This window comes from Hydractinia symbiolongicarpus, chromosome 5 (assembly GCF_029227915.1).
Source record: "Hydractinia symbiolongicarpus strain clone_291-10 chromosome 5, HSymV2.1, whole genome shotgun sequence".
Taxonomy (NCBI): Eukaryota; Metazoa; Cnidaria; class Hydrozoa; order Anthoathecata; family Hydractiniidae; genus Hydractinia; species Hydractinia symbiolongicarpus.
In genome coordinates, this window is record NC_079879.1 from 27,424,546 (window position 1) to 27,568,724 (window position 144,179).

General features: G+C 34.1%; 12 protein-coding genes and 2 long non-coding RNA genes across 17 annotated transcripts in view; 7 read left to right on the forward strand and 7 right to left on the reverse strand.

Moving 5' to 3' along the window:
- Positions 1 to 1,904: 1,904 nt before the first annotated feature.
- On the forward strand, positions 1,905 to 3,876 carry LOC130645788 (uncharacterized). Of its 2 annotated transcripts, XM_057451887.1 has the most exons (3): positions 1,905 to 2,228; positions 2,416 to 3,136; positions 3,451 to 3,876. In XM_057451887.1, exons 1-3 carry the CDS (start codon positions 2,066 to 2,068, stop codon positions 3,539 to 3,541), a joined length of 975 nt encoding a protein of 324 aa, XP_057307870.1. In that variant the 5' UTR covers positions 1,905 to 2,065; the 3' UTR covers positions 3,542 to 3,876. The 2 variants fall into 2 exon arrangements, with proteins under 2 accessions (XP_057307870.1, XP_057307869.1); XM_057451886.1 differs by having other exon boundaries at positions 1,909 to 2,228; positions 2,416 to 3,876.
- Positions 3,877 to 4,012: 136 nt separating this feature from the next.
- Positions 4,013 to 5,769, reverse strand: LOC130645787 (uncharacterized). Its single transcript, XM_057451885.1, has 2 exons — positions 5,062 to 5,769; positions 4,013 to 4,988 (listed from the first exon to the last, which is right to left on the reverse strand). Exons 1-2 carry the CDS (start codon positions 5,748 to 5,750, stop codon positions 4,217 to 4,219), a joined length of 1,461 nt encoding a protein of 486 aa, XP_057307868.1. The 5' UTR covers positions 5,751 to 5,769; the 3' UTR covers positions 4,013 to 4,216.
- A 1,813-nt stretch (positions 5,770 to 7,582) lies between these two features.
- LOC130645789 (N6-adenosine-methyltransferase TMT1A-like) lies at positions 7,583 to 10,411 on the reverse strand. Of its 2 annotated transcripts, none has more exons than XM_057451889.1 (2): positions 10,288 to 10,411; positions 7,583 to 8,511 (listed from the first exon to the last, which is right to left on the reverse strand). In XM_057451889.1, the coding sequence occupies exon 2, from the start codon at positions 8,502 to 8,504 to the stop codon at positions 7,737 to 7,739; it is 768 nt and encodes a 255-aa protein (XP_057307872.1). In that variant the 5' UTR covers positions 8,505 to 8,511; positions 10,288 to 10,411; the 3' UTR covers positions 7,583 to 7,736. The 2 variants fall into 2 exon arrangements, with proteins under 2 accessions (XP_057307872.1, XP_057307871.1); XM_057451888.1 differs by lacking the exon at positions 10,288 to 10,411 and adding an exon at positions 9,619 to 9,641.
- A 14,026-nt stretch (positions 10,412 to 24,437) lies between these two features.
- Positions 24,438 to 31,613, forward strand: LOC130645794 (vesicular glutamate transporter 1-like). Its single transcript, XM_057451893.1, has 9 exons — positions 24,438 to 25,490; positions 26,630 to 26,663; positions 27,412 to 27,699; positions 28,362 to 28,457; positions 29,099 to 29,232; positions 29,754 to 29,903; positions 30,017 to 30,149; positions 30,709 to 30,947; positions 31,349 to 31,613. The coding sequence occupies exons 1-9, from the start codon at positions 24,936 to 24,938 to the stop codon at positions 31,544 to 31,546; spliced, it is 1,827 nt and encodes a 608-aa protein (XP_057307876.1). The 5' UTR covers positions 24,438 to 24,935; the 3' UTR covers positions 31,547 to 31,613.
- Positions 31,614 to 37,476: 5,863 nt separating this feature from the next.
- On the reverse strand, positions 37,477 to 41,317 carry LOC130645795 (band 4.1-like protein 1). The gene has a single exon (XM_057451894.1). It carries the CDS (start codon positions 40,885 to 40,887, stop codon positions 39,745 to 39,747), a length of 1,143 nt encoding a protein of 380 aa, XP_057307877.1. The 5' UTR covers positions 40,888 to 41,317; the 3' UTR covers positions 37,477 to 39,744.
- A 951-nt stretch (positions 41,318 to 42,268) lies between these two features.
- Positions 42,269 to 44,566, reverse strand: LOC130645797 (uncharacterized). The gene has a single exon (XM_057451896.1). It carries the CDS (start codon positions 43,869 to 43,871, stop codon positions 42,768 to 42,770), a length of 1,104 nt encoding a protein of 367 aa, XP_057307879.1. The 5' UTR covers positions 43,872 to 44,566; the 3' UTR covers positions 42,269 to 42,767.
- A 151-nt stretch (positions 44,567 to 44,717) lies between these two features.
- LOC130645796 (major vault protein-like) lies at positions 44,718 to 56,383 on the reverse strand. The gene is made up of 28 exons (XM_057451895.1): positions 56,224 to 56,383; positions 54,933 to 55,066; positions 54,794 to 54,860; positions 54,469 to 54,520; positions 53,911 to 54,174; positions 52,907 to 53,057; positions 51,246 to 51,312; positions 50,726 to 50,867; positions 50,534 to 50,635; positions 50,026 to 50,116; positions 49,854 to 49,914; positions 49,678 to 49,772; positions 49,517 to 49,601; positions 49,347 to 49,400; positions 49,104 to 49,154; positions 48,955 to 49,000; positions 48,795 to 48,874; positions 48,388 to 48,447; positions 48,210 to 48,288; positions 47,721 to 47,863; positions 47,310 to 47,410; positions 47,019 to 47,109; positions 46,822 to 46,911; positions 46,620 to 46,665; positions 46,288 to 46,352; positions 46,035 to 46,115; positions 45,685 to 45,765; positions 44,718 to 45,226 (listed from the first exon to the last, which is right to left on the reverse strand). The coding sequence occupies exons 1-28, from the start codon at positions 56,278 to 56,280 to the stop codon at positions 45,122 to 45,124; spliced, it is 2,541 nt and encodes an 846-aa protein (XP_057307878.1). The 5' UTR covers positions 56,281 to 56,383; the 3' UTR covers positions 44,718 to 45,121.
- Positions 56,384 to 57,855: 1,472 nt separating this feature from the next.
- Positions 57,856 to 72,605, forward strand: LOC130645800 (serine/threonine-protein phosphatase CPPED1-like). Its single transcript, XM_057451901.1, has 3 exons — positions 57,856 to 58,057; positions 61,106 to 61,394; positions 72,004 to 72,605. The coding sequence occupies exons 1-3, from the start codon at positions 57,890 to 57,892 to the stop codon at positions 72,465 to 72,467; spliced, it is 921 nt and encodes a 306-aa protein (XP_057307884.1). The 5' UTR covers positions 57,856 to 57,889; the 3' UTR covers positions 72,468 to 72,605.
- LOC130645801 (uncharacterized) lies at positions 58,624 to 60,596 on the reverse strand. Its single transcript, XR_008982740.1, has 2 exons — positions 60,309 to 60,596; positions 58,624 to 58,755 (listed from the first exon to the last, which is right to left on the reverse strand). It is a non-coding gene; the product is annotated as an uncharacterized LOC130645801 (long non-coding RNA).
- Positions 72,606 to 72,735: 130 nt separating the features above from the next.
- Positions 72,736 to 76,047, forward strand: LOC130645799 (serine/threonine-protein phosphatase CPPED1-like). The gene is made up of 2 exons (XM_057451900.1): positions 72,736 to 74,316; positions 75,331 to 76,047. The coding sequence occupies exons 1-2, from the start codon at positions 73,863 to 73,865 to the stop codon at positions 75,792 to 75,794; spliced, it is 918 nt and encodes a 305-aa protein (XP_057307883.1). The 5' UTR covers positions 72,736 to 73,862; the 3' UTR covers positions 75,795 to 76,047.
- Positions 76,048 to 76,949: 902 nt separating this feature from the next.
- LOC130645798 (transient receptor potential cation channel subfamily M member 7-like) lies at positions 76,950 to 98,831 on the reverse strand. Of its 2 annotated transcripts, XM_057451897.1 has the most exons (31): positions 98,807 to 98,831; positions 98,244 to 98,327; positions 97,161 to 97,190; positions 96,679 to 96,737; positions 93,590 to 93,725; positions 93,260 to 93,427; positions 92,732 to 93,104; positions 91,989 to 92,290; positions 91,803 to 91,869; positions 91,312 to 91,472; positions 91,085 to 91,234; positions 88,129 to 88,182; positions 87,979 to 88,047; positions 87,392 to 87,603; positions 84,967 to 85,210; positions 84,760 to 84,884; positions 84,427 to 84,541; positions 84,090 to 84,218; positions 83,482 to 83,733; positions 82,951 to 83,128; positions 82,685 to 82,814; positions 82,408 to 82,592; positions 82,014 to 82,128; positions 81,335 to 81,419; positions 81,051 to 81,182; positions 80,544 to 80,629; positions 80,314 to 80,400; positions 79,425 to 79,530; positions 79,076 to 79,243; positions 78,871 to 78,984; positions 76,950 to 78,240 (listed from the first exon to the last, which is right to left on the reverse strand). In XM_057451897.1, the coding sequence occupies exons 2-31, from the start codon at positions 98,322 to 98,324 to the stop codon at positions 78,124 to 78,126; spliced, it is 4,230 nt and encodes a 1,409-aa protein (XP_057307880.1). In that variant the 5' UTR covers positions 98,325 to 98,327; positions 98,807 to 98,831; the 3' UTR covers positions 76,950 to 78,123. The 2 variants fall into 2 exon arrangements, with proteins under 2 accessions (XP_057307880.1, XP_057307881.1); XM_057451898.1 differs by lacking the exon at positions 97,161 to 97,190 and having other exon boundaries at positions 98,807 to 98,825.
- A 25,801-nt stretch (positions 98,832 to 124,632) lies between these two features.
- On the forward strand, positions 124,633 to 127,153 carry LOC130645802 (transmembrane protein 91-like). Its single transcript, XM_057451902.1, has 4 exons — positions 124,633 to 124,751; positions 124,925 to 125,034; positions 126,279 to 126,419; positions 126,537 to 127,153. Exons 2-4 carry the CDS (start codon positions 124,933 to 124,935, stop codon positions 126,693 to 126,695), a joined length of 402 nt encoding a protein of 133 aa, XP_057307885.1. The 5' UTR covers positions 124,633 to 124,751; positions 124,925 to 124,932; the 3' UTR covers positions 126,696 to 127,153.
- A 2,155-nt stretch (positions 127,154 to 129,308) lies between these two features.
- Positions 129,309 to 131,675, forward strand: LOC130646308 (uncharacterized). Its single transcript, XR_008982777.1, has 4 exons — positions 129,309 to 129,571; positions 130,010 to 130,088; positions 130,531 to 130,623; positions 130,724 to 131,675. It is a non-coding gene; the product is annotated as an uncharacterized LOC130646308 (long non-coding RNA).
- A 9,244-nt stretch (positions 131,676 to 140,919) lies between these two features.
- The window catches only part of LOC130646309 (uncharacterized), a 5,367-nt gene continuing 2,107 nt past the window's right edge, over positions 140,920 to 144,179 (forward strand). The window contains exons 1-3 of the mRNA XM_057452481.1: positions 140,920 to 141,427; positions 142,357 to 142,455; positions 142,689 to 142,829. Coding sequence (XP_057308464.1) covers positions 142,360 to 142,455; positions 142,689 to 142,829 — 237 coding nt within the window. The 5' untranslated portion in view covers positions 140,920 to 141,427; positions 142,357 to 142,359. The remainder of the gene's footprint in view (positions 141,428 to 142,356; positions 142,456 to 142,688; positions 142,830 to 144,179) is intronic.

Here is a 144,179-nt window from a genome sequence, read left to right on the forward strand (position 1 = left end):
TAGTTTCAAAAAAACAAACTGTTGATAACGTCAGCATGACCAGTTTTCTCACATTTAGGGACGAATGTAGACCCCGACGTGGATTATTTTGTGGAACAGACGGGTTGACTATTATTTTTAATGCTCTCTATGTAACCTACGCGTCTCTGCAGAGGATTCTAAGTTTATGTTTTCCAACTTTGCAAAATGTCGAAAAGGTGCCATTGTGTCAATAAAGCTATTTTTGAAAATTACTTTCAGAAATTAGTGGAAATTGTTACAGCCTCAATTTTTTTTAAAAATACTTAATTCCGTTAATGTACTGATAATGGCTTTTACAAGAAAGTAGAACTATATTTAAAGGAGAGGCGAACAAGGAATTATTTTGTGGCAGCCAGAAAAGAAATTTTAAGCGAGAGAAAAATATATAGAGATTTCTAAATCCTAAAATCTGCTAATCTACTATAATACCAATTAAAAAACTATATTTCACGACTAGCTATCTTTCTAACAACATTTTTACAGAAATTCCATGGCTGTACGGGGTGAAAATAAGTAGGTTTTAAATGTACTTTTTAAAAACCATCAAAAATAACAGCTTTGACTTGAGATAACCAAGAATATTTTACGTACTATAGTAGTGACAGCTTTTTATAACCTTCGTTTAAACTTCTTTGAACTAAAGAAATATCTGTCATAACCAACAACAATATTTTTTCATGTTTGAATCCCTTTTCCACAACATGCTACCAACTTCGAAGGATAAAGTTTTTTATCATGAAATGGCGCCAAATTTGAATAAACTAGTTGTTAACCCGTGGAAATTCCACGTGTACGCCCGTCCTTTTTATACTGTATTGCGTGCTTCTCGGTATTGCGCAGCTAAGCTGCCATTTTGCGTGAGAGACGGACAGACGTATACGGGCATTATAATATAGACTAGTCGTTGCCCGTGGAAAAATACACGGGTTCGTCCGTCCATTATATTTACCCGTCGCAACAAAGTGGATAAAAATGTATCGTATTTGATATTCGTGTTTCCGTAACATCATTTTCTAACTCAGCGGGGGGTCCGCGCAGAGACAGACAGACGACGGCTATTATTATAGGGACTAGCCGTTAGCCCGTGGAAAAATCCACGGGGTCGCCAGTCCTTCAACTTTACCCGTCGCAACAAAGTGGATAAAGATATATCGCATTTGATATTCGTGTTTCCGTAACATCATTTTATAACTCAGCGGGGGTCCGCGCAGAGACAGACAGACGGAATACGGCTATTATTAAAGATATATACAGACCTTCAATAACAAATCGAACGTGCAATATGGTGGCTTCATATTTCTTCTTTGGTTTTTTACTTTCTTTATCTTTACTCGCTATTTTATTCGCAAGTTAAGTAGTACAAAATAATAAAGATATGTTCTTTACATTTTGTTTAAGGATACGGTAACACCCTGAGACACATACTCAGTATATTTAAAATATCCCCTCTGTGCGCTATATTAACCCTAGCAAATATATGTTCTGAAAGCCAAATAAATTATCTATAGAATGATGATCCAAAAAGTAGAAAAAATATTATATACAAAAATTCACCGTTCCAGTTCATTTTGTCTAACACTTCCCTCAGTAAAATTTTTGTTCGTCGAAAAAAATATCATTGCGAAGCTCTTATTCACCTTTAAAAAATTTTGCTTTTTTTACTCAAAACAACACGTGGTTCCAAAAATATAGCATATTTTGTGTCACAATAGCTGTTTTATATGGCGCGCCTGAGGGGACAAAATTAAAAAAATATTTTGTTATTTAAAAAAAGAATATTTTTGTAAAAAAACAGTTTTTTTGAAGAAAATACTTATTTTTTGAAATTTTTAAAAAATAATAATGAAAAAACAACAACGAATAAACAAAAAGATATAAAAACAATTTGATTTATTTTATTGTTCATTTTTTTGAAAAAAAATGAAAAACAGTTGGAGAACATTTTTGTCCGACGGCCAGGCTCTATCAATCAATCATTTTTGTTCGACAGCGTAACCTGTTCTGCAAATTATTACTTTGTTCGCCCTCCTGTGGCACTCCTAAAATGGCGCAGAAAGAAAACAACATGAGCTCTGCACTTGAAGGCCTCAGCAACCTTGTTCGTGCTTTGGAACAGCACAAAAAGAAGCCCGAGCAGAACAGCGAATCAAACAATGTTGAAGAAGCTGTACATTTACTCTTCCGTCCAAATAGACAAGAGAAAAATGGTAAAAAGCTACGTTATTTTGTTTCACAAACCACTTTCAGTTTTTTGGTTTTGTGACTTATATAGCTAGTAGCAATCTAGCTAAAAACCAAGTTGCAATGACTACAATATATATTTTTCCCGAAAGAGCTGGTATGGGTAACAGCTATTTTTGTGACCTTTGTAATGTCATTTTTGAATTATTTTAGAACACGCAGATCGGAACACTCTCAGCAGACGATTACCATCTTCCACCAAGAGACCTTTTACTAATACCAATAGTAATACTTCTAAGCGAAGGAAATCTGCAACATTCATGAAAGATCTTGTGTTAATTCCTTCACCAAAGATTAAAGTTATACCGAAAGGTGAATTGAAGGAACATTTACAATCATCAGGATTTATTGTTAATGCCTTCGAAGTTTTACTTGAAGCTCAGGAGGAGGAAATCAGAGAAACGATTTTTGAAAAGTTCCAAGATAAACTTCCAAGCAAGAATCAATTTTCATTTATGAAACCTGTACATAAAAAATTAATGAATCCTTCAGGCATAAATAACATAAATGGAAAAGTTTTAAAGCATTTGTCTTCTCCTGGTATAAACGGGTGCATATATATCAGGTCTTTAATTGACATAACTAAAAGTTATTTTAGTGCATTCATCAATTGCTATGAAGAAGAAGAAAAGGTTAAATCTGACAGTGACGATGGATTATTAGAAACGCCAGCATTTGGATTAATTAAAGATGTAAATAACTATACTTCAACAGGCCAAATTGAGTCATCATCTCAAAGTTCATCAAAGGATCTTGTGCTTGAACAATCAGAAAAAAAACTTGGCTGCAGTACAGAATTTGTGATGAAGAATTTGGTTGATATTCGTACAATTCATGCGGCAACAGGGAACAAACAAAAAATTTCAATCAACAGGTCAGATACATATTTAAAAACCACTTTAATTCAACATAAACGTGGTCAAATTGACATATCTTACTTCCCAGAAGTAACCTTCGAAAATGGAGAAGAAGGCATGGATGCAGATGGTCCAAAAAGGGAATATTTTTACATATTACTTGATCGATTGATACGTGGAGAAGGAATATGTGTCATCATTCTACTTTACATTTTTACTTTCTAGAAAATTTTTCCAATTTTTTATAGGACTATAATTTGTATTTTTAATATTGTTTGCAAGTTGATGTATTTCTTATGGGTGTAAAATTTGCAGCTTCTTTTTATTTTAGCTATCACAACAAAAGACCTATTAGTATTTCGTTGCTCTTCGCCAGTTCCTTTAGAAAATGGCGTTACTCTAAAGTTCAACAGGAGAGGTAAACCATTGCCTGATGCAGATACGTGTCTTTCGATACTTTCGATTCCAATTTGTCATGATGCATATAACGATTTCAAAAAGGCAATTGATGCTACCTTACGATTACAAGGACAGGGTTTTGGACGTTTGTGAGTTTTTAATATATATATACATGGTTTTTTTTCTTTTTGCCGTCCTAAAACGTCCAAAGTTATACAAACCTGGAAGTTTAAAAAGATTATTATATAAGATTATTATATATTATATAAAAAGATTGTTATATTATATGTTGACATTATTTTTTATTTTGCATTTCTGCAGTTTTTCTTTACTTTTCGTTATATAAAAAGGAGACTTATTGACTTAACTAATTTTCATAATGCTAATAACAATAAAAGGCCTGAAAGTTTTTTACGTTAGTGAAAAATATATGTGTAGGATACTATGTTTTGTTAGTGATTACTAAAGTTTTTGTTATTTAATACGAGTAAATGTGAACTTCTGATTAAAGTATTTCTTTGATACACTAAAATACATTTTTGTCTCTGTTAAAAATTAACAACTTTTTAACTTTACATACTCCTACTATCAAGTGCCAAATAAACGCCAACCCACCAACCGAATTAATTTTTTGACCCTTATGTTTCATCGCGAGAGCTTAAAATCGTTTGTTTGTTATTCGACCGTACATCAGCTTATCATAGCGCATGTACCAATAATTCACGAGTTTGAATGTACAAGTTTATTCCGTGATTGTGGTCTTCAGAAAGCGGGTCAATATTTTGCATAAAATTGTCTGGTAAATTCAGAGCTATCTCAGGAACATTTACGTTGTTGATCGAATCTATTAAAGGAGCTGGACCGTCAAGTTCGACTCCATGTGTACCAATGTTTTCATTTTCCTCCATTATCTGTCTCAAACCGTTATCAGAAGAATGCCAGTTCATATACATGCCTTGAGTCCACAGCTGATACGGCGTTCTATTGCCTTCAGTTGATAAAGGATGATTATTCCACTGCTTCACAAATTTCTCGCAAGCACGATTAATTCTAGGCAAAAACACGCTATGCAATGCGTACAAATCTACATCATTTACGGGGTCTAACATTTCTTGCTGCTCCATGAAATAAAAAATGCCTTTAAAATAATCAACCACCTGTATGACTAAGTCGCGCCAAAGCCTTTCGATTCTTTGATTATGCACTGATAGTCCAGTTATGACAGGCTTACTGGCCACACCAAAGTGTCCCAGCATCCATCGTGCCACTTCAATATTTTCTGTACCGTGGTCAGTGCGAATTCTCCTAGGGACATTGTATTTATTGATGGCTTCCAGAAATAGATCTAATACGGTAGTGCTTCTGTTATTTGAATTACATCTGAGAAATGTTACTAATCTTGAATAACCATCTATACATCCGTGAAACACAATGCGCCATCTAATTAACTTATGATGACCATCCATATGCCTAAAAGAATATTTTAAGAAATGGATATGGGCATAACGCAAACACCGTTTGTTAATTAGGGAAACTTACTTACCACAGCGAATTTGGAGATTTCACATTGTACCTCCTTCTTTGTATACAATTCCTTCGTCTCATCACCCTGCTCAACGCGTCTACCCTCATGATTGATTGTCGCAATCTTTCTCTTTTCACCTTAATATGTTTGCTGGTAATTGCACCTATTACCATTCTTTCGCCGCAATTTGGGAGTATCAAAAGCACTTCTCGAACTATTTCATCGAGTTGTTGATCAGTTATGTCTGAATATTCTGCTTCTCCAAAAGGTAAATCAAATTCTTTACGACGACGACGGAGTGTTTTGATACTAATACCAAGCATTTGAGCAATGTCCTTCCATTGATATCCGATCTTTTTCAAGCTAATGACTTGTTCCTTTGGCACTTCATACTTTGGTCTGCCAACCTCACCAGTCACAGCTCTAGGACTAATGTAAGCATTGCTTTTATCACCACCTCGACAACGATGTTTCACTAGTTCTTCATAAAAATTTTGTAGTGACCTAATAACTTTTGGTATACGATCACTTATATCAGGCACTTGTAAGTACTCTAAGTATATTGATGCTAAATTCCATATAATTTCGTCAAACTGAATGTTGTAAATTTCCTGCCCGATTTCATTCAAGGGCAAAAACCTGTTTCTTTCTAAACCATTTAGAAACGTAATTGCAGCTGTAACATGTGGAACATATACCGCCATCATTGTTTTTCTAACATCTTCATTTTTGCGCAAAATTTTAAATAAAATGCCGAACAGTCATACTTGTCGAAATTTTGATTGATTGATTGACAGGTGCCACAAAAAAAGAAAAAAACATTTTTTGAAAAAAGTAATAATTTTTTTCAACTAAAAAGAAAAAAAATTGCGAAAAAAAATTTTTTTTCGTATTTTTTAATATATTTTAATATCAAAAATGTTTTTTTCTTGGAAAAAAGTTTTTTTGTTTATTTTTTGGGTTTTTTTAATTTTGTCCCCTCAGGCGCGCCATAGTTTTATGACAGATTTATCATTTTATGCATGATAGATCAATAACTCGATATTTCCTCACTTTCTGCGTTAAAAAAAGCAAAGCTTTGTAGCCAAAGATATAATTGTCGCAACAAACTTGTTTTCGTACAATTTCGACAAGATGGAGGGGAGTGTTCGACAAAAATATATACCGTTACGACTGAAAATTTTATTTCGAGAAAAAGCAAATCAAAGATCTTTGCTTTTACCTGCAAGAATCATAGTTACACACACTTAAACGTGAATATTTTATTTCAAATTAAAGGCAAAGTATTTTCGCAGAACTTTGGGTCTAGTTATTGTTAAACAGACAACACGATAACATAACATAACAGAATAAAAACGAAAAAAATAAAGAAATAAATTAAAAAGGTATAGATGATAAATAACAATATATTTGTATAGATTATTAAAGTGTTAATGTTTCCTATGTTATATGTAGGGATGCAATTTTTTATTCGTTCTGCATAACTCTTTTTAATTATTATACAGATTAAATATATTTAAGGAATTTTAAACTTTGAGCACACTTTTGAAAACACTAAAAAATAAAGAAGATTTTTCTTCATTTTATCACTCTTAACAATAAATATTTTTGATTCTTTTTTAAAAAATATCAGGAAATTATACCAAAGAATCAAAATTAAAAAAAATATTTTTTTTAAAAAAATGACCCTGAAGGGGGTTACCGTATCCTTAATACTTTTGCCATTTTGATCTTTAACTTTTTTTATTAAATCATATGTACATTGACCCCATGACAATAACAATAAAAATTGTTTTTTAATTTAGCCACCCGTTTGACAAACGAGTAAAAGTACTCAATTATAAATAATTCAGCACTCACAAAAATGTAAACAATATGATGTGTGGTTTATAGTTATAGTTTATAGAGCAGGCGAGAAAGGCAATCAGTCTGGTCCTTAAAATCAACGCTTATCATAAACTTTTATTCAGCAGCCGTGCAGCAGCGCAGTTCGCCTCTTCTTTAAAATATAGAATAGCCTACGTGATTATGGCGGCGAACTTCGAACTTCAAAATGAGCTGTCTTGTTTCAATATATTTTGTCCATTAAACTTAAGCTTTCTTTAAGGATATCAAAATGTAGTTTCTCGCATACGAAAGTTTAGACGTAAGGCTCGAATTCAAGTCAACCAATAGCAAACCAATTTTGCGAAAAAAAACATAATTCAAATAAATTAATTAGCACAACGCTTAACTTCAACACTAAATCCGCGAAAATAAATTCTCTTATTTCCCACGAAATCCCAGAGAGAAAAAAACCCGGAAAGCCCAGGGGTTCAGCGGAAGCAATATTATTCCATACAAAAAGCAAGGAAATTGAGAATTTAAAACAAACGAACTTATTAAGGAGAGCTTAATTCTCTCAAAATGTTTTAAAACTATTGAAAACAAAAATAATAATAAGAAAAAGATATTGGGTATGTGGTTGAACGAAAGTTGTAAGAAATACAGGACCAATAGGATTTGGAAATCAAACAAATACTCTTCGCATAGCGCCGGAAATAGCATAAACGTTTGTATTAATATATTAATATTTGTAAAGGATTCTTCTAGCAACAAGACCATGGTAAAAAGAAAGATAAAAAATGATTTAAGATAAATTCTCACAAGGTCGAAATTCGTAAATTAATTCTACAAAGATTCAGAAATCTGTTTCATGTCAAAGGCTTGTCTGCATATCCCAAGTATGTTTTTTTTGCAAAAAAATACATTTTTGGTATAGGACGATAAACTATGGACGCCGTCAATCCTTTAAAACCGAAACTTCCAATGACTTTATCAGTATTTCGCGTGACATTACAATTCGATCGCAAAGCTGCCCACGTATCATTCATTGTTTCTTGTGCATACCTCGTCCAGGTTCCACGCTCTGCAGCAATATGTTCTTTGAAGTAGAATCGACCTCCTGGCTTCAAAACTCTCATGATTTCATTTAAAGCTTTGGTTTGGTCTTGAACACAACAAAGCAAGAGCGAGCTTACTACACAACTGCATGAGTTATCAGCAATTAATCCACTCATATCTTCAACATTTCCAATCAAATATTTCTCCAACGTAACATGCTTATTTTTCTCTAAACTTTCGTTTAAATAGGACTTGAAATTCTCATTCAAGTCAATTGTCATTAACCTAACACCTTTAGGGTAGTGTTCCAAGTTAGCGCAACTACCAGCTCCAAGTTCCAGCACTGGTCCTCCTCCTACCTGTTCAATCACTTCCTCCATGCTACTGAATAACTCCTGATTCATTTTCTGGATGTCTTTTTGTTGGGCTTTATTCTTAGCCAAGCGACTGGTATCCCATGCTAAAAACTTTTTAAGTAGGCTTTTCGCTATTGACTGCACAAAAGCTAGCTTGAACAGGAAATAAATTGTAAGAGCGAGGATAAAAAACCAGATTAGAAGCGAATAAACAAGTGACATGATGCTTCTAAATGTGAAGAAAAGAAAAATTAACATGTGTAATCGTTTAGCATGAATGATGAAAACATATAAAAGTGCCATGCCGACTGTTCGCCATGCGATAGGCCAGGTTTCAAAAATAATTAGCTGAGTTACAAAAATAATTGAGGTTAATCCTGAATCAATAGTAGAAACTGGCTTCATAAGTAAGGCCAGTCAGGAGATTAAATTTAGCTAGTTTGGAAGAATCCCAAAGCAACATGGAAAAAAACTTTCACTTGTATCTGTTATCCAAACAATCAAAGATATATAATTGTAATTTCTAGAATCTGATTGGTTAATAAAATTATTAAGTTGAAATCATTCTCACTTGTTAAAGAAAAAAAGGATAATTTTCAGATATTTAATCACATTAATGCTAATAAAGATTTTTTAACCCAATTCAGTCACTTTTTTCTGACATATTGATATAGTTTTGTTTAGAAATGCAATGCAAGTTGGTGCCAATCCAATCTGATAGTGATCTTAAATAAGAGCTCGTGCATAAGCAGCAAATACATTGTGGTAATTTGACGTAATCACGTTTGTTAGAAAAATGATCGAAATTTAATTATATAATAGACTCTTTTTGTATAAATTCTAGTAAAACTTTGTGTTTTGAAGTTTAATTTGATAGCTAAATACATAATTAAGTTGTGGGAAACACAAACACCAACAGTTGTGAAACCCCTATAATTTAGACGTTTGCCCATGCCAAATAATGTCATGATGTCATCAGACACTTTTTGTTGGTTTAACTATGAGAGAGCAGGGTTTCAAAGTCCAATTTGCTCCACTGCAAAAAAAAAACTAGTAATTTTTCAATTCCAAAATCGAAAAGAAAGAAATGTGAACATTTTGCATGCTTCACAAATATCAAGGAATATTTCCTGTCTATTATTTCAAGGAGGGGCCATAGTTTAGATGAGAAGTCCTAGAGTATTAAATGGTCATTTTCAGCTTTTCAGAGCCAATTAAAGTCTGTGCTCCACCAGACAACTCTTTGTTGCAACCTCCAACGGGCCATAATGTTCTATTTACCAAACTTTCCTCACATAGATTGGGTTAACCTGGGGCCATGGTAAAATTTACTCACCCCATATTGAATCGCTGTCAAGGGAAGGGATCTTTGTGCTAAACTACAGAGTATAAAAAATATAGTTATATAGATGAATTCTGTTGTTTACATTTTCAGTGGGAAGCTCTTTTGGCTTTGCATTTGCGTTGCAGGAAAAAAAGATGACGCTAGGTCAGTTTATTTCTTCACACAACGGCATTCTTTTAGGACTTTAAATGAGATCAAATAAATCAGAAGACATCCGTTTAGCTACACTTGACAATAGATAATAGAAATTCACAGTAAAAGACCTCTTTTGACGAAATCGTAGCATCTCTTTCCTGCCACGCAAATGCCAGAGCCAAGAAGCTTACCACTGAAAAGTAAACAAATAACGTCACAATGGCATCTATCCATCTATATTTTCTTAAATACTGATGTTGTATGAGTGTTTTGAAATTAGGTTGTTTTGGATTGGGAGGAAACTTTATATTAAAACATTTTTCTTTGTTCCTTATGGTTTGTTCTGTTGTTGTTGTTTTGTTTTTAGCTTTGTCCAGTTCCACCTTCCCCTGACTGTTAACTAGACATTTGACAATATTTGGAATACTAATATTTTTCCTGACACATTGGACACCGCACCCTACATGACATTCATTTTTTACAAATAAATAAAACAACTACAGCAGCAAATAAAAACAATCTTACCAAAAACGTTTTTCCACGTGTATACTGTGTTCCAACCGGTGTGTGGTAGAATATTCTGCCCCCCTAGAATATTCTGCCCCCCCCGTAGTTGTGACTAATTACTTTAAGTATCAAATATTTGTCCGGCTATTGCGTTAAAGATGGCGGAGTTCGCTGTGCTGACTGTACACAAAGCTATTATAGGGATATAGGTTAGTGAAAATGTATATATTACAGCCACATATTTGTTCACATTTAGCTTAGTGACAATGTATTACAATACATATTATATTTGTTGACTTACAGCCCCCTTGATTGTGTTTTATATACTCCATATTCATATTAAAACAAAATTCTTTCAGAACATATTAGCTAGCTATAATTGACTAAAATACGAACTTTTTCGTTGCATATTACTACATCATCAAGTAAAATGAATTACTAAAACTGTATTACGATTATATACATTAAAAATTACAAACATGTCCCGAAAGACGTAAAACTAATAGATGAATTCTGTTGTTTACGTTTTTAGCAGTAGCTAAGCTCTTTCGAAACTTGACACTTGTGAATCATGCCAAAGAAACATTGGGGCTACTGTCTCATTTCTGAGCAGCTTAAGATTTACTATATATACATCCAAACAAGTCAGTTCTAGTGTCTGCCCAATGCATAGTTTTTAGTGTTTGTGTTAAACTCTGCTCAGATGACAATAGCCTTAATCAATGAAAGGGTCAAAAAAAAGGAGTCTAATGTAAGGACTTGTTGTGCATGCCTCACCCCAGGTTTGTTTGAAGAATTATCGGAACATTAATTTCTGTCTTCAATGCCATGAAGTATGGCAAGTCACATTATATAAGTCTTTGGAAAGAGATAACAACCTAGGACTTAAGGTAGGCCATGGAGAGTTTTGATTTTTTCTGTCAGAATTTTCTATTAAGGATGTACAATGGTGGCTCAAAGTGGCTCAGTTTACCAGACCTATACATTTGCCTAAAATTAATCTAATTTTATCCTTCGATGTTATGTATGTTCTTCAGGGTTAGGTGGTACTGGTAGAAACTTTTAAATAGGTGGACGTTGGTCTGAGGGAGAATTGCCACAGAGCATATCAATACACTTCAGAGTTGTTGGTTGCATTTTTTGCACTCAATATCTTCTTAAAAATCATTCAATATAGACATTTTCAATTAAGATTCGAAAAAATCAGGTATGGATGCCTGAATTATTCTGTACCCCCTACAGTTCTGGGCGTACAAATATCTGGCAACGCCATGGGGGGTACAGAAAAAATCACGTATGGATGCCTGAATTATTCTGTACCCCCCTACAGTTCTGGGCGTACAAATATCTGGGTACGCCATGGGGGGTACAGAAAAAATCAGGTATGGATGCCTGAATTATTCTGTACCCCCCTGCAGTTCTAGGCGTACAGTATCCGGCAACGCCATAGGGGGTACAGAAAAAATCAGGTATGAATGCCTGAATTATTCTGTACCCCCCTACAGTTCTGGGCGTGCAAATATCTGGCTACGCCATAGGGGGTACAGAAAACGTCAGTTATTAATGCCTGAATTATTCTGTACCCCCCAACAGTTCTAGGCGTACAATATCTGGCAACGCGATAGGGGGTACAGAAAAAATCAGGTATGAATGCCTGAATTATTCTGAACCCCCTACAGTTCTGGGCGTACAAATATCTGGGTACGCCATGGGGGGTACAGAAAAAATCAGGTATGGATGCCTGAATTATTCTGTACCCCCCTACAGTTCTAGACGTACAATATCAGGCAACGCCATAGGGGGTACAGAAAAAATCAGGTATTAATGCCTGAATTATTCTGTACCCCCCCACAGTTCTAGGCGTACAATATCTGGCAACGCCATAGGGGGTACAGAAAAAATCAGGTATGTATGCCTGAATTATTCTGTACCCCCTACAGTTCTGGGCGTGTCAATCTCTGGCAACGCCATAGGGGGTACAGAAAAAATCAGGTATGAATGCCTGAATTATTCTGTACCCCCTACAGTTCTGGGCGTACAAATATCTGGGTACGCCATGGGGGGTACAGAAAAAATCAGGTATGGATGCCTGAATTATTCTGTACCCCCTACAGTTCTGGGCGTGCAAATATCTGGCAACGCCATAGGGGGTACAGAAAAAATCAGGTATGAATGCCTGATTTATTCTGTACCCCCTACAGTTCTGGGCGTGCAAATATCTGGCAACGCCATAGGGGGTACAGAAAAAATCAGGTATGTATGCCTGAATTATTCTGTACCCCCTACAGTTCTGGGCGTGCAAATATCTGGCAACGCCATAGAGGGTACAGAAAAAATCAGGTATTAATGCCTGAATTATTCTGTACCTCCCCTACAGTTCTAGGCGTACACTATCCGGCAACGCCATAGGGGGTACAGAAAAAATCCGGTATGAATGCCTGAATTATTCTGTACCCTACAGTTCTGGGCGTGCAAATATCTGGCAACGCCATAGGGGTACAGAAAAAATCAGGTATGGATGCCTGAATTATTCTGTACCCCCCTACAGTTCTGGGCGTACAAATATCTGGGTACGCCATGGGGGGTACAGAAAAAATCAGGTATGGATGCCTGAATTATTCTGTACCCCCTACAGTTCTGGGCGTACAAATATCTGGCAACGCCATGGGGGGTACAGAAAAAATCACGTATGGATGCCTGAATTATTCTGTACCCCCCTACAGTTCTGGGCGTACAAATATCTGGGTACGCCATGGGGGGTACAGAAAAAATCAGGTATGGATGCCTGAATTATTCTGTACCCCCCTGCAGTTCTAGGCGTACAGTATCCGGCAACGCCATAGGGGGTACAGAAAAAATCAGGTATGAATGCCTGAATTATTCTGTACCCCCCTACAGTTCTGGGCGTGCAAATATCTGGCTACGCCATAGGGGGTACAGAAAACGTCAGTTATTAATGCCTGAATTATTCTGTACCCCCCAACAGTTCTAGGCGTACAATATCTGGCTACGCCATAGGGGGTACAGAAAACGTCAGGTATTAATGCCTGAATTATTCTGTACCCCCCTGCAGTTCTGGGCGTACAAATATCTGGTAACGCCATAGGGGGTACAGAAGGCGTCAGGTATTAATGTCTGAATTATTCTGTACCCCCCTGCAGTTCTAGGCGTACACTATCCGGCAACGCCATAGGGGGTACAGAAAAAATCACGTATGAATGCCTGAATTATTCTGTACCCCCTACAGTTCCGGGCGTGTAAATCTCTGGCAACGCCATAGGGGGTACAGAAAAAATCAGGTATGGATGCCTGAATTATTCTGTACCCCCCTACAGTTCTGGGCGTACAAATATCTGTGTACGCCATGGGGGGTACAGAAAAAATCAGGTATGGATGCCTGAATTATTCTGTACCCCCCTGCAGTTCTAGGCGTACACTATCCGGCAACGCCATAGGGGGTACAGAAAAAATCAGGTATGAATGCCTGAATTATTCTGTACCCCCTACAGTTCTGGACGTGCAAATATCTGGCAACGCGATAGGGGTTACAGAAAAAATCAGGTATTAATGCTTGAATTATTCTGTACCCCCCAACAGTTCTAGGCGTACAATATCTGGCAACGCGATAAAGGGTACAGAAAAAATCAGGTATGAATGCCTGAATTATTCTGTACCCCCTACAGTTCTGGGCGTGCAAATATCTGGCAACGCCATAGTGGGTACAGAAAAAATCAGGTATGTATGCCTGAATTATTCTGTACCCCCTACAGTTCTGGGCGTGCAAATATCTGGCAACGCCATAGGGGTACAGAAAAAATCAGGTATGGATGCCTGAATTATTCTGTACCCCCCTACAGTTCTGGGCGTACAAATATCTGGGTACGCCATGGGGGGTACAGAAAAAATCAGGTATGGATGCCTGAATTATTCTGTACCCCCTACAGTTCTGGGCGTACAAATATCTGGCAACGCCATGGGGGGTACAGAAAAAATCACGTATGGATGCCTGAATTATTCTGTACCCCCCTACAGTTCTGGGCGTACAAATATCTGGGTACGCCATGGGGGGTACAGAAAAAATCAGGTATGGATGCCTGAATTATTCTGTACCCCCCTGCAGTTCTAGGCGTACAGTATCCGGCAACGCCATAGGGGGTACAGAAAAAATCAGGTATGAATGCCTGAATTATTCTGTACCCCCCTACAGTTCTGGGCGTGCAAATATCTGGCTACGCCATAGGGGGTACAGAAAACGTCAGTTATTAATGCCTGAATTATTCTGTACCCCCCAACAGTTCTAGGCGTACAATATCTGGCAACGCGATAGGGGGTACAGAAAAAATCAGGTATGAATGCCTGAATTATTCTGAACCCCCTACAGTTCTGGGCGTACAAATATCTGGGTACGCCATGGGGGGTACAGAAAAAATCAGGTATGGATGCCTGAATTATTCTGTACCCCCCTACAGTTCTAGACGTACAATATCAGGCAACGCCATAGGGGGTACAGAAAAAATCAGGTATTAATGCCTGAATTATTCTGTACCCCCCTACAGTTCTAGGCGTACAATATCTGGCAACGCCATAGGGGGTACAGAAAAAATCAGGTATGTATGCCTGAATTATTCTGTACCCCCTACAGTTCTGGGCGTGTCAATCTCTGGCAACGCCATAGGGGGTACAGAAAAAATCAGGTATGAATGCCTGAATTATTCTGTACCCCCTACAGTTCTGGGCGTACAAATATCTGGGTACGCCATGGGGGGTACAGAAAAAATCAGGTATGGATGCCTGAATTATTCTGTACCCCCTACAGTTCTGGGCGTGCAAATATCTGGCAACGCCATAGGGGGTACAGAAAAAATCAGGTATGAATGCCTGATTTATTCTGTACCCCCTACAGTTCTGGGCGTGCAAATATCTGGCAACGCCATAGGGAGTACAGAAAAAATCAGGTATGTATGCCTGAATTATTCTGTACCCCCTACAGTTCTGGGCGTGCAAATATCTGGCAACGCCATAGAGGGTACAGAAAAAATCAGGTATGGATGCCTGAATTATTCTGTACCCCCTTACAGTTCTGGGCGTACAAATATCTGGGTACGCCATGGGGGGTACAGAAAAAATCAGGTATGGATGCCTGAATTATTCTGTACCCCCCTACAGTTCTAGACGTACAATATATGGCAACGCCATAGGTGGTACAGAAAAAATCAGGTATTAATGCCTGAATTATTCTGTACCCCCCTACAGTTCTAGGCGTACAATATCTGGCAACGCCATAGGGGGTACAGATAAAATCAGGTATGTATGCCTGAATTATTCTGTACCCCTCACAGTTCCGGGCGTGTAAATCTCTGGCAACGCCATAGGGGGTACAGAAAAAATCAGGTATGGATGCCTGAATTATTCTGTACCTCCCTACAGTTCTGGGCGTACAAATATCTGGGTACGCCATGGGAGGTACAGAAAAAATCAGGTATGGATGCCTGAATTATTCTGTACCCCCCTACAGTTCTAGGCGTACAATATCTGGCAACGCCACAGGGGGTACAGAAAAAATCAGGTATGAATGCCTGAATTATTCTGTACCCCCCTACAGTTCTGGGCGTGCAAATATCTGGCAACGCCATAGAGGGTACAAAAAAAATCAGGTATTAATGCCTGAATTATTCAGTACCCCCCTACAGTTCTAGGCGTACAATATCTGGCAACGCCATAGGGGGTACATAAAGCGTCAGGTATTAATGCCTGAATTATTCTGTACCCCCCTGCAGTTCTAGGCGTACACTATCCGGCAACGCCATAGGGGGTACAGAAAAAATCAGGTATGAATGCCTGAATTATTCTGTACCCCCTACAGTTCTGGGCGTGCAAATATCAGGCAACGCGATAGGGGGTACAGAAAAAATCAGGTATTAATGCTTGAATTTTTCTATACCCCCCAACAGTTCTGGGCGCACAATATCTGGCAACGGGATAGGGGGTACAGAGAAAATCAGGTATGAATGCCTGAATTATTCTGTACCCCCTACAGTTCTGGGCGTGCAAATATCTGGCAACGCCATGGGGGGTACAGAAAAAATCAGGTATGGATGCCTGAATTATTCTGTACCCCCCTGCAGTTCTGGGCGTACAAATATCTGGGTACGGCATGGGGGGTACAGAAAAAATCAGGTATGGATGCCTGAATTATTCTGTACCCCCCTACAGTTTTAGGCGTACAATATCTGGCAACGCCACAGAGGGTACAGAAAAAATCAGGTATGAATGCCTGAATTATTCTGTACCCCCCTACAGTTCTGGGCGTACAAATATCTGGGTACGCCATGGGGGTTACAGAAAAAATCAGGTATGTATGCCTGAATTATTCTGTACCCCCTACAGTTCTGGGCGTGTCAATCTCTGGCAACGCCATACGGGGTACAAAAAAAATCAGGTATGGATGCCTGAATTATTCTGTACCCCCCTGCAATTCTGGGCGTACAAATATCTGGGTACGCCATTGGGGGTACAGAAAAAATCAGGTATGGATGCCTGAACTATTCTGTACCCCCTACAGTTTTAGGCGTACAATATCTGGCAACGCCACAGGGGGTACAGAAAAAATCAGGTATGAATGCCTGAATTATTCTGTACCCCCCTACAGTTCTGGGCGTGCAAATATCTGGGAACGCCATAGCGGGTACAGAAAAAATCAGGTATTAATGCCTGAAATATTCTGTACCCCCCTACAGTTCTAGGCGTACAATATCTGGCAACGCCATAGGGGGTACAGAAAAAATCAGGTATGTATGCCTGAATTATTCTGTACCCCTTACAGTTCTGGGCGTACAAATATCTGGCAACGCCATAGGGGATACAGAAAAAATCACGTATGGATGCCTGAATTATTCTGTACCCCCTTACAGTTCTGGGCGTACAAATATCTGGGTACGCCATGGGGGGTACAGAAAAAATCAGGTATGGATGCCTGAATTATTCTGTACCCCCTTGCAGTTCTAGGCGTACAGTATCCGGCAACGCCAGAGGGGGTACAGAAAAAATCAGGTATGAATGCCTGAATTATTCTGTACCCCCCTACAGTTCTGGGCGTGCAAGTATCTGGCTACGCCATAGGGGGTACAGAAAACGTCAGGTATTAATGCCTGAATTATTCTGTACCCCCTACAGTTCTGGGCGTGCAAACATCTGGCTACGCCATAGGGGGTACAGAAAACGTCAGGTATTAATGCCTGAATTATTCTGTACCCCCCAACAGTTCTAGGCGTACAATATCTGGCAACGCGATAGGGGGTACAGAAAAAATCAGGTATGAATGCCTGAATTATTCTGTACCCCCTACAGTTCTGGGCGTACAAATATCTGGGTACGCCATGGGGGGTACAGAAAAAATCAGGTATGGATGCCTGAATTATTCTGTACCCCCCTACAGTTCTAGACGTACAATATCAGGCGACGCCATAGGGGGTACAGAAAAAATCAGGTATTAATGCCTAAATTATTCTGTACCCCCCTACAGTTCTAGGCGTACAATATCTGGCAACGCCATAGGGGGTACAGAAAAAATCAGGTATGTTTGCCTGAATTATTCTGTACCCCCTACAGTTTTGGGCGTGCAAATATCTGGCACCGCCACAGGGGGTACAGAAAAAATCAGGTATGGATGCCTGAATTTTTCTGTACCCCCCTACAGTTCTGGGCGTGCAAATATCTGGCGACGCCATAGAGGGTACAGAAAAAATCAGGTATGAATGCCTGAATTATTCTGTACCCCCCTACAGTTCTGGGCGTACAAATATCTGGTAACGCCATAGGGGGTACAGAAAGCGTCAGGTATTAATGCCTGAGTTATTCTGTACCCCCCTGCAGTTCTAGGCGTACACTATCCGGCAACGCCATAGGGGGTACAGAAAAAATCAGGTATGAATGCCTGAATTATTCTGTACCCCCTACAGTTCTGGGCGTGCAAATATCTGGCAACGCGATAGGGGGTACAGAAAAAATCAGGTATTAATGCTTGATATATTCTGTACCCCCCAACAGTTCTAGGCGTACAATATCTGGCAACGCGATAGGGGGTACAGAAAAAATCAGGTATGAATGCCTGAATTATTCTGTACCCCTTACAGTTCTGGGCGTGCAAATATCTGGCAACACCATAGGGGGTACAGAAAAAATCAGGTATGTATGCCTGAATTATTCTGTACCCCCTACAGTTCTGGGCGTGCAAATATCTGGCAACGCCATAGGGGGTACAGAAAAAATCAGGTATGGATGCCTGAATTATTCTGTACCCCCCTACAGTTCTAGGCGTACACTATCCGGCAACGCCATAGGGGGTACAGAAAAAATCAGGTATGAATGCCTGAATTATTCTGTACCCTCCCTACAGTGCTGGTCGTACAAACATCTGGCAACGCCATAGGGGGTACAAAAAAAATCATGTATGAATGCCTGAATTATTCTGTACCCCCTACAGTGCTGGGCGTACAAACATCTGGTAACGCCATAAGGGGTACAGAAAAAATCAGGTATGGATGCCTGAATTATTCTGGCTTCCCTGCTGTGAGCAGGCGTGTGTTCGAATCTCATCTTGGTAACTATTTTTACTTTTTTTTTTTGCTGTTATAAATTCTAATCTAAAACACATTTTTTTGTAAACTTTATTCGCGAGGTTGTTTATGTATATCATGCGTCTTTATACATTGAAAATTGTAATAATACCAAGGTTTAAACTGAAGCAGTTCGCTACACAGCGTTGAACCAGCATCGAAGTGAAGGGAAGCACTCTTTCGGTTACCGTAAAAAATGTGTGACGGAAATATACTCGGTACTAAAAGATATACCATGAAACATAGGGGGGTACAGAAAAAATCAGGGGTACAATAAAATTTATTACAACCTTCCTTCGCTTCCTTGCCGAACTGCCTTGCCGGACAAATAGCTGCTACTAAAAGTAATTAGTCACAACTACGGGGGGGGCAGAATAATCTAGGGGGGCAGAATATTCTACTTACGTGTTGTCCTCTACACCATCTTGGGCAGGATTTTTCGCGTTCTGCAAATTACCTAACTTGGCACTGTGCTAGTCAGACATCGCACAACTCTACAAACGCAAGGAAGCAAGGAAACTTTGTGGAAGACGGGAGGTACAGTTTTTTTTTTAATTTCATTGTCCTGGTGCTGCGTAGATACTAAAAGTAGGCACCATCAGTAACCAACAGTAATCAGCAGTATTTCGAAGTAACCACCAGAGAACCAACAGTATTATGAAGTAACACAAGAGAACCAGCAGTTATTATTAATTTACTCCAGATAAGGCTGCAACAGCCGCGCAAAGGTATTGGGATTTTTGTGCGCAGCACTTCTTGACCTTAAAACTACCAAATATGATAAATAAAAGGGCACCTAGCTCTCAGGGCTTTTTTCTGATACTTTATGCTCTTGCTATCTAGCTAGCTACGTTTAAGTTGTTTTCACGAGGTTCAATAAAATTGATTCCGCGAAGAATAATTTTCGAAAACATAATAAAATTCGCGAAATTCGCGATACCAACTTAAGTTATTTATTTATTTATTTCGCCTAAAGGCAATAATGGAAACAAGAAGAGCAAGAAGATAATACCTAGTATTTTCGGGATTAAGTTTCATTCTTTGAGATAAAATATAACATGTTTCAAGAAAAAAACGTTCATGCCAAAAGCATAATGTTTTTTACTTGAACAGAAACCATGCGAGAAAAACAAACGTATATTTTCCGCCGGATGCCACAATGTTTCTCCACACAATTTATTAATTCATTTGAACTTTACTTTGTCTACCAAAAGAAAAAAATGTCTCGATTTTGACCCTCCTCCGCATAGCGTTATATTTGGTTTACAATACACAAATTGTAAAATGAAAACCCTTCGGTCAAGTACATAATCTGATTAAGCAGAATAATTTTTTAGGAAGCGTTGAAGGAAGTGTGTAATAGCTGCGAAGAATAAACTAAAATTTGATATGGATTCCTCAACAGTGGATACAATGGCAGTAGAGGTATCTCTCACCCTCGATGCCTTCAAACTGTGCAGTTTAACTTTAACGTCTATCACAAGAAAACAATGTCTCTTTTTGGACTCTCCTCCGTACAGTGTTTCTTTGTTATATTTGTTTTAAAATTCAGATGTTAGTTCGTGATTTAAAATATTAATTTTGTTCTTGTTAATTCTCGTGTCTGGTCTTCTGTCTCAACTGTTGCATAAAGCCCAAGTCACACTAGTCATAAACATTTCAGAAAAATGGGTTGTGAACTGTTGTACATTATTAAATGTTTCACATTCAAAGCGGTAGATGTGTTTAATTCGTTTTATCGATTTAACTGGTCGTTCTCTTGTGGTTACTTAAAAAAATGTCTGGTTCTCTGTTGGTTACTTCCAAATACTGTTGGTTCTCTGGTGGTTACTTCAAAATACTGCTGGTTACTGCTGGTTCCTACTTTTAGAAAAAAGCGTGTCCTGGTGATGGTTACATTGACACTAAGCTATCTATGTAGCTAGCAGTTGCTACATTTGTTTAATTTTATTGTGGAGTATTTGAATGGTGGAAGAGAAGGGATTCCAAGGAAAGTGGAAAAGAGAGTAAATAGAGAACAGTACAGGGTCAAGTTATCCTGCATTAAATTTACACAATATCCTGTGTGTTCCAGCAAAAGAAAAGGTTTGTTGTTTATTAACATATACTAGTTACTAAGTCAGGAAAGGCAAATAAATGATTTAAAATTCAGATGTTAGTTCGTTATTTAAAATATTAAAAAAAAAAAAAAAAAATATATTTTTGCGCACCAATGAAACCACTTTGTCACGTTTGACGAGAAATAAGGTCGTCATCACAAATATGTTGTGTTCGCATCCTCCGACCAACTCACTTTTGGTAATAAAAACAGATATTTTTCAAAAAGAAAATTTTTTTCGCCAGAACTAATTTATGCAAAATTGACAAAAACTCGCAAAAATTAATTTCTGTTAAAATTCCTTTAGGGCACTCCTTTTGTCTTGGCCTAGGGAACGAATTTGCTTGCTCCGATCTGAAAATCCTGGGAAAAAATACGCCCGACTGCCTCATTTTTGCAGGGTCTTAAGGACGCGAAACACAGTATATTTTTTATGGTGGCCTAAAGAGCTCAAAAAGTGCAATACACAGCTCAGTTATGCTCTCTTTCACTAGGCATTAAGTTGTTTGTCCATACTTTAAGGTAATGTATATATAATTTATGTTATAGCACATCTATATTATAAAATATAAATATATTTTAAAATAAGTAATTATAATTGGCATTCTTATTTCATGCATTTTGTTCGAATCAGATTCTAAATGGAAGAACCACTTGCAAAAGTGGCAGTGGGTTCAACTCCCACCTGAATCACTTAATCATTTAAATATTTATTCCATTTAAAACAGATAAAAACAAGATATATCAACATCTATATAAGTGTGCTTTTAGAATAGCGAATTATCAATTCTCTGAGACTACAAGCGTGTAGTTGTTGGCACACAAATATCTGACATTGTTTAAAAAGCCAATTAAGATGCTGTACATTCTGGTGTTGCAAAAACGTATGCAAAGGTTCAGCATATACTCCAGTTTTTAAATAAATTAATGCATTTATTGCGTTTTTATCATATATATTTTATTTGTCTTAAATATGCTTTGAATTAATTATAGATATCTCAAACATATGATAACATACCAAGAACGGCTGCGGAATTTTCTATTTAAAATGTGTAACTTGCACATTAAAAACGTTCAAATAAAGAAAGGTCCATTAAGGCCAATTATTCCAACTGGATTTCTTCAACGTATACAGGTATACCAAAATGTTTTTTTCTAGACATGTAAGCAAGGTTTGTGGTGAAGTTGAGCATTTTTAGTTTGTTTTTTTATTTAATTTTAATTCCTAATTTTTGCCATGATAAATCACAAAAATATTAAAAGAAGAACATCAAACTAAATGTTTATCAATTTGATTTTTTTGCACAGATTGATTTAATTGACATGCAATCAAAACCTGATGGGGATTTCAAATGGATTGTGAATCACTTTTCAGAATTCTGTATCATTTTTCCTCTAAGAAGTAAAACAGCTAAGGAGACTTATTGATATGTTTCTGGTAGTATTTGGCATGCCTAAAATAATCCATTCGTGTTATGGCCAGGAGGAACAAAGTTTATCCGTGGCTCATCTGGTCACTCACAATCACAAGGTCGTCTTGTGGAGCAGGGAAACAAAACCATTCAAGTAATGATTAGTGCTCGGGAACAGGACAATGGCTTGTGTTCTTGGAGTTATTGCCTACCTTTACGTTGTAAATATTTTTCAAATCTGAAATTATTTAATATCTTATATGAAACTGCAATATTCCATTAAGAATTAGAGTAGACGTTTAAAATAAAATTAAGGATCCAAAGTTAGGCAAAGAACTTGATGAATTCCTTGAACTATTTTGTCACCAGCTAACATCTTCACTGAGAAATGCAGAAATACTCCAGTATATAGTAGCCAAAATTTGTGCAATCATAGATAATTGCCTTAGATATTTTATTATATGTGATATATGTGATTTTATTATATGTAAAGTTAGGGACGAAAAGCTGTTTTTTATTCTAAAAAATCTATATGCTTGAAGATGTGTCAAATCATAAACCACCGCACGCTAGACAAGTCCGTCAAACAGCCTACTCCCAAGATAGGGTGTGGTTTTTATACGGGTTTGTATTACAAAAAAACACTAAGAAATATTTAATTTTGCCTGCCCTTAATATTTTATTTCTCTATATATTTTCTATATATTTATATAGTTACGGCGTAAGTATAGTAGTTACAAGTGAAGATTACTTTCAGGGGATAAAGTTGTTGCGGAATTTGGAAGAAAAACTTAGTAATTTTTAAAAAGTTTGTTTCCGAAAAAAAAGCTGAACGGGGAAAATTTCGTCCTGAAATACTTTTTCTTTCTAAATTAATCGAATGCGATTTGTCAAAGTCTAAGCAAAACACAGTGGACTCTTCCATCTTGAACTCGCAAGAACCCAAAAATTTATTTCCGAAAATAAAAAGAGAAAATTTATTTAAAAGTGACAGAAAGGGAGCAAAGTAAGTGTTCGTGATAAAAGATTTTACTGCAAAATGTAAAAACCTTGATACACGAGAACGGATCTATGGATAAAAACTTTAAAAAGAACTGCATCAGGAATACATTTATTTACTGACAAATTTGTTTTAATAAATTTTAATTTTTTTTAATGATAAAATTAACACAGTTATCGCATGCATAGCTTTTCATGGTTTGATTTAGCTGGCAACACAAATTTATTTGCTGTTAATAGCGCACAGTTAATTAGTGGACAATTTGATTACACCCCTCCCCTCCTCTAATGTTTTTGTCTAGTTTCAAACAAACAAACAAAAAAACATTTCAGTTCTCGTCCTGCGGCCTTCTTCACCCACTCGATTGCCTTTTTTAGTCCTTGGAGGGTGTATGTAACAAGAATTTCCAGTCCCTACCCTACCCCTCTGTTCACACGTTTTTCAGTGACACTGCAGCGTGCTGTGGATTTGGGGAGTTGTAAGAACTTACAAACTCCTTTGGAAAAGTTAAGTGGATATGTTCAACTACTTTTTTGGTTCACGAGGTCATAGCGATAAACTACTACTGCAAACTCGCCTGTTCATTTTGCCTAGAACCCTTAATAGCTTAAAGTAACCCGGGATTATTTTTGGACCAAAATAGGCGAGAAACCGAGTTTCCAAATAGCGGACACTTCTAATTAACGGACAAAACTCTCTGCATCGAAGGTTTCGGCTAATTACAGAGTTGACTGTATTCTTGTTAATACAATATTTAAATTATCAGTATCGGTAAACGCTTCGCACATCAGCATCCCCAGCACGTGATATAAACAACTAATGGTACAAAGCACAATTAACATGGGATTCACAAGACGATTATGTTCCTACAAATTCTTTATTTACGGTTTAAAAATTTGTGTAGGAACAATGTCAGCATCCCACGGTTTTTATCCTGTTAAAACAATGCAGAGCCCTCCTAGTTTGACAAAATAGACACAGGATTTTATCCGGAGCTCAGGCTCACCTCACTAGGAAAAATGTTAACGCCCTGGCTATTTTTTCGTCCAAGAAACACGAATGCATTGTTTAAAAGTTGCCATACGGTTGTAATTAACCTGCAAGTAAATTTCAGCAACTGCAGATAAAAGATTTGGTCAGCAACCGTGTGAGTGCAGATATAAGTGCTTTTAACGTTACAAACAAACAATGCCAAAACTTATTGCTTTTTTTTTTTAATCTCGCCTTTCTCTTAGAGTCAGGCTGTGGTAGCAACCTCGTCTCCAGGGGTTCTTGCCTCTTTTACATCGATGCCACTAGCGGCTTTGGCAACCCTGGAACATCAAATAGTGACAAATAGTAATGATAGAACCTCGGGTTTTAACCGTGAAAGAAAGAAAATCCAGATTTACGCTTGAGTGCACTTCGTATTTGCACGCTTTTTTTTTCTTCAGAATAAATAAAGCGTCTTGTTTGACATCACATTGCGCATGATAGGTAGGGTCTGAACGTTTGTTAGGTTCGAAAATGTCTATCATGGCTTGTTTATTAAATTAATAATTATGAGCAAAAAAACAGAAGAAAATAATAAGAATAATTCAGAGGGAACACAACAAAGTTTTCCTAGTAATAACAATGAAAACGAGGCTAGAAATTCTGCCCAAGAAGACGACGAGTGCAGCAAGAAAAACATTAGTACAGAAAGTCCCGATTTAAACCAGGATAAAGTTAAAGGTGACAGAAATAAAGAAGCGTCAATGGTTCGACGATCACCCTCTCCTAATAAAAAGAAGGAAACGCACGCCGTACCTAAAGACGGTAGTAACATGCAGTCTGTTGGTACAGATACTGAATGCGATAGTAGACCAACGAAAGATGGTGATGGATCGAATTCGTATGATGGAGATGTAACAGTCTCCGATGTAGAAGTAGGAACAGAAAAAGAAAGACTTCCAGCTGAGGAAATAACTATTTTACCAAAGCGTTATGTGTTGTTGTTGATGTTATTCTTAGGTTTCGCTATTATATATTCTCTTCGTGTAAATATAAATGTTGCTATTGTTGCCATGGTAAATAACAGGACACGGTTGACTCGGAGTGGCAAAATTACTGTGCGCGTAAGTAATTTTAATTTTATAATTAGACCTAACTTATTTAAAGTACTTTTTTAGCTAATCTCGTCCCTGGAGTTTCTTTCTTGAACAAGTAACAATCTGTAACAAGTGAGAGAAGGGATAGGAAGTAGTATTTCCTATAAAATACCTCCTCGCTATTGATGTTAAGTGCTTGATGCGTTTTTGTAAAATTTGATCACCAAAATAGAAATTATTTGTTTTGGGAACGAATACACCTTTCCCGAGACTTATTCTTTTGATGTGCCGCAACTTTTTCTGTTGAGTTTTATGAAAAACGGACAACAAATTTGAATTCCTTATCAAAAATGTCATAAACAAAGAAAATTTCGAAACAATGCAGCAAGTAAACAACCTGCTATTCTAATTTAAAGATTTGTGGCATGTCCAACCTCCTTTTGAAAGCGAGGCGGGACATGGTAACTTGAGCATTAAGAAGACTTTAACTGTGATATATCTTCTCAAAATTGCACTTTCTGTTGGCGTATCAAGTTAAACTTTTACACATAAATTAAACAAACTATGCTGAATTCAAATATGGTATTCATATTTTACGAGTTTAACAAAAGTATGACTCATGGTGTATTAGGCGAAACATACAAATAAAATCAACAAAAATGTATTAAAGGGTTTCTCAAGAGTCTACAAAAACTATGATTGATAATGTTAAGGTTTTTTTTGGATTCAACATTGCCCAGCAGTCTAAAAATGTTCAGCCTAAAAACGGAAAAATTACAAAAGTAACAGTAACAGTAAAATATTCCAGAAGCTGTTTCCAAACATAAATTTAACAATAAAGGCATTAAAAAATTAGCGTATGTCCCCTTCACCACTCTCTTCCCCGCGGTTCGTGGAAATTTTCAGTGTTTTTAAGATAATGTTTTAGCATGCACTAACGCCACATGTGCAAATATAAGTTTTCCACAACAATTTATATTTTTAAAAAATACTTGATCTTCTCAATCTTTTTTAACCATGCAATGGCGAATTCATTAAGTTGTGACGTTGCAGCACCTAAAGCTAGAGAAATAGGTTTCTGCCGCATTTAAAGAAAGAAAAACACAATTTTAAATAGTCTTTTGGTATTTTTTGACAACTTTTACTATAATCTCTTCTACCTTTAGGTGGCTGAGTTTCACTGGGATTCGCACGATCAAGGTAATTTAAAACATTTATTTGTATTCTAACTAATTAAGGAGTTTAACTTTGAGATCAATTTTTATTTGGAAAATACGGTGATGTCACAAGGGCGTTAACATTTTGTTTATCTGCTTACCTTTACAACGTTTGTATTCAGGGCTGCGAATCCGTTCTGAGCGGGGTGTCATCATTCGAAAAAATGTCTTAAACCTCAATCGTACAGTTGTCGTTCAAATACCGTCTCAAGCAAAAACAATTTTTTATGTTCCCCTACACAACCCCCTCTGGAGTTTTACAATCTAATCCTCCTGAACTTTCTAACAAGAGAGACTTTTACTGTTGTGAATACTCGATTAAGTTCATTCCATTAGACCCCAACCGAACTACCGTCAACAAACAGCTTTCGCTTTTTAATGTGTCCAATAAGTACCAGAGATGAGTTCGTTTTTTAAAAAAAGGAAATCACTTCCTATGGTAAGGCGTACATGCCCTGGTAATTGAGCTACTGATTGCAATAATCTTAATCAAAATTGAGCCCCACCTTTAAAATCATTTTTGATAAAAAAAAAACCTCTGAGGAAGGGGAGAGGAGATGATTAATCGAGCATTTACGGTATTTCAAATAGATAATTAAAAAATGGTAACATTAGATATCATCTTTTTTCTATTGACTTTAAAACAATGATCGGCTTTCGGGAAAGCAACGTTTTCTATCCACATTTCGTATTTTAATTCACTCAATTTAAAATTCTCTTCTTACCTTCAGCATTAGTACTCGGTTCATTTTATTATGGTTACTGGATATTACAAGTTCCTGGTGCATGGATAGCCATGAAACTCGGTGGCACTCGTATATTTGGCTATGGCACGTTACTTGCGTCATTACTGGCGCTCATCACACCGGTTGCCACGCGATATCACGTGTACGGACTAGTTGGTATTCGAATTGTCCAGGGATTATTTCTTGGCGTGACATTTCCATGCGTCATTGCAATATGGGCAAAATGGTCACCGCCTACTGAACGAAGTACTATGGTAACCATGGCAATAGCAGGTACTTACTTATCAATGAGAAAAAATTGGTTTTAGAGGGAGTTCAAAATTGCCTAAGTAATTAATGTTTTTCTCACAATTAGGTTTTTGTCAATGCTAAAAATTTGACTGGATTTATAAGGTGGAAGCACATATTTCAATTAGTTGTACTGTGGCAAGATTTTTTAAATGTTTTAAAATCACTTTTTGCACATGCGCAGCACAAACGAATAGTTCCAAAGACAACTAAAATTGCTTTCACTGTTTTAAACTACTTCCATGTAATCCAGTGATTTTTTTATATTAATTTTGCAGTTGACACATGTGCTAGAAAAAATTCTTTCATTAATTTATCGAGATAAGCAAAGTATTTTATTCTTTAAAATGTTTATTCTTTAAAAACAGGCTAATCACTTTTGCCTTTTATTAGTTTAAAACAGTATATTAGAATGCAAGAAGTCTCAATAAGAGAATTAAAAACTATTTTGCACTGCAGCAACCTGAATAAAGTAACCATAATATTTCCCCCACTCCCACTCCGCCCTATTTTACGCCCACCCTTTTATCCTCTTTTTTTGATTCCAAACTCCAGAACGTCTTATCCAACTTTAAAATAATTTGTTGTCGTTTAAAAAATTCTCAATTCACTGAGGATATTTTTTTGATTTAATTTTGATTTTTTAGGATCACCTGTTGGTAATATTATAGCTATTCCACTTACTGGTTTATTAGCAAAATATGGCTTTGATGGAGGCTGGCCCTCTGTCTTCTATTTTTTTGGTATGTACACCTTTACTTTGTAATTTCTTTGATTTTTTGTCGTTTCAAGTTATAATTCATTTTTACTTGTATTGGTTAAGCGTAATGAATTTGCTTACACTGAGAGGAGCGTTGATATATGCTTTGATTGTCGCCTCAATTTTATATTTGTTGTTGTTTTAAATACAGGAAGAATCAGTTAGATGTGCTCCTAGGTCGTTTTTTGAATAAAAAGTCGTAAAAACCTGAGGGATTACTTTCTGTTTCTGACTTAGTCACAAAAGTATAAAGACACTAACAACTTGTATAAGTACACGGTTTAAATACGAATTATTTGTATAGAAATAAGGTAATAGTTGTGCTCCTAGGTCGTTTTTTGAATAAAAAGTCGCAAAAACCTGAGGGATTACTTTCTGTTTCTGACTTAGTCACAAAAGTATAAAGACACTAACAACTTGTATAAGTACACGGTTTAAATACGAATTATTTGTATAGAAATAAGGTAATAGTGCTAATTGATTGCATTACCATTCTAATTAAAAACATGAAAAAGCGACTTCGAGTTAAAACTGACTGATAATTAGAACCGTCACTCAGCATATATTTACGGCTCTATGACGGAAAAATATAATATTAGGCTGTCTTTACATTCTTTTTTTTAGGTTTTCTTGGTATTTTGTGGTACATATTATGGGCGTTTATAATTTATGATACGCCATCCACTCATCCTGGTATAACTTCAAGAGAACGAAATTACATAGAAAAATCTATAGCTGAGAAACCTTTTGATCCATTGGTAAGCAGGGTAAAGTTTATTACAAACACGACCCTGCGATGTTGGGAGTGGTTATATTGAAGATAACGCAGAAAACTTGCCTTTGCCTAAACCTGACCTTAACCCTGTCCCCAGGGTCACTTTTAACAACTATAAGACCTTTTAAGGATGCGTTTTATGTTACATCTCGCGTCTGTAGACATTTGAATTATTTAAACAGATTAGACTCCATCATATATACCACTTCTCTTACCTTTGCTATCAACGTATGGTGGTTTTATTTACTTCTTATGAAAATCTGAACGGTTCCACTGTTGAAAACTGCCAGGTTCCATGTTAGCATGAGTGGAAAACGAATTTAGAGTAAAAAAGTAGCCTTCACATGGAGCCAAAATGACATTTCAAACCGCAATAAGATTTATCATGTTTACATAAAGTTTCTATATCAGAATCGTGCGAACTGCATATGCGCTGTAACTTGGTGCACTGAAATGGAATTTAATGTAAAGGCTAACTAAAGAATATTTTTTTTATTTATTTAGACTGAATCACCACCATGGAAAGCGATCTTCACATCTGTTCCTATGTGGGCAATCATTGTTGGTCATTTTGGTGCATGCTGGGGATATTACACTTTGTTTACACAGATGCCAACCTACTTAAAAGATGTTCAACATTTAGATATTAAAACTGTGAGAATTTTTAAGCATATCTCACAAAACATCAGAAGCAAATAAGCAAATTTTATCTCCAGGGCTTGGTGCAAAAAACACACAATGATATTGTAATATTTCGTAATTTTTAGATGGGACTTGTTGCAGCTACACCTTACCTGTTTAAAGCTTTTCTTGGTCCTCTTGGAGGGATATCTGCAGACATGATACTTCGTTATGGTTATCTTACTGTCACTGGAGTGCGTAAGCTGTTTTATGGCGTTGGTAAGAACAATCCACTTTTTTGTTACGACTGATTATAAAAAAATAGGCAATATCTTTTTATCTGCAAAATGATTTATGCTTTGATATAGTCTAGGTTTAAAATCAATTACAAGTAAAACAATCAATAAAAACTATTTTTATTAGCGCAGAATCTTACATAACCACTTCCTTCCCTCAACAATTTGAAGGCGGAAATAATAAATCACTTCCGCTTTCAAATAGTTCATCATTATATTAAGGTTTAAAAACTTCGTACTCTAGAGTGGAATAATCATATCCCCCGCATTGGTAATTATCGTATTTTTTTCCATATATACAAAAATAATATATAATATCTATGCTTTGCATTTTCTAACCGCCCCATATATTCCACTTCGTTCGACTTAAAGACTTCCTGGGTAAAGTTTTATGAATTAAAATTAAAGCATTAAGCGAAGATGTGACGCATCATGCAAGTGAAGCTCCCCATCCTTCATTCCAACAGGACTGTGAATTACACAACTAAAAATTCAAAAACATTTGACAACAACATAATTTACGGCTTGTTTTTTTTTTGTAGGTTGTATACTAGCAGGTTTCTTTATTCTTATGGTTGGTTATTATATAAAGAAAGCTGAAGCAATTGCTTTCTTGATATTAGGCGTCGGTTTCAGTGGGTTGAACGCCACTGGATACGCCGTGAATCATTTAGATTTAGCACCAAGATACGCAGGCGTGTTGATGGGTATCACAAACACATTTGCAACCATACCTGGTTTTCTCAGTCCAATGGTTACAGGATATATTGTTAAAAACAAGGTGAAGGTTTCTTACTGTTTTTTAAAATAAATATGTCGGCCTGTGGAATGAACCTCGTTTCTCTAGATTTTCTTTTAGAGTTTCCTAAATACTTAGATAAGAGTTTATGTGAACACTGAATTTGATTTTCTTTAAATGTGTTCTGTTCCAAAAAACAGTTACATCTGCAATCCCGACTATAACAAAAAAAACGAGTTTTTAACCAACCATAATCAGTTTAGTAAAATAAACTCCGATATTTTCCTTACTTTTTTACGTACACACAAATAAAACCAGGTTTGTAAATAAACCTTTTTTGAAGTCTAACTTGAAATTTAAGACTGTTTTGTTCTGTAAATCATATTATACAATATCCTGTATTGAATGTTTGTATAGAGTGACTTTCTTTTTGTAAATTTCAGAAAGCGTCGGAATGGAAAATAGTGTTTTGGATAACATTTATCATTTATGTGATTGCAGTTGGTCTTTATTCTATAATGTGTTCTGGAGAAAGACAGTGGTGGGCTGATGGTTATCCAGAGAATGACAACGCAGATGAAAATGAAAATATAACAGATGAGGCGATAAACGAAGATACTGAACCAAGTGACAATAGATAATAATAATTTGTTATAATAACTTATGTATATAGTATATTTTTGATACAACACACCATCATTTTTTAGATTTCTTTGTTTCTTTTTTTACTATTGTTACTGCGCTTTTAGATATTTTATATCTTAGGGATGAGGGTTTAAACCAGCTAAAATAACGATTGAATGGGTTATGCCATGTTAAGTCTTATTCTAAAAACTTACTTATTGAATTTGCTTTGATAAATTCATCTTTGGTCACATAAACTTGTGTAATTGTGTGGTCAGTCTTCAACACAAGTAATCGTTCACATTATTGGTAATTTTAATGCTGAACTGAACCAGATCTTCCAAAAATCATTTTTTTATTCAGACAGACATGTTGTTTGTCACATTTTTTTTTCATTAAATACTTTAACCTGCTACCATATTCTCGGAGTAATTTGCACCTAATTACATAGGCTAAATGGGGGGGATTCTAGCGAACTGTTCTTTAGCTATAGATCAATTTTAAGAACAATGTTAATTTGTAACTTTTTATTTAACAATGCAAAGTTTGTGGAATTATATGCCCGTAAAACCATGTGAATTGGATGGGACAAAGTGTTTATGAGTTTCGGGCATATGCTTCATTAAACAAGGCTTAGACTTCTTGTTTAACTCTTCTAATAAATAAGGAGTCAATGACTATAGTAGAAGTCTTCGCGAACGCGCGGTCACAACTTTTGATGGTTCTCACACGTTGTATGCATCAAGTATTCGCCAAAGTTAACAAGTATGCGCTGATATAGACAATGAGCAGCTAATCGAGGCGGTTAGCAGTGGATTTAGGGCGGGATTCATTGATGTTCATGGAACTGCGCCAAAAAGTGGGGTAGCAACGTGTTTTGAATGAAAGATTGGCCGATGTTCACAAGTGTGCTTTGATCGATACGATGAGCAGCGAGTGTGGGACTGAATGAATGATGGATGTATACAAGTAGTCACTGTTACGTGGTGTAGGAGCGTTGAACATAGATGTATGTGCCATGTTTACAACTGTGCATGGATACTCAATATAGGTGTTGGGTGAGGGACTGATAGAGGGGTATTCACCGATGCTCCCACAAGTGCATGTAGGTGCGCCAAAAACGGTCTTAGTGTATCTCTGCTCTTTTATATCCCATTTTTTCTCGTGCAACCTAAATTTATTCCGCCTTACCGTTTTCATATAGAAAAACCCTGAAGATTACCAGACAGAGAGAAAAACAATAAAAAAGCGTAATGGTCATTTCGGATTTATTACCAGCTTCTAATAATTTATGTTTTGGCAAAAAAAAAAGAGAAAGAAAATAAATAAAATTTTTGACATAAAAATATACGTGAAAAAAAATATTTAACGAAACACATTTCAAAAATGCACCAAGTTTAATAACTTTTATAATAAAATCACTGTCACAATTGTGTACACATTCGAGGTTGAAATACAAAACAATATTCAGGTTTCAGAATTATCTGATATTGTTAGAGGGGCTAGCTAAATTTGTAACCATAGACTACAAGATAATTTCATGTAACAAATATAAATAATAAATATATAAAACACAATATGATCACTAATCAAATAACTTTTAGTGATCGCTATTTCATTGATCATCTATATAGAATAAACCAGAATAAAAAATTTTAATAATCGCATTCGTTTATATAGCAAATGTACTTTCAAGATTTAAATTAAAAATATAATTGGTTGAGAACTTCCAAATTATAAAAATAATAACCAGACCAGACGAGAGAAGAATACCGTTAAATTGAACGCAAATTTAACAATTCACAGAATTTAATTTTGCAAGAAAATTTCTAGTTAAGTTTTTCAGAACTAGTTCTCAAATTCTGTAATTTACTGTAAAATTATTAGAAAATGGACACAAAGATAAAGCCTGGCGTGTTTTTAATGAAATTTTATGAGATCTAGCAGGTTTGTGAAATTCAATCCCCTTTAAGGAATCAAGAATTTTTGTAACAAACACAACCTAGACTAGATTTCTCACAAAAATTCCTATTCATGTTATAACACATCCTTATATGGAAAACAGTACAGGATATTATATTACTTTTTCAATGTTTTTATTTTTATTATTAACTCCTGGGTATTATAAGAGCAGATGTTTTTTAAATTTTGTAAACATCTCAAACTCACATTGTAAACAAAAATTCTTAAAATAAGCCATTTTACTTTAAATATTTGTACAATTACTCATTCACATGCTTAAGGTATTATACAAATATTGAGAAATGTTACTCCGAATGAATTCTTCGTTTATCATGCTCAACAAATTTCGTCCCCTCATAGTTGCTGTGGTGTCTCGTTTTGTTCCGTCTTACAGAGTTTCTTAAAGAATGTCTGAAAGAGCTGAATTTTTTGTTCCATGATTTATTTCGTTGTGGTATTTTTGTAGTATAACATCTTTGTGCTTGCTTACGGCTATCAAATACTTCTAACCCATCAACAACATTAAGATACAGATCCTTATATTTATTTAAATCCATTTCAAATCGAAATATGCCACCATTGCTGTATTTACTTTTTAATTTAAATTGTCTTTCAGCAAAGTCTCCTTGTTGTGGGAAAAACCCCATTTTTACTTTGTGTTTTTCAATTTCCAAATAAACCAAATCTCTCCAGGCAAATGTTTCCATCCTTTTAGGAAGAGTAAACTTTTCAATATATGACTCATATACGAAATGAACTCCAGTTTTACTCCGGGTAAAAACGGTCCAAGAAATGCTTATCAAAAGCGTCCGCGTTTTTCGGCCCGTAGGTTTTTAAAAACGGTCGAGGACCGTAAGTATTATATCTTTGGTACATGGTACCATACTTTTATCTGGTATGTGTTTTAAACGTGTCTGATGGTTTTACGAGCGCTAGAATTTGAAAGTCGAATAAATTTTCTTTCGATCGAATATAAACATGCTTATGTTGAACATCGTGGAATGTCTTTTTAGCTGTCTTGAAATAGTGCCTCTTTCAATTTTACCCTTCCAGTAACAAACTTTGTTGGGTATAGAATAGTATTAAATGGTATTATTTTTCTATTTGAAGGCATTAAAACGCAAGTTGTAAGACGAATCTTCAATTCTGTTGTTTTACATTTTTTAATTTTGAAGTTTTTTTGGTAAATAAAAGCAACGGAAGTATGGGAAAATTGTAGTAAGCTACGTATGGCAGTCTCAGGAATTAAGAAATGGCGGCCATTTTTAAATTGTTTCTTTTTTATTATATTCTGTAAACTAAGGTGTGTTAATGGTCTATCTGGCTATGTCCTATGAGTATAAGTATATTTTAGGTCTCATATAGCCGACTTCTCAATTTTTCACAATATATACAAGAAACCCATCCATATAAAAAAAATTAAAACTTGTCTTTAAAGCTAGCTAGCTAGCTAAATATTTTGTGGATGTGTTGTCCCATTGTATAGCTATAGCTAGCTATGCTTTATTCTGACTAAATTTTCTCATGTATTAATTTTTTCGCAAGTTTTCATTCATCCACAAGTAACAAGGAAAAATTTAGGGTTTTTAGGCAAAATAGATGCGTTAAACCGTAGCTAGCTAGAGTTCTGTGTATAGATGAGCGAATGTTTACAAAGTTCTGTATATGTACGCGCATTCTTACAGGCAATAAAAGAAGGACCACATAAGAAAAACTATTTCCACTAATTTATATATTTAAGGAATAAACGATCTAAAAGGAGCTGGAATTGGAATACCGTTTTTTTTAATTAAGAAAAGAAAAATGTTTTTTCCCTATAAATAACGAACTTGTGTTTATATATATATACGTTTATTCTTATTTTTTTTAAAACATTCCAAGACATAAAAATTCATTTCTTTGTGTCATTCGCCAAAATAAATTCCGTTAAAATAAACATTTTTTTGTATTCGCCAAATTAAATCCTCGCCAAATTTTATAAAATTTATCATTCGCAAAATTAAATCCCCGCCAAGTATTCCATTTTGGTCATTCACCATTAAATACTCTCCAAAATTTATCCACTTAAGATAGTAAATAAAAATATCCTCTCTTTTTCATCTTCTTTTTCTAAAATGACAGATAATAACTTTTCTTTTCTATATATATATATAATATATATATTTATAATTACCTATGTTTTTAGATCATGTATAATGATGTCAGATTTAATTGATTCATATGCAGAGTTGGACGAAAAAAATATCCTCGTCATCAATTTAATAAAGTTTCACTTCGATACAATTTTAACATCTCTTAATCGAAAAATTCAAGCAAAACAAACTTTGTATAATCCCTTCAAAGTTGTCATTAATGAACGTGTCCATTCCGAAATATTTTTAGCTGTTTATAAAGCCATTCGCGACTTCCGCACAGCTTACGGTAGAGAATTGATTGTTAAGAAAGACAAAAGTGGTATCATTAAAGAAATTAGTATTATTTTTCACCATCTTGGGTCATTGAAATTCCATTTATCAAACTTGTCTAGCCTTGATATCAATAAAATATTCAAAAAGAAGTTTAAAAGCAATGCCGTCGGTGATATAATATGTGACGATGAAAAAAAATGTATTTTACATTACAAAGTGTCAACAAAGACATTAAATATAACTGCATCGTACAAAGTTGTCAATCAATATGGTATGGTATGTAGTTATTGACAGAATTGGATTTTTATCCTAGTTAAATGTTTTTATTTTGTTGTATTTCTATGCCATGCCTCCTAAAGGAAAGTCAAAGGCACAAAACATTAAGTTTTCCCAGTTAGGAAAATATACATCAAACAGAAAAAAAATCAACGATATGGATTTGAAAATTTCAAATCAGAGTAACCTAATTGAGGAAAAACAAAAACAATTAGCAGCATTGAGCAGTGAGATAACTTTGATTGAAAGGGATGTTGATAAGTTAAGAAATAGATTAGCTAGAAAAAGAAAACGTGTTAGACACCTAAACTATGAGTGTAGTAAGAATAGAGTGGACTCTGAAGTCAAATTTAGCATCAGCAAGGTAACAGCTGAGAGGCGTAGTAAATTCCCATCATCTAGTGATTTAAATAGATCAGCAAAAGATACACGTCGTCTGGAAACATTTGAAGCTTGTTCTGCCATTCACGGAGGGTCTAAGGAATCTGTTCAGCCGGTTATGTTTGGTATGATTGACACATTGTGTTCGAAAATCCCCTCAAAAATGTTTGCAAAAAGTTTATTGAATGCTAAATCATCTGTAGTAAAACAGATAAAGGAAACTACCATCAAAATAGCAAATGAAGAATTTTACAATTCAGAAGATAATAAACTACGTTCTCTCAATGTTTTTTACAGCCACAATGTCATGGGGAAAGCTAAATACATGGCAATTAGAAAGGCAAATAGAATTTCCCAGAATAAACAGAATTCAGTGGTTAATTATATTCAGTATCCTCATTTAGCAACCATTATCAATAACATTGATATAGGAACACTACATGACATACATCCAACTCTAACCTTTGGAGATGAAACAAGAGAGTGCTTTCATGAAAAAGGTTTTTTCTGATTTAGAAATTTAGACACCGTTTTTTGTTTAAAAGTTCAGTATGTTGATAGTTCGTGTTAGATGTATATTTTCCTTATTTCCTTATTCTGCTATATACTTTTTGTTTGCATAACATTTGCAATGTATATTTGTGAATCAGTGAGATAGTGTCTTTCGCAAGAGTATGAATATTAATTTTCCCAATTAGAAAGCTCAAAGAAATCAATTTTTTAATATAAATGTGTGTGAATTAATGTTTTGTCAGAACATTTGGTACATAAATGTTTACGACGTAATCATATAGAAAGTATGGTGACTATTACAGCATAAAATTTATAATATTTACATCAAAGAATATGTATTTTATACAAATATATTTTATTTTTATGAGCATGGCAATGCCAAATTTTCTCTTGCAAAAGAAAACAAATTCTAGATCATCATCATTTTTTTCTGTGAATAGATGTTATAAAACACTAGCTATATGATAGTTTATATTTTATTAAAAAAAAGTTTTCATAGTTCATATGTTTTATTTAAACAGAGTTGTTGTGTTATTATTTGCTTCATATTGAGATACAATGTGTCACAAAAGTAGTTTTTGTTGTTTGACTGTCCTGTGTGTTCTGGCAGCTAGCTAGCTGTGCTGCCTCCATCCCATCTTCTTTTTATTTTTTATTATATGCAATAATGAGTAACGGTAGCTACGAAAGCCATAAAATAACAATAATTTATCCATTTTTTACTCGTTATATACCAAATCAAAACTTTAAACACTTGCAGCAACCTTTCAGTGTGTTTAGCCAGGTAGCCATTTTTATTTTTCTACAAATCTCTCCATCGCGCTGCTGTTGTACCTGCTATTGTGAAAACCTAGGTTGCAATTGAAGGAGTGTCGAATTGCGGCGCAAACTCCATGTAACAATCCTTGACAAAATAGCCAGGCCGTTTGAAAAATACGAGTTAAGCATTTTCACACGGGAAATAGCCCGCCGTGAAAACCATGTGAATTGGATGGGACAAAGTGTTTATGAGTTTCGGGCATATGCTTCATTAAACAAGGCTTAGACTTCTTGTTTAACTCTTCTAATAAATAAGGAGTCAATGACTATAGTAGAAGTCTTCGCGAACGCGCGGTCACAACTTTTGATGGTTCTCACACGTTGTATGCATCAAGTATTCGCCAAAGTTAACAAGTATGCGCTGATATAGACAATGAGCAGCTAATCGAGGCGGTTAGCAGTGGATTTAGGGCGGGATTCATTGATGTTCATGGAACTGCGCCAAAAAGTGGGGTAGCAACGTGTTTTGAATGAAAGATTGGCCGATGTTCACAAGTGTGCTTTGATCGATACGATGAGCAGCGAGTGTGGGACTGAATGAATGATGGATGTATACAAGTAGTCACTGTTACGTGGTGTAGGAGCGTTGAACATAGATGTATGTGCCATGTTTACAACTGTGCATGGATACTCAATATAGGTGTTGGGTGAGGGACTGATAGAGGGGTATTCACCGATGCTCCCACAAGTGCATGTAGGTGCGCCAAAAACGGTCTTAGTGTATCTCTGCTCTTTTATATCCCATTTTTTCTCGTGCAACCTAAATTTATTCCGCCTTACCGTTTTCATATAGAAAAACCCTGAAGATTACCAGACAGAGAGAAAAACAATAAAAAAGCGTAATGGTCATTTCGGATTTATTACCAGCTTCTAATAATTTATGTTTTGGCAAAAAAAAAAGAGAAAGAAAATAAATAAAATTTTTGACATAAAAATATACGTGAAAAAAAATATTTAACGAAACACATTTCAAAAATGCACCAAGTTTAATAACTTTTATAATAAAATCACTGTCACAATTGTGTACACATTCGAGGTTGAAATACAAAACAATATTCAGGTTTCAGAATTATCTGATATTGTTAGAGGGGCTAGCTAAATTTGTAACCATAGACTACAAGATAATTTCATGTAACAAATATAAATAATAAATATATAAAACACAATATGATCACTAATCAAATAACTTTTAGTGATCGCTATTTCATTGATCATCTATATAGAATAAACCAGAATAAAAAATTTTAATAATCGCATTCGTTTATATAGCAAATGTACTTTCAAGATTTAAATTAAAAATATAATTGGTTGAGAACTTCCAAATTATAAAAATAATAACCAGACCAGACGAGAGAAGAATACCGTTAAATTGAACGCAAATTTAACAATTCACAGAATTTAATTTTGCAAGAAAATTTCTAGTTAAGTTTTTCAGAACTAGTTCTCAAATTCTGTAATTTACTGTAAAATTATTAGAAAATGGACACAAAGATAAAGCCTGGCGTGTTTTTAATGAAATTTTATGAGATCTAGCAGGTTTGTGAAATTCAATCCCCTTTAAGGAATCAAGAATTTTTGTAACAAACACAACCTAGACTAGATTTCTCACAAAAATTCCTATTCATGTTATAACACATCCTTATATGGAAAACAGTACAGGATATTATATTACTTTTTCAATGTTTTTATTTTTATTATTAACTCCTGGGTATTATAAGAGCAGATGTTTTTTAAATTTTGTAAACATCTCAAACTCACATTGTAAACAAAAATTCTTAAAATAAGCCATTTTACTTTAAATATTTGTACAATTACTCATTCACATGCTTAAGGTATTATACAAATATTGAGAAATGTTACTCCGAATGAATTCTTCGTTTATCATGCTCAACAAATTTCGTCCCCTCATAGTTGCTGTGGTGTCTCGTTTTGTTCCGTCTTACAGAGTTTCTTAAAGAATGTCTGAAAGAGCTGAATTTTTTGTTCCATGATTTATTTCGTTGTGGTATTTTTGTAGTATAACATCTTTGTGCTTGCTTACGGCTATCAAATACTTCTAACCCATCAACAACATTAAGATACAGATCCTTATATTTATTTAAATCCATTTCAAATCGAAATATGCCACCATTGCTGTATTTACTTTTTAATTTAAATTGTCTTTCAGCAAAGTCTCCTTGTTGTGGGAAAAACCCCATTTTAACTTTGTGTTTTTCAATTTCCAAATAAACCAAATCTCTCCAGGCAAATGTTTCCATCCTTTTAGGAAGAGTAAACTTTTCAATATATGACTCATATACGAAATGAACTCCATTTTCTGACAAAGCAATGAAAAAACTCTCTGTAGCTTTATCACAAATATTGTAAATGATATAACCATAGAGGGGAACTTTTTGAACAAGACTAAGATATAATATATCTGCTTGTGCTGGGCGAGTACCCTGTAATTGTTTGTGATACACTCTTACCAGTTTCATATAATTAATTTCAGAAATTGTTTCATTGCAACTCAGTGTTGTTGGAGCAAATATTTCGAATTTGTTCATTTCTGTAGAATACTCTTTTTCATTTACATTAAAATTACCCAGTTCAGCTTGTGCTATAAAGGCATCAAGCATAGCATGTGTTTTAACATTGCAACCCAAGTCTCCATTAATCAACAGCCCTTTCATAAAATGCCTGAATAAGCGTCTTCCTTCTGCAGTTGTTATTGCTAAGTCTGGATTTCTTGGATAAACCCTCACAGCAAAGTGTAAACAAACTTCCTCAGTGTCTGAGATAGAACGCAAATATTTCAGTGTCCTTAGGTTTTCTTCCGGTTGTAACCAATTCATACCAGCATCATTTTTGTCCGAGTATCGTAAACCGAAAATTTGGCTATCGTTTGATATTTTCAGTGCATTAAATGTTTCTTCCACAAGGAAATTTCCTTTCAATTTCTTTGATTTCAAATGTATATGTATATTTTCACCATTAGGTAATATTATGCTAAAGTCCATCCTTCAAGTACAATCTTTTTTAAAGTAAACGAAAAATACGAAAACTTAGCAATAGCTATTTTTAAAAAAACGTGCCCTTCTTTGCGACATTTCCACTGCTTATAATTAAACTTCCCGCCTGTCGGTTTCTTAAAATAGCTACACCCCCAATCCATGGATTCGACGTCTTCTGATATTTCTATTTAAAAGTATAGCTGGAATGCCTAGAATGGGTGACCATGGATATGTAAACAAATGGAAATTGCTTCACTCTCCATCGCAGTGTTTACAACTGTGACAAATCCTATGATCAAGACCCGTAACCTGGAACCAAACCCCGAACCCCGAAACCCGGTAATCAATACCCCGTTGCCTTTTCCATTTGGCTTTCTGATTTCTTCATATCTCGGGACAGCAAGAAACTCGCCAGTCCTTACTGGGTTTTAGGGCCGGCAATAATGAAGACCGGTATGAAAAAGAAATCGTTAAAAAAGATTGTATTTTTTTGTCGAATATATTTATTGTTTACATTGTTTTGCAGTTGTGGGGCACCGTACCCATCAAACTTTCAAATTCTATTCCTACAAGTCAAACTTATTTTTAACAAAGTATTTTTGTTAAATTAGATTAAAAAATTAAAGGCCGCCACCAACCTCGTCCCCAGTCTTGTTGGGCTTTTTATATTTGGACGGCATGCAAATATGAAAACCCTAACAAGTCCTGTACACCCCTACCTTAAAAAAAACTTGGGAAGTAAGTCCTGTACACCCTACCTTAAAAAAACTTAGGAAGTTGTCCATTTTATGCATTTAGCAAAATTCAAAGAGCTGCCCATTAAACTGTAACCAACCATTCAATTAAGTACCGAAATCGAGTATCGTTCAAAAATAAAATAATACATCAAAACCAATCATTTTTATAAATTTGTGTCTTTTACACAACTAAACATTGTTTGATTTGACAATTCCGAAATATATTCGGCATGTATGCGTTTAGATAAAAACAAGCTTCAACCACAGCAGAAAAAGCATTGTTTAATGCTTCAACATTTTTCAAAAAATAGCATTTTTGTAAGTTAAGTATAAGTTGTAACAAAATCTTAGTTGTAGCAAAATCTTAGTTGTAACAAATTCTTAGTTGTAACAAAATCTTAGTTGTAACAAAATCTTAGTTGTAACAAAATCTTAGTTGTAACAAAATCTTAGTTGTAACAAAATTGAAGTTGTAACAAAATTTTAGTTGTAAGAAAATCTTAGTTGTAACAAAATTGAAGTTGTAACAAAATTGAAGTTGCAACAAAATTGAAGTTGTAACAAAATCTTAGTTGTAACAAAATTGAAGTTGTAACAAAATTGAAGTTGTAACAAAATTGAAGTTGTAACAAAATTGAAGTTGTAACAAAATCTAAGCGTATCGAAGGCTACAGTGTTAAATGATGATAAAAAAAGGCGGTAACAAAGACGTACAAACACGTTGCAAAATCCCGTCGCAAAAGAGTTTGTTTCTTAAGGGAGATTTTCACGAAGCGAATTGAACGGCGAATTCGATGGCGAATTGTATCTGAGCATGCGCAGTTTTGTTTGTTTTGATTTTGCATCGAAATATTCGCTTCGCTGAAAAGTAGAAACAGTTCCTACTTTTTAGCGGCTAAAGGTTTCGCTGCTAGATTTTTACCAATCAGAACGCGGTTAACTAATGTAAACAATGAATTTTGCGCCTTATTTATTTTGTCGTGAAAATTAAAAATCGAATTCGCCATCGAATTCGCCGTTCAATTCGCTTCGTGAAAATCCCCCTTTACGCAACAATATTTTTTTAAAAAAACAGCAATGACTTCTTAGTAAAACCAACTAGTTGACGAATACAACTTAAACACCTGTTCTTGAAACATCTATTAGTAACTATTTTTCAGTAGTCAATGTATATTCTTTCAGTTGTTTGAGTTGAAGAATCTCTTTGACAACATCATCATTCATTTTACACACCACGTCCAATACTGTCAACTTTTTACATTCTTTTACAAGATTAAGAACAGCATTGTCTAACTCATGACTTGTTGTCGTATAAATGCAAAGAGATTCTAATGTGGTTGAGTAGATTGATGAAACCAAGTTGATGTGGTCAATAACAATTGAGTATAAACATAATTTCAATATAGAAACAGGAGCTTCTGGGACTAAAACTCGATATGTTAACTGCAATGGACAAGTGTGGTTGAACCAAACTTCAAGTTTTAAATTAGGAGATTTCTTTTTTATCATCAACCATTCCTCGTCGGTAACAAATCTGGAATACTTTGCAGCACTTGTAAACAGAAGAGAAATAAATTGAACTTCGGCTCTATCTGCATTTCCAAACGCTCTTAATACGTCGCTACAAAAACATATAGCTTGGACATACAGGTATTGTAGACGACGAGCTTTCTTTACAAATGCGACTAGCATAGCACGTGATATCTGATAGACCAATGTGTTGTTTTGAATGTTCAACACCTCAAGATAAGAGGCGTGACATTTGGTTATTGTCTTCAAAAACTCGTCTGTTATCGCGATTGGAAATTTGGATAAATCAATTTTAGTGATGTAACACAAGGATTTAGTGTTGAAAAAGTCCTGCAGGTTTTCTAGATAACATCTTCCAGAGAAAAAGAAAGGGTTTTGTTCGCAAAATTCTAATTTGAATTCTTGTAATTCCAACCGTTTTTTTCTTGCTAAATCTTGAACGAAGTTTCCGCTATTTCTGCAGTTATCTGCAGCTCGCTGGTGACATTTGATGTGTAAATGACGAAAAAATTCACCGTAGTTTTTTGCGATATCTCGTAAGTTGACGTCACATAAGCCTTTTTGGAAATCTACCTCCACAGTGTACCACAACTGTGGTGACTTCATACACTTGTTCCATGTTTTGCACACTTGGGCTGCGTTTAAACGGTCATCGTTCGTCAAATTTTGAAATATATTTACGTAGATTTCAGCAGGTAATGTCTCCCAATTACTTACTAACATCTTTCACTTCCTTTTCTTTTTCTTTTAACATATTTTTCAAGTATTGTGGACAACTGACAGGGGTTTCCAATTTTAGCTCCATCATCGCGAAATCAAGCTAAACTCCGCCACACATTTTACACGATTTCGGAGAATTTTAAGCAAAACTATGTGCGCCGCGAGGAAGTGTTCCAAACCGTTTTCAAGTTAACCCTTTGTTCAATAAATAATCAGTCCATTTAAATCATAGCGATCCGCAATTAAAAAATGATAAGCTTATAAATAATAAGATAATACTGTAAAAATAAATATATAAAAAAATATAAAATAAATATTTTACGGATTTTAAAGTGTACAAACTCACCATATTAATTTGCTCATCAAACATGCTAGACTGTACGTAATTGAGCGCAACCTCTCTAATCGTATACTTTGGAAAATCGATTGTGGTGTATATACCTAAGCTTTGGTACAATGCATAAATTACATTTATTTGCATAGATTACATTATTTTTAAATGACCTAAACAATTGATTTCGCCAAGCCCCTCGGGACACTGTTTGACTCCATAGCAGAGATTAGCACGTTCAGGGTTGTGAGATATCATAAATACATTCTTAGTGTATGTTTGCAAACTGAAATCAATAAAAGCAGATCCTTTTACCACTCGTATCTTTAACGGTTGACACATTTCACTGGTTTCAGCCCTAAATTAAATAAAGTGCCTTGAGTCTGGCGATTTTCGCATATTCTAAATTTGAGGATTAGAGAGACTTTATTTTTTGCATCCATAAGTCACAACGGCGAATTTTCTTCACTGTTACAATTTGTAGTTACAGTAGTATCAACATAGGAAAAACAAAGGTAAAATTTTTTAGCATCTTTTCACATTACAAATGAACATTTAAATTATAAAAGGACAGACAGTAGAAAAACAATGCAAAAATTGCATTTAAGGTATATACTAATTTATCAAATTTATGAAGATGCGATGATAAAAACACAAATTAAGAATCCTTAGTTGAAATGGCAAAGAAGTGATTTAAATTTCTTCTCATCGCAAACGACACCCTACACAGCATTTTATGGAAATGAAAATTCCGACAGATTGCTTGTCATTATTAACAAAGCATTTTGATTATAACTGAAAACTTCTTTCACGAAAAAGATGTGCAAAAGTTATAAGGAAATTAATAAATAAAGGTAATTTGGTGCAAAGTGGCTTTTAAAGTTCTTGAACGTAACAACAACAAAACATTTGCATTTATCGATTACATTTGATGGATCAACCCATTTCCACCTTGGTACAAATTTAATGGAGTGGAACCGTCAGTAATTATAGTGCTACGCAGACCAATGGCTTTCAACATCTCCATCTAAACATATCAACAAATTTATTTGACAGAAAAGATAAAACTGTACAATAACAGAACAAACCAAAATATTTTATGACATTATGTCGTTATTCTGAATTTCACGGCTTTATCGTCAAAATTTCACGGCTTTATCGTCAAAATTTTACGGCTTTATCGTCAAAATTGCCTTACCGTTCGAAACCATTGAAAATTTTCAAATTAAATCAAACCATAATTTTTGAAGAAAAAATTGAACGTGTGTATATTACGCGGCCGCTTGACAATAAAATTTTATCTTTATGCAATCACTTGCTGAGTTAAGCAGAAATCATAGAATAGTAAAAACAACTGATGATAACCAGGTTGGGAGGTAATAACAGGTTTACAAACGATCACTTCAAGACCGAATAAAAATAAACACTTTTGGTAGACCAATGAATCATAAACACCCAAGTGAAACAATACCAGACTAATTTTACCTGTGCGATGGGTCCTGCATCTGCGATCTGTTTTATTGTCTCGCTTCCTATCGATGAAACTAAATCATGGGATTTTGTAGCCTGAAAAAGAAATAAATATAATCTCATTATACGTACATACCAAAAGTTCAGTTGTTTCTTAGTTTTAAACATGGCTCTCCAAATTTAATGCGTTTAAGATAACGTACATTAGCTTCTCTCATAGAAGTGTTGACGGCAAAGATAGATTGCTATTCACTTTGAGTATTTAGAAGACAAGCAGCCATTTTGAGTACATGCAGTAATGACAGAAGTCACTTTTTTGATAATGAAGAATAAGTGATAAATACAATCATGCACGTGGTACTTACGGAGATACGAGCTAACTCTTTCGCTTTGTGAATGTCGAGTTCATTCATTTTTTTCATGTAAGAGATTTCTGACGCCCGATGCTATAAAAAAAATATCATTTTAATCAATTTGAAATATAAAATGCCTATAGGTGGTAATCATTCGAGAGAATGGAGACAAGGTTGTCTTAACATTAACTCATTGCTCCACAAAACAATAACAAAAGTGTATTTCTGAAAGTTATAAAAAATCGATTCAAAAAAACATTTTTACCTTTTGCAGACTCTCTAACTTCGCATTTTCTTCGATTTCTTCCGCTTTTGTTTTTAAAGTAGCAGCTAGAATAGAAAAGATGGCTGTTACATTTTTATGTTTATAAACAAGTAAAATAAAATACTATATTACACAAAAATCGCTGAAAGTTTAGTACGTTATCCACTATGAAAACTATATCTACGACAATATCTCCCTAAAATCAATGGAATATTCACTAGCCACAAGATCAGAAAGCAAACACATACGCTCGAAGTGTCAAGTATGGAAAATAAAATATACATAAGCGTTTATAGGTTGACAGTCTTAGTTTTTATTTAACACCTGCTTACCTTCAATAGCACTTCTTCCTTCGATCAACGACTTTTCCGCTTGAGCCTTTAAAGGAATTAAAAATACTTTCGTTACTCTCTTTGTTTAACGAATCACACATCCAAATAGTTCGGAATTACGTAAACCGTAAGTATGCGGGCGATATTACAACACCGAATAACTAAACACGAACAGGATAACTCAACAAAAACAAAAGAATACCTCAGCTTCAGCTTTTGCATGACCAGATGATTCCACAGCTGCAGTGATGGCTCTTAATTCATACAAGTGACGGCGAGCATCTTCAGCGGCCTGAAAAAAAATCACTTATATATTCACTGACAAATACTTGTAAAAGTTAAAAATGTTTTATATTTTGACATAAGTTTTTACCAACCAAGTTAATTTGTCAACTTTACCTTCTCGTTGTCTAACTTATTCTTTTCCAATTTGCCTCTAGCAGTTTGTTCGTTCTTAGCGGCTTCGTGAGATGCTGCTAGCTCAATAGACCTAAAAAAATGAGTTGTAGTGAAGTTGTAATGAAGATTAACTTAACAAGGCTTTAAGCGAACAGATATATTCGCATCCAACTTAAACACGACACACAAAAGACTCGATTGAGACCATGTGCGTACCATGTGCGTTTGCAACATTGACTCTTTTATCTCATATAATACATTAGCTTGATAGATAAGAGAAAGTACACATACTGAGTTGAAATCTCAATAGCCAGTTGAACTGATTTTAGTAAACTGTCTCTCATGTGAGAATCCACAGGTTCAATGCTTTGCACATCGATGTTGGTTACAGTCTAAAAAACACAAAACATGAAGAAAAAGGTTTGAAGGAAATGAATATTTTCTCAGTGGACTGAACTTTCACGAAGGTGTTTCTTTTAACTCTGTTCCTGACAAAACGTGCGGACATTTTATCGTAAGAGAAACTCAACATACGAAATAATTCTTATTGGATCGTTGTTACAAAACATTGGAAGAATTCCAAAGGAAAACTAACCCAGTAAACAGAAATCGAGTCTACAGAAAGTGAACAAAACATGTTCTATGGTGTTTAAAACTATATTTAAAAAATGTCACAACAAGAACAGCCGCAACAACACCTACCATATTGTTTTCTGTAAATGTTAATGCATTGCGAGTACAACCTTTCTCATCAACACCAAAAACAGCTTCTTTCACTATCTTAGTAGAGTAACGATGAAACTCATCGAAACTTGTACGGGCGACACAACCACGGATTCGACTAGCTAAATTAAAAATCGTGAACGTAACATAAATGATAAAAAGGTAATTGCGGAGAAGGTTACATAGACCTCAAAATTAGATTTATCCAATGCAAGGTTAGTTTTTTGTCACCATTACCTGTGCATATAATCAGGTTACTAGATACGCGTATGAATCATTAAACATAAAAGTGAAATTACTCCGCATGTGTTGTTCGTACGACCAATTTTTAAATAATAGTTTAAATCTCATGTCACGTGATATCGAATTCCAAATAAGGATCTGGGTCTGTTTCGCGAAAATTACTTATTTTTTCACTTGAATATAAATAAAGCGAAAATAATAATTTATTTCAAGGAAAATAATTACCGATATTTTTAGTTGCAAAACCGACATAATCAGGAACTGAAAACAATTTCTTTTCGGATTCTTTATCCCCTGGGATGCACTTGAATAAAAATAGCAGTATAAGTGGAAGTCGTCACGGACAAATTGACAGCAGAAGTCGTCACGGACAACTTGACGGATATGTACTTTAGTTACTTACTTCAAATTTATTGTTGGCTGCGTATTTGATACTCAATCGAGCATGATCTAGTGTCTCCACCTGATATAAAAAAAACAATGCCTTAATCTACGTACAGATCTAGTGTGTATATATTTAAAATGTTAAAAAGTGTAAATAAAAAATATACGAGTCAATCCAACTAGAAATTTAGACAATCAGTACATATTCAAAAAAAAACTGATTGACAGTTTTAACACCGAATATGGACAAAAATTTGACAAGCTGAATGACAAAAATAGTCAAGTTATAACTTCGTGTTGGGCTCGTAAATCAACTGGAAGTACCAGAATATCGTTGCCACTGACAAATTAACAACGAGAAAAATTGAAAACTAAAGATGCTATGGAACCTTAATCTTTTTACAATGCCTTGGTTAAAAGACGAACCTCTATAATATCGGTGATGTAATCTGGGCCCAACATAATGGCCAATGACATGAGAGCATTTTGTTTTTTCGGTTTTCCAGCTAAAACACATACAAGTAAACTTAATCAACGACATAAATAAAATTATGAAAAAGTATTCACAAAATCTATGATTGCTTACCACTCAAGCTTAAAACATTGAACTCTTCAGCTGGCTCTAAAATGACCTGTAAATAGCAAGAAGAGTTATTTTGAGTATCTTTTTCAACATCAATAACGACAGCTGCAACAACACTAGCAATAATATTTTAGCAACAGATTGTAACCTACCAAATTTGGTCCAAAGACAACACGAGCTGATTGTTGTTGATGATCGTAAACCTTAAGAATAGTGAAACATATTAAAACTTGTGCACCATTTATTTTCAGACAACAAAAAATATACATAAAATCTGTAGTCTAAAAAAAAATGTTTTTTATTAAGTGCAAAATAGGTGTAAGAGAAAAATAAAATAAAAAGAATCAACTCGCAAGCGAAGGAAAGCTAAAATTGTAATAAAAAAGTAGATATACCTGAACAGCTGCATTTGGAGGGACTCTGTACGAAATGATTCTAATTGGATCTCTCTATGAATAAGAAACAAAAATTAATATCATTAAGAATATAAAGTCGATAACAATGAAAAAAAAACATCACAAAAATAGAATATGTTAAAAATGAGTATCGACATATAAATGCATACCTTGCCGGTCGCGTAACACTGGTCTACAGATGATTCAAAGTATGCCAGTTTACGAATATCTCCTTCGCCCCAACATCCACCATGACTACAATAAAAAGCCAATCATGCAAAACATATCTTAGCATGGGAGACCTTGTAATGAATTTAAAGGTGATTCTTACGCTAGCATCTTTTCAACAATTGGAGACAAAGGTTTCGGCCAGTAGGTTTCGTTCTCCGTTAAAAGATAAGCTGTAGGACCCAATATTGTACGCACCTAAATATGCAAGGAATTTGGGAGGTAGATTGTGGTAAACAAAGTACATTTGATCAAAAAAAAGTCGAATTCATTTCATACTTTCCCTGTCTTTGTATTTTGAACATATATTCCTTCATTTTTCCCCAAAGCCAACGGAGTTCTAAAAAAGACAAATTTAAAATGTCATTAGTCTGCGTGTATAACCAATAAATGTATGTGGCGACCACATTCCTTCTGTCTGCATGACTTATGGAAATTTAAAATACCTCACCTTTTCACCTTAACGACAACTTCAACTGATGGAATGTAAACTTGTGGACCTGTGATCATCCAAACGTCCCCTGGACTTCTCTCAACTGGTTCTACAATGTTTAAATTTACATATATAGTGGCAAAATGTTACAACTTGTTACCGTTTATTCAATGTCTTGATTTGTTTTTGCAAAAAGTGGTTCTTGATTGATAAAGAAATTGCATTATGTATTATTAGAATAGTAGCGCATGCGCAAAAATGTTAATGCTGTTGTAAAGGTTAGCACTCAAATGTTACAACTTGTTACCGTTTATTCAATGTCTTGATTTGTTTTTGCAAAAAGTGATTCTTGATTGATAAAGAAATTGCATTATGTATTATTAGAATAGTAGCGCATGCGCAAAAAATGTTAATGCTGTTGTAAAGGTTAGCACTCAATTAAGGCGTCGTAATGCTTGTGATCTTTGTAGCATAGTCTTACTACCCTCAGTAAGAACCAGCCAGGAAAGTGTATATACATAATTACCTTCTCCTGTAGTATCTGTGAATGCATAAGCAGCTGATAATATGAGCGCCTCATTATCTTCAAGCAGGTAAGCATTTTGAATACCATTTTCTAACTGTTCACCTAAAATTAAACAAAAGAGATATGCACTTTGGGAAATATTTCAATAAACTTTGTGATGCGCTGATCTGCCATTATGGTATACGTGCGCACCTGGTTTTAAGAAAAATGATGTTTGTCCTTTACGTAATTCCCTCTTTCCTAACTGTTGTTTACCAGACTTGTCAACAGGATTCAACACAACAGCATATTGATCTCTTTTTAAAACAGTTCGTGATTTCTGCTCAACAATAACCTGGAAGTAACAAACGTTAGGACTGGAAAGTAAGAAATGATAAACAAGACTAACTACAATTGATATAAGTATTTTATCATTTTGGTTCAAATAGACCGATTTAAGATATAAATCTCTATCAGACTATAAGCAACACTGTTTCAAAATCCCAGCAAAATGCTGAAATCATTTTTTAAAAAAAGTTTCGTAATCAAGTGGTGTAATAGTGGTTTCTTAAAACAGCAGTTTTGAATTTCTCTACGTGACCGCTACAGTTTGGCTAAGATTTATGAAAAGACATCCGAATTTCACGATGACCGCACTAAGTACATCGAAGCCAATCCCACAAAGCTATCTTGCCAAGTGGTTTTAGCCTTACAAAAACGACAAGCAACCCACCTCCCCAACTTCTGGTATATATAACTGTGAATCTTCAGATGTTACAAGCCAGTCTTCACCACAAACTCTAAAATAGGTGAAAAAGTAAGATGGAAATACTAAACAATGTAACTGGTTTGATCACTATACCTGGTACTAGCACTAGTTTAGAAATATACAACATACTATCAATAGTTTAAGACAAATGTTGCCATGAGTTTAAATATTAAATGTTCAACTTTAATGATAATATGTTCTTAGTAATTCAAAAAGGAAGATTTAAATCTGCTGTATGAGGTCACTTGCACATGACTCTTTGTTCTAGCGATTACTGATACTAAAAACGTGATACATTCATTATTCGTTTTTACATATTTTTAAACTTGATTATATAATACAGACACATTGTAATCTTAAGTAAAGACTATGAGTAAGGATGACATGCTCAGTATAGACAAAATAAATAAATGTAATTTGGAAGAGCTGTTCTGCTCAATCTTAGGACACTGCCCAATCTTTTGGCATAAAAATGCTAGTCTCAAAACTGACCGGCCAGTCTTAAGACTGCACAGGCGTTACAAGATTGGGCAGGAGACCATGTTAGGCCCATCTTTAGACGCCTTTTAAATTTTAAAGAAGGGATGTGCCACACAAGCTCTGTTGTTTGCAAGCCCGAACAACCATCCTCAGGCACATTAAAACATCATATTTGGGATATACAATAAACAAAAAAAGGAAAAACAAAAAACTGTTGAACTGACCAGGTCAGTTTTTTGGGCATAGTAAAAATCGTATCTAGCTAGCTAGCTATAGCTAGCACGTATTATACACTTGGGATTTATATACAGCTCGTAGTGACCAAATATTTTATTAAAAAAGGTTCATATATAAAGAATCAGATAAATCGTTAGCTGTTAACTTTATTTTGGATGAAAAGTTTAGCTAGCTCTAGCTAGCGATAGTCAGCCATATATGGTTGAATAGTCTCAATTTTTTTATACACATATTTATATAAATGGTATAAATTTTTCGCCTTTTGATTTGCCAAAAAAAGTTTCAATTTAAGTTCCTTTTAAGAGGTTCTCTTTGTTTTCGACAATTGTTTTAAGATTGGACATGCAGTTCAGTCTTAAGACTGGCTACCCATTTATCACTGTCAGAAGATTGGCCTGGCCAGTTTTAAGACGGGGCACGTTTCAAGATTGGACAGAAAAGAATCATTAAAAGAATGTTAAAAAAATAATTAAGCAGGTAAAGAACAGTTCTGCTGCTGCAGGAACGTCTAGTATTTCTTCAGAAAGGTAAAAGCAGGGATACTACAATTGAACTTAATTACAAGTATAGCCAATCAATAAACTGTGTTTTTTGTTTGTGATAAATCGTTGAATGTTGAATTAAAGTTCTTTATCTATCGATGTGTGCTGAAATCTTAACTAAATCTTTAGAGTTAGGGTTACGTCTTGCTTAGGTTGAGAGTTAATAGTTAGGTACAACCCAGGATAATTGGTTATTATTGTCAACAAAGATAGTAGAAAAGTTTTAAAACTTGGGTGATAAGTTGGGTGGTGAATTGCATGTTTAGAGGTGTGTCATTACTAAGCAGATTTCAGAAAACAGGTTTTTAGTATGAAAAAAGGAACTTATCACTTTAAAAATCAAGAACAAAATCAAACATTTCATACCTTGTTTTACCAAGACCATCTATTAATTTTCTTTGAGCTGTCATATGTAGTGCTTCATGCATAGTAAGAGTTATTCCTTTTACTATTTCAAGGACTTCTTCGTAAGCACCAGGTAAGTAGGAGCCTGGTTTTCTTTGCAACCATTCTTCTCCTTTGAATGGAAACATAAAAAACAAACTTTAATTTTCCTTATTTTGAAATCAACATTTCAAGGGTGAAAACTGTTTGGTAAAAGGTATAATATTTTGATGCAATTAAATAAATTCAGTTCACTAGCTATTCCCGAAAAATATATAACAATTAATGCACTGCATTTTCCAAGGAGTTAAGAACCACACTAAACTTTTAGAGTAAACTAAATTGAATTTAGTATTTTATGGTTTAATTTTTATGTGTTGAAATCAATGGCAGCAATATGAACATATAATGTAAACAAAATTAGTACACTTCTGTGGCTGAATATCAATCTTTTTGTTGGAAAGTTAAATTTGCAGTTCTGTATGGCTAAATTTGTAAAATTTAATTATCTTGCCTATAAATACTTGATAATTTCAAATAAATTATGATTACTTGCAACAAATGAAAATAATATTTAAACCAAAAGTTGAATTTGTTCAATTTTTTTACAAAAAGATTTAATTTTTATATTTTCTAGATTAGCTTTAGCTCAACTTTGAGATTAGCAGTAGCAAATACTGCATAAAATTTATCAGTTCAATGTTCAAGTTGAGTATTCAAGAAAGGAGAAAAAATGCAATATAAAGGTTAAAAATTGAAGGAAACAAAGGAGGAAAAAAATACAAGGTGAAGATAAAAAAGGTATTAAAAAGCATAATATTTGAATGAAAAACATATGCAATACTGGGACTTAGTGGAAAGTATAACATTCCTGTCATTATTTCTGATATTCTGTAAAAAGTTTAATTTTTCTGACAATTCGTACATATTTTCAAAATTTCTAACAAGTCCTGGACAGCCTAAACTTTCACAAAGAATCTCCAAACCTGTCATTCTTTCTTTTCCATTTTTATCAACCAAATCTTGTTTAGCTTTCAATCGCAATGCAGTTCCAAGTAATATTACACAAGGTTCTACAATGCCAAGATTTTTACACTCTGGTCTTGGATAATAAGTCCTTGGCCCCTCAATTTGCCACTCTTCTCCAGCTACTCTTTCCACTCCATTGTCATCAAATGAAACCAAGGCTTGAAGTTTTAGTGCCTTGCATGATGGTACAACTGGTAGCTTAATAATAGCCATCTTGTAGTCTAAAGTATTGGTATAAATTTCTATATATATATTATTGCTACAACGCCATTAGTGAATTTCTGCAGTATATATTGGTAACCATAACAATTCTTTTTAAATAATGAATAAAAACAAATGGCATATTAAAATGTAACAAAATAAAAATATTTTAACCCCTGGGCTTTCAAGGACAAGACCAAAAAAGTTGTCTGTCTGCCTGTCATGCTACCAATTTGCATGAAAAACAGACAGACAGACAGACTAATATATATTCACATAGGATAATATAATGTAATGTAAAAGGCAATACTGACTAGATCGGAAAGAATGAGCTAATTCTTCTCCTGGATACAATGGAAAGGGTTCCTAAAAATAATGTAATAATATAAAAGTTTAAGTGTTTGTTCAAATTTTAAAGCAAATAAATAGTTTTATAGCAAACAAACTCAAGTGTTTTTCTTTTTCCTTAGACTCTCTCTGATTTTGTGTACTTCACAAATTTTGCAGATTTTTAATAACAATTGTATAACGTTTTTTAGTTCTTTTATGAAACAAAAGATGTTTTGAAAGGTACCATTTGCTGTTGTAAATGTTGTTTTAGCAATTCTGACTACCAAATAAATAATTTTTATAACGTACCTGATGAAACCTAACTTCCTCCTGCCCAAATTTTAACTCTGCTTGTTGTTCATATGGTACAGGCAATCTATAAATTTATTTGTAAAATGAAGACAAACAAAACTGGTTGTAGAAGCAAATCATAATAATTTTAACTTACTTAGCTGGACTTATGATTTTACAGTAGTGACCAGGAGGTATAACAATAAATGGTGAAGGACCATAAACAACAATTTGGTTTTCTTGTAATATTAAACTTTTTGGGCCAGTTTCCAGATATGTGATGTTTGTGTTCTAAATAACAAAGTTACAATTTTTAATAAAAGAGTTGCAGAAGTAGAAAGAGTGTCTATAAACCAGGATTTTATTTGCAACTTAAATATTGTATTTAATGATATACAAACCTTTTACTTTAATATAGATAATAGTAGCAAAACATTTGTTAATTTGTACGCTAAGTTATGCACTCTTGGATAAAAATGATTTTAGTTATATAATTTTTATATTTTATATTATTTTTTAATTTGTATATACTTAATAAAGGAAACACCAACTTTTCATAAATTTTTCTCTTGTTAAAGCATCTGGGTTCCCATTTTTATAGTCAACACAAAATAAATACCATTCACGGCACTGTGAGGCACTTACTCTCTCATTTAATGATGTACACCATTTCTATAAATAAATCCCTAATAAAAAACATTGCTTGAATAAGCGAGAAAAAAATCTTTGGACCACTGCTTCACAATCTTCTCCAGACCTATGTTTTCCCAATTTTTGATTTTTCCTGCAAGGGTGATTCAATTTTTCCAGACTTTATTATGATAGATTTGAGGAGATTTTATTACAAATTTTGTATATACCTATACACAAGCAAAGAAGGGCCTAAAATAGTATTGGGCTGACTTATATTAATTTAGCAGCATATCTTGCTTATTCTTTCCCAGTCCAAAACCTAGTTGGTGAAATTGTACCTTTGATAGCAAAATTGTTACATGTATCATTCTGGGTCCTTTCCAAGGTAGCTCATATTAAAGTTTATATATACTCAATTGCCAATGTCCCACAGTGTTAATCTTGAAAATAAGCAACAAGAGGGCAGCACAACGCCAAGCGCAACGTAATTGCTAACTCTTTTCTTTTAAAGTGGCAAATTGTACGCCATACATCCAACAGTAGCTTAATTTATTTCCATAGTCTGCTTAAATCAGCCTGATTATTTAAAAAAATTGGTCCAATTTCATTAAGTAAGTATGTGTGTACCTCTCTGTGTGGCTGAATTTGCTCTGTGGAACATATTACGTATCATTTATTTTTATCAATATACCTAGTTAGCTACCTAGAGCAAGTTAAACATACTTTTAGCTAGCTAAGAATTTTTCAAAAATTTTCATTTTCCCTGATTACAAGATGCAAAGAAATAGTTTTGCATAGTATCAAGTAATTCTTACCAAGTTTAATATGTGAGCAAACTCTAGAGGTTTTAGTCTAATAATATTTCCAGCCATTTTGCCACAGCAGATCCTTTCGTCAAGGAAAATAACAGTTCAAGCCAAACCCAATGAATAGTGGTGCAATAGTAAAAAATGCAAGCGAAAGCTAAATAGTAAAACAAACTCTCCTTCGTAGTGTTTTTATCTAAAAATAATAATAATAACAAAAATAATAAAAATAAAACAATAAAACAAACCGAAGTGGCTACAAGTACGTGACCGTATTTTAATTTTTTTTTGCTACAAGTACGTGAATGCGTAAAATGCTGGTAAGCGTACATAAAATCACCAGTGACGCCCTTTGTGCGTGGCGTGGAGAATATTGCAGAAGGTGCAAAATAGCATTCCTCGTGAGTTATTTACAAGTGAAAGAATTGCTGTTAATTAAAAAAATTAATTTATTAAAAATGAATGTTGGTAGTTTTCTAGTTTTTGACGAATTGCTAAAGGCTATTAACGAGCATGAAAAGTCAACTTTTACACAACTGTATGTAAGGAGTTCAAGATCAGTAGAAAGTGGAGCAAAAAGAGCTAGCAAAAAAGTTTTTAAGGAAGAGTTGAAGTACGCAGACTACGCTTGCATTCATGGGGGGAAAGAATTTAAATCAGCTTCTACTGGAAAGCGCAAACATAATGCGCAAGTTTTTTTTATATATATTGCTATCGGTTTTTTTATATATATTGCTATCGGTATGCACAAAAAAAAATCCGACCGTATATCATACTTGCGGCGAGTCAAATATTCCGTTTTTTCTTACAGGAATGTTTTGATGAAAACCTTTCGCTGCAGGCATCACAAATGTTAAAAGTGAAAGCCAAAAAAATAAATTCAAAACCATATTTCCAATCTGTGTGGGAAAAATGTTATCTTGAAAGACCTTCATAACATGAGCTCAAAAAACAACGAGAGTGGCTGAAATAATGTACAACAGCTACTCGAAGAAATGAAAAGTGTGCCAGGTAAATTTGAATGAAAGTGAGTGTAGTTACTATTCTTCCATAATAAAAAATTCCGATGCGAAAATAAATGTAAGATAATAACTAACAAATTTTCTTTAGGGGCAACTGTGGTAGCTGGAGACGTAATCTTTATTTCAATCGTCACAGCGACGAAACAATTAAAAAAACATCATCTGGCACATTACTTTCATCACAATTAGACACATGCATGCAGTGGCTGTGTTCTTCATTGCCCACATTAACGCTGAACTATTTGACATAGGTACACATATTTTCGTTGCAGCCTCCATGTTCTTTTTTTTGACTAATATGAGCATCATATCTTCTTGATAATATTCTTAACATGACCGTACCCTGAAAACATATAATCAGCCTTGTAACATACGTAGTCAAAGTTGTAGAGATGTAAATAAAAGCTCCTAGTTCAGAGAACCCTAAAAAGAAAATATCTTTTCATCGTCAACTCTCAAACCAACCCGCTGGCCAAGCGACTTCTAGAAAAAAGAAATACGTGAGTGCCGTACTTCCAACAAATGAAAGTAAAAATACGTAAATGCCGTACTTCTAGCAAAAAATAGTAAAAATACGTGAATGCCGTACTTCTAGCAAAAAAAAAGTAAAAAATACGGTCACGTACTTGTAGCCACTTCGAAAACAAACAAACATGGCAACCACACAGCTGCTTGCTAAAGTAGGAAAAGATTTAGTTTATCCCTACTTTTCCAGAAAAAAAGAAGGGGAATGGGATAATAATTTTGTTTTTATACAAGCTGCAGATACACAATTTGGACTTATTGATAATTGGGCTGGAAATCCTATCGAAACTAGAAATTAAAAAAGGTTGCGAAGCATTTCGCAAGTTGCAAGCAAAATTAAACTATCCAATACTTTGTCCCTAGCGCTTCTTGTTTCTTTGGCGCTAACATCTTCCGAAATACATCAAAATTGAATGTCATATAGAAGAACCCTGGGGACGAGGTAGGAAAATGAACGCTCTGCGGAACAATTCGTTGCTCAAAAACAGTTTTTTTTGCGAATAGACTGCGCGAGTATTTGATGTGCGTGGGATATTCTTTTCAAAATGTGCGAGAAAATTAGATTACGCGAAACTAACAAAAACGAATAACGCGTGTTAAAATTTTGTACCGCCTTTTCCCACAGAATGGTAAAAGTAAAGAGCGCAATACAAAATTACACTTTTACCAGTATTCCGAAAGATATGTGATACATCGAGTTGTACAACCCGCAGAAGTTGGTCCTAACGTTAACGATTTCGTAAATGACCTCACAACAAAACAGTATTTTTTTCACGTAAAAATACCGGCAGTAGAAGCCACAGAATCTCCTGGAACGAATTTCGAAAACTCACGGGAAACAATTAAAACAAAAACAAACAAATCAAAACAGTTTTTTAACTTTATCAAGATTTATTAAATAGCTTCAAATTTGGGCAGAAAAACAATAACGGATTCGCCTTCTTTTCACCACACGCATTAGAAGATTACATCACTCACTCCCATTGTACACAATCTAAAAGAAAAAGAAAACATTTTCATATAGTGAAGCTTCCAGTGCCTTTAAGGGATGGCCAAGTCAATGGAATTGAAAGAACTGTTTTTCATCTTATAAATAATTAAGGCTAATTCGGAAAAGTATAAAAGAAAAAAATTAAACAATTTGGCAACTTTACTAATTTTATACGCAAAGTTCCAACCATACCAACAGTTTCCAAATCTGACAAAATCATTTTAGAAGTGTTTATTTTTTCAGAATTTGATTGATGCAAGGCCAAGGGAAATTAAATAAGTTTATTGTCCTAGACCCATTTAAAAACATATGCTTCTCATCATTCAGTTTTTTTTCAACCAACATTAATGTAATCACCCAGAGGAAATTATAATGTCTCTTGTGTGTGTTTTAGAAGCTGAGTACACAAATACACAAATATTACAAGTGCTGAACTTTGGCAATCATATTTTGCAATCAGACCCTTTTAAAAACTATGCTGAACCATGTCAATTATTAAATTCAGCACTAATAGAAAAGCACCTTGGATAGGATTCTTTGTTGGGCGAATAAAATGACTGACAAATGGTTTATCGTGAATGAAATAGTAATTTTTACACAAATAATTTAAAAAATAATGAACTTTGTTATGTGGGTTGTTCTCAAACACACGTGGGCGGTGGACAAAAAACTGTGATGTAATTTCTCTTGGTCTATTATTCCTGAGAATATTCTAAAATAAGAGGGTGTCAATAAGCTGCAAACAGCCACATATATAAGGGCGAGTTCGGGCAACTTTTCCAATTAAATTAGTGATTGTCTTCCAAAACCGCCCGCACTTTCCCGAACTTGCCTGGAGCATTTTTAAAATTCAATTCCTTGTAACATACCTTGTGGACGATATTTGGAAAAAGATGCTTTAAGAGAAAGAAGTTAATAAAAATTAAAAGTTATTTATCAAGTAAATTTTATCAAAAACCATCGAAAACAGTTCTTTTAAGAACTTTATTACCACATAGTTTACTTTATGGTCTATGCAGGTTTTTTCGGGTGAATACTTCAATTTTTTTGCAAAACGCTAAACTTGCCCAAAAACGCCTGCACGTTATACGGCGTATGCAGCTTATCAGCACCCTTGTTCTAAAATTACAAGCAGTTTCGAAGATGCCCAGGCCGTTTAGAGGACGTGGTGCGGATTGGGCATCCTTGAAGTTCTGTTTAATGACAGTTTTAATGTTTTAATGTCGTTTTAAACCTTGTTCTCAGGGAGGGTGTACGGAAACTAATTCCTATTGACAATTACATTGCTGTTGGTTTGATAGCAAAAGTGGATATTTTTTTAATTACTGTAACAGGTTACTTATATAATAAATAAAAAATGATAAAAAACGGTTGGTCAGCTCACTCTAGTGCCCAGAGCTATTTGTTTTGTCTGCGCCCTAGCTACAGGTTTTCCTATATCTGGCTATCAGTTAGGTAGTAATACAGCTTCTCCATATGATTTCTACAAATTACTTTCAATTCTTTTATACAAAACTGAGCTCTAGCTAGCTACCTTTCGTGTCATTAAGCCTTACCTTGATTTGGATAAAACCAATTAAAATTGATAATATTGTATTCTTACATCTTCTTAGAAACAATAAAATAAAACACAGCTCGGCGCGTTATAATTGTACAAATTACTTCAATTTTTCTTTAGGAAAGGGTACCTTACACAGGAGCTTTCCAATCCAACTAAAATCTCCAGAAAAAGCACAGCAACAAAAAAGCTTAAAATACACAAGTAAAGTCGATTAGAAACAGGACTAGCAATAAATTTTTTCAAAAGAAGAAAACCGTTTTAATACTATTATGTTTCATTAAAATACAACTATGATAGTATTAGAAGCAAAATTGCAAAGTAATTGATTAATTATTTATACCATAATTAGCTATAATACAAAGAAATAAGGCATATTTTGGGTCTGTAAAATATACGTGTCTAAAATGCCGACTACCGTTTCTTGTTCACGGCATATTCCTCTTTGTGTGTTCAAGTTCGGCGGACGTATAATCCGGACCAAAAGACGGGGGGGGGGGGGGTCAAAATCCGGGGGTGGGGGGGTACGAGCCGTACTTATTGCATTTTTTACTAAACTTATACTTTAACCCCTCGGTCCAAACTTATTTGCTTTATTAGAAAAAAAAATACCCTAGCTTTATGTGCAAAAATATCAGTCCTATTTCTTTACGCTGATTTTATATGATTTTTTTTCTATCGAAATTTTGAGAATCTCAATAATTCTCTTGGTATACCTCGCGTGTAGCAAACGTGCTCCACAATTTCGCTTCGCTCGCTTCGCTCGCAAAGCTCAATTGCTTCGCAAAAAATGTATGGGATGAAGAAATTAAACTAACAAAACAAGCTATTAATCTTGTAAATAAAATGTCGCCAAGACCAAAGTTTTTTGTTGTTTCTGGAGACTTAATTGATGCAATGCCAAGAACAATGCATCGGGCAGCACAAGAGGAAGACTTTAAGAAGATATTCCAAGGTTTGGATTCGGAAATTCCTTTGATTTGTGTCTGTGGAAACCATGATGTTGGAAATAGTCCCACAAAAGAAAGTTTAGAAAGTTATCGCAGGCATTTTGGTGACGACTACTTTAGTTTTTGGGTTGGAGGTAAGAATTAGTAAACCTGAATATTACTATAAAGCTAATTTTCTTAAATAATTTTTACAATATTTACTGTTTAGCTAGCTATATATGCGGCCCAGTCTGATCGATATCCGAAAATGGATATGTCAATTATATCCAAATGTAGATATATGTCCAGATTTTGTGAAAAAAGCATAATTTACCTTCTTTCTTCTGACAAACTCTTCTAATATAATATATATCTTAAGCTGGATAAAAATTGTTACAGAATATATCACTAAAAAGAATATTTTCCAACGCTTCTTTCCAGTTTTCCGCGTGTTCTTAGCTTGTCTCAATCTAACAGAAATGAATTTTGAAGTTAGTTAACAGCGAGCGTAATATTTTTCAAGTCTTCATTTTACTTGTATTTTATACAAATTAGATTGGTTCCATGGTTTTAAAGGTATACTGTCTCTACTTTTCTGAAAGCTAAGAGTTTCTTCTTTAACATAGTGTAGGATTAGTGCAGGGACGCTTTTTTGCTCTAAGGTACGTTTTTAGAAAATCAAATACAACAGATTTGTAATATCAAACAGCTCAACACCCGCCTATTTCCCCGATTATGTTTTATCCTGTTTTGCCTGTTTTTTCTCCAGTCGAGGGATGGCGGGTTAGCTATTTGGCATTGCTGCGCCCATTATATCCGAAAGTGAATATATTCAAAACATATCCATTTTCGGATATCGATTAGACTGTAGCTAGCTAGCTAATGATACTTAATAAACATGGTATACATGCTATAGGTGCTTGCATGTAGTTAACTAGATATAAATAGCTAGCTAACTGCATAGAATTTCTAACATTTCTCAATTTTGCAAAATTCTGCAATTTTTTTTTATGTGACAGTGTAGTTGGTTTGTTCAGCAAGAAAAACAGCATGTTGTTTTATGTGTGCGAAACCTAAAGTGTAAAATTAAATGCACAAGAAAAGATGCCCAATAATAAAGGCATAGCAGAAAAGTGGGATGCTGGATGCTGACTGGGACACGGGATGAAGGATGCCAAAAAATCATCCAAATAAAATAATGCAGCGCCAATGTTATTTTTTCTTGCCTTTCTTGCCATATTTCAAGCCTGGGGTCAACCTGTCTCTAACCTTATCAAACGTATCTCTACATTGCAAAATAAGGCTGTTTGATTGCTAACTTTTTCTCAACCTACTGCTACAACAGATCCTATCTTTTATCAACTTGGTCTTTTAAAATTTTCCGATATTGTACAAATTTCCAACATTCTCTTTATTAAAAATATTCTCACTGATTCCACTCCTATAGCTCTAACAGAAACCTACGGTATCAAGATCCATCAACATCATTACAATACCAGGAACAAAACTGTTGAAATGCTTGACCACTTTCTCTCAAACACTACTTACTTTGGTACCAACTCAATTAGATCTCAATGCACTACTTCCTGGAATAATTTACAAAAAGTTAACTCTTTATCCTTTATCACATTGTCAAATTCTGTTATAAAATATAAACCCAACAGATTTTTTCTGGACACTTATGAAATGACCCTTCAGTCGTGTGTGTGTGTGCGTGTTTGTACGTGCTGTATATGTATGTGTCTGTCAACATGGATTGATATCTTAAAGTGTGTGTGTGTTTGTTTGTGTGTGTTTTCTTCGTCCTATTATTATTATTATTTTTACTCTTTGGTTTGTATGGGGAAAATGGAATAGTATTTTCCCTCCCTATACACTTTACCCTTGTTACTCCCCCATTTGGTGGCCTTCACGGTACTATTAGCTTTGCTATGGTGTTGTTCCCCAGCCATTGAACATAACTATGTATTTATATAATGGATTATACCTACTGTAATTTCAACAAATAAATAAATTGAATTGAATTGAAATAGTACGATGGACACGAAGGGTCAAAATTTCCACTAATTGTTTTCAACTTTTCCGATATTTGTTTCAACTTTTCCGATATTTTTTCTAAGATTTTTTTATTAAGAATTTTTTTTCTGAGAACTTTTTTTGAGAATTTTTTTTCTAGGAATTTTTTTCTAAGAACTTTTTTTTAAGAATTTTTTCCTAAGAACTTTTTTCTAATAACATTTTTCGGAGAATTTTTTTCTGATAAGTTTTTTGAAAGAACTTTTTTCTGAGAATTTCTTTTCTAATAAGTTTTTATGGGTTTTACCACTTGCAACTTGTATCACGAAGAAGAACATGGATGCTTTAATTAAGCAGTACGTCAGTGATGGTTTTACATATCTGGAGATAATTGAACTCCTAAAACATCGACATGAATAATAAATAAGTTTATCTATACGGAAATGAAGATTGAGACGTTTAGGAATAAAAAAAGAGCACTTCAAAATGTTCGTAGTCCGATACAAGATGTTAAGATTGCTGTCCCGCAAGAATTATCATGTAGTGGATCTGATATAGGTTATCGATGAGTGTATCGTTCTCTAGTTTCTCAAGGCCTCATATGTCGACAAGTAGATGTTCGAAGAATTATTAAAAGTATTGATCCCGACGGTGTAGCTAGGAGACAGCGTAGAAAATTGCATAGGAGAAAGTATATATCCCAAGGACCGAGCTTTGTTTGGCACATTGATGAACACGATAAACTTAAACATTTGGATTCAGCATACATGGATGTCTTGATGGATTCTCAAGAAAGGTAATGTGGCTCGAAGTTGGACCTACAAATAAAATGCCGGAAATTGTGGCAAAGTATTACCTTGACACAGTTGGAAAATTGGTGGTATTCCAATGCAGATCAAAGCTGATGATGGTACAGAGCATGCTTTGATTGAACCTCGACGCTGGCGATGGAGAGGTGATGGAATCATTTAGTATCATAACATCACCTCAAAGCCAAAGGATAAAAGCTTACTGGTCTATCTTACAGAGGGACAGAATAGGATGGTGGCGAAGATTCTTAAGAGACATTTCTTACATGGATTTGTTTTCAAATGATGACCCGGTTTTAGTTGATTGTATTAGATTTTGTTTCTTGCAATTAGTTCGTAATGATCTTAATTCAATCAGGACTTAGTGGAATTCGCACATAATCTCAAAAAGTTGCAACGCTGGACCACGGGGAAGACCAGACAGTATGTTTTACTTGTCCCACCTTTTTGAAGCTGAAAACATGATCATTAAAGTAGGTGCAGCGAAAATAAATGAATTTTATTTGGATGTCACAGCTAATTTTTTAGATTATTCTTAAGAATTTCAAGATTTTGCTACCACAGTTATGCATGAAGAAGGCAAAGGCTTGCCTCAAAATCCAACAGAAGCTTTAGACTTATATTTATTTCTACTTCAGAAAATTAATGAATGTTCTTAGATTTTTTTTGAATACAAAATAGCATATTGAATCAGTTGAAAAGTATATTATCCTAACTCACCATCAATAATATACAATAACAACAGAGTATCTAACATAATAACAACTTTTAAACCCTGTGAAATTAACATAAAGTACAAATATGATGGCAATCATTCAAAAAAGTCACATTTCAAAAAACATAAATAAAAAAAGTCAAAAGATCATTGAGACTGTCTGATGATTATGAGAATGTCTATAATTGAGTATCTTCCTTTATTATACAGTGCACCTTAACAAATTCTTCCCTCAATTCGCAGAAGTTATTATAAGTTGCAGGTAGTTCCGAAGTAGGACTGCATGTATGTGCAATTGGGCGTCTCCCAAAGTCAGATGTTGGTAAATAGAAAGTCACTTTAATTTCAATAACACTAATCAGGTCAGAACCTGTTGCATTGCAACAATTTCTTTAAGAGTATTACTTGAAGGCCTTTAACAAACCGTTTAAAATATGCAAAAGCTTCCTTTTCTGCTTCAGTGACAGGACTTGCTGAAAATAAACTAAGCACTTTTTTGGTGGTTGGTTCAATATCTGCATATAAATGTTCAATAGCCCTTGTATCTGGAAATTTATTTTTCAAGACAATAAATACTTCCCTCCAGCACGAGGCCATGATATGCGGCTTTTGAATTAATTCCTGTCGTGCAATTTCACATATCACTGCATGGACATTCTCCTTACGTACTAAAGTACGACATTTAAAAACCTCAAGAAAACCTTTTAAATCTTCATTTTCCTCAAAATGTCCATTAAAACTTGGAGATAATATGTTATTAATTAATTTAACCTCATCATCAAAAGCATGTTTCTTGAAGGAATCAATTAGTTCATCATCATTCACACACCCAAACATACAATATAGGTTATGAAACATCGACTAAGAACTGTAGGAAAATAGCCAACGTCAATATAATCCTTTGCTAGGATCATTCCAATTGCCAGCCACTCTGCAAGGTACATGTCATGCCTAACAAATGGCACGCGTTCTGCCTCACAAATCAAAAAACTGTTCGAAACTTCCTGCCAAAATGCAGTATATACGTCTCGCTTAATGCCGCTTCCAACTCCAATTTCTTCCTTTCCACGGGGATCAATAAACACATAATTTCGTCTGCAATATTTACCTACAAAAAGAAATCAAGCCATATAATTTAGTTTTAAATAGAAAGCATAATAGAAAATATTTTTGCTACTAGATTTAGGTTATTTCTGTATTTCTAACATTTTCTTACAAATATGTAACAACATGTAAATGTTTATATTATACTAGCTTAACTAGCTTTGTGTATTTTGTGTATACAGTGTTGCCTGAGGATGAGTAAAACAACAGTTAAACATTGGGGAATATAAAATTGGATATAAGAACCTTAAATTCATATATACCTTGTTCTTCATATAATGATTTAGTAAATCTGTTGAAACTTTTGTGCGATGAATGTGGAAGGAATATTTCTTTATTTTTGGAGTAATTGGTTCAAATGGTTCTACTCTTAATAATCTTATCTCCGAAGTTGCGGGATGTTCAAAATTACAAGAATTTGTATTTGCCTCATTTTTTTCTGGTGTGGGTGGAGCAGCAATTTCACCATTAAAAAGTTCATACGTGGTCAAGTCAGTGATATTACTTGGTAGTTCTTGTTGATTTTTCTTTGGTCTGCAGACAATGATTCGTTAAATGCAGTATTTTGTACACAAACAAGGCAGCAATCTATGTAAGTGCAACCACATACAACACATTTTTCTCTTTCTTGTGACAGAAAGAGGTGCATCAGATGAAACATCATTATTATTTTGTTGTGCTACATCATCACCGTCATCATCACATTTTCCTGATAAATCATTACTGACAAAGAAGTCATCATTGAAATTTGTTAATTCTGATTTTAGCACAAAGAAGGTTTTACTAAGTTAAAATCCTTTTTTCCTGACATACTCAAAGACATTCAATTCTTCATCTAACTCTGTCAATGTTGCATCACAAATTGATAATGTACATTCTAACGTGTTTTCTTCAAACGAATTCTTAAAACAATTGTCAAAAAATAATTCGGTCGACTTAGATTTGATGTCTTTAAATGAGCTGTATTCGTCGATTTCTAGAGATCTACAGCCACCACCTTAATTTACTCTTATCAGTTGGTAAGAGCCTGTACGTCAGTACCACTTTATTTGCACTCGTTTTAAGTTTTATTTTGTTGACACAGAGTTTGATTTACTCCCAATTTTGCTTAGTAGTCCACAAGTATTGTTTCATAAGAATTTCATTTATTTTTGCCTTTTGCTTTCTGTTCCTTGTCCTCCATTTTTGTCATATACTTTGCTACTGCACGCTTTACAACGTCCTCCATCTTGTTTACAGATTGATAGCCTGAATAATCCAACTTTAATCAAACACGGAAAAAATAAAAAAATTGGCAGAGATAAAAAAAAGTCAAAGAAGTTGAAACAAAGAATTAGGAAAAAGTTGAAAAAATATCAGAAAAGTTGACAAAAAAATCCGCAAAAGTTGGAAAAATTATCGGAAAAGTTGAAAGATTTTCGGAAAAGTTGAAAATATATCGGAAAAGTTGAAAAAAATATCGGAAAAGTTGAAAAAAATATCGGAAAAGTTGAAAAAAAATTCGCCAAAGTTGAAAAAAATTCTTGGAAATCTTGATCCATCTTAGTATAGGAATATGTTTTATGAAAGAGGAAACGTATATAACCATAAGCTAGAAGATATAATTAAGCTGCCTTAATTTAAAAAGTTACATCCTAAACGAAAGAATGAAACGAACCGAGTAATAACAGAGGAAGAAAGAATTACACCGAAATTGAAAACAAGAATAAAAATAAATAGATAAAAAGAGGAATAGCGAGTCATTGTATCATCAATTAAAACCAACTGATAGTCAACCTTCACGTTTATGTGGCTTAGCTAAAGTTCTTAAAACGAACACACCAGTAAGACCAGTTTTGTCTATGCCAGGGTCAGCATATTATGAAATCGTTAACCAGGTTTCGAAATGGCTTTCTGTTGTTGAAGAATGTAATGTAAACGCTTAACAAAATCGATTTCTGACTCTTTGCATCAGATAGAATTGAATGAGGAAGACGAATTAATCGGTTTTGACGTGACTTCGCTGTGTACGAACGTACCAGTTAATAAATGATTGTTCAGAATTGCTCTATTCTGGAAAATATGATAAACCAACAGTAGATAAGCAGAATTTTATTTTTTTTTGCTTATTATCTGCAGCTGCAATGTTATTATGTTAACTAATGATGGATATTACAAGCAAATAGATGGATTAGCTATGGGTAGCCCACCAGCTCCCATGATATCTAATGGTTAGCTTAGCAAATATGATCATGAGATTAAAGGCAACGCATAACTATTTTCAAGGTATATGGATGATATTCTTCGGAATAGTAAAAAGCATGAAATACATCGGGAGCTTGAGGAGATTAATGATTTACATCCTGCATTTAATTTACAGTAGAGAGGGAATTCAATGGTAGTATTCCATTCCTTGACATGCTCATTAAACGAATTGGGCGCAAATTGTCCTCTACATGGTACATCAAAGCCACCGATACAGGTCTAACTATGAATTTTCATTCCCTCACTATTGAAGTATAAACGATCTGTAGTGGCACATCGAATAGTGCGTGCTTGTATTCCTTGGAAAGTTGTTCATGAAAGCCTAGCAAAAGCGAAACAAATTCTCAAAAATAATCAATACCCTGTTTCATTCTATGAACCCATTATTAAGAAAGTGTTGGAATCAGTTGTTATACCTAAAGAACTGAAAGGTGAATTTAAATCAGATGAACAGGTACCGTGTAAAATTATGTTCATTCAACAGAAGACGCATATCAGATAAGTTTGAACAGTCACTTAAAAGAATGGACACTTCTTGTAAAGTTGTCCTCGCGCTAAGAAAAGTTAAAACAATATTAACGCCGTTAAAGCCAACGATCGAAACAGCTCTTAAAAGTGGTTTAGTTTACCAAATTACACGGTGTAAATCGTGCTATGTCAGATAAACAACCCGCCATTTACTAACCTGCAAAAAAGAGCACACAAGGTCGACAAGTCCCGTTGGTAGTCACTTCAAATCATGCAACATTGCGCTCACAATGGATGACGTTATTATACTTGTTTCATCAAGCAGATCGTCCCATCATTTAATGGTTTTGGAAGCGTGATATATTCGTCAAATTAAACCAACTTTGAACACAAAGGACGAATATAAAAGTCATACATTAGTGGAATATAATAATGAACGACGTTTTCAGGGATGTTGGCAACAGTTTATTATAATTTTTGTTTAAAATATGATTTAGATGTGTTGTAACATTCGTTAGAATTTGTTTTTAAGCTGTGCATAATTTTTTAATAAACCTATTTTTAAACTGTTATTTATGTGTTTCATAGAGAGTGAATCTGATGGTGAGTTACAAAAACTCGAAATATTTTATTCAAATAAAATTGCGTTGTTGGTCATTAAAATTTCCCGAATAAAAGCAGAAAAATTCAAAATTTAAAATGTGTAAAATTTTATTCAGCACACAAAAATCCAAAATCCAGTTACAAAATCGTGTCCAGTAGAATAATCGAAATATGTTTAAAATCCAGAATCGAGTTTCGCAATACAAAATAATATTCACAATGATAAGAATAACAGATTGCAATCATACAACGTCTCAAACGCACTACTACACTGGCAAACTATTCGCGCATGATTCGCTCATGTTTTCAGTCGATTAATTTTCCTGATCATTTCGGTAAGTAGACCGTAATTTGTAGCGCGGATATTTCTGTCTACTCTTTATGCTATAAGCCATGAAAACCTGGTTTCTTCTCATGTTTTTTATTAAAAAGAAAAACAGCAATTCGTAGTCACGAAAATTTTCGTTTTTCTCACTCAATAAAATAAACACTCACACATAGACTGGTTTCTGCAACATCAACTATTTCAATCTCTTTTCAGAATGTATAGCTCGAGAGCGCTACTTTTTCAGATCGGAGGCATTTACATTTATTGCTTGATATCTCAACCTCGCCAAATGATAGATAAAAGTTCAATGTCAAACAAATCGTTTCGTATCACATTAAGTTCACCAAACGAAAAAAAAAAAAAAAAAAAAATTAAGTCTTCATTTCTAGCTGTTTTATTCTTTTTAGAAAATACCGGCGTAGTTCAGTAACGGCATGGTCAGTATTTTATTTCGATGAGTTTTTTGCATCCCGTATCTCGCATCCCGCATCCTGCATCCCACTTTTCCGATATGCCGCACAAAGAAAGATGCACAAAAATAAAACTTGCGTGAAAGCCTAATCAACCGATCAGCCCAAAGTAGGTGTGGTCACGTCTTACTATCTTCAATAATCTAAGAATTAATTAGACTTGTTCAGGTGAGTGAGCCCATTCGCGCTCAAAACAAAGGATTTCCCGATATTCTATTGACCACGTATAAGCCAAAAACAATAGAATTAACACTGGGTCTCAAACGATTTTTATGGATACAAGAGCTTGCTGTAAAGAGGCCTTGTTAAACCGATTTAATAAATTATCAGTTGCAGATTGAGATCTTTCAACTCATATATATTCCTGTAAACTCCTAACGACACCTTTGTGCGAATAAAGACTTTTTGCCTGCCACGCAATTGCTGAAGCCAAATGAGCTTTCCATAGAGAATGTGAACATGTCAAGATATCATGAAGAGTATAAGTCCACACTGCTAAAAATGATAATTTGTAACTTTGTAAGATATTTAAAGTATGAAGTTATGCTTAGTACTTTATGAAATCATTAATGATGGCTTAAGATTAGATGGAAATCTTTGGAGTTACAAAATATGTAATAACTAGGATGGTTAAAGAATCAATTACTGAAGATTTACCTAAGAAGAATAGAATATTTTAAAGTTGTATGATGTATGAATTTTAAAAGAATATACATGATGAATTTAACTTTACTCTTAACTAACTTGAAACACTGTTGTTTTAAAAGTATTTCAAAAAAAACAAAAGTTTTAAAAACCAATTCATAAAATTTCTTTCCGCGAAATTTTAAGCTGAACTTCAAACTCACATCAAGTCGTAATAATAAATTCCGGCAACATTTCATCCAACATTTTTTTTCATTGTTGGATGAAATGTTGATGAAAAAATGTATGCTGGATGAAGCAAAATTTTAGGTTTGTGGGACTGCTTTTAAAAACATTCAAACGATAAAGAGCTCATTCATTCCTGAAAAACAAAATGGCGGACTGAAGGAGTTCTGCAGTGCTGCTTATGTTGCTGAACGAACTCGTCGATTCGCACGATGAAAAATCAACCCGCGGAAAAACAAGAGAGTGGATAAAGAGGAGGGAACAAAATGGATATTTTAGTAATATCATTAAAGAATTGAAGATCGAAGACAGATTCGGATTTAGGGAAATGTTTGGGATGGATGTGGGGGATTTTGATTTCCTCCTTAATGAAATATCCCATCTGAGTTTTATTTCTTGGATAAAAAGTACCACAAAACCAATCCAACATAAGAATGTTGGCTAAATTGTTTGACGGCGATCAAACTTCATCCAACATCGTCCAACACGATTTCTTTCTTCTTTTTTGAAAATTTCATATTTTTTCAAAATTTTGAAGTGACTCAAAGCAGTCCAACATTTTATCCAACGTCATAAAAAATGCATGTTGGATTAAATGTTGGTCTGGTTTGCCCCCGCCTCAAGGTATAGTAGAAAGTAACAGAAAAGTTTTCACCTTTGACTGCAACATGTTTTCATTGTTTGTATAATGGCATTACCTTTTGGTTCGAATTAGCGCCAAACATTTACTGAAGTATCGGGAATGGTTCAACCTTTATATATCCAACCAAGCATCCATATTCTGTTGCACCGTCCACACCCCTGCTCTGCAAATAACGGGTACCCACTAAAATACAAAATGTAAATTAAAGTGTTGAACAGTTCTTTATTGCTATCACTTGTTTAGTAAGGATTTTTGCTGTTAAAGAACTGCACTAATTTGTTTATATAAAATATTCCAGGTAAAAAAACCTAAAACAACCCTCTATCTTTTTGTTATGTAATTTGGCCATCTATTTATAAAAATAAGTTCATAAGCGCCCGCTTCTTCTAAGCGCCAACAAGTATTTGTTTAAACTGTTGCGGTACTGTTACAGCTAGTTTTATTTTATTTTATTTTAGGCGTATCTATATAATAATACGGAGATTTTATTTTAGGCGTATTATTTATAGTACTAAACTCTCAACTATACGCAGATCACATAAATGTCCCAGATGAGTATGAAAAACAAGATAAATGGATAGATACGCAGTTAAATATTGTTAGATCAAAAGAATGTAAACATTGTATAGTCTTTCAACACATTCCTTGGTTCCTTCAAACGGCTGATGAGGAAGATGAGTATTTTAACATTAAAAAAGAACCGCGTTTCAGAATGTTAAACAAGTTTCGAGAAGCTGGAGTAAAGCATATCTTCTGTGGGCATTATCATCGTAATGCAGGAGGTTTATATGGTGATCTCGAGGTGATTGTAACGTCTGCTATCGGCTGCCAGTTGGGAGAAGATAAATCTGGAATGCGAATTGTTCGTGTCTCGGAAAATAAAATTGAACATAAATATTATGGATTACAGGAATGTCCTACCTCATTGTCACTGAATGTGTCAGTTGACCTTCCATGATTTCATGTTAATTTGTTTTCATATTATATTCTGTGTATGCATATTTTATTTATGTATTTTATATGTTATGTATGCATACTGTATTTACATTTTTATTGTAAATATTTTTATACACAAACATAGTATACCCCTTAAGAAGCACCTTTATTCAATAAGTGCCCACTCTTGAGTAAGTGTTGTCTTGAACATATTGTTAGGAAGGTTCTTTGGTATCAAAACAAAAATAAAATGACGTAATGAGGAAGTGTATTTTCTTAGCAATTTTCTGTGAATAAAACATTTACAAGTTTTCTAACAATTCAAACATATTTGCATCACACCATGTTCTTTATCGCTGCTTTCGTCTTTATCAGCAACCATTCGCAATTATTTTTTTACATATATTCATCCCACCTTGCCTTACTGTTGATTATTCGCACCTGCAACAGGTAAATTTAAGAATGCTATCAAGTTCCAACTTCATAGCAGTTATAATGGCCAGTCATAATGGGGTCATAGAAAGCATCTCTAAGTTTCTAACCCTGGCAGGTTTCAAGGATGGACCTAAAAGTGATTTCCATTTGATCACTTGCAAGGGGTTGTGCAAAACTAGTTCGATTTGCAAGATTTCCATAAAGACGTTGTACCGCAAGTCTTCCAATGTGCTTGATTCATTTTTTTTGTAATTGAAATATACAAGCGAAAAATATAGAGAAAACTTTTGACATATTTCAGTTTTTTGCATTTAAACAGGTAATATGCAGAAAGCTACACGCATATTTGAGTGATATACACCTGATGGTGCGTCTAATGTAAAGCTATATTTGGGTTAAGGTTGAAAAATTGCAACTTCGACTACAGGATGAGACATGGTTTTACAGGAAATGAACAAAAGTTACGTACGTATGGCTAGGTATAATAATTAAGTTTTAAACAAAAGAAATTAATTCCTAAACGCTTTGATTGGCATAGAATTGATCACAAGATAAAGCAAACCAAGATGATCTTTTGGGTGATATTTTTGAATGATGAAGTTGTAAACATTAAATGTTACATTTGTGCCAGCGTTTATTGCACAGAACTTGCTGTCAGATGCAACTATGAGATGTCATTTTAAAAATCCTTTTAAGAGAAGTGTTTTTATAACAATATAACTATTTAAAGTGATTCTATGAAATGATTATGACGATGTAATGTAATTTAATATTAAGTTTGTTTGTTGAAAGCGTGGGATAAAATAATAAAGTTGTAAAATGTATAAGCTTGTTGAACAACGCATTCAAAGAAAACATCAGGCGTAGAGAACAGCACGAGCTTAAAACGTGTTTTCATATCACTTCGTTGTATTAACATATTTCAGTGGATGCTAACGATTTTACACACATCACGTTGTACTTTTCTGTAGTGTAAACAAATATGGCGGCAGGAGATTTCCGTCGTTCAATTAACGGTGTATATCCTGGATTTACCCACGAAAAAGAAGGAGAGTGGAAAGGAAATTTTACCTTTATACAAGGTGCTGACACTCAATTCGGTTTGATTGACCGCTGGTTTCTTAAAAATCCTATTGAAAATAACGTGTGGGACCAAGAGATGGAACTGACTAAGCAAGCCATAAAACATGCCAATGAAATGATTCCTAAACCGAAATTTTTCATCCTGTGTGGAGATTTGATCGATGCTATGCCTCATACGAAACACCGTGGTGTACAAGAAGAAGATTTCAAGAAGTTATACAGTGAACTTGATTCTGAAATACCTTTAGTGTGTGTTTGTGGTAACCACGATGTTGGCGATATACCCACGAAGGAGAGCTTAGAAAGTTATCGGGCGGAGTTTGGAGATGACTATTTTACGTTCTGTGTGGGAGGTGAGTTTTTACTTTGGTGTACCTGCATACAAGTAATTTCGTCCATATTCAAGTCAGACCTATCAGTACTAGACAGGAGCTTGAGGTTTTATTATGGTACCAGTCAAACCTGTGGAAAAATCCACTTAGAAAGTAAGAAATTTTATGATGTTTTAAGAGTTTTGATGACATCAACAGTGCATATGCAAAAAATGTTTTTGGGGAATTTGTTTAACCGTTGCGTCTAAACAGATTGAAACGCTGTAAAAAAAATAAAAGGATTATGTGCTTTCCACTAACGGTTAAGGATATATCAAAGTTTAAAAGTTCCACAAAAGTACAAAAATTTTTTTAGAATTTTTTATAATACCTGTTGTCTTTTGTATAGAGCTTTAAACAACGATTAATAAATAAAAAATATTTGAAGAATCATGTTCAAATTATTTGACTTCAAACCTAAAAGTACAACGCATTGGCTTCACTAATCTTATTTAACATATTGACGTCAATCTAATGTATTAACATTAAATTTTTGTAAACGACAGAACAGTTTTATAGCCGATGTTTTATAATCATCAGAGAAAATTTTAGAAATGTTATTCACTATGGGCGTTACAGACTTTTCGTATTAATTAATAAATATATCCTACTTTTTTTTGTAATATCTTATTAAATGTTTAAGCATAAACGTTTCTTCCCATAATTAACAAATTATCCTAAATCCAATTTTTTACGATCTTTAGTGTTTTTTAAACCTCCTGCATTGCGCAAGCATGTTTATGTCAATACGACACAAATAGATGTGATATAGCCTAAAAGCCTTGGTTAAATTAATCAGCAGTCTTCGCAGCAATCCTTGTTTTATTTACGATTTTTTGTTAGCAATATTTTACTTAGTAAGTGTGGACAAACATTTTTATTTTGGTAGGACGGCTAACGTGTTCACGATATTTGCGGACATTTCACGTTCGGTATAATACTATTCTTCGAGACACAGACGTGTTTTTGAATAGTCCTTACTTTCTTTTTTTTCAGGTGTTTTCTTCATTATTGTCAATTCACAGCTATTCAAAAATCATGTCAACGTGCCGGAGGAGTATGAAGCTCACTTAAAGTGGATAGACAGACAATTAGAAGTTTTCAAATCTTCCAAATGTAAGCACTGCGTTGTTTTTCAGCACATACCGTGGTTTCGTGAGAAAGCAGATGAGGTGGAGAGCTATTTTAATATAAATCCCGAACTTCGCTTTAAAATGATGGATAAATTTTTGGCGGCCGGTGTGAGGCATATTTTCTGTGGTCACATTCACCAGAACGCGGGTGGATGGTATAAAGATTTAGAAATTGTGGTCACATCAGCAATTGGGTGTCAAACTGGCGAGGACAAATCAGGATTTAGATTAGTTCGAGTTGCAGAACACAATATTGACCATAAATATTATAATTTAGGAGAATGCCCAAAACATTTTGATTTAGATGAAAAGAATGACTTGCCCTAATGAATTTAACAATTGTGTTTATTTACAGTGGTTACGAAGACTGATACAGTGCGACCATTTCACCTGGAAAGTCTTTGAAACTACTGGAAAGTTGTAAATATGAAAAAAATCCTGGAAAAGTCTCAGAAAATATTTTTTTTCAGTCAACAGCTTATGAAAGCTGATTATAGATTTTTGTTAGAATCTCTGTACTTTGTTGAACTAACTTCTCCTGCAAAATGTTAAAATTTCTCTTTAAAACTGACTCCAGCTACATATTTTATTTTTATTTTAGGTAATTTATTTAGTAATAATTTTTTCAAAATGTTTGCAATTTGAAAATAAAACGGGGGTAAAAAAAAAATAAATACAATTTATACAAATACTTTAGAAACTTTCGCAAATTTCTTCCCTTCACATCGCGAAACCTACCGTCCACGAAAAAACATTTGTCAATCTCATTTTTAATTATGCTTGACAATACGTTCTGGGTTTCACCCTTGAAACAAAGTTACTTTTAAAAGGGGAAGTTATACTTTCAAAATCTTTTAAAATATAGTTCATTTGTGAAGCACAGACAAAGATGTACCAAAGCCAAATTTCTCGTTTTCAATTGGGACCAACCAAGATTTCATTTCGTCGATTATTACGAAGTTTGTCAACTTCATCCCCAGGACATCTTTTCGTCTCGCCGTCCTGGTTATAAAAGAGACAACAGGCGCTGGGAACGAGGTCGGAAGTTCGTGTCTGTGGAAATACCAGTTTTTTCAGGCACGAATTAAAACACCATCATACTTCAAACTTTTTGAATTTATTAAGAGGGACTCGTACTGCTTTTACAGATTGTAACATTTTGACGTTTAATTAAGTCTCCCAGGCGCATAGAGAGTTCATTTTGTGTGATGCAGTGCGACAATGAAGTCACGCAAAAAGAAAACCTTGCTTCGGTATGTAAGATCATTGTTACTCGGAAAGAAAGAATTTTCCGAATTAAATATTCAATTTGAAAGGATACTGATCCAAAACTTCCTCTGTAAACTAAATATACTGCGTAAACTTTTACAAATTTCACAAATTTTATTTTCGCAAAATTCTTTTGGAAACTTACTTGTGCTTTTAAAGTATTAACTGTACGTTGGAAAGTATCCCGATGTGCAAAGAACGTTAACAAAGATATTCTCAAAAAGAAAACAAATCGAAGTTCTAATAATTCTCTACAGGAATAATTACAAATTACTATGAATATACTTGCACGTCATCATAGCTCTATACGAAGTTCGGAACAAAAAGTTAAAATCTTCCTAAGCGTAAATTGTTATTCCGTTTCCAGAGATACCTTAAGAGAATTTTCACGGGAATTAATTTTTGCGAATTTGTGAAATTTTTCGGTTTACCAATGTGGTACGCAGAAATACATTTCACAAAAACACAGAAGACAACCATATACGAGAATCGCCAAATCTATTTGAAATTATTAAATTGTCCAGAGAAACTTTGTTATAGAAATGTAAAATCGCAAAACACGCACGCAAAAGTTTTCTACTTAACATTTTACATCCATTGTAATACGCTTTCTAACAGCATCTAAATCATTAACCAATCTTATCTGTCCTTATTTTCGCTAAAAATAATTCTCGCGCATTTGTATATACTTCATTCACAAAGATTTTTTTAACGCGAAAGAAGCAAAAAGAAAACCGGAATCATAATTCGTGAATATTACTACGTCTAAAAACTATCTAACAAACAAGACAATTATCAATCTTATCTGTCCTTATTTTCGCTAAAATTAATTCTCGCGCATTTGTATATACTTCATTCACAAAGATTTTTTTAACGCGAAAAAAGCAAAAAGAAAACCGGAATCATAATTCGTGAATATTACTACGTCTAAAAACTATCTAACAAACAAGACAATTATTACATCCATTGTAATACGCTTTCTAACAGCATCTAAATCATTAACCAATCTTATCTGTCCTTATTTTCGCTAAAATTAATTCTCGCGCATTTGTATATACTTCATTCACAAAGATTTTTTTAACGCGAAAAAAGCAAAAAGAAAACCGGAATCATAATTCGTGAATATTACTACGTCTAAAAACTAGCTAACAACAAGACAATTATTACATCCATTGTAATACGCTTTCTAACAGCATCTAAATCATTAACCAATCTTATCTGTCCTTATTTTCGCTAAAATTAATTCTCGCGCATTTGTATATACTTCATTCACAAAGATTTTTTTAACGCGTAAAAAGCAAAAAGAAAACCGGAAACATAATTCGTGAATATTACTACGTCTAAAAACTAGCTAACAAACAAGACAATTATTTGCAAGTATCTAAATTCAAAACTGTGCATTGCAGCGCAAAGCAATTTTTTTCAAATAATCGTAATATCTCCAACTAAGTGGGATTTTGGAAGAAATATCCATCCATTCCAAGTGCAGATCTGACGCATATTTCTAAACACACAAAAAGACAGTGTTGGTTCGTAACAACAGAATATCTCCCAGTTTTGCAAACCAGTACACTTTCATTCCTTATGCAATGTAAAATATCGCAAACAATTTTGTTTCTAATTTTCCTTCATCATATGATCTTTTTCGACTGACGTGCAAATTCCAGGTTTGGGTATAATGAGATGTTACCATGGCAAAATTTCTGTGTTAAATTATTGACAGAGAATAACAAGTTAAACAGGTCGAACTATCAAAAGCTATTTTTAATATGGGGGTTAGTTCTCCTGCATACAGGCTAACTTGTAGGGTATAGTTGTAGGATATACTTGCAGGGTATACCTGCAGGGTGCACTTGCAGGATATAATTGCAAGGTTTATTTAAAAAAATCATCCTTATTTCTGCTGTTTTACACAAGGCATGGTAATTACTCAAACACAGAACTTTTAGGCATATAATACACTAAGATACGTAAAATACTAATGCACCATACACTCGTACACACGCACAACTCATCATGCTCATAGTGCAAATTATTAGTGGCTTGGATTTCTGTTACCATCGTTTTTAAGTCAGAGCTATTAATTGTAAAACACCAAAAAGAAAATTCTGAAATGAATTTCAATGTTACTTACACTTTCCAAATACTTTGAAATCACTCTCCCATCTTGATCATGGTAATTGATGACAACACTCTCTATCCATGCGTCATCCGTGTTTCGTGGATCTTCAATTGCACCGTCGTACAACTGAAATGAAATAATGTCAGTTCCTATGGTTACTCAAACATTAAGTGACACTTAATGTTTAATTTAAGATTAAATCAAGAATCTACTGCACCTTTTCCTTTTTAGAAAGTATTTCTTCACATTTTTCTGTATAATATCTTTTTCTCTCATCATCAAGTCGTAAGTTTTCGTCATTTAGAATGTCGATGTGAAAGAGCGTACTTAAGATAGGTGGTATCAGCTCTTCACTTTTATGAGACTCGCATTTTGTTACCGGACCCTAACAATAAGAATAAAATAGCAATACCAACAAAATGTTTTCGAATTTTTAAATATTTTAAAAAACTGAAGTATATATAAAGAAAGAAAAAAGCCCATGCAATCCACTTTAAATGAGGTTATATGAATTCGACCAGAAACCGTATATAAAGATTTACTCATTTAAGTTTGTAGTCACTTACGATCGGAATATTTATGGTACCAGACTTGATTTCTTTGATGACAAGAACTTGTAGGATTTTCAAACCATTTGCCCCAAGTTCGATACCAGTCAAACCTGGTTTCCATCTAGAGGTGAATAATTTTTTTTTAAACCTTACCTTCAAAACATTGTTTAAAATACTTGTAAAATGCAATCGAGGTAACAATTACGTAGGCATGATATAAAACAACCTTTCCACGTTGCTGCAAGCTGCGCGAAGCGATTCGCAAATGGACGATAAATTTTACATACTTTAATTCGCTATATTTTTGCACGCATACGGATACATGGAAATAGGTGTCCAAATATATTTTACGCGCAGTTAAGGCCGCACAAATATTATGCACGTTTTTTTTTTGTAAGATATCAGGCTGGAATTTCAGTTTAAAAACAGTAGGTTTACTGTTTCACGGCTTTTCCCTTTACTTTATTTTTCTTTCATTATTGTTACATTGTTTGTGTTTCTAGTTCGATGTAAAGTTAATTTCTGAAAACGTTTTAGTGTTGAAAAACTGCACCATTCTTCATTTATAGCTTGTTAGCCGAAAGCAAACCAAATCAAAGCGAATGAACGCAATTTAGCCATTAAAAACGACTTTTGTATTTGCTAGGACACTTCTTGAAAATTCAACGTAAAACTTTTAATGGTTGTATCACACATTTCTTCCTTTTTCTCACACTTCGACTCTCTCTATGTGGGTGAGGTTTTCTTCATGTTTATCGCATACTGATCTGACTTTTTTAATGTACATAGAAGATTGCAAACTGCGGTTCTTAAATCAAGATGCCTGGAAATTCCTTAGTTTAGAAGCATATGAGTTATTATTGGAGGATTGTAATCAGTTCTAAATAACATCGACAAAACACACCTTGTCACAATCGTTTCCACAATTTCGTTTGAACCGAATGTTTTAAGTAAGCCCTTTCCAACTAAGCCTGATCTTCCAAGTGGGTTACTAAAACATAATTTGTAGTTTGTAAAGATAATTAAAGTTTCGTTCTCTTAGAAGGAAAACTTTAGCTTGAAGACTACATCAAACAGCACAATTTCGAAAAAACAAATTTGGTCTATGTAGTTAGTACACATAATATATTGTACCGTGGTCGATCAGTTGTATTGTCATTATCATCATCTGATGGAAAGAAAGCTCGCACATTGTTAGGTGCGTATTCTGGAAATTCCACCTATGGAAAGAATTTTTTTAAGGCGTGAGTATACAAAAGAGATGCGACATTTTAACAACGGTGCTTATATGAGATATATTGGTAAAGGAAGCCAAGTTCTGCAAAGATGATGAATCGAGTGGGACTTGAACCCAATTGAAAAGAAAAATGTAAATCATGTTTGTCTAATATTTTATAAAAAAGAAGAACAAGAAAATTGGACTTTAGTCTGACATTTCGTTATGTTTTTGACATGTTTAGCCTAAAGTTGTTCCTATTTGGTTTGTTTCTATATATCAACATATTAGAAATTTTTGCACGCAAAATCTAAATTTACTCAAATTTCGCAAAATCGCAACAACATCTCAAAATATCAATAATTATGTGACACCTTCCTTAAACATCGACAAAATGTTCAACGGCGAAAAAGAACATGACTTACATTCCATGACACGTTCTGAGGGGTAACAAAAAATCTTTTTGTAGCTGTTAATGGATAATGAACATCTGCTTTGAGATTGGAGTCGAAGTCACATTTGGTTAACGCTCTTTCTCTTCCAAGTCTGTCATGATCCTTGTAAAGAGCAAAACAGTGACGTTTCTTTATTAGTGAAAAACCCAACGCAGTAGCAGTAAGTGCACACAAGCCCAGTTTTACGTTTATATATTCCTGATAGAGTTTCTGCTTTAATAAAAATAGGTTAGAAAACTTTTAAATCCTCTTACTTGCATTAAAAGTGTTCTTATATCATCTTCGAGTGATTCTAATCTTGAAGGAAGATTCAGTGCTTCTTTATTTTTCGCATCAAGCCTACCAATCAAAACGTTAAAATTCAAAGTAATGAGGAGAATGAAATTTAAATGGATACATTAAGGTTAAACAAATATATCAGTTTGGTTTTTATATTTTATTTCTTGGAACCTACAACTTACTTAACAGTTTGCAAAAAGTCTAAACTCTCGACTTCTATAAATTGCAGAAAAGGCAAGCAACGTATAAAACGCATTAGTTTCACTTTCTAACACGTTTGCTTTACGCGATAATCATGACAACGCCTTGAAATGAAATAAATGGCATAGTAAAGTAAGCAACAACTGGCATATTTTATAGTTTGGATTTAGTGAAATAACCCGGGATCCGCTGGCAAGTTTAAATTGCGTGTATATTAAATTACTTGTGGAGTGAACTTCACAATTTACCGCCTTGTCTCATAATAAAAGGGTTGTAGTTGCGGTTTATTGCAAGAGAATAATTTTTCGTGTTGTATTTTCGTTAAATTTTTATCTATTTAATATTTACTACTTTACTACCTACAATGGATTAACCTACAACTGATGTGGGTTAAGTTCAGGTCGTGAAAAACTTTTCTAGACTCAACTTTTATTTTGTTTCTAAGTCACTTACTTTTTAAGTGTTTCATGTTTACTTTTTCTGTTTATAGAAATATCCTTTGCAGTACAAAGTGCCAAACATTCTCGTTCAAATCCAGCCAGCTCACTTTTTTCATCTTCTGTTATATCTAAAGCAAGAAAATAATTCTGAGAAAGATTTTCAAATGAAAGTTCTATAATTTTATCGTGGAAAGTATGCATATTTTAGATTGTAAACACAAAAAGATGTAAATACAGAATTTTGAGGCGCAAAGCACAAAACGGTTAAAAAGCAGGAAGATAATAATGCCATCACTTCCGCAATCTCTCATAATTTTTATATTTTGAATTAATTAGAAACTGAAAAAACAGTACTTGAAGATATATCTTGAGCTTCTTCATCACTTTTAAACAATTAGATTTCTTACCATTAAACAACGAATGAGGGCAGCACGTTGAACTAAATATCAAGGTTTTAACTATTTCGTAAATATTTGGAATAATTGAAAACGGCATAGGTACTGCGGAACGCGTTTGATATTCTTGCATAATGAAGTATCGATTGAATTTCCAAATTTTCTTAGAATCAACTTGCACGCCATCATATACATAACTGTAATAAAAGACAATTTCCAAATAACATCTTAAACATGTTGTGATCAATTGCATGCTCTTACTATGGAATTTTCAATTTAAATATGTCACCTAAATCTAGCAATTAAAAGATTCATCAACAAAACAGCTGCTAGTAAAGTGTATCCAGCCATCAGAATTTTAGCTACTGGTGCAACCACAGTTGAATAACTTGTGTTAAATACGGTTAAATTGGCTGGCGCTGAAGCAAAAAACAAACATTTTATAGTACTTTTGCTGACACTGTTGCAAGCTAAAAACCTTTGGGTTAATTGAATCGTTTCATTATAATGAGAACGCAAAGAGAAAAGGTGATATTTACTGCGTCCTATTCTTACCATTAAGCCCTACTTCGTCCATAGCATCTGCATACATTTGTTTATATGGTACTGAGAAAATAGCTGTCGCAGCAGTAAAAGTTGAGTCGTTCATTGGAGATAAAATAGCAAATCGTGCAATGCCATATGCTAATAAAAATACCGCTAACACGAACACGAAATACAGCAAATCCGTGACCTATAAAACAGAGTATCATGAGCAGCCTAAGGAAATGAAGCTTTGTAGTGTATAACGAAACAAGAACGTGGCTATCTACGGTGGCCACATTTTTTAAAGCGCATGTGCAGATCAAGTTAAACCCCCAAAACAAAGTTGTGGTTCTCCCTGCAACGCGAAAAGAAAAAATTCTTTGTCAATTTCACATTTTTGTTTCTCCTTTTTCAATTAGCCATATTTGTTTTTGTTACGCCTCGTGTTGGTGGGAGAAATTCTGAAAAATAATTTGGCAGAAAGGATGACAAAAAGCAAACTAGAAAATAGCTTTTATTAAGAACAAAGCAGATCTATAAACAACGAAAAAACCAACTAACCATTCTTCTGATCATTTCCACATACGGTCCTAATTCAGGACTAATTGCGAATACACTCAATAGCCTTATAATCCAGAAAAAAATATCAACAGCGTACAACACGTGTGCTTCAATCAATTTGTCGGTGTACATTCGTAGAGCAAATGCGCCGATGAAAAGTGCTAAGGCAAAAACATCCAACATGTTCTCGAATGATGAAAAGTAATTTTTAAACTTTTGGTAGTATGTTCTTCCAACGGGAGCTTGGACAATCTAAGCAAAAAGAATTTCATAGCTAGGGTATTTATCATCACAAGCCAAAAAAAGTACTCAGGAATTTATACATTTGGTATGATTGAAAACAAGAAAGTTTTCAAAACATCCGATCCATGACAGAAATGAGTTTTTCAGTATAGATGGTTTTTATATTTAGTACATATCGCTGTACAAATGATAATTTTTCGCTAATCGAGTCTCCCAAAAACAATTCTCAGGAATCTATTTTTGCGAACAAGTGCCCTGAACCTTAAATTTCACAAAATAGGCGAAATAAAAAAAAAATAAAAAAATTAAATTAAATAAAATTAAAATAAAACAAAAATTGTGAAAATATCTTTCTGAACGCTCACCTGTCGAAATTCTTCAATGATGAAGGCTAGAATGTAGAAAGCAACAATCCATTCCGGAACTGCAACTTTATCTTTCAACTGATGTGTCACGACAAAGGCGAAGAATCCCACAAACAAGAAGTAGGAAAGCTAAAAAATATTGAAAACACATAATCGTGTTTAAACAATTTTAAAGGAGGTTCCAAAATCCCTCTCTCCTTTCCGACCTCGGCTTAAAAACGGAGATTTATTGATATTGAAAAATACTCTATAGCTGCATATAAGGAAAGAACCAACTCCTCGACCTGTTTTAACATTGGCAAACTAACTACCGGCAAGCTAACTACTGGCCACCTACCACGTTAGAGGCGCATTTTGTTATCGGAGCATCATAAAAATATTTTCCCTTGTAATAGATCTCTTTGACTGTTTCTTTTATGCTCTCGGATCGTGTTTTTTCTTCTTTCACGGAACTATAACAAAAACTATTTGTAGTCTCTGCAAAAAAGGAAATAATTTTCGCGAATTTCACGTTTTGTCAATATCGCAAAAATTATTAGAAAACTTGCTATTCGAGAAAGTCGGGTAAGTTGATTGATTTACACGATTTACCACAGAAAACGAGAATCAGACAGTTTGGTGCTTTGCAGAGATGGTAGTTTCCTATGTAAAGGAAGAAATTCATAGTTACCCCTTGAGATGAGAATGAAGTTGATTGGATTCGTATTCTAACGTGGTTTTTCCTTCTACTTTCTCCATTTCTCGAGTTTTGTATTGTAGAAAGAGAAAGCAGGGTGGTAGGAGGCATAAAAAGACCTAAAAAGTTATTATGTGTAATTAATAATTTAAAATAGTGTGCTCTAAAACAATTCTATACAGGACAGTGAACAAACGAGACCTTGAGTCCATGAATAAACCAGGAATCTCCTTTGGTTACAATTCTCCCGCACCACCAGTGTTCGGTCAACATTAATTGACACGTGTCATGTGATACAAAATCAATATGGCGGGTCGATGCAGCTAATGCAAGACATGACTTAAATCCAAAGTGTTCTGGCTCTTGACATAACAATCTTCTAGTAAAAAACTGTTGTTGTTTCGTACACTCATCCAACATGTCCAATGCAAGGTTTCCAAAATATCTGCAAACATTAAACATAGAAATACATGATTTATAACAAAATAGCTGTTTGCAATGTAATACAACTCTTCCAAATTCAATATTTTTAACACACACATATATATGATTTGGACTAGTTGATCTTGTGCTTTTTTAATTGCCTATAAATCGACCCAAAAAAATGAAAAGAAAAGACGGAGAAAATATACATTGACCGAACGTTGCAACAGTAACTGCTATGGTTACTACTTTGTTATTACGATAAACTATTTGTGGTATAATAGCAAGATATTAAAATGTAAGTCAATGAAAATGAAACACAAGGTTCTAAACATCGACAATTAGCTATGTTGTAAAAAATGCCAATCGTAAACATTCGGGCTTTTCTTGTTATAAAAACAAGTAAAATAAAGCCGATCAATAGCTTGTCAATTTTAGTCATGTATTAAAGATTAAATCTAATTTAGAAAGTAGAATAATGCAAAAAAAGTTAGAGAAAAAAAAACTTCGGCGAAAAGTATTTTTATTATTTCAATCACCCTTGTCAGTTTATTTTATTAATTTTCTTTTAGTAAAATATTTAAATGTCGCAGCGGATTGAAAAATAGTAGTAGTAGGGATTCAGTCGAAGTGGAGAAGTTACAGCAAACGACAGTCAAATCCCCACTTTACACACACTCCTCAACTACCCCTGAAAGACCTGTGATGTCAGTAACATTAATTTTCATAAATTATCAAAACTGCTGACATTAGCAAAAGCGTCACGTGACCCATACCGCGTATGTATAAATGTTTCATTAGAGAAGGGGATACCTGACGATCAAATCCATCAGCATATGCATGAGTACCTGAAAGCAACAGGGCGAAACCGAATTTCCGGCAGACGTTCTACAGTAAGATGATCAAGGATGTCCCAAGGTATGCGACACAACCTTTAGTAGAGATCAAAAAAGTTTGATCAAGCAATGCGACCTCCGTACCTTGCCTAGACGATCTCGCCAAATCGGCAATTCGCCAATTTGTATATGTTGAAATTCTACTCAAAGGTTTGAGATGTCGTACACTGTGAACGTCTTGAGGAGTACGAAAAGACGAGACAAAATGGCTGTGACTGATGAGTACTTGTACAGGTCTGTTTAAACTATAATTCATAGGCTGACTGCAAAGTACTATTTTGTAGAAGGTAAAGATGGCACCAAGTCCTCCTTCTAAAGAATGTCTGAGAAACAGAAAACTATGAGTTACTGGTGGTATATGAAACCTGTGAAAGGGAGAACGCAGGCTTAAGTGTACACGAACAAGGGATGGTAACTTACAAGCAAAGCAAACTACGTCCATCGGCGTTCCACGACAAAAGCCGCATTTTACATGATGGTATACACAAAGCACCATTGAGTTGTAACGTGTCCAACGGAATTTTTGTATGCCTTAGAGGCATACAAAACACATGGAATCGAAACAATGCATGCTGTGTATATGTTGTGTTACTTGCGGAATACCCATCATTAAATGGCATGGGTACTTTCATTTTTCCAAGTTTTTGTCACATATGGTAGTGGAAATGGAATTAAAGAATACTGTTGTTGAGTGGAAGGGATTTTGTCATATGCTTGACAAAGAAACCTACCTAATGCTGTAGTAGAAAAATTTTCTGTAAGGTTGACCTGAGTTTGCTAAAATTCTAGTGTCTTCCCAGCTTACCATACATCTCGTACAGGATCATTTAGTAGTTGTGCATGTCATAAGTTCTTATACACAACCTCCTCGCAAATTCCTTGGTCTACGAACGAGGGTCCCTTCTCAACAACCTTTTGCACTCCTTCTTTCAGTAATCATCGGTATCCAGATTCTGCAATACAGTCATTGCTTTTGGTGGAAACTTTCCCCTTCTCTACTCAAACATATTTGCGCATACGCGGTATGAATCACGCGACGTTTTTGCCGATGTCAGCAATTTTGATAATTACGATAATTTATGTTGATGACGTTACAGGTTTTTGTGGGGTAGCGTCGCGGGGTGGTTGTACTGGGGATTTGACCGGCGTGTAGTGTAACTCCACTTTGACTGACACCCTACTACTACTAAAATTCGAAGCAAGAAAGTAAATAAACAAAAAACAAGAATTTCTTTTATTGGAAAATTTACAAATCATCCAATTTTAGGTATTATTATTATCTGATGACAACAACAACAAAAACCTACTCTTCATTTGACGTGAGGCGATTGATCAGCCATTTTTCTTCTGTATTTTTGTTATTCAGATAGTAATCTTTCATGCTACCATACAACTTATATGCCAGCAAAATCTTTGGTAATGCATGACCTCCATAAAATAAGAACAACACAATAACCCACTGCATGTTGGAGAGTATGGCGTAGAAGAAAAGCTGCATGAAAACGTCATCTTCGAAATCCTACAAAATTATTACAATGTGTGGTCAGCAAATATTGTTTCTTCGGGACTGTTTACAGAGAGAAGGGACGGGACATTTGCCTAGATCCTGCTCCATTTAATAATTATACTAAAAATCAATTTGTTCGTCCAAACGTGATCCACTTTCAGGCGGGACGGATTTTTCATAGAAACACACCGTCCTGAGAGAAACGAGATAATTTATGCACATTTTAATTCACAGAAAAAATATTGCAACAAAACGTTTTTCTATATAAAGGCAAGACGAAATCATCCTGTCTAATGCCCTGTCCAGGTAATCGTGCACTCCCGCCTCTGATGTAAACACACCCTTAATATGTTACAAGTTAGAAAATTTTCCTAAATTTAAATATACCTCATTATTTATATCTCCAAAATCTTTTAACATATCTAAAAAGTCCTTTCGCATGTCTTCCAGTGTCAGCTAAGAAAATGAAAGTTGTTTACAATTTAAACAGTGCTTTACCAGTAGAGATCTATTAAAGTGTTAAAATAATTTCTTCACCTCATTTTTATCAGTCAACAAATGAAGAATGTTGATCTTTTTTTTCTTTAATTTCTAAAAAAAAAACCTATTAAAACATTGAGAACAAAATTCGGAAAAAAATGGGTAAAAATACTTGTCAAATGAAAATATACAAAGCAAAATTGGCTTAATGAAAGAGAACTACTTTGTTCATCACTAACATACTGCCTGGCAGTGAGCGGGATACGATCCGCGGTCCCCATAACTGGGAGCCACAGACGAACCCACTACACTACGTGCGGCAATATGTTAGTGATGAACTCAGATAGTTTATCCGGATGGTGTGTATACATAGGTGAATATTTATCATAGCACATCCGTATTTCATTCTCAACAGAGAATGCTATCTAACTATCTGATCTGATCGGGGTGAAGCATTCTCTGTTGAGAATGAAATACGGATGTGCTATGATAAATATTCACCTATACAAAATTGGCTTGTATTGAAAAATTTAGAGCATTGCAAATGTTTTACTTTCCTGAATAAAATTTTTCATCATAATTTTATAGTTTTTATCTGAAATTAAAACTCATGCCACGGGGACAACTTTTTTAGTGGTTGCAAATGTAGCCTTTTAACAAATAAAAGAAAAAGAAAAACCAGTAACAAAGAATATGTTACTGGTAAGAAAACAACTTATGTTTTCGTACCACCACTTTCAGCAACAATTCTGGGTCAACATATTTGTATACAGCCAATAGGAATGTATAAATTATACCTAATGCTTTCCTTGTTGTGATGTCATGCAAGCTGTTGCATAGATGTGTCGTGGACACGATAAATATTTTGAACAATTTAATTTTGCTACTATCGCCCGAAAATATTGTTTGGTGCTCTGTAGCTACATACTCAGGATGAGGAGAATGTTTACCAAGAAAAATTGAGGTATATAAAAATGCAATTAGTTTGTGTAGCTTCAGTAAAGACACTGCACTTTAACTTCGAGTTGGTTAGACTGATGAAGAAGCAATGTGTGTCATTGTTTAATGGTCCTCAAGTCTGTGTTTTGTTGTCAAATTATCTTAAAACACACATTTTTCATTTTCATGGTTGCTTATATATAGCAATATTCAAGGACTCATATATACCATATGATAACATTATGTGTGAATGATATATATGATGTGTGAAAGATATATAGTATATATGATATATAGTATATATGATATATAGTATATATGATATATAGTATATATGTCGGCTTAGCTCAATTATCAACAGTTCATTATGATATTTATCCACACGGTGATTGTTTTCAAAATACGCTCAACGAAATAATGGTATGTGGTCAACGAAATTTTTAACCCATCAAAGCGAATCTGGTCTGTGTTTTACAGGCATTACCTGCAAGTTAGTTGCTTGGAACACACAGGAATCCCGACGCTTAATCTTTTTGAATTCGATATCTGAGAAGTAAATGGTAAGATAACTAAAAATATCCCTCTGTTAACGTTGATTGGAAAATGTCAGAATGAAATTGCGAGTCTATAGAAAAAGAGTTTTGCCGCCAGAAACACACACACTATGCTTGTATTTTTAAGACTCAATTTTTCTACCGTATCCTTTTTGTAAATAAATTTGGAGTAAAAAGTGTATAGTTTTACAGGATAACTGTATTTTCAATTTTCTGGTTGATAACGCCTTTTTTACGAAATATATTATCTCGAACACTAAACTTAATAAAGGGATAAAAAAAGACAGACACATCCAATCAGTTAAACCGTAGTCATGATTAACCGTCCCTCTGGGTCTATTCCGTGAAAACAAAAAATGCAATTAAGACCACAGAAAATATTTTTGATTTGAACGGGGTGGTTTTAAACTAATGTAATGGAATTGGTATAAAAGTTTGCTTTGTATTAGCCATAATTTCTGAGTTCCTGAATTTAAGAATTTAAGGGAGGTTGATTTAAGGTTTTGAAAAAAATAAATTTTGACCAATTAAAAGGCTGTGCACATCTTAAAAAAATTCAAGAGAAATTAAAAATGTTGGTTAAGCTCTACCAAACACATTTTGATCGCACACCCGATTTAAATACTCGGCATCATATGCCGCTGTGACGCAATTAATTTATGCTCCGTATTCACTACAGGACACTGCAATTTTTTTCCTACTATGATTGGAATAAAAATACAGGCTGCTTCCTTGTTTTGAATTTCTATTCCAAGTTAACAAGACATTCAAAAGTCTCGCTACCTGTTCTCAGAATAAAAGGCATTGGAATCACAAAAACATCCAAGAATTGCGTGGCTTGCTGGCTAGCTAGTTACTTTCACTTTTAACCTACTAGCTAGCTAGCCAGGTTAATATGAAAACAAATCTCCTGGTTTATCCTAGGTAAAACTCAAAATGCATATATTAAAGCTTTGTAGAGGTGATAAGTATTCCACTTAAATTAAAAAAAAAATGTGTATGCAAAAACAAAACACAATCCTTAAATAATGTTGTATTCCGCGATGTGATAACAGGAGATTGGAAAAAGCCGAGTAAACGAAATTTTGATTATAGCGCATAACATAGCTCCGATCTTAGATCTCGGACTATTATATTGTCAACGAGATCTTACCATATACCGTAAACATTCAGTTACATCATGTATATATGGTTAGTTACATCATGTATATATGGTCAGTTACATCACTGATCATATATATGATAAGTTACATGTCATATATATGGTGTTATATTATATATATCGACATAAATAGTGCATATAAGAGTAATTGAATATTTTTAAATATGAGATATGAGCAACCATAGAAATACTTGTGTGTAGTTCTACGAAATGTTTTATGCAAATTTTAAATTCGCAACAACAAAATCTTATCTTTAAAAAATTAATTTAATGCACCGTTAAACATTATTTGTTTCAACATCTGATAGTGTGACTCTGGCTGTTTTTTTATCTGGCTGTACAAACCAATGCGACTTACACTTTGATACAACCATAACAATGTTTCCTTAGTAATGACACCATTTAAATTTCCATCGTAAAAATCCATTGTGTACTCCATCAATACACGAGCTTCTTCATGACGAGAGATCGAGATAGCATGAACCATGTTTTGGATAATTATGTCTATCTGTAATCCAAAAAAAAGGCTTATAAATGCTTTTAAGAAAAAGGAAATATAAAAAACTATATATAGAATAACCATACATTCTTTTCGTCCGATTTCTTCTTCTTTAAGTTCTCATCAAATTTCTTCAGCAGAAATTCCACATTGTCGTAGCAACCCCAGTGAATGGCCAACTTCAACTGATTTGAAATACTATTTAACTTTTCTTCCTCTGTTTTTAGCACTGTCTCAGCTTTGTATACTAAGATGAACAACAAAAAAAACCAAAGAATTAGCAACGTTAGACTATAAAAACAAATCTATATACAGTTTTAATATTTTCAGCCTAAATAATCTCTTTACTGAATTGCTGAATGCTTGCACCCAGCAGAGCTCTCACTAATAGAAGTGGTTCAAGAACTAAGACTTTCTTATTATTCAATCTAAATAATTTGTGACAATAAGATACGGTTATAAAGAACCATCGCACATACGTACATAACTACAGCAAAATATTTAAAAGAACTTTAAATATTGGAAACTCTCCGAACAGAATTCTATTTATATTTATAAATAGAATTTATAATGATACCTTGGAGAAAAGCATTCAATATCATTTCATCTAAATGATCTTCTTCACCTAGAATGCTCAAAGTGATCTAAAAAAACAGGTTATTGAAGAAATGAAAGCCCAGAGATAAGAAGTGTATGTCCAAAAAAGTAGCCAGCCACTGAAGAGACATTGTTGAACATACCACATAAAATAATTCCCACTTACATAAGTTTTGTATCGCATGCATTCCATGATAGTGTCATAACAAGTGATTGTTTTTGCCATTGACAAATCGGGAAATGTTTTTCCAATTAATTCAATTAATTTTTGGTGCTGTTGTAAATCTCTTAAATTGCAATTTTCTAACGGTTTCAAATCATAAGCAAAAATTAGCAATTCAGCAGCAAAACCAGTTCTCTTGAAGATTATCAATGACATTTTATTTTCAACTGTTTCTTTCACTTGGTTTATAATTTCTAGACCACCACCTATAACTAATGCCACTCCGACATGCTTTCTCATGTTGCCTGAAAAAAAGAAATCCATTTTACTTTGAGGTTAATGAATTAATTTCTGTAAATTGCTAATAATATATGCAGGTACATAGTACATATGCTAATGTGGGTTTATAGGTTTAATTTCTATAAAAAATTGTGGGAACTAGCTTATGTTTGCATTGTTAGAAGAAGGACACTTAAACTACAAATGTGCTCATACTTACAACCCAGGAAAAATATACCTAGACTTTCATTGTGAGATCTTCCTTCCTCGTTAAGGGAAATTGGGAAGATGCATAGTTGATGCTAACAAAATTACTTCAGGTATCTTAGAAGTATGGAATATTTACCTGCTTAGCGGAGGAGAGGAACCGTGAAAAGAGATTTCAAGATCACGAAAAGGCTAACTTAACACATTTTCCCAAATATATTATTCAGGGTTGTAATGGTAACAAGCAATCAATTTCGCACCTTTTCTTCCTGGTACTCCATATTCTAGAATATACTTTTCCAAGGATGTTTTAAACTTGATCTCGGTATGAAATTGATCTTTAGAACCGTCGTCTATGAGTAGAAAGTAGCTGTGATTTTGATCCAGGAATTTCTGTTTAGGAAGTTTCACATTCAGCTTTACATGGTTAATTCCATTAGGTTTGACAAGATCCGATGATTTAGGTAAGATTCCCCACGGTAAAATTCCAATACAGCGCACACTTCTTTCCCTGTCGTAAACTGGCGTGGTGCTATCCATTTGAGTTTTGTTTCTTAACGCCAGGCCAACAATTTTGGTAATTCCAGCATTTTTTCCGTCGGTTAACACCAACGCACTAGTCATTCTTGCCACCTAATGAATAGAAAAGAGGACAGTTCGAAAACCTTTGTATACTTGGTAAAAGTGATGATCCAATAGCAATATAGTCATTATAAGGAACAAGTATACAAACGAGATTCGACAAAACGTTTTGTATATAAATACTAAATATATACGAAAATCTTTACCTTTATTAATCCCTTTTTAAATTGTTTTTCAAATTCCTTATCTTTAGTATATTCTGTTGGTGAACCAAGGACTGATATCAGAAGTTGTGACTTGTCTCCAAATTGCCAATGAGTTTGCATATATTTAGTGACATCAGCTGGATCTGTGCGATCTGACAATCTGACATACTGCATGTAAGGATATTATTATTTCTTCACGACAATTAAAAATGCAATAGGACAGGGGATGGATAAAATGTCAGCATTGTGCTAACTTCCTAACGATAAAACATTCGCTGCAAAAATGAAATCTGTCATTGTTATAGTGTATTATTTACAGCATCAACTTACATTAGCTCGAGTATTTTTTTTGAATCCAACAAACGTGATGTCTCCATATGCGTCCGTGTCTTGTTCGATGTTTTCAGGGCTGCAACATTCTTTCCCATCTGTTTTTTCAGCTAGATGGTCTGGATGGCATGTGCAACTAAATAATGGAGAACAGGACTTTAAAATGGGGTATATAGAGGTGAGTTGCATCGTTTTCCGACTTTTGTTGGAATTGAAAAGCACTTACATGCCTCTTTTGTAATACTGGCAAACTGAATGGACATTTTTAACCCTTCATGTTCTACGAAAAAAGCTGTTTAATCCAATACCTGACTTAGAGTTGGTTGTTGGTTCATGATGTCATGCCTAAATAGTGGAACTTCTAATTCAATATCTTTAGGGTAGTTTCCACTGCTACAATATATTGTACAAAATTAATTGTACAAAATTGAATATTCTTTTAAAAGAGATTGTACAGATGTAACCGCGATGTACGTTTTGTTTTTGAAACAAATTAGTTTGATTTTAAGTAGCATGTTCTTATCGAATCAACTTCAAAAGAAATAAATATGTCTTATGTTTTCTGCGCATTTGAGCATATTCGAAACAAAAGTGTGAACTATTTATATCATTTTTGTACATAATTGTAAAGAATTTTACACTAGTTGCTACAATAAATTGCACAATATGAGATTGTACAATTTATGTTTCGAGAGTGTATAAGTACCTTCACCATTTCCTTTTTCCCTTTACAGCGAAGACTAATGTTGTGCACATTTAACGGCTGTTAGCACTGTACATACGGAAAACATTAGTTACAAGAGTCGATTGGTAGGTTCAAAATTTTGATAAAAAGTAATAATTCAAGGTCAGCCAGTTACTGCAAAGAGGTTATCCAAATCAGCCAAAAATACTCGAAAATACGTTTACACTTCATTTCCAGATCCTTTGCTTATTACGGCTCCCGCGCGTCATGGGACTTAGAAAAAAATCACAAATTAATTGATTGTGTTTATAGGATCATTTTTTTTCTAATGTAATACAAGAACAAGCAATTTTTTTACAGTTCTAAACTTTACCTAACGAGATTCGATTATGAATAACCTCTGCCATCTAGTAAAGAAAAACATTTCGTTCGTAAAAAACATTCAATCAGTGAAAATGGAAACCAGAATGAGTACTAACGATAATAATGATAATAACAAAAACTGTATTTTCATTAAGTTTTATGAATTAGCCATATATCTTCTTCTTGTTGGTTTCAATATGTTTTCCTCCCCACGCGAAAATGAAGGCGAACCGATCGCGAAACATTTTTAAGTGAAATGAAATATAATTAAAAAAAACGCAAGTTATCAATTTTATATAAATAGCAAATCTCACACTTTTACGGTACAAACGGTACAAAAAGCACATGCGCAAAATTTTATGTTGATGTTTTGCTTTGTTCGGTATTTTTCCAGTTTATTTATGTTCGGCATTTCTCCAAAGACCTACCAATCGACTCTAAGTAACTATTGTTTTCCTGTACATACACACTAGCTCGCCCGTTAGCCTAGCTTTCCATTTATCCAGTTTACCCCAAGGCGCGCGTGTTCCACGTCTCTAGCACTGCCCCTCTACCTTGTTGTATAATCGCTACTTACAAACCATGCAAAGTGGTGCTCTCAACTAATTAAAATCTCACCATTACAGGTGCCATTCACCTACCAATTATATTTACCCATGAAATCACGTGACTCAGTCTTCTTTAGCAACGAGAAAGCACAATTTTTCCCTTACCCTTTTCACCTCTTATCTATTACATACCAAATCTGTTAATCATGGCGGACAAACAAATCGAGAAAGAAATATATAGAGGTAACCCTTTCCTTATAAACAGACCCTTCATAATGACCAACTGCTTACGCCAGGTTGGGCGGTTTTGATTCTATCACGGATCAATTTCACTACCCGAGCAGAAAGCGGTATAAGAAACAAGGCCTGTGCGTCTGATGAAGTCCTTGTTTCTTAGGTCATCCCTTTACCCACACGACATCCTTTCTCTACATACGATACTTCGAATACTCCACTGGAGAGTAGGGACACGCAATCAAAAAACAAATAACAAGCTGTACAGCAATTTGAGATTCCTAACGATGTTCTTACAGCTGCAAAAATTGCTGCATATCAATTTAAGTTGCAACATCCATCAAAATGTACATGAACAATGTTTATATTTCTATACTTGGAAATAATATTTTATTATTTTATATATATGCGGTTTGATATTGAGTTTCCAGTTCAACATTTGTTTATTCTATCCCCTTAGCCAAGATTTTCTTACTATTTTATTATAACAAAAAAGAAAAATTGTATTAGGTCACCCTTCCGCACGCAAAAAAAGCTGGTACCTAAAAATTTGTGAGGGTGTGGTGAGTGTTTTTTCGTTCTCCACCCTCTTCCTGCACAGATTGTCAAACTGACTTCGCTTCCTCCGTATTGACCTTGCATCGATAGATGGAAGACTTACCAAATTCACGAAAGTTGTGACAACAAGATTTTGAGAAATACGCCTGGCAAAGGTATTTTCCGCCAATCTAGAAGTCTCACATTCGTAATTTTTACCATGGTCGGGGGTTACGGAGCCTATATTTTAAAAATTACACATGCAAAGCATATCAGTAGGGTTGGTGTCTATGAATATTGCGCACAATATATTGTAGCAGTAGAAACTATCCTTTAGGAACCAATCAAGAAATTTTTAAAAAAGTATGCAAATTCCTAGTAACATTTCAAGCATATAAAATTAACTTGTGTTTCTCAGAATTAAAGCTTAAAAGTTTTCTTATCTGGCAAATGTTTACAGGGACCCTTCTTTTGGCATCGTTAAAAACACATGATGAATAACAACACAAATATCAAAGCAAGGTATCATAGTAGGGAAAGCCAGCAAAACTAGAATAACCAATTTGATTCTCAATTAAGAATAGTTATTTGTTACATTTAAAAAAACTATTTTCTGAACACAATTACAATTAAATTAAAGCATAGTCATGTGACTTCCTTGATTGAATAGGATATTGAAGAAAAACAGAGTTGATTATATAATTTGTTGTTTAGCTACTTACTCTTTGTTTTCTTTGCAACGACATACTTTTTCAATCTTCTTAAAAGTTATTGGATTTAGCTAAAAAATAATAGTAGTAACATCTACTTCACTTTTAAAGGAATTAACAACAGTTGTTTGTCTATGGAATAATTCACTGGTATATTTTGTTCATCTTTAACAAGTGTTGATTTACACCGGCTGGGTGGTCCGAAAACGGCGCACAGCCATTTAGAGCAGAACAAGGCTAACGTAGCAGACGAGATTAGCTCTAAAGACAAGTTATTTTTTCTGAAATACTTTTATACAAAAGTATTTTTACTGAATTATAAACAGTAATTCAAAATATGTTAGGGGAATTTTATACACAATTTTATGTCAATGAAAAAATTTTTTTGTAAGGTAACCCTAAATTTGTTGAAAAATATTTATGTGTCAAATACAAGGGAAAGTTTGGATATTAGGATATTCAGTGAGAAACGGACAAGTCTAAATTTAACTTACTAATCGCGGATTGTTTATAGCTCCGTATCCCTGAAAAAAAAACGGAAATAATTTTCTAAAAGCTGGTTTTTATGTAACAAAAAAATCCATTTCCTTTTTTTCTCAAGTTTTGATTTATCAAAGCTTAGGGTTGGATATCGACAGTTTTCTGGTTTGAGGAACTAAAGGGAGATTTTCACAAAGCGAATTGAACGGCGAATTGTATCTGAGCATGCACATTTTTGTTTGTTTTGATTTTGCATAGAACTCCACATGCTCAGATACAATTCGCCGTCTAATTCGCCACTCAATTCGCTTCGTGAAAACCCCCTTTTAAGGCTAATTCAAGTAAAAGACAAACTTCGTTCCTAGTATTCAAAAGAATGTTACATGTCAATCGCGCCCACACACGCGTTTTTCTTAACCTTGTTCCCACGGCTTCTATTTGAAGTGGCTCTTTTGGTTTTCTATGCAGATAAAAACTGCGTTTGTTTTAAGATCAGGGTGTGGCATATTGGTTAACGTGGAATGCTTAATAACCATGGATGTTGTTTCGACGTCTGCAGAATCTTAATTAGCATTTTCCGCTTTTAAATATTTGAGGAGAACTGTGATTAAAGTTTTGATGACCTTGCAGAAAATATAAAAAACAACTGAGTGTTATAAGCCTATAACTATTAATAATAATGATATTCGTTTCGCCGAATCATCATTTTTGTTGGGAAGTATGGGTACCAGTTTAAACTTAATATTATCGGCAAATAGCTAGATAAGGCCTGTGCGGTGTGTGCATTGTTAAGTACCTTCATTTCTCTCTAATGTTTTGTGTCTTTTTTCCGTTTTTGTAAAATTAAAATTCAGAATAAAAAATAATAATTTATGAAAGATTTTACTGCGCCATGAAAATATAAAAATTTGTGTGGTTATGTTTGTTGTTACTTGTAATAAATAAAAAAAAGTTTCTTGTATAAAACTGACCAACACTTATAATAAGCACTCACATTCCTAGTTGTAAAAAGTTTACCTCCTGCTCATACTTCTGTCTTAATATTAGGACATCAAAAGAAAAAAACTTTACCAAACAAGAGCAAAAATATTTCATACCTCGTTGTTGTTCTTTGAGATAAGTGCTGTTTTATCTTTGTTTGGGTCAACGCGTAGCTCAAAACCAACATCGCCTTCCATCTTCTAACAGAAAGAAAAATGTTTTAAGCTACCAGTCTTTAAAAGCTGTTAAGCTCAGTACCGTGCAATCTTAATTTAGCATATTCTTTTGTTATCTCTCGTACTTATATAAATTGTAATTAAAATCTAATCCATTGGCTAAGAAGGTTTTAAATATGTAATTTGCAGAACAAATTAGGGCTTTTTTAATACATGTTAAAAAAATTGAATTGTGGTCGCAAGGGAACCAAATCTTTAACTTTGCCTTTACTGTTTAATACCTAATTTGCTAGTATTGACTCTCTGCTCATCTTTCTTTTGCACGCACTGCCAATACTAATATGCTATCGATGAAGAATATCGGAGCCTTTTGCTTAGACTTAAAAATGAAATGCTTTCGCTTTGTCGTCGTTTCGCTTAGCCGATTAAACCGTCTTCTTAGAGACGACTTCTTTATTTTAGAACAACAAACATTAGGGAAAGCCTGCAGAGAATTCACTTACAGTGATTACGCCTTACACCATAACCTCCTATGCACATTCTTTTAAACCACAGACAAATATTGTTAATAATATGACAAGTCTTGACGGAGTCCGCTTTATAACAACTTTATAATCTTATAACGATGAAACACTATTGTGTGAGAAAATATGTATATTATTAACCTATGTAAACAAACTATAAAGCTAACTAGTGTTAAAGAAAATAATTCTTGACAAGCAGTTTTATTTTACCTCCGGCCTAGGAATTCTAACCTAATTATTTATTTAGTTATTTAGTGCGTTCCTATTGGTACTGTTCTTAATGAATGTTCTGCGAAGGGGGTTCTATTTCAGTTGTAGTTTTCTAAATAACCAGAACTGTGAGATCGCAACCGCTGGACTAAGGATCGATTTACACTTTCGTAGTCTCTGGTATGACTCGGTCAGACCCTCTACTTTCGGTATTGGATACTTCGATCTGCAGGTAAATATAATATAATCAAATATAACCGGTTACAGCTGAAGTAATAAAGAATCCCGGCGACGTAATTATTTTTTCTCAATTCGTAAAATTAAGAAGTTGGAGAAGTTATAAGAATGTTGAAAACTCAAGTAGTTGCAGTTAAATTAACGTTACTTTATTTATTTTGTGAACAACCACTCATGAACTAGGGAGATACACACTCACAGAAACCTATTACTACCCTTCATATTCACGAAAAAGCAATAGAAATAAAGGCAACTAGTATTAACACCCCTCCCCCCCGGGTAACCAATAATATTAACCTTTCTCTCAGAAATATAACGAGGCTACCACAACGAAAAATGTGTAGATAATGATATGAAAACGAGATAAGAGCAGCTATTTTAAACTTTATTAGGAAAGTTTCTTTATTTTATTGTTATAGTACACTAAGTTACAAAATTTATTACTAAGACATAACACAACTATAAGGGCTGGATTACACTAGTTATATTTTTCTACTTAGTTTATGTAAAAGCTTAACTACAATGCAATATCTGCAAATAAAATATGCTGAACGAGCATAAACGATAAACAAAAAAGTGGAAAAGTGTTGCTTATGTAAATGTTTGGTTTTTTTTTTTGCTTTGTAAGCTAATTTTATGTTTTCCTGTTTTACAGACAAAACTGTTTTTAACGTCTCAGGCTTCTCACCTTGCCTCTCTGGGATGTGGTTTAAGCAGTAACAGCAACAAAACAAAAAGAATTATAGGGAGAAGACGTGCAGTATTTCCTTTAGTAGCTTCATGCTATCAACTGACTAAAACTTGCAAATAAAAATTCAAAAAGTGCGGTATTATCCCACCCAAATAATAACCTCTGAGATGGGGTTGCTGTATAGCAAGTTTTCACAGTCAAACCTTTAAAATTATCGACCTTCATTGTTAAGTGGCTTTGGTAGGTATTCGGATTTGATTGTTTCTTTCAAAAATGCTTAGTAGCTATAATATTCAGCCACGTTTTTAAATAAAAACTGATAACTTGATCCATTGTTATGATAAACCGATAAATGATTCACTCTTATAGGACGCCCCATTTTTCACTCAACAATTAGCTTTCCAATATTTAAACCGCGATTAGTGGCTAAGAAATAAAGAGCTCGCCAGTTTATGTTTTGTATGGTTGTGTATTCCAGTTTATCTTCTTTCTAACGCTTTTTAAGACATCCCAGTCCTCAGAACTTTTGCAGCTGTTTTTTCCCCGGATATTTGCGGGACCAGTTCCTTAAAGATTAAATATCGTAATACCTTGGCTTCAGACTTTTCCGTCATAAAATCTCAAATCCAAAAAATCGCCATGTTATTAATGCTGTGTTATAAAGTTATTGTCTGTTAATCTCTTCCTTCCTTTTTTTCGTTTTATATTTACTGAATTTTTTTGTTTTTGCACTGTTATTAATCATTAATTAACTTTTTTTTATTCAATCAAACTTTTGATTAACACTTTTAAATGCACATGTTCGCCATTGTACAGTGAAACTTTCTTACAGCAGACACCCTTTATAGCGGACGCCTCTCTGCAGCGAATACTTTTTTTAGGGACGCATATGGTTAATAACAAAACACCTAAGTAGGGGAATTTTATAGCATACACCTCTTGACGGACATTTCAAGGTGGAACGAATTTCGAAAACTCCGGGAAACAATTAAAACAAAAACAAACAAATCAAAACAGTTTTTTAACTTTATCAAGATTAATTAAATAGCTTCAATTTTGGGCAGAAAAACAATAACGGTTTCGCCTTCTTTTCACCACACGCATTGGAAGATTACATCACTCACTCCCATTGTACACAATCTAAAAGAAAAAGAAAACATTTTCATATAGTGAAGCTTCCAGTACCTTTAAGGGATGGCCAAGTCAATGGAATTGAAAGCACTGTTTTTCATCTCATAAATAATTAAGGCTAATTCGGAAAAGTAATAAATGAAAAAAACTAAACAATTTGGCAACTTCACTAATTTTATATGCAAAGTTCCAACCAAACCAACAGTTTCCAAATCTGACAAAATCATTTTAGAAGTGTTTATTTTTTCAGAATTTGATTGATGCAAGGCCAAGGGAAATTAAATTGTCCTAGACCCATTCAAAACCATATGCTTCTCGTCATTCAGGTTTTTTTCAACCAACATTAATGTAATCACCCAGAGGAAATTATAATGTCTCTTGTGTGTGTTTTAGAAGCTGAGTACACAAATACACAAATATCACAAGTGCTGAACTTTGGCAATCATATTTTGCAATCAGACCCTTTGAAAAACTATGCTGAATCATGTCAATTATTAAATTCAGCACTAATAGAAAAGCACCTTGGATAGGATTCTTTGTTGGATGAATAAAATGACTGACAAATGGTTTATCGTGAATGAAACAGTAATTTTTACACAAATAATTTAAAAAATAATAAACTTTTTTATGTGGGTTGTTCTCAAACACACGTGGGCGGTGAACAAGAAACTGTGATGTAATTTCTTTTGGTCTATTATTCCTGAGAATATTCTAAAATAAGAGGGTGTCAATAACCTGCAAACGGCGATAAGGGCGAGTTCGGGCAACTTTTCCAATTAAATTAGTGGTTGTCTTCCAAAACCACCCGCACTTTCCCGAACTTGCCTGGAGCACTTCCAAATTCAATTCCTTGTAACATACCTTGTGGAAGATAGTTGGAAAAAGATGCTTTAAGAGAAAGGAGTTAATAAAGTTTAAAAAGTATTTATCAAGTGAATTTTATCAAAAACCATCAAAAACAGTTTTTTTAAGAACTTTGCTACCACATAGTTTATTTTATGGTCTATGCGGGTTTTTTCGGGTGAATACTTTAATTTTTTTCTAAACGCTAACTTACCCAAAAACGCCTGCGTTATACGGCGTATGCAGCTTATTAGTACCCTTGTTTTAAAATTACAAGCAGTTTCGAAGATGCCCACGCCGTTTAGAGGACGTGTGCGGCTTGGGCATCCTTGGAGTTCTGTTTAATGACAGTTTTAATGTTTTAATGTTGTTTTAAACCTTGTTCTCAGGGAGGGTGTACTAATTCCTATTGACAATTACATTGCTGTTGGTTTGCTAGCAAAGGTGGGTATTTTTTTAATTACTGTAACAGGTTACTTATATAATAAATAAAAAACTGTGATAAAAAACGGTTGGTCAGCTCACTCTAGCACCCAGAGCTATTTGTTTCGTCTGCGCCTTAGCTACAGGTTTTCCTATATCTGGCTATCAGTTAGGTAGTAATACAGCTTCTCCATATGTATTCTACATTTTATTTCTTTCCAATCCAACTCAAATCTCCAGAAAAAGCACAGCAACAAAAAGCTTAAAATACACAAGTAAAGTCGATTAGAAACAGGACTAGCAATAAAAGAAGAAAACCGTTTTAATACTATTATGTTTCATTAAATTACAACTATAATAGTATTAGAAGCAAAATTGCAAAATAATTAATTAATTATTTATAAAATAATTAGCTATAATACAAAGAAATAAAGCATATTTTAGGTCTGTAAAATATACGTGTCTAAAATGCCGACTACCGTTTCTTGTTCACAGCATATTCCTCTTTGTGTGTTCAAGTTCGGCGGACGTATAATCCGGACCAAAAGACGGGGGTGGGGGTGGGGGGCAAAATCCGGTGGTGGGGGGGGGGGGAGGGGTACGAGCCGTACTTATTGCATTTTTTACTAGACTTATACTTTAACCCCTCGGTCCAAACTTATTTGTTTTATTAGAAAAAAAAATACCCTAGCTTTATGTGCAAAAATATCAGTCCTATTTCTTTACGCTGATTTTATATGATTTTTTTTCTATCGAAATTTTGAGAATCTCAATAATTCTCTTGGTATACCTCGCGTGTAGCAAACGTGCTCCATAATTTCGCTTCGCTCGCAAAGCTCAATTGCTTCGCAAAAATTAAATGTACAATTGTTAAAATTTCATCCGGAAAAAAGTAAAGAGAGGGTTGAAGACTGCGTGGAACTGGAAGTATTAAGAGCTGTGGATTGGTTATGTACGTCAAGTTGGTTATTACTTGAGCTCAACATGTTTGACATTTTGTAACGGTGAGTGGTACTAGCTGATTTGTAATTTTTTAACGAATCAATGTTCTTGTGACCACTGTGTTGCGCTACATAAACTTCGGGGACATTTGCATCCAATAGCTTTCCAATCGATATTTTTTTTAACGAATGATTTGCCACTTTTCTGCCTGTAAGCCCGTGTTTTTTGGAACTTAAAAGTTCTCCAATTTTATTTTTCCCGAGGGGAGTTTTCAAATACCAACTGTCTTCTTTTGTGTAGTCAGTTTTTTGCCACAATGTAAGAAAAAAGGCGGGTTTTCCATCCGCACTTCCTCCACTTGATGTTTATAAAGGGAGACTGGGAATCTTTCCGTTACGGTGGCAGATGCAGTGGGATAGAAAAATCTTTTTTCTTCCCTTTCATTTCCTTTTCTGGTTTTCGTACCTTTTTCCTTTACCAAAATTGAACATTCCCCTTTTTCTGGATCGTTTTCCAACACAATGTCTCCCCAAAGCAACTCTCTGGCCTCATCTCTTGCACGAAAGCCAAAATGTAATGAGATAACCCGCCACATTGTTCTTTGCAGTGTGAGTGCATCCTGTTTTCCAAAAAAGCCAGTCTTGTATAATTTTTCAATTTCATGTTTATCCAATTCCCTTGTAGCATTTGGTTTACTTCCGTACCCAAGTTTTGTTAACTGCTTTCGTTTTGTTGCTAACACCTTTCTGGACTTTTCAAAATCATCATTAACAAGGATGTTAAAAGGAACTTTTATACTGTCTAGATGTCTTTGTAAGCCACGGTGTAGTGATGTAAGGGTGTCAGGTTCATATTCTTTTCCGTTCTTTTGTTTGACATTAATAAATAGTTTGCACAGTGTGTTGTTCAGTTCTTCTGGTGGTATGAGATGAGGCGGTCTATATTCTTGAATGCTTCGACAATACCTGACAAAGGTGTTTGCTGCAAAAGAATTATAATACTTTGTAGCTTTTGTAGACTGTTGTCCTGCTTTGAATTCGTCTATGTCATTTAAATCGTCAAATAAACTATCGTCTACCAGACAAAAACAAGGAGTAATTGACTTTTTTCTACCACTTTAAATTAACTTTCTTGTTTTGTTTTTGTTTAGATGTCGGTTAATACGGCGTGATATAGACTGATGAATAATTATTATTTTCTTCTTATTGTTGTTATTAATATAAATAATTCTGCTAGGGTCATACATACAATCGAACATAGCTTAACCCTTTTATTCGGTTCGGGAACTTTTTAAAAGCTTGTCAAAATTGAAACAAACTCGGCACACTTATAGTACGTCATAAGAAGGATAAATTGGCAGCAACGAGTTTAAAGTCAACAGTTTTCCTGTGATGTTATTGAAAGCTTAAAATTCAGCTTGTCTGCTTAAAATTGAATTACTTTAGTTCTAGAGCGAATTTTCACATTCTGTAAACATTTTCCATTACTGAGTGTGTAAACGGTAGGAGATGTCGTACTTATTAAAGACGATGTACTCACACCTTGCAGTGGACGGAGAAAAAATGGTAATGTTAGCAAGTACGAGATGTTAAGCTGGATTTATTGCCAAAACAAAGAAATTTAGTGTCGTGTTTTCGTCCTGTGCGGATACAATTTGAAATAGTTCATTATAAACCATATGAGAAGAAATTGCACGAGGAAGCGCCAGTAAGTAGCGGAAAAATGACCAGAAGAGCTGCAACTGAAGGACAATGTTTAAGATAGTAAAGAGATGGTTTTATTTGTTCGCCTGAGTCAGGGGTGAAACAAGTCTCAGTTTCTTTATATTGATTTAATCACATTAGCATTTTTACGTTGAAATATTCTACATGTACTTATATTAAGATGAGTTGTTTAATACAAATGCAAAAAAATATCTATTATCCGTTTTATAAATCTTTTCATGTAAAATATATGATTGCTAATTAAGTTAATTGAAATCACTCCATTATAATTAAGCTTTCTAATTAGGTGCAGCATTTATGCTGATGCTTACATTTCAATGAAGATTTAACGTAAACAAAACTTACAACTCATTTACTAAGCTCGCTTGTAAATGTAGTAGTTCTCAATATTAAATATTACAATATTACTTCTGTTATGGATTAACTTGTTCGTCGTCAAACATTTATGATATTTCAAGATTGTTCAGGTAAGGTTAAACTTTAAACTTAAGTGTTATTATGTATATTATACTTGTAGTAAGCTCTTATAAGAAAAAGTGAATGGCAGTACCCGAGCCAAATGTCAAGAAAGCAGGCCTGTAGCAGGCAACAACTTTTTTTGGGAATACAATGTGATGTCTTTCCATAGGACTATTGAAACTGACTCTAAAAACCATCAGAATTAACAATTCATATCATTTTTAGAAAATTTCTAGTCGAAAATTTTCTTACAAAATCTCATTATTGCCTGAAACAGTTAGTTTTGTTGTCTGTAATAAATACACATGCTGAAAAACAAAAAAGAATGAAATATTGTGGCAATCTTTAAGAATCTAACACCATCTCCCGAGAACTATTTCAGCTGACCAGAATTTTTTTATAGATATAACGTTTTTGGTCGTATTGACATTTTAATTATCTTAGGTAAACGTATTTACAGTTTATCAAGAGTATTTAAAGGATGACAGTTAGCGCGCAACCTACATCTGCAGCAATAAGTTGTGTAGACATAATGATGCAACCAGCAGTAGAGGAAAAAGTAAATCCAATTGCACAATTAGTGCCATCTGTACCTTTAGTGGAAATCGCAGTTGTAAGTATTTTAGTCATTATATCAGCGTAACAGCTTGAATCTAAGCTAAATTGTTTCTCCTTATCTTTTGATTGTTTTAATAATAATTGCTTAAAATACAACACGCACTTACTCTCATTGAAGAAGTGGAGTGGTAAAACTTGTCAATGATATAGTTTGAGAAAAAATAATTAACATAGATATTTTTGTTAACGTCAGTATTTTTGCAATGACATCATTAAAACTTAATGAAATACATTATATACCTTTCACACGAAAACTATGGTTGACGTAATGCATGCTTGTGTACATGCCTTAAGTCAAAAATCCATGAAAAATTTAATTTAATTTAAACACTTTAACTAAGATTTTCACCCATAAAATCCGTGTTTTCCGATTTTCAGGATTTTAATGCGATTGATGAAACTTATCGTTTTTTTGGCATTTTCGGGATAGTTAGTTTATCACTTCTGTATCATAGTACAATTGTTTTATGTCGAGTTTTATGTCCTTAACGTTATTCTGGCAGAACTTATGGACAGCGGGCAGCAGGGATGCCTCCTCCATACCTACAAATATAGAGGGGTATACTTTTAGAACTCCGAAAAAAGCCCATAGCAAGGAATACCCTAGAAAAGTTGTGGTTGTTATGACAGACACCATTATTTTTTATAAGCAATAAAGAATGTGGGAAAGAATCTTGCAGAGATGGAAATGAAGAAAATATTTTATTTAATAGAAAGAAAACAAAATTTATGGTAATATAAAAGAAAGGAGAGGTAATATAGATGTAGAGACGACAAAAGGGCGAATAGACAGAATAGAAAAATACAAATACCTAAAAAATCGGCTTTAATTTTTTACACAAATTACTAAAGTGGAAAAGCAAATTAAAGGGATAATAAAAAAGTATGTATAGGACAGAAAGAATTGGTTATGAAGATGGCAACAGATGTCAAAGCTGTAGGCTGTTGCACGCGCCCTAATATACAATTTAAAATATTAGAGAGAAATGGCAGGGGAAATTACTGAAAAGGCTACTGAAACTGCTAAAAACATTTGTGGCATTAATAAAGAACTTGGGTTATGAAGAAAAGGAATATTTATCAAAGACAAATGCTTTATCAAAATATCAGTCTGATGATAAAAGGCTTGAGAAACAGATAATACAGGATTGAAATGATAGTGCACAGAATAGATAATATATGAAAACAAAATTGCGAGAAATATTAGGATGGAACTTGACAATATGGTGATAATAACGAAAGTAGAATGGAGGAGGCAGCATAATTGTATCAATTTAACCTAAAATTCTGTAAACCTAGCATGTTAAAATCCTCTTACAATTATCATGGACTTCACAGTAAGTTAAGAACATTTCAAATCAATCATAATACGACTGATTTCTTTCCCAATTTTTTGTCATCTTTGTGAAAATTTGAGAGTAATTTATATTTGTAACTAGCCTCACTAATTTCGAGGGTTATATCTCGTCCGTTGTTTCAAAGAAGAAACACTAAAGCGGTTTTTGGGTTGTTAAACCTGTAATTTTCACCCAACTACAAGATTACCTAATGTGGATTTCGAACCGACAATCTATGAATCTGGACCCTGTTTACACGCATTTTTTTTTTATTTCGGTGTATTCATCCCACCAAATGCGTTTATTATCAAACATATGTTTGTTACTAAACTCATGAAAAGTTTATTATCATCTAACTAATTCTGCAGTAAGATTATGCGTTCACACTGAACTTAATTTTGGAACGAAAGTTAGGATTTGTGAGTATAGCTGCGGACAGCAGACAGCGAGGAAATTTAAACTTTTCACAAACTCATTTTTTTTAAAAAAAATAAACATCTCGTTCAAACCCTAGTTTTAATTTCCCTCTCTTCAACCATTCTCTTGTCCGACTATTTCCTTATATCCATTGTTAGCTTTATCATAGCGACACCTCAGACAGTGCTTTCTCTGCTATTCCTATTTTAGGTTTCATCACGTATTATTATTTTTGACTATTGTCAACGTCGTTTTTTCTACACAATGCTCTCATGAAACCCACTCTCACTTTGAGCATGGTGGTCAAAACAAAACATTTCTTTGATGTTGAATAAACTCATGTTAAACGCAGGATTTAATGTCAAAACTTTTTGATACTAAACGCATGCATAAACATGTTTATCGCATGTAAAATCGTCATGCGTTTATTTTTTAGCATTCCCACCTATAAGTTTAACTTTCAAACTTTTAAAATGAACGTATGTTTATCATTAAAAGCATTGGTGGGAACCAGGCTTTACTGTTCACACGTGAAAGCCGACATGAAATTTCATGCCACCATGATGAAATTTTATGTCGGGGCTTTTTGATCATGATATTACCGTCTGAACGGAAAATGTGTCACATGCCGGTATGAAAACAGCTTATAATACAGAAGTACAGAAGTCATTGAGAAGAGAATTTAAATCATACAAAACTTAAAATTATGTCTATGTGAAGAAAAATATGGCCAACGCAGCAGCAAAGTAACTTTTTTCTTTAGAAATAAAAACAACTTCAGTTTGTAGCGTTTTAATTGCTTCTAAATGAAAGAAATATAAAATAGAACTATCATAAAAGAAAAGATAGGGGGGCTGCCAGAAAGTGATGTTTTTTTATAAGATTATCGTGTGTTTTAATCAGACGAAAATGAATTTTTCGAGGACTCTGTTGACGACGATGATGATGCTGAAAACCAAAAAGAAACTGAAAATACTTTAGGTAGTAAGAAGTTGCCTGTCAATGCCACAGCTGATAATAATATGGCAAAAAAAATGGCAGCTAAATTCGTAGATAACAAATGTAAAATGATGGGAAAAATCTTTCTTCAAGCCAGCGTGATCAAATGTATTTAAACATGGTTAAAGATGAACTCCGTCTCAAGGAGAATATGGTGAACCAATTGACCCAAGCAACAAAAGACTCCAATATAGCATATGTTCAAATATCCGAGTCAATAGCTAGTGTGGGTAAATCAATTGGTGATGGTTTGGCATTACTTGCTCAAGCCATCGGTGGAACTCAACAAAACAGCTACCCTCAATACTTTACTTAACAACCAGTCCATCCAAGCACTCAATATGGTACATCCTATGAAACCCTATTGCGAAGTAATTTCCAGAACACCTTGCCTTCTCCTAGTTTTACACCTACTCAAGAAAGTTTTCCAAGATCGTATTCCTCATAAACCTTGAGTAGCAGTAGTGGAAGTTATACTGAAAGCTCAACTAAAGTTTACCAACAGTTATAATGTAATCTATCTATCTTGAAGAAAATAAAACTTTACAAAAACTTTTTGAAATAGTCTGTTAAAGGATCTCTGGTTCCTGAAGTTGTTGTGTAAGAGGTAAGTTTATCAACAGTGTCCACAAGGCTGCGTTCTTTCAATGCAAATTCCTCTACGACCTTCGGGTATACAAACGACTTTTCGATTTCGCAAAAGTTGCGTAATGCAAAACAAGCTAGTATAGCATTTGGAACACGTTTCACTTGTAGATCCGAAGCGTGATTTAAAATCCTTCGCCTAGCTTTCAGCCTTCCAAATGCGTATTCTATTTGGTTACGGGCAGAGCGTAACATTTCATTATATATGACTTATTAATTTGATATGCAATGATTGAACTCTTTCATCACACGTGGTAAAAAGGGTATGCAGGATCTCCCAAAAGCAACTGTGGCACGTATTCACAACCCTCTACGATTTCCGTGTAAAATAACTGAAACTCTCCATTAAGGTACTTTTCCTGAATCGTGCAGTTGGCAAAAACTCAAGCATCGTGAACACTGCCTGGCCATTTAATTTCTACATTCGTGAATTGTCCATTAGCATGGGATATTACTTGACAATTAATTGATTAATACATCTTATAGGAAAAGTAATCATGATCATCGTTTCAGGAAGTTACAGGAAATCCTTTCCACATCAGCCTTTTCCACTAGAAATTTTATGAATAAAGGTGCGATATCTTTCGCTAATATGCCACATATTTCATGTACGACAACACTGGTCCTACTTTTGCAATGCCAAATGAATTTCCAATCATCAAAAGAGAACATTGGTCCTTGAATTAATATAGCGTAATATGGCTAGTCGTTTTTCTAGCATAATTATGTCTTTGCGAACTATGTCTTTGTGAAGCCCTTTCCTTTGCATAAAGTCCAATTAATTCGACAAGTTTCATAAATTGTTGTTTTGTCATTCTGAAGTTTTGTAACCAAATATCGTCACACATGTTACCAACAATGTACAAGTTATCCCACCATTTATCAGTTATTCCAGATTTAATCCAGCATTTTCTCTTGCTCCTAATATATCTAAAAATGAGTAGTTGTGCAGGTAACGAAAAAAAATAATGTAAATCAACAGCAAAACAATAAAAATTATTTACCTCAGTCTTACACCTCTGTACCTCGGCAATGCTATATTTCTCTTCATAACTGCTTCATATCTTAAATTGTTGAGCCTCTTCTGATCTTGTAAAAGTTTCATCATCAAAATACTGAGTAGCTGTAACAGCGTTGAAGAACTCACCAGAACTGCATTCAAGGCTGAAAAAGCATAAGCTGTCTCTTGTTGGCAGCCATATTTAATATGAATTTGAGGGATGAAAGTTCATAATTCAGCATATATTTGAGAATGGTTTGGATTTCATGCAGGCATGAAATAAAACTTATTTCATGCCTGCAGGAACGCTTTGTGTGCACCAAAAAAAATTTTATTGCCGGAATGGAATCTCACGCCGGTAAGAACTTCATGTCAGCTACGTGTAAACAGCCTCTTAGTTTTATGTTAAACTTTCTTAAACAGTGTGATGAATATATCTGGTGCTATTAATTTTTCAATCTTATACATAAAAAACAGGAGTTGAAAAATGTTTAGCTAACATGCATTAAGAATACCCAGTTCTTTTGCTAGTGGTCTAGAATGGAAAAATTTGTTTTGTCATGGTATAATTCCACTGGCATGTTTTTGCTGAATGTGCAGGTTTTTTAATCTTACTATACTAGTGCTAATCCATGCAATGTTTGCATAATTTAATTAGCAGTGTATAAAGGGAAAATATTTGCTTCTCAAGCAGTTTTCATTCAAAGCAAAACTGGCTTTATAAAGATTCCTAAGCTTTTGGAAACTCTCTCTCCAAGATAAATTTTTGTCCAGGAGAACTCCAAGAAATTTCATCGAATATTCTCTTCTTATGTTTACGCGATCAATAACTAATCCAGGTAACCTAAGAGGTATTTCATCTTTTTTACTAAGCTTGTGAAAAAAGGTATATCTAGTTTTTGAAGTGTTGAGGGATAATTTATTCGCTTTAAACCAATCAGCCAATTTAGTCAATTCGGTGTTAGTAGTATCAAAAAGGACGTTTATATCTTTATGAGTAAAGAATAAATTTGTATTATCAGTAAATGAAATTGCATTCAAGACACTAGATGCTCTAAATATATCATTGATATAGATAAGGAACAACAATAGTAATATAATTGTCCCTTGAGGTACTCCACATGCTATTAACCTGTAGTTAGTATTTCCTCCGTCATAAAAAATAAATTTTGTTCTTTCGAAGAGGTAGTTCTTAAACCATGCGAGGCATGTATTTCTTATGCCATAATATTTGAGTTTTTCTAACAGAATCACATGGTCGACTGTATCTAATGCCTTGCTGATATTAATAAAGACCCCAATTGTAAATTTATTCTCATCAAAGGCTTAAAATATCTTTTGACTTAACTGAATGATTGCGTGACCAGTTAAATGACATCCTTAAAAGCCAAATTGCTTATTATACAAAATATTTTTATTTTTTAGGAAGGAATAAATTCTGTTGTTCACGATTCTTTCCAAAATCTTCGAGAAACAGGGGAGTATTGAAATTGGTCTGTAGTTAGATACTCTATAAACATCTCCTGCTTTAAAGACTGGGACAACTCTAGCTATTTTTAACTTTTTAGGAACAATGCCTGTAATTAGAGATGAATTAAATATATGCAGTAGTGGAGATTTTAGTTCATTGAAACAGTTCTTTAAGACATTGCTGCTGATTTGATCAAAACCAGGACTTTTGTTGATTTGCAACGAATGAAATGCTGCCTCTAGTTCCTCCTCACTTAGCTCTTTTTCTCCATTTCATTATCATGACATGACAAATACGATTTGAAGGATTTTGTACTGTGATCTATTTTTGGATGCCAAGATTGGTCCTATTTTAGTAAAAAAAATTTTTGAATTCCTCAGCTATCAAAGATGATTTCACAATTTGATTTTCGTTGTTTACAAGTTTTGAAGGAAAGAAATTACTTCTAATATTTAGTTTACCAATTACTCCATTAATTAGCTAATAAATGCGAGAAAAACATGGCATATGTTTTTCTCGCATTTATTAGCTAATTTGTTCATTAAAATTAAAATTCTTAGCACGCTTTTTTATTAATTCAAAAAGGTTACAATAATCTTTACACAGTGTTTCATACCTGTAAGTTTTCTTTATATAATTTTTGTTTTCTTTGGGAAGATATTTGGAGGCCCTTAGTTATCCAGAGTTTTAAGAATGTTTTGGTCTTAATAAATTTGATTTCTTCTGGAAATGCTGCATCATAATTTTCCAAAAAAATTTGTTAGGGAAGCTATCATATGCACCATTTTACCTTAGACAATAAATTCCTAAATAATGTTATTGCAGTTTAATTTTTTTTTGCTTTTTTATTTTACATGGTTTGACTGTTTCTCAAAGTTTGTACTGGACGTGATAAAGATTGGAAAATGATCAGAGATGTCTGCTTTAATAATACCCTAAAAGAGTTTTTTGTCGCAAAATGAATTTGTTATGATGTGATGAACTTTCGTAGCGTTTTGATTAGTTGTCCCGGTTGGTTTATTTATGAAAGGAATATACTGACTCCAAGATATGGAGTTAAAGAAATACTGGATGCTTTTGTTTATTTCATAATCAAGTGTGTTGAGGTTAAGATCCCCCACCAGGTATGTTGCTTTTCTAGTGTTTTTATTGTTCATTTTGATAAGCTCAAATAACGTTTTAAAATTATCAATTATTCCTGCAGATGGCCTGTTTATTACGCTTACAATGATGTTTTTTGCTGTTTTGTTCAGTACTTCTATACTTAATGACTCACAATCGTTATTACTCACATATAGCTCTGTTCTTTTTTTATACAATAGAGAGTTATGAATAAACAAACACACGCCACCACCCACCTTGTTAGAGTTTCTAATTTGGTGAATTACCGACTGAAAATTTGCATGTTTTTTATGTCTTCATCACGACACCAAGTTTCAATGAGACAAATTATTTTAAAGTGAAAACTTAGAGTGTGGAGAAACTGTTTAAAACTATCAAAATTCTTTTGCATGATTCTAATGTTGAGATGCAGTATAGAAAAGGAATTATTTTTGGCGTGTGAAAAATATTGTCTGGATTAAGAGAATGATATTTTGTATGAATGCTTTCTGACAATGTACAGTTATAAAGGTTTAAGTCCGGGTCATTTTAGTCGTTTAACAGTAATTTTTTGTTGGTTTGGAATGAATTGAATCCCAAATTTTTAAAATTTGTTTCCGTCATTGTTTGTTCTTTGTCTATCCTCAAAGTGTCGTAGTTTTTCCTCATAAACACTGGATTGTTATTTACGAATCATTGTCTGTTCAATTGGGCCAGCTTCCATTTTTATTCATACTTTGTGTTACTGCTTCAAAAAAAATATTTTTTAATGTCCTATTTTCTTCTTGGATAGCTTCATATGATAACGCGATTTCTTTCATTTTTTTTGTCTAATTAAAAGACAATGTCCTTACTAAGTCTTCGGGAAATAATAAGTAAGGACATATATTGAACCTGGTGGCTAGCTAGCTAGTTAGTTAGCTAACTAGTTAGCTAGAAATTTTCTAGTCTCATTGATTGACATTAACAAATCAAACCATATTGTCTAGTTCGCATAACTAACCCACATTATCAACCTGTGTCTTCATTCCACGAGTACAGACTTGTAGAGATCACTAGTTGGTTCATTGTCTAACACAGTAAATAAATATTAAATCAAAACTACTTTAAACACTTTTAATTTCTTGGTGATAATGGCTGAAATTTCTTTGCAAAATAATTCTTGTCAATTATAGATAAGGAGGATTCTAAACTATCACTATTAAAAAACCTTCATAGTAATAAGATATTTTTATTTAGATACAAATATGGTTTGGCCACCCCTTCAACCCTTGTTGTCCGGCGAGTTCTTGAAAAGACCCTTTCTTTGTCAATCAGCAAATAATCAATTTTCCGACAGTATTGGAGTCTTAAAAAAATCTAAACGGTTCAGGTTTGGTAGAGTTGGGTGGCTAAATTCATTCTCTTCCTAAAACACAAGGAGGTTTGATTATGACAACCTAGCCCTCAGGAGTTTGTGCGATCCAGCTTTGGGACTGATATCGCCGATGATTTCCCAATTACCAGGACCCGCTCTTGAAAGGTTAAAATTACATTGCTCTGGCTAGAGCTCGCAATGAACGTTTAATTTATTTTCTTGCCACGATGATCCGAAGTAATGAATTGAAGATTTTTATGAGAAACGAGAGATATGAGTTTTTACAATTTGAGCGTCTAAAGTGTTGTTATACAATAAGTTTCATGAACCTCATCATTTACAGAGATTCTCCGTGTAAATAGCTGCGACTGCTTCTACAATGCGGACCAAGGCGTAAAATCCTAATTAATGCAGATTTCCAGAATTTCATTATAGTCCCTATTGTGTAAATTTGTTTTTACTGTAGTTTCTGATAGCCCTCATAATTTAATTAAGATTATTATAACTCGTGGCAGATTCAAATCTAACTTAATTTGTTCAGAGAAAGTATAGCTTTTGTTATGTTCTTTTATCCTAGGCAGTACCAATAAAAAATGTTAAAGCAGTTGGAATGAAGAAAGAAAGAAAACTGAATTTCAACAAAATAATTATGATAGTCGCCAATGGATTGTTTATTGTGTTAGCCATAGCATTTATCGTATGGTACAACACTCCATATTACAAGTATGTCATCAGCGGTTCATGAAGCATTTATCTAGCTAAAAACTGGCTACAACGTAAAGAGATTAGCCTAGATTCATAACAACTTTCACTGGAGTAAAAGAAGCTCTTAAAAACGACGTGGAGTCAAGAAACATTTACAATTGAAAGCTCATATTGATTGATTATTGTCATTGTATATTTTTTTAAAAAGGCTTGCTATTTGGAAGTGTACTATTTATTGCCATTTATAGTTGTGTTAAAACGTGTTACTTTTTTTATAGATCTGACCAGATTTTTCAGCTATTCTACTTTTGCTTTTCAGTCAACCATTCCTTCTTTGATTTGTATCGTGCATGTCTAGTTTTATAAAGTTAGTCAATACTCATGGACAAAATTTATTAAAACATGACAGTTAATTTTGAAGCTATTATTATATCACATATTTTGAACTTGTCAGCGTCTTAGGTTATTTGTTTAAATTTAAACTCTTGAAATGTGCTAATTGTTGATGATATCAGAACCACCATATTTTCATTTTTTTGTTGCACTGTGGGTCCGACTGCGATCAACCCAGTGCATGCGGGTAAGAGAATGTTACAAATTCTAAAAGCCGCTCAGCTGGCTGACGCGTACACAAAAATAGCCGTAGCGAATGGATCATTTGATGCTTTTGTCTATGTGTAAATAATTTTGCTAGAGATTATAATTATAATTATTTGATATATATGTAGAACTCTTATTGTACATATCTTTGAATATACTGTAGACTACATACAATCAAACCTTACGATTTTAAATCATAAGAAAACTTTATCTAAATTTTAACCTTTATTGAAGAAGGGAAAGTGTTAATAACGTGTAAATAACGTTACGCTGTTTCACGAAACGCTCATTCAGGGAATCTTCAAATCAGTAAAATATGCTTATATTCAGCATAACCATACGTATGAACAGGTACACGATTTATTTACAAGAACGCCTCAATTTCACCAAGGATGAATGTTCTTATTTTTTCACATTTTTGCGGCCTTGAATGTTCTTGTTTGTTCTCTTGCGAAAAACTTGAGAAACTGGTCCTCATTGTTTGTAATTTCATAACTACATTTCGAAACAGGCCTCATATTTAAATAAAATATGAACGTTGTTTTGAGAATTGTACGTTGTCTATTCGTAAAATAAATTAGAAAAAATACTTGTATTTAATAATTTTTTCTAATTTGTTCTTAATTTATATGAAGGTTGGAATTCAGGCTGACAGTACGTGTAATTTCATAAGCTAACTTAAAATAAAGCTAAATATGCGTAATTCCATGATATTGACCAGTTATGAAGTTAACACGGCTTTTCAAAATTCGGGTTAATTTAGTGACCGTAGCCTTTCGAAACGATATTATAAACACAAACGCAAGTAAAACGTTCCAAGCAAATTATTATATCATACTGTCCTTCTATATATATATATGGACATGTAAAAGTCGTGCTTTTTGGATGAAAACAAAACAACGTAAACTAAATATAATGCCAAACGACGCATAAATGCATCTGAGGTATTTGTACCAAGACCAGGAAATGCGAGGCAAAGAGTTTCTGTAAAGGTCCCTACAGTTTTCGAAGGCGTCGATATACTGGCATGCACGAGAAGAAACTGCGCAAAAGGTGAATACTCGTGGCCGCGTGAGGAGACCAGCAAAACTAATCGCACGTAAAAAGAGGTCAACTTTGCGTCAAATATCGATACTCCGTACAGACGTTGGGTCGTTTACGGTTACGTGAAGCCGCTGGCATGAAGAAAAAGATGTGCGACAAGACAGTACAAAAATTCCTTAACTTAGTGGCATACCGCTACTTCCATTCTCGTAAGAAGGATCTTTTGAAGGCAATTGACTAAACATGCCGAGGTTTGACGAAGTTTGTATAAAGGGGATTTCGTTTTATTTGATGCCGCCAGCTTCCAACAAAAACACAACCCGAGTGACTCACTCAGCGAAAACTATGACATGACGAGAACGTTCTGAGGTTGCAACTACACAGCGCAGCCAAAGGCAGTCACGTTGGGTCAGGAGGAAACGTTTTGCACTTCATGGTTGGAATAACATATAGGAAAGGTGTCATCCTTTACGAGCGGTGCGAAGAAAGGATCGGCAGAGAAATGTTCTCCCACTTTGTGGGGAAACAAAACTTTTCCTCCAAGACGGTTACCCGAGCCAAAACAGCAAAAAGGCCTCTATTGCATTAGAGTAAATTGGCGCAACTATATTTGCTATACCGCAAGGAATCCCGCATATCAACTCTATCAAAACGTTTTTAACCACACGAAATAACCTTACACGCACAGTCATTGGACCAGCAGATAATGTTCGAAAACTTGAAAGAATTCTCTGGTCATGTAAAGCAGACTCTGGAGAGCACTTCATCACCATACATTGGCAAAGCGATGGAGTTAATGAGTGGCAGAACGTGCAAAATAATTAAAGCTGGTGGCAAAAGGATTAGGTATTGAAGATTGACCAATTTTTTTTTGTGATCACACGTTTAGTTTTTCGTGCATTTCCTAACTGCTGTGTTTAATTGTGATTTTATAAAGTCATGTAAAAAAGAACAAACAAACAAAAGGCCCTCAGAGAGCCAAAAAAGACTTTGTATATTCTTGCAAAGGAACTGGTAACACGTAACGCAACACACACGTAACATGAAGTTCGGAGCCAAAACAAGGGGTATACCGACATGTAACACACAAATACTAAAAAAAGTTACATATATATCTTTTATAAAAATGTAGCGTTACGTGTGTTGCGTGTGTTTCGTGTGTTATATGTGCTACGTGTTCACAAAACAGGCTGTCTGCCAAAAATTTTTATAATTTACACATCAGTGTTAGTTTAGTGAAGCACTTTGAGCAGGGAGACAGTTAGCGTTGCACTTCTTCCAGGATTTGCGAGAAAAAATCAAAAGCTTTCCAACGCATCATTTCAGCCTCAACTGGATCATCAGTGTTGTATCTGCTACTGTATCCTTGCAAAAATACTGCAGGGTATATGCGGTGGCTTGTTAGTATCCCTATGGTGCATTCTAAGCAAAGTCTGTTGCCTCGACGCACTTTCCACTTGAAGACTACCGGACAGGCGAAGAGTACTTCAACGACAGAGCTTTGCAGAAGCTGTGTGCATTTTCCACGAAACAGAAGATAAATCTTACAGTGCCTTAACAAAATTATCATTTTTTTTGTTGCAGCATTTTGTTTTCGGTGAACCAATGGCCAGGGTGATCTCACTGTGGAAAACTGCTTAGTCGCTTTTACAAACATATTTGCATGTTGCGATATCATTTTCCGCTGATTCTGAAAAATAAACGTTCACATTGTGTTTTTGTGGTAGCACCAAACGAACAGGGTACCAACACCTTGGCCCCAAAAGTTCACAGACACGTTATAGTATTGACCATTGTTATGTTCCTGTTGTTCTAAACAACAAGCCCAATAGTCAACAAGAACCTTACCACCTCCTGTATTGAAGGTGGCCTCTACAGCTTTTCCGAAACTTTCACGGCTAGGGAATCTGTTCAAGTCAGCTCGACTATACGTGATCAGATAGGTTCTTTTGTTGTTGTTTTAAGAAGCAATTTTGCATTGTAATATATATAGTATTAATTTACTGCGAAAAAAAGACATTGTATATATTAGATTATGTAACAATAGTTTGATTTTTAATGTTTGGTGGTTTTTGCGTTTGTTATTACTGGTATGCTAGAGACCAGACATTTTACATTTAACTGTAACCATGCCTTTGCTGACAATCACCCTAGCTATATTTAGTTGGTTATGTCTTACATGAAACTTAAATTTCCCATTCAAACGAGTTTTCTATGCTAAAACACATCAGACACATCTGCAATATCACATACAAGCATTGACGCTTATAAAGTGCCCTCTCTGTAGTTTGAATTTCCCTCCAAATATTTTTGTTTTGGAGTGGTGTTAAAGTCACACGATTTTAAATATACCTACACGAGTTTATAAATATGGTAGCTGCAGCATATGTGTTTTTCATGGTGTGTCTGAACTGTCGTTTGATATTTTTTGAGTGGTATGTTATGGGAAAACCTCTTGCCAAAATCTTTCTCATTCTCAGACAAGCCTTCACAAAACTAGTGAAACAAACTCCCCTTCCCCTTTTTCAGTGTTGTTGTGACTTTTTTGGCTAGCTAGGACCCTTGTTCTACCCCACTCCAACTTCTCACCTGCTTACACATGGTTTTTTAACATTGAGTTGAGGGAGTGTTTTGATGTGATTTGCTGTTATCTCTTACCAAATATTGAGTTTTCTTACTTAATTTTGTGAACGGTTGTAGCTAGCAGACATATCACACTTGTGCAAAACTTAGCCACAGGAGTCACATATAAGATACCTAGAAAAATGTCACGTTTCGAAACAAAATTTGGGTCTGAAAACACTACAAAAAGGAATAACAGCTGAAATGAAATTATCCAGACATATAATATTCGTATATAAAATATATGAAACAAAGAAAAAATTATTTAGCTACCTATGCAATTTATAACACATTTAAGTGGTCAGCTAGAAGATTAATCTCTAACCTCTCGTGTCAGGCCTTAGATTGCTAAGGCCTTTCTTGATAGTAAGTTTCTCACGTGGTTCTTTTTAGCACTTATAATTATTTTGCCAACATACTTCGGGAAAAGTGAACCAGACTTTGACTGTTCGGAGCATTTTCATCAGTAGTGAATTTGTCATGCTAAAGCACACTATATATTGTTGTTTAAACGCAGCATTTATTGCTTCTGGGAAATTTTTTGACATAGTTCAACTAGGAAAGTTGCTAGCTAAGGGAAGGAAAGGGATCGTAGCGTAGATATAAGAACGGAAGTTTATGTAGGAACTTTTGCCGATTTTCAAAATTGAAGTATTTTTTCAAGGACAACCTGTCTAATTCACCTCGACACTTTGCAGTTGCCGGGGCAAATGCCGACGTGATAAAATTTTTGATTCATGTCGGCAAGTATTTGCCGACATGGTTTCTTCTAAGCAAAACTCGGTCCAAGTTACATCAACTTGGAATTACAAAAAGGTTTTGCTCTTTTCTCTCTTAGTTTACCTGTTTTTTGTGTACAGGGGTGTGTAAAACGTGAAAAAAATTAAATTGACCAGGCTGAATGGTGAAGACTTGCCAGTATCGCTCCATGTAAAAAGGCAAGGCCAATTTGCCTTCTTTAGACAACTTCCACACTTTCCTGAACTTACCAAAAGTATGTACTCTTGTGATGCAATACAGTATATACATTTAATTCTGCTCAATTGGCCACAAAAAAGACAACCCTTAACTAAACCGAGTGACATAATTATCAAGTAAATTGTATAAAAAGCAGAGTTGTGGGACTTCACATTTATCCAATCTCTTTGAGCAATTCAACAATTTTTGTTCGTGAAAACATTCTGCAGTATGCCTGCGTATGTTTTTTATCAAAGTCATAAATTTGTTTTCTGAATTACTTAGGGTTGCAAGATAGGTGCTTTGCAACCAAAAAAGTCGTGATTTCAAATTTCATAAAATGAATTTTCTGAAAAAATTTTTTTTTCAAAAGATCAAACTCACCCTTGTTGCTTCAGCGAGTCGACATTATTGTTTCGTGAATACTTCGGGTAAGTTTAAGAATTCCTCAGGAAACTTAACATAAAAAGGCGCTTTTAACTACAATCCAAGAGCTATTTCCAGTGGGTCAGCACCCAAAAAAGATCTTAAGCCTCTTTAATTAGTGAGTAGCTGTTCTGTGTGTAGCAAGCCGGCTAGTTAGCTAACTGGCCAAGCTACTTAGCTCCAAATAAACTAAGATAAGAAGGGGCAAATTATCACTAAAAGGTCAGCTAGCTTGCATACATTTTTTACTTTCATGCAGTTAAGTAGCTAATAAAAATTATATTGTTTCTGAACTGATATAATCCATAACATTAAAAAAGCATCAACTTTCCTGTACATGCTATAACCAGCCAGTAAGAGTGAAAAATATAAGAAGTTTTTGGTGGAGGTGTTGCCCCGAAACATTTCTGATCGCACGAAGAATACACTTATTTAAGATTGGCTAATGGATAGGTTGAGATTGAAAAGAGGACGGGTCAGTGGGTCATAGTTAGGATGGTGCGTCTATTGACGGGCTCATTCCAACCATAGACAAATGTATGAGATGGGTCTTAGGTTGATACTGCCCCAACTATTGACAGAGGAATTGTGCGTTTGAGATGCGACAGTCCTTTAAAATTTAAAAAAAAGACAGGCCAGGCTCAACTGTGGACAAATGCAGTGTCTAAAGAAGACAATAAATTTCTGGAAGAGAATAAATCATGAAAATGATAAATGCAACAGTTGGCAAAATATGCTGTTTTCTCAAAATATAATTTATTACAAATATAGCTAAACCAATCATCAATACAAATATTATCCATGTCAAATATTCTACTTTCTTGAAAATTAAAGATTACACAAAATAAATAAGGGTTAGTACCTAGTAGTCTGAGATAACACTATCAAACACTGCAGACGTTTTTTAAATCTTACAAAAACGTGCTTTTAAAACATTTTAATAGTTTAGAAGGTAGCTCTTATATTTTTGTGCTGACTCATTATCACCGTTCAATGAAGCCGACATGTAATTTTCTGTATGAACCTACGCACGAAGTTATTTGATGGATATCTGAATCATCATCTGTCAGCGGATTGGTTTCCACACTTTCACAATCCGCAACATTTAAGATAGACAGACGCAGTGTGGAAACAAAAGTTGTCTTTCTGTACAAGTCTGTCTATATAATTAACTTTCAAGGAACAAAAAAAATATGATAAACATGCAAAGTAGAGAGAATGGAAACGTCCAAATCTGTCGAATTTTTGTACAAATGAACAAAAAGTGTTACCAAGCTAATTAAGGAAAATGTGCTCACTTTTTTTTCAGAAAACTTCAATGTTTATATTCTTTATTACGATTTTCATATTTTTATAGCCAAACAACTAGAGCAGGAAAATAATAGACGATAATAGATTTTAAAAACTTCTAATAGCCATACATAAAAAATAATAAAAATAATATAAAATAATTTTGTTAAGGGCGAAAACTTTGTTCTTCAAACAGTTCTTTCTGTAAAGATGACAAAACAGAGCCAGCGAGTTGCACAATAATTTCAATATATGAAAACCAGGCGTACAGGTATAATTAAAAAGCATTAGCAAGCTAGGCTAAGACGCACGCTATCACAGGAATTTTCTATCCTTAATTTTAGTTTTCTTGTCACGTTTGTTATTTAGATTAACTAATTGAATAGACACTTGATTAGGGAGGCAATCAGTTACAGAGATATTTCAATTTATTTCCAAGCCATGTGGTCTTAAACTTTATTAATTCTAATATCCACGTTGATCATTGCGATGTTTTAATAACTGCTTCGCAAATATGTACATCCCTTTTGAAACAGAGTAAACGTATTAATATAGCAGAAATAAAGAAGAACATCTCAGTAAATTTAAAAAAATATGTGACTCATCTCTTTAATAATAGCCGTATTTTGTCCGACCCCCCGCTGAGTTAGAAAATCGTGCTACTGAAACACGAATATCAAATGCGATATATTTTTATCCACTCTGTTGCCTCAGTTAAATTAAAAGGACCGGCGAACCCATGGATTTTTCCACGGGCTAACGACTAGTCTATATTATGATACCCGTATGCGTCTGTCTGTCACGCAAAATGGTAGCCGCAGTAGCGAGACACAGGAAATGCGCTTAATAAAGAACGGGCGAAGCTGCGGATTTATCCACGGGTTACCGACTAGTATACTATAATTAATAGTAGTTATTCTATTGCACAAAAATGTGCAGTAAGTCAAGTTTTAAGGTTGATATTGATTGATAAAGATATTAGTTGTTAAGATGGTCATTTCATATCATTTAAACGAGAAAGAACCAACATTGAAATTATCTTGCCTAGCAGGTAATTCTGGTGTTCAATTTTCTAACAGGGAAAGTATAAAAAAGTTACTATATATGCAGATTTGAAATACTTGTTGCTTTTTAATAGTGAAGAAAAATATATCAGTTCACATCAATAATATCATTTCAGTTCATCGTAAAGTCGCTACCAAATTTGTCGTGGTTAAATAAATTATACAGTGGACCCTCTAACGCGAATAGCCACGGGGAATTAAAAACAGTTCGAATTAAGGAGAGTTCGAGTAATAGAGCGTTTGGCAGGAACTTCAGCAACAACTCTTTTAAAGCGTCGTGATTATAAAATTTAAAAAAGATAGGATGATGTTTACGTTTTGTTAAAATGACATTTGAACACGCATTTGAATCACTTAAGGTCTCTTACACATGTAAGTATACGAATCGATTAAGATTCCATTTACGTCAAATAAAAGCAAGAAAGAAGCGCTAATGTCATTGAAATCATTTGAAGTCTGAAATGTCTATCGCGTGTTTCTAGTTATAAAGAGAAAATACGCAAAGGGACAAAAAAAAAGAAATTGTTTGAGTTAAGGAGGTTTTCGAGTTATGGAGGTTCCAGTAATAGAGAGTTATTCAGGAAAGTTATTAGGAAATCTCCGCCGTGTCAGCAAAATTGTTCGAGTCATGGAGATATTCAAGTAATGAGGTTCGAGTTATAGAGAGTCCATTGTACCTATTAAACAAACAAGATAGCGTAGTCGAGATAAAATTTAAGAAAGGAAAACTTATCACCACAAAACTTTAAAGGGAACGATCATCTTTTTTGTAATTACTTCACATGTTACACTTCCTTGAATTCAAATCGCCACGATTTTTATCATCTTTCTGTATGTGAAGGGATTACAGAGGTGGCAAAACAGATAGATATGACAAAAAATTGCAAAGCAAAAGCACCTATATTATCCACTTTTATTGACATTCAATAACATTCAAAAACAAGTTTAAGTAAAGTTTCACCACAACCTGCTTTTTATAAACATTCGATAGTTTGACTAAATAAAATATATTTCTCCAACTGACTTTTTGTCTATCACTAAAATAATACCTAACTACGTAGCGAGATATTGGTCAGCTCATGCTGTGGGCAAACACAAAATGCAGGTGTGATGTTTTGGGCAAATTGCGCAGCTTTTATCAATGGCATTTTAATTCATAATTTTATTAAATTTATTTGAAAGTACTTATTACTTAAAATTTGTGAATGACTATTTGCTTAGATAAACATGTAAGCTTCTATGACAGTTAAACTTTCGAAAGAGTGTGAGACAGAACTGACAAGCGATACAAAGGTGAATTAAATTGTCTTATAATTTGTCGTATAATTTATAACGGAAGGCGCGGAGCACATGATTTGGTGAAGTAATTAAAACAATTTTACTTTTTATCATCAATTAAGGATACATTTAAGTAGGGGAAATGACACTGCAAAAATTTTTTGGTTTTGCCTACGTTGCTTTTATTAGTTCAATTTTAAAACAATTTGTGTAATTATTTGTCTTCCGAGAGATGCCTAAAGTTGATATAAATTAGAGCTTAATACCGTCATTTCACTTTTTAAGAGTATAAAAAGATAGAAGCTGCCAAATGTTAAAAGACTCTTCGCAACTGTAAGTGGCGTCACTTAATTTTTCTTTCATTCAGTATATGTCTAACTAGACATCAATATCAAGAGCAGATATGAGCTGTAGAAAGTTTGTAACTATAACACAGGATACGTTCATAATTGAACTTATTTCTATTTTGTAAATTCTCTATTCAACTTCAACCATTTTCTTTATAGATAAGAAAATGGAAAAGAATCAACCCACTCCCGACTACAACAGAATGTACAACGATGACGAGTTTGGATATCCTGTGACAAATCAACCCTACATCTATCCTGGACGTTCTGTATGTTAATAAACTTAAAGGCGGGTTTCCACTGAAACGAATGTAGTCAAATCGATTGAATCGATCCATGGATTTTTAATTAAAATTGATTTTCACTTAAATTCCACCATATCTTAATCGATGACGATTCATTCAAATTTATTTTAAAACAAATAACACAAATTTGATATGAAATAATGATATTTAGCATGTACAAAATATTTTCGTGCTATTCTTTAAAAATTACTCATTCTTTTGCTTTGTGAGACTTTGAAACTTTTCTAAGAAGTGTCCGAAGACATTGAAATCCGCAATCTCATTCTACAAATAATATCTTAAATTCCTCAACACTCATCGACGAAAAATCACTCATCAGTGACGGTTGCTTTTGTCAAATAGTGTATTGATGTTGATGCATCAAATACACAATTACATTTTTGTTTAATATGTTTTAGCTGTCTTGCTTTTTCCCGCTTCTCAAAAAAGTTCATTTCTTCGTTGATTTGTTTAAACCACGTGGGTAAAAATCAATCAAGTAGAAAGCAATCCTACTTTTAAATTCTATTGAATTCGACCGCTGGGTCGACGTCGATCGACGAAGATGATGCAATGTTCTATTTTTAGTAGCCACCATTATCAAACAAAAGCAACTTTTAGTTCGTCCATATTTTGTTTATTTGTGACGCCATGATGCGGTCGACGACAATCGATTTGACCATATTCGTTTAAGTGGAAACCCTCCGTTACACTACTTTTTGTGTATTTTTTTTAAAGATTTGCTTTACGGACTTTACTAAAAAAATATTCTTTCCATTTTGCTAAATAGCATAGCTATGATACTGACTAGCTTTGTACATCGAATCAATGAGCACCATCAAATGTAATACCTACCAGTATCAAAGATAAAAATCAAATATCGCGTACGCATTCAATAAACAATGTTATTATTTGTTGCATCTCATTTTCTTAAGGTAAAAACTGTTACCATTTCTTTTTTCTCCTTATGCAAAACAAAAACTATTTTAAGTTTGATTCTATGTGGGAAAATCTATTAGAATTTATGGAGATGACTGACTTAAACAGCACTCAGCCTCGTTTAAAAATCCCAAGACCAAATGTGTAACGAATTTTGATGTAATTGCTTCATCTGAATAAAATTTGCAAATCGGAACACTGCGCCACATCATTTAAAAAAGCAACTTAAGAAATCAAATGTAGCACGGAAAATTTCCTCTGCGATCCTTATTCAATGTATTTACATTTAGCAACCCATGTCTACAATGGTACCAGTTCAACAACCTTATGCAGAAACTGTGAATATACCAAACTATTTTGCTATATCTTTGCTATCTTGTATATTTTGTTGTTGGCCGGTTGGTATTGCTGCTATACTTAAATCCCAGGAGGTGAGTATCAAGGATTATTTTTTGTATAGGTTGTTGGAGCGGATGTTATTTCATTTATACAGCACATCTTCATTTTCTTTTAAAACATGTCGTAGTTGTTACTATCGTATGTTTTAGGTTAATAACGCACTTGCTGTCAACGATATTCCACGTGCTCGAAAAGCATCAGACGCTGCTAAGAAATATGCCATCATTGCTTTTGTGCTTGGTTTGATTCTTATACCTGTCGTCGTTGTGACAAGAATAATGATAGCAAGCCAACAAGAACAACGATAGAAGTGTCAACAACACAATACGACGACAAGTATCTTAACATACTAGCATATAGTTACAAACTAATTGTCGCCCCATACTTGAACATTCGTTTATCTGTTTTTATTGATTATTATATTTATTTAATTGAGTATCTTGGGATTTGAAACAAATAATGAAAAATATGAAGTATGGTTGATTTTGGAGACTTTACATGAAATTCTTTCGCACATTCCAAATATTACCAAATAAGAAAGTGAGTTACACTGCCATGGCACACATTTTATTTAGACTTTATCTGACTAATTTCAATTAACGAAAATTGGCCTTAGTATTTTCTGTCCATGTATTTTTGTTAAAATTGATATGTAACCCAAAACACGTCATGCCAAGTTTTAAGTCATTTTTTTAAGTTCTACTGAAGATATACGAATTGTATTTTATTCAAAACGTATGGTTTCAATCGAAATTTCTGTTTTAAACAGCTGACCTTTTCTTTTCTTTGTTTTAACATTGTACAAGATTTGCTTTGCTTAGGTCATGTGGGTTGCAAAATATTAAAAGCGGCTTGACATTCGTCCTGAATATAAAGCCTAAAACTTCCTGGCATGTACAAGGTTAAAAAACAATCCAAAGACTGTCGATACACTGGTATAGCTAAAACAGTCACAGAACAAGCTCCTACATTAATCTTGAATAAAAAACCGAAAACTGATTGCGGATATCACCTCACAGTCAAGCAATTTTGGGGCTGTAAAAAGTCCAGAATTTGTTTAAACTACACCTTCTGCATACCCGGTCTATCATTACTTAGTCATAGTTGAAACAGTTGGGAATGCTCCAATACAGGTGTAAAAAACTAGCTACATTTAAATGTTTAAATTTAAAACAGAATAAAAACGTCTATGCTGTTGGTACTTTAACCTTAGGTAGGTAACAATAACATTATCTACCTATAACATTATCCGTAAGCAACAATAACACAGAATAAAATATAAAGTTGTAGCTACCTAGCAGCAAGATTCTTGCATAAGTATGGTAGGTATGATAGGTTGCTATCTTAGCTAGTACATAACTTTAATAAACTTGTTCCGCATTTATGTGTAGCTTAAAGCAAATAAAAGTGCTTGAAAAGGTATAATTCTTACATGGCGCAATTTTTTCCGCTTACGAGATTTAGTTCTGGATACTTTAAATGCTGCATTTACCTTTTTTTGTCGATTTGCACTCCAACTTATATTTTCTTCGTATAGTTGATTTAAATTATTTCTTAACTATTGAGAAAATTGACTGAATAATGACATACACATGCGTATACACAATTAAGTTAGCGCGGTCAGTAGTCAGCAATAAAAAAAGGTATGATGATATAAAACATGACAAACAGGTACAACGTAATAGAATTCATCGCACCAATATAAAAAATAAAATGTAAGGAAGAACACATTTTTGATCTATTTTTCCGTATCGTTTATTTAAAAAAAACTCTTATCATTCCAACAGGGTCTTTTAATGGGGTTTGTAATTAATAATTATGGTGAAACTACCGTCTTTTTAACAGTGTCATACCTAGGGTATGAATGACTCGAAGGCTGACCCATTAGCTCAAAAAATGGAAGTGAAATGCTTCTAGTTGCTCCTAGTTAGAAACTGTGCAAAAGAAATTGAAATCAACATCTAGTCAATTATCGTCTCATTAAACAGTTTATTACTGATTTTTCCTGAAGCTATGTTTGCTCAAGACTCCCATACATTAGACGAATAGGTCAACCGCAAAAGCAAGACCCCTCTCTTCTTAACAGAAAAATTTCGAATAGTGACGAATTGTCAGAAAATGAAGAAAATCGTTACCTTGGTGGGACTTTGTAGATATTAACAAAGCCTTTAATCTGTTAATCACCTTAACGGCTGTTTAAAACCGCCGATTCTATATATCGTTTTTATTCAGCTTTTCAAGCTCTACACAATATTAGGAATAAATAACTTGCAAACAGATAAAAAATAACTGACGTCATCTCCCGCGTTGGTAAGTAGGGTCAAAGAGACTAGTTGATGACGTAGTATTTAAACTCCAGTATCTCCTCAGCTGTTTGTCAAAAGTACCCGATTTTAGTACACATTTTCTTTATCAGCATTTTAAGTTTTATACAATAGACGCGTGACGGCTGAACAAATTACACTGATAATAATTTTGTGTATCGATGGGTCATTGCTGAGATCATCACAATTCTGCCTTAGTGGATTTTCCACTTATCGACTATCTTATATAAATTTTCCTGTCAGTAGCGTCAGCGAAGTGGATGTGTATGTCTTATGGGCTTGCCGATAAATTAGTTATTTGTTGCCGTTAATACATTGGTTTGACGTCAAGAACATAATTCTGATTAGTGAAGCCATTGCATTTCACTTTTAAGTTTAAGACTACATAATTTGGAAGCGGTTGGAAATAGCTGTTTCCCATTGTCGCGTGTGTACCCAGGAGCAAGCTACCTGAGAGCAAAACTGATCAAATTCTCTGAAACTGAACCCTAAGACCGTTTTTGAGTTGATGGGTTGCTGTCGTCCTTAAAGAATATATACATTCTACTTAGCCCTTTTTAAGGGAGCAACTAGATAAAGTTTCGCTTTGTTCGAAGTAAAATGAAATTTCTAATTAAATTAAATTCCTCTATAAAAAGACAACAAACGGGCAGCCTTAATTTACATCAATCATATAATAACTGCACATGTGCAGTTGCCAGTGAAGTTTCATTTTTGTCAAAAGAACACAAAGTGAAATTTAGATCGAAGAAGTTTCACTTTGGGCTATAAAGTATATATCTTAAAGTTTATGAACGGTGACAAACGAGTTTTGACTTCACTTGGGACGAAAGGAAACTCTTACGTAAACGCCGCCCAAGGTTTGTTGTTTGCTAAAAAAAAGTTTAACATGATTTGATATAATTTCTTTGAAGCAATCTTTTTACCTTTTCTCGTATACTATTCACAATTCGACGACCAAAACCAAACAGAAACGTCTGCATTATTATACTCGTTTGTAAAGCAACGAGTGTGATAACAGCGAACATGTGTGAAATAAACCACAAATTTTGACAATACTTATACCTTTAAAAGCCCTTCCTTTGTATCTACTATGCTTCCTTTTTTTGTCAGCGTTAAGTAATGCCGTACGTCCGTACTTATTTATTTCATACTCATACTAATTTATGTTGTACTAATTTATTTCTATTAATTGTATTTTTTGAAAGGCAAAATAATGCTGTGACCTCATATGCAAAAAATCTAGCAAGACTCCATTCCAGATCGCATCTTTAGCAACTGTGTTTTTTAATTTTTAGAGAATGGAAGAAAAATCTGGATTTCTAACCGGTTACACCTTACGCTCGACATCAACAACAACCCATTAGAATAGAACAAGTATGAATGCAGGATAATCTAGATCTTTCTTAAAGAAAATAAAACAGAAAGTGAAAACCAAAAACAAAAATAGAACAATTCTTTGTTTCAAAATTACTGTTTTTGCCGGAATACAATAACAGAAATATAATTTATTAGCATATATTTACGAACATGTTTCGATATTAAGAGTACATCACATATACACGTGGAAACTTAAAATGTTAATTGTACATCTAAGTACTTTTTAAAGACAAATATCTACCCTTTTCACACTTGCGATGTCAATACCATTACATTTAAAAAAAATATGGGTAACAGCTTACATAAATGAATCGTCCATGATAAGGTGAACTAAGTAAATATATAAATTACTGAGCTTAAACTTCTACATTAGGACTGCTTATTCGCCCTATGTTTATGCCTTTCAGTGCACTTGTAGAAATAGCATTATGTTCATTAGGTGTCTGTACCAAACTACGCTGTCATGTCTTGGCTAGCTTGTTTGTTTTGTTGTTGGCCAATTGGTATTGCAGCTATAATTAAATCCAACGAGGTGAGCACCATGCCAATCCCATAATAATATTACTCGAATCACTTTTTTAATGTGGTTGCATTTACTTTGTTATCTCAAATGTAATTCGTGCTTGTTTTAGGTGGATAATGCACTTGTTGTCAAGGATATTCCACGCGCTCAACGAGCATCAAAAGCTGCTAAGAAATACGCCATTGTTGCCGTTATACTTAGCCTGATTTTCATACCTATTGCCATTGTACTAATTCGTCAAAGTGTGTTGAATGTGATGAATGCAAATTGAACTATATAGTTTGTTTTATGAACTAAAATAGTCTACTTTATGTTTACAAAGTTGTTAGTTTTATGAACATTGTTAGCCATTGTATAACATGTACATATAAATACATTAGCGGCTAAGGCGTCTAAAACCAATATAATTGCACCGTTGATGAACAAATGACGTAAAACAATTTAATCTTCATGTAATCCTTAGTTGAAAATAAAACAGGAACTTTTTTTATTTTTCTTTCTCGGAAATTATTTCTTTGCTATATTTAAAAAAACAAAAAATGTCATGACCTTAAGGAATTTTGTCTTGAGTAATATTTATAAACAACCAAATGTTTGCAACAACCTGTAAGTTCATAAAAATTAGACCCAGATAAGTAAAAAATGAGAAAGGGTAATGTTGAACACAAGTTATGTTTGTAATTGTGTTATCTGTGCACAAAATATATTTCTGAAACCGCCGCAAACTCCGTTTTTTAACGAACTTTTTTCTGCTTCTTCACGTAGTACGTAGACCAATCACGTAGCCCGCATTTTGTGAATAACCAATTTAAGTTCTTTACGGCCTCGGTATGCAAAGAAATATGTAACAAGAGAAAAAAAACAACAGAATTACACACGAAACACTGCCACGCTGTGTACACTTTACTGGATTTGTGACATACAGTATAGCTTTACTATAGCACTCCATCTGGAGATGCGGCACGGCTCACCTTCACTTTAGCGCTCAACATGGTGTTTACCGATTAATTGCGGGTGGCTTACCCCAGTCTTTCCCTCTAGTCTATTATACTTACTCCCCAGTTCCGTCTGCTTATCTGAATCTGTGTGACATTACTTGTGCATTAATTTTTTACTTTAACAAACCAATTACACTCCCTATGATTTCAAATCTGATCACAACAAATTTAAATTAGAATAAAATAGACAATTTTCTGACTGATAAAATTATTTAATTTTTTTCACATCTTTTGTTTCAGCCAGTTATAAATGTAAACAATTTTTTTTTATAAAATACAGACATTGTTTTAAAGATTGTAACTCATTTTGAAAGATTGTAAAAAATCTATTCAACTTTGCCTGTGACAGACACAGAGATAGACAGACCTGGAGTATTAATATAGTAAATTAAAACTGCGACAAGCCATACAATTTTTTTCAGTGAATATTCATATCATTTGATTAAAAAAAAACAATTCCAATTAAACAACAAGTCTAAAAACTAAATTAAAAGTTGCACCAAGAAAATGACAACTAACAAATAGTCGTGTTTCGAAATTGTTCGGGGGTAAGTGTGGCTTTACGTTTGCTGCAGCTTCGGCGTTAATGATGCGGTGGTAGATCATTCGTAATCAGAAGTCTAGCTTCAGCAGCGTGGTGCTTGACAATAGTGATTATCGAAAGTACTCCATGATAAACCAATATAAACATGATATCCTTAATAGCTTCGATTAACAGCTATCATACATTTGAACTTTACATTGCCCTGTCAAAGATTACTTAACTAAGAGCACATGAAGAAATTTTGGAACATTTTAGAATTAAATAAAAGGATCAGCTGATCATTACGCTGCGATTAGATTGAGTTTTGTTTTCCATATGCTGTCTATGCTTTTACCCTTTGTAATATTAGTTTTCGGATCATGACAGAAGGTGGTAAAACCAACGCTGAGATTTCATCAGGACAACTCCTAAAATGAAACATCGAGTGTTTTTGAACAAAACGTTGTCAGATAGAAATCATTTAAAGTCACCAATTTGCCATATTGGAGGAACATTTTAGGAGTTATCATAAAAACAGTAAATTGACGCTGGAATCCACCGCCTAGTATAGTATAGCATAGTTAAATTATTTATAAACAAGCTAATTTTTAAAGTTATCACTGAACAAAGTTGTTGTTTAAAACGTACGTTCTCTACAAATGTTTAAAAAGGTTGTTTTAAAGCACTTTATTTTTTTATAATATACCACTTTATTAGTAAAAAGTTTGTTAGTGTATCAAACACAAACATACTCCTGCTGTAACACACGGTTCAGTGTAGTTCACCACAGTACCAAAAAATATTTTGTCGAATCAGGAGTAGAAATTGCGTATATGATGTTACAACAATTTGTAAAAGATAGTGCCCAAAACTTTTGCAAAAAACCATTTCTGAGAATCCACCATAGCATCATCTACTAGTCCAACCAGATCTATGTACCCTATTTTTAAAAAATGCTCACATAAATTTTTTATAGATTCACAGATGCAGAGACTGATTAAATAGGTGACATCACATACGGAGCTTGTTGCGTGGATGATTTTTCTGCGCGTGCTTTAGATTGTGATTTCATGGTTCACTATGGACATATTTGTGTTGGTGAGAATTTTTTTTGCTAGATATAAAAAAGGGCTTACAAACAAAAAAGCCCTCTCTAATTATGACGTTATGCTTTAAAAATGAAAATTACTATCATCAATTTTCTTTTTCAAGTGTACCAAACGATGCGATATATGTCTGTAATGTAACAACCAAAACTAGGCATACTCACCGGAATGGGTGAAAAGCTATTAAAACAACCCATCAATGATGGTATGGTTTGATAAATTCACATAGAATACAAAAACTGAGTTAGCTAATCATCCCAAATGAAAACATTATTTTTAAACAGATAGCTCTTTGAGATCAATCTCGTACCCAGCACATTTTCAATCTTTTTTTGACACGACGGGACGCAGTACCGTTGCTTTTTGATGAATTATTGTAATCCAGAAATTATTGTAAAGTGAGTATCAAATCCGGTAACCACCAGTAATTAAATAAGCCGTCTCTATGTACCTATCACGCACTCAAAAGTTGTGAAAACCAATTTTCAAAACAGACTTGTGTTATTTGGTTAAATTTAAAAACTTACATCCTACATGCACCATACACTTTTGTAACTCAATTCCCTTTTTTCAGACATTCTAAGGTCGTGGGGAAAATATACCTTTCCCGAAACTTATTGCGCAATAATTTTTTTAAACATAAAAGCGAGGCGAGGCAATGTAGAAATGTAAACAAACGCGTAGCGGCATATCATTCTGCATGTCTGTTAAGAGGTGTTAAATTTTACAGATATGATTCATATAATACGCGTGAAGAACAAGTTTCCCAGCTGCTTGATATTTTTTATAAATTTTGAGGCAAGTGATGTTTTGTTTGCTTTTCAATGTTTCACGATGGAAGCACATTATGCTGGATCAAGCAAAACACGGCCAAAAAAACTTATCTGGAGGGTATGGTAGATACTGTTGCATAACGCAATGTACCAGTGCGTTTTATAATTCAGAAAGAAAACCAGCTGGCATATCTTTTTTGAAGATCCCTCAAAAAAATCCGGAAAGAAAAAGGTGGATTAACGGGATACGCAATTTTAAAAAACAGGGAGCAAGCGATGGATTTGATTTTGCTAAAAAAATATATGTTTGGGAATTTCATTTCCAGGCAGAGGATATTCGTGTTTCATTGGGTATTGGTAGAAAAACATTGAAGCCGAGAGAAATACCTTCAATTTTTGAGTTCAAAAAGAAGAAAGAAAAGCGTAAGGAAATGTCCAAAGAAGCGATCATGGATAATTAATGACAAATGTCTTTTGAATATACACCTGACAGTGAGGGAGAAATCTCGGATGAGAGTGAAACCAGTTTAATAGAAAATTAATAACTAAGGGAAAAAATAAAGAAATTGGAAGAGGAAAAAAACTTTATTGCAAAGTGAACATACTTATTGCAATCTGCAAGTCTTTATAGGCATGATAGTAAATCGAAAAATAAAAAACATTTCAAAAGCACAACTGGCTTAGATCCAGATATTTTTTGATCCTGGTGAAGACTGTAAAAGTTTCAAAATGTATGATACAAATAAAGATTTATCTGAGGAAGTTTTCACAACATCAGAAGACTCATATATGTTGAAGACAGGACCGAAACCAAAAGTTTCACTAATAGATCAATTATTTCTTTACATAACTTGGCTACGAAATGGCTTTACATTACAACACACTGCGTGGCTTTTTGATGTTTCCATACCAATTTGACCCAAAAGAAGACAAGTTGACAAACATATGTCGAAAGTTTCAAAAGAACCTATCCTACCAGAAGGTGTATAATTGATTGCACTGAGCTGTTTTATCAAAGACTATCCTCACTTATAACACAAAGTTCACTTTATTCACATTATAAGAATCATGTGAGATACAAAGGATTAGTTGGCATATCCCCTCCTGGATCCATAACATTTGTCGGTCAGTTGTATGATGGCTCTATCCCAGACAAGGAAATTGTAGTTAAATCAAGATTATTAGAAAAACGACTGTGGCAGGAAAATGATAGTGTCATGGCTGACAGAGGCTTCACAATTCAAAACGAATTAAATTCACTCAATGTCAAATTAAATGTTCCTTGTTTCCTAGCTGGTAGAGAACAACTAACAGTTGCAGAGGTGAAGGAAAGTCAAACGATTGCTTCAGTACGTATACATGTTGAAAGAGCAATACAAAGAATAAAAAAGTTTCGAGTATTGAGAAACGAAATACCGCTTACTTTACATAGTTCAGTGAACCAGATTTGGACTGTTTATTGCCTTCTATGTAATTTTGTGCCATTTTTAATACAGTAAGATATATCACAGATAGTATAAACGTATAAGGACATCTTCAAAAAATGAGTGGCATGAATTTGCCTAAAAATGCTATATTTTCTACAATTTCCAAAATGATTAAACAAAAATTGATAGGTTTATCACAACAAACAAAAAATGGGCATTTTTGTAATGTCCAATAGATTGCCACCCATTTTTGAACATGCTCATAGAGTACCTTATTTCAATTATACCAAAGTTGTATATTTTCAAGTTACATGTATATATACATATATATTATATAATATGTTTACGTCACTTTAGCATGCGAGGAATGATAGTTTTGGGTTACTCTTCACCAGCTTTAATAACAAAAATCGTTGGAAGCATAAAGTCCTTGTAAAACATATTCAGTATCTTCACTAATTCCAAAAAAAGTCACAAAATGTCGCCCCACATAATCCCATTGCCAATTTGAGTGAAGCACCCATCAGGATGATCTTTCCTCAGAAACAACTTTCAATTTCGTTGTTGGATGTAAAATGACTCATCTTTTATTAGATCACTAGTCGATAAGGCCCGTGGAGAAATCCACTTAGTCAGAAGGACAATAAAGAATAGGTTGTTTTAGTTTTCGTGCTGACGTCAGCAGTGCAGATACAAAACAAGTTTAGCAAAGTTTAGTGTATTCGTAGCCTGTAATGTGTAGAGGTTAAAACGCTGATGAGAAAAATGTATAGGATTGTGGGTTTTCGACGAACGTATAAGGAAATATAGGGGTTTAAAAATCTTGCTGACGTCAGCAAAGAGCCGCAAAAAAATTTCAAGAATTTTATATATCTAATGTCTTTATCGTATAGATCTTGAAACACTGATCAAGAATATGTATAGGATCATGTACTTTTGACAAACGGTTGCAGAGATATTAGGGATTGAAGGTTTTTTGATGACGTCATTAACCCGTCTATTCCGAAACGGATTTGAGGACCCAGGTTTGGGAAAATTACCCAAATTGATCCTAGGTGGTCCCTAGTTACCCACGCGGTGAATAATCATTGACGTCACCACCTCATTTCCAAGTTATTTGGTCTCAAAGTCTTAATTGCACTGTAATGGCTTCATTAATTTAATATTTGATTTTGACGGGTCATTGCTGACGTCAGCAAAATTTTTAAACCCTTATATTTCATTAACAGCTCATCAAAACCACACGATCATATACATTTTCTTGATCAGCAGTGTAAGGTTTACACAATGGAGGAAACATGAAAACAAGTTTCTCAATTTATTTATTTATTTTGTATTTGCACTGCTGACGTCAGCAAAAAATGTAAAACAGCCTATTTGTCCATCTTTCTTTTGCCTGGGTGGATTTTTCCACGGGCCTTATCGACTAGTCTCTTATAATAATACGGAGTGTATGTGATGGTCATAGTGGATATCGGCTTTTTCCTTTAAAGTCGCTGAAATTTCCTTTGAAGTTGCCGAAAAAAGTATGTCTCAAATGTTAAATTTTATGACGTTACGGCGCGACGTCAATAACACTACTTTAACGTCAATATCCTATATTAAATTAATGAAGCCGTTACAGTGCACTTAAAACTTTGAGGCCAAATAACTTGGAAACGAGCTGGTGACGTCAATGATTCTTCACCGGGTGGGTAGCTAGGGACCACCAGGACCAATTTGGATAACTTTTCCAAACCTTGGTTCCCAAATCCGTTTTGGAGTGGACGGGTTGATGACGTCATCAAAAAACCTTCAAACCCTAATATCTCTGCAACCGTTTGTCACAAGTACTTGATCCTATACATTTTCTTGATCAGCGTTTCAAGATCTATACAATGAAGGCTGCAGGAATAAAATCTCTCAGAAAAATTGTTGTCTTCGCGGGTCATTCCTGACGTCAGCAAACTTTTTAAACCCTCCTATCTCAATAACCGTCATTAAAAGCACATGCTCATATACATTTTCCTGATCAGCGCTTTAAGCTCTCCACAATAGAGGCAATGTAAAAACAAAATTCTAAATTTTTCTGGGTGGATGAGTTCCTGACGTCATCAAAATTTTTATCCTGCCTTAGTGGATTTTTCCACGGGCCTTATCGACTAGTTTTAAATATTGTCTTTCCCTTAAAAGCTTATACAAAAATATGAAAAAGCCATATAGTTTCGAAAACATCAAATTTAAATCTAGAAAAAATCAGTCATTTCGGTTGGATACCGTCATCTCCATCAAAAATTTACACAAAATGCAAAAATCAACCAGTTAAGAAAACAAAAATTTTCCTTTTCAGTTCCGTACTGCCCTTTTTTGGATTTTGCGTGGCAGGAAAAAAGATGCTATGATTTGGTGAATAAAGGTCTTTTGCTATGGATTTCTTCTAATGGGGACATCGTTTGGGTTATAAACTATTATCGAGTGTAGGTTGATGCCTTCTGATTTATTTGAATTCATAAAAAGTCATAAGAATGCCTTTGTTTGAAGAAATGAACTGATAATTACTTTGCTTCACCTAGCACCCCAATCTTTTTCCTGCCACGCAAATGCCAAAACCAAAAGGGCTTACCACTGAAAATGTAAACAACATAATTCATCTATACTCTATGGGCATAAAAATACATCCTACTATCCTGCAAAAGTTTAAGTCTTTGAAAGATTTTGTAGCTAGCTAGCTAGCTAGCTAGCTAGCTAGCTAGCTTGTAACATAATTCGTGCTCATAAAAGAAGAGAAATTTGAAAACTATAGTAGTTAGCTATGGATAATTAAAAAAGAGGAATAACAACAGAAGTCATAGGTTAGAGCTAGCCATAATGGGATGGGGGAGCTGGAGTTGGAGGCTAGCATTAGCTAGCTAACAGTATATAAGACTCCCAGTTAAATACACTTAAACTTGGAATACTTCGCTAAAACTAAAGCTAGCTATTTGTGCTTAGTCAAACACATATAAAGAGAGGCAATAGTGATGTAAAATTAATAACATTACAGTTCAACAAACCAAAGTTTTGCTTTTTTTGTCAGCCAGCAGCTTTATGTAGCATTTTGAATTTTAGGACAATACATTAGTTACGCGCCAGCGCACATGAATTATGCAACAAAACGTAAACAAATATGGCTACATACACGGTAAAATAAAAAAACTGTGGCCTTTCCTGGGAAATGCGAGTCTGCTTGCTCCACTGACATAAAAACCAAACGTCTAAAAATATCAAAGTTCTTACTTTTTGTAATTTCAAATCCACTTTAAACTCTAGCCTTTGTTTTCTAATTCTAACTTTACATTACATCTAGCTCCACTTCTCACTTCACTTTTCTACTTCTTCACTTGGTCTCTTTTCTTTTTAAACATATAGCTATGCTTTTTAAAACCACTTTTTCCCTTTTTTTCAAGGTAAATGGATCGTTCTTCTGTGCTTTCTTTGGTGACCTTTATTTTCTACGTCTTAATTTAATTTACTTCTAGCTCCACCTTCACTTCCAACTTCACTTTTCTACTTCTTCACTTGGACTTTTTTTTTTTTAAATATGCTTTTTTGAACCACTTATTAATTAATTATTAATAAGAATGTTCTTTTTTGATTTTGGACATTTTATTTCAACCAAACCAAAATGACTACCAGATTCTACAGATTTGTCACTGATAAAACTATCAGGGCTGGCAGCTAACCAAAAAAAAATTCGGTTGTAAAAGTATACCAGATTCACGTACCGATATATCTTGATTTAGAAGATACTTTGGCTCTTGAATTGAAGATGGTAGTTAGTTATTAGGTTTGGGTGAAAAGTGTCAACAATTGATTGAAAGTTTTTTCCTCTGTTGAAAATTTTATGAGCTGTGCTTGAAGTTATTTACACTTTCTAGAATAATGCCACAAATTACTATCCGCCTGCAAAGTTGTATCTTTTTCTAGTTCATGACAACTCTCTCTTGTTACTTGTATTTGGTTTGTATACCACAACCCTTCTCCTGAAAGATCCCACTTTGGAATTATTGCATGTTTTTCGTTAATGAAATAGAATGAAAGTTTTTGGAACTGATTTTTGTGTAGTTAGGCATTTCTACTTTGGTTATGTTGGTTAAATTGTTAGTAGAAATTCCTACTGGGTTTAGATGAAAAGATAGTGGCGATCCCACTAAAAATGTCCATAGTGTGTGTTTGTTTCGTTCTCTGATACACTGTTCTGTACACTGCAAGGGAAGCCAATGTTTCCATTTTTACTAGCAAGGTCTGTTTTCAATTTTTTTATACTTTCAAAATCACAGGACTGTTGATCACCTCTACGTGGGTCTTAAAGTGTTGAAGATACACCGTTTTGATGTTGACTTCTGTACAGTGGTGTCCATTACAGCAGCCTTAACACTTGCTTCACTAGGAAATCGCCATTGCCTCCCCCTGCTGGTACACGCTACTTCTTCTAGAACGGTTTTCAGTTGATTCGAAGAGTAATCCGCTAACTCTAATAACAATGCCATTATGTGGTTACGTTTTTTCCTGCAGGACACGAGCAATTTTCTTTAACAACCTTTCCAGTTCTACGATGTAAATGCACTACGATATTTCTTTTCCCATTTTTCATACTCGCCTTGCATTGACCAGTTACAACAAAATTATCGACATCCAATTTTGTATAAATGCTTGTGGCAGTTATGTACCGTTCTTCTTTAAACTTTCATCCCCTATCTAAAGCTTTAATTATTGCTGAACGTAGTGTTTTCCACTTTGCAAGCGATATGCCCTCAAAACGAGATTGCTTTTTCGTAGCCTTGTCAATTTTAAAATTTCTACATTGTTTTTATATAAACTGATAGAAGAACAACCTTGTTAATTTTTTTGGCTTTTGATTGGATAAGGTAGATATTGAAAACAATAACTATGCAACCCCGTTCCCAAGACTTGTTCGTGTTCTCCTTGATATCACTTAATCTTTATCTTATCTGCATGCGACTATAATTCAAAACGTTATTTAGAGAACTTCATCAATAACAAAATTAAAAAAAATATAAAAGTAAAAATATTACTTTTCTCGTTCAACTTCTCTTATCAAAACGTTAGTAGAAAACAGTAAAGCTTCTTAAGGGAAGACAGCTGCTGTATCTTTCAATACAAATTACCATTATCGCCAGCCTAAGGGCTGTCCATCATCAGTTGTTTAAAGCGCAATATTCTTTTCGATATTATTATGTTTTTTTCGTATGCTGTTAAATTGTAATGCACAGCTTCGGTGTTTTATCTATTGTTTTCGGCTAAAACAACGGTACTCTTTGGATTAGGGAGATCATTGTCACTTACTCGAAAATGTATGTTTGAGATGACTATTAACGTAATGGTTAGATAACTGCTAATTGTAACTAGATGACAGATGTGTATTTAGTAGTGGATTCCTCCCCAGTGAAAAACAACTTTGTACAATCATGTTTGTTAATGTGGTTACTTTTGTTAAAACATTAGTGTATTTTGGAAAAAAGATTTATTTGACACTTGTTCAGTATTCTGGATATTAGATTGAAATAAATTTTAAATCCCTTTAAGTAGAAAGTGTTGTGGTCATATCATATATCTGTATTTTCCTGTTAGCAATAAAATATTTTCCTGTTAGCAATAAAATATTTTCCTGTTAGCAACAAAATATTTTCCTGTATGCAATTCCTATAAGTAATTGGTCACGTAGAAACACAGCGTAACATTTTAAAGCAAAAGTTTTACGTATTAATTAAATCAAATCTTATATATCAGAAAACACATCTCAATTCATCCGTAATTACAGGGAATTTCTTGTCTACTGAAAAGAAATTGCACATAAAAAACACCAATTATAGCATTTTAACATTCACATGCACGCCATTAAAATGCTTGATCTAGTTGATTACTTCTTAAGCGTTAGTATAAAAGGATATTGATCACTGCTAGGAACCTTGAACAAGTTATTGAAGAAAAGAAATTGCAAAGTTAGGTATGTTAGCTTAATGCAATTTCAATTCTATTTCCTTTACAACTATATAAAAACATGCACATGCGCAGTAGCACAAGCTTCGTCTGAATTTCAATTATGCAAACAGTTCAAAGTTTTCTAAGAAAGAACAAAATGTCTTTTTTAGCTTTCTGTTGTTTGTTTTTTTCCCAGACAAATTTGATCTAAAAATAAGATTTTTTTGAAGCAGCATATTTATCTTATATCAAATAGTGGTATAACGCGAATTTGTCATAGTACTATTGTGTGTATCTATTCCTGCGTGTTAACATGAAGTTATGAGACAAATTTGCATCAGGGGTTTACTATGTTAAAAGTTTCTATTATAATTAGCATTCACGATTACAAAACAGTCGGTTTTTATATTTAGACAACGGCTATCATTACAAAAACTAGTCGGTAGCACGTGGACAAATATAATAGTTCGCCCGTCCTTCTGATATCACATTTCGAGTTTCCGTTATACGACAAATTTCTTGCGAGCAGACAAATAGAATACGGCTATTAATAATTTTTAAATTTTCCTTTTCTTTCTACTTTGTTTCAGTACTGTGCGTTTATTTTTTTAGCGGCTTAATATTTTGTCATTTCTAATTGATGGATTGATTATATATCCCCGGTAATGTTAATACAGTTGACTTTAAATTCATTCGAAAATTGTATTTGACGTGACAACAACCAGCTTGTATTATTATTTCAAATGATCTAAGGAATGGAGTCAGAAGTCACAATGAACAACATGCATACGATTGAAAACATCATCACTTACATGCATAACTTCTTATGATTGGGGTATGGTTTATAATGAATGTTTTTTAAAAGCCAAAAAAAACGTACTTATGTCCGAATAATAACAACAAACAGAGTCTATCCGGTTATGCATTAACAAGTGATAAAACTCGAATTTTCAGGAAATGGAGGAAAAAGCTGAAAGTCAACCTAGTTACGCAGGCGCAACTTATTCTCAACAACATCAACAGGAACAACCATTGCTACCGGTGCAAACACAGGTATGTGAACTAAATTTATTGTTATTACCAAAAACCTTCTCATGTCTTTTTCGTATGACTTTAGAATTTCATACGAGTGTGATCATTATTCCTTACATTAACGCTTCTACGGAATTGAATGTTATCAAAATATAAGAGGAAAAGCAAACCAAAATGTAGAATAGAAAAATTCATTGTCTTAGGAAAACTAAGATTAAAGATTAAGAATGCTTATGCGCTTAATTTTTATTTAGCAACCTTTCACCACAGTTGTAACAGTACAACAACCTTTTGTGCAACCGGTTCATGTACCAAACTACGCTGTCTTATCTTGGCTCGCTTGTTTCTTTTGTTGTTGGCCAATTGGCATTGTAGCTGTGGTTAAATCCTTCCAGGTGAGCATTATGCCAATCCTATAAATATTACTTACTTTATTGCATAAAAATTTCGCGCCATGAAAATTTCGCGGTCATTTTAATTTCGCGGTTTTTTTGCCCAAAGTTGCATTTCGCGGCATTTTAATTTCGCGGTTAAAGCCAAAATACAAATTTCGTGTTATTTTAATTTCGCAGTCCAAGAGAAAAAGTGAATTTTGCGACATTTTAATTTCGCGGTTCGAGAAAAATTTTTTGAAAGAAAGAAGTTCGAGAAAAGTTTTTTTGAAAAAATGCCTATTTTTACCATCGCAGACATAAATAAGATATTGTTCAAAGGAAGATTTGCGATTATATTTTCTCAACAAATAATCATTCTTCCGTAAGATTGGCGAATACGCCTGGAAGTTTCGCTGCGACTCAGAAATCTCGTCATCTTCGTCATCACTTACCTTGTCTGATTCACAGGGGCCATAACCATGGAGCTGCTGATTTTTCTCTGACATTTATAGAAAGGGCGTAATGTTGTTTTTGCTTTCGGGTTGAGCCGTCGACATTAAAAGGTGGATATGTTGCAGGGGGTCCAATTCTGGTAAGGTTTCATAGCTTTTGTCGTTTGCCTCTCTTATCCCAGATGCTTTCCATCCATTAAAAATCACTTTCTTTCCCTTACTTGTGCTCATATGGTTGTAAAATTCCATCAGCCATTTAGCGTGCAGTGGTTTGAGTGTTGTCAGTTGGAGTTTGACATCAATTGCCTCTAGTTATTTGCTGTCGTCAAGCTGCTGGAATATTTGATCGGTATACCATTCATTGAACATTTTTTTACAATATTTTTTGGCGTATCCATTCACTGTAAGATCTAGGGACTGGAAAATCGATGTCATGTTCACTGGAACAAAGTCGAACAGGATATTGTTTTCTTTAAGTAGATCTAACACCGGCTGAATGACTTGACCTTTGAAGACATCGAATATAGCCGGAGCTTCCTGGCTTGGGAAATCCAATCGTTCTCGTTCGCTCTCGATGTATGGGATCAAAATCTCCTTAATAAATTTCATTGATTCCAGTTCGCTGCTGTAATGTTTTTGTTGACACTGAGCGAAGAATTTGGTGGAAATTGGAATCTTTGAGTGGTTTTCCATTTGTAGATAAATTGCATTCCAAAAAATTGACCATCCAGCGTGGTCGTTATAGCACGTTTATCATCACTTCCTTTGATGACAAACTGCCTGCTTTTCCGTTCAGCTAAAGTGGTGCTGGTAACTGGAACAAATTTGGAAGAGGTTTGGTCGAAATTTAGGATGAGCGTTTCCGGCATTGATTTATCGGTTACTTTCTTTACGATTGAATGGTTGAAAAGCACTTGCG

Bases quoted from the DNA above. Each gene is read 5' to 3' on its own strand.
- LOC130645787 (XM_057451885.1), bottom strand. From the start codon at position 5,750: ATGATGGCGGTATATGTTCCACATGTTACAGCTGCAATTACGTTTCTA. The intron at 4,989-5,061 runs GTAAGTAAGTTT...ATATTCTTTTAG, and splicing joins AAATCTCCAAATTCGCTGTG to GCATATGGATGGTCATCATA.
- LOC130645799 (XM_057451900.1), top strand. From the start codon at position 73,863: ATGGCGGCAGGAGATTTCCGTCGTTCAATTAACGGTGTATATCCTGGA. The intron at 74,317-75,330 runs GTGAGTTTTTAC...CTTTTTTTTCAG, and splicing joins TTTTACGTTCTGTGTGGGAG to GTGTTTTCTTCATTATTGTC.
- LOC130645800 (XM_057451901.1), top strand. From the start codon at position 57,890: ATGGCAACCACACAGCTGCTTGCTAAAGTAGGAAAAGATTTAGTTTAT. The intron at 58,058-61,105 runs TAAAAAAGGTTG...GCAAAAAATGTA, and splicing joins ATCCTATCGAAACTAGAAAT to TGGGATGAAGAAATTAAACT. The intron at 61,395-72,003 runs GTAAGAATTAGT...ATTTTATTTTAG, and splicing joins CTTTAGTTTTTGGGTTGGAG to GCGTATTATTTATAGTACTA.
- LOC130645795 (XM_057451894.1), bottom strand. From the start codon at position 40,887: ATGGACTTTAGCATAATATTACCTAATGGTGAAAATATACATATACAT.
- LOC130645796 (XM_057451895.1), bottom strand. From the start codon at position 56,280: ATGGCTGGAAATATTATTAGACTAAAACCTCTAGAGTTTGCTCACATA. The intron at 54,521-54,793 runs GTACGTTATAAA...CATTATTTTTAG, and splicing joins AGGAAGTTAGGTTTCATCAG to GAACCCTTTCCATTGTATCC. The intron at 48,448-48,794 runs GTTCGTCTTTTA...TTTTTATATCAG, and splicing joins ACATCACCGATATTATAGAG to GTGGAGACACTAGATCATGC.
- LOC130645802 (XM_057451902.1), top strand. From the start codon at position 124,933: ATGGAAAAGAATCAACCCACTCCCGACTACAACAGAATGTACAACGAT. The intron at 125,035-126,278 runs GTATGTTAATAA...ATTTACATTTAG, and splicing joins ACATCTATCCTGGACGTTCT to CAACCCATGTCTACAATGGT. The intron at 126,420-126,536 runs GTGAGTATCAAG...CGTATGTTTTAG, and splicing joins CTATACTTAAATCCCAGGAG to GTTAATAACGCACTTGCTGT.
- LOC130645797 (XM_057451896.1), bottom strand. From the start codon at position 43,871: ATGTTAGTAAGTAATTGGGAGACATTACCTGCTGAAATCTACGTAAAT.
- LOC130645794 (XM_057451893.1), top strand. From the start codon at position 24,936: ATGAGCAAAAAAACAGAAGAAAATAATAAGAATAATTCAGAGGGAACA. The intron at 25,491-26,629 runs GTAAGTAATTTT...TTCTACCTTTAG, and splicing joins GTGGCAAAATTACTGTGCGC to GTGGCTGAGTTTCACTGGGA. The intron at 30,150-30,708 runs GTAAGAACAATC...TTTTTTTTGTAG, and splicing joins TAAGCTGTTTTATGGCGTTG to GTTGTATACTAGCAGGTTTC.
- LOC130645788 (XM_057451886.1), top strand. From the start codon at position 2,066: ATGGCGCAGAAAGAAAACAACATGAGCTCTGCACTTGAAGGCCTCAGC. The intron at 2,229-2,415 runs GTAAAAAGCTAC...GAATTATTTTAG, and splicing joins AAATAGACAAGAGAAAAATG to AACACGCAGATCGGAACACT.
- LOC130645798 (XM_057451897.1), bottom strand. From the start codon at position 98,324: ATGGAAGGCGATGTTGGTTTTGAGCTACGCGTTGACCCAAACAAAGAT. The intron at 93,726-96,678 runs GTAAGTAGCTAA...TCCATTATTTAG, and splicing joins CGTTGCAAAGAAAACAAAGA to TTGCACATGCCATCCAGACC. The intron at 92,291-92,731 runs GTGCGAAATTGA...TCTTTTTTTCAG, and splicing joins TGGAGTACCAGGAAGAAAAG to GCAACATGAGAAAGCATGTC.